The sequence below is a fragment of the Sander lucioperca genome, chromosome 2, assembly GCF_008315115.2.
Source record: "Sander lucioperca isolate FBNREF2018 chromosome 2, SLUC_FBN_1.2, whole genome shotgun sequence".
Lineage (NCBI taxonomy): Eukaryota > Metazoa > Chordata > Actinopteri > Perciformes > Percidae > Sander > Sander lucioperca.
The window spans coordinates 21,154,038-21,298,216 of NC_050174.1; the positions used below are offsets into that span (position 1 = coordinate 21,154,038).

At 40.2% G+C, this 144,179-nt stretch overlaps 2 protein-coding genes and 1 long non-coding RNA gene across 3 annotated transcripts in view; all 3 read right to left on the reverse strand.

The window, feature by feature from the left end:
- Positions 1 to 14,512: 14,512 nt before the first annotated feature.
- LOC116045079 (deleted in malignant brain tumors 1 protein-like) lies at positions 14,513 to 113,467 on the reverse strand. The gene is made up of 8 exons (XM_031292595.2): positions 113,302 to 113,467; positions 112,635 to 112,934; positions 109,666 to 109,965; positions 109,085 to 109,375; positions 107,506 to 107,829; positions 103,098 to 103,232; positions 102,738 to 103,012; positions 14,513 to 15,292 (listed from the first exon to the last, which is right to left on the reverse strand). Exons 1-8 carry the CDS (start codon positions 113,465 to 113,467, stop codon positions 15,098 to 15,100), a joined length of 1,986 nt encoding a protein of 661 aa, XP_031148455.2. The 3' UTR covers positions 14,513 to 15,097.
- Positions 22,361 to 38,762, reverse strand: LOC118494612. Its single transcript, XR_004896725.1, has 3 exons — positions 38,750 to 38,762; positions 34,654 to 34,655; positions 22,361 to 22,501 (listed from the first exon to the last, which is right to left on the reverse strand). It is a non-coding gene; the product is annotated as an uncharacterized LOC118494612 (long non-coding RNA).
- Positions 113,468 to 125,294: 11,827 nt separating the features above from the next.
- LOC116045080 overlaps positions 125,295 to 144,179 on the reverse strand; it is a 63,302-nt gene continuing 44,417 nt past the window's right edge. The window contains exons 4-10 of the mRNA XM_036008284.1: positions 134,248 to 134,550; positions 132,071 to 132,364; positions 131,588 to 131,878; positions 128,635 to 128,958; positions 126,952 to 127,086; positions 126,407 to 126,864; positions 125,295 to 125,303 (exon numbers count right to left, since the gene is read on the reverse strand). Coding sequence (XP_035864177.1) covers positions 125,295 to 125,303; positions 126,407 to 126,864; positions 126,952 to 127,086; positions 128,635 to 128,958; positions 131,588 to 131,878; positions 132,071 to 132,364; positions 134,248 to 134,550 — 1,814 coding nt within the window. The remainder of the gene's footprint in view (positions 125,304 to 126,406; positions 126,865 to 126,951; positions 127,087 to 128,634; positions 128,959 to 131,587; positions 131,879 to 132,070; positions 132,365 to 134,247; positions 134,551 to 144,179) is intronic.

The following is a 144,179-nucleotide window of genomic DNA, read 5'->3' on the forward strand; positions in this document are numbered from 1 at the left end:
GACAACTCTCCTCCATCTGTGGAATGGACCTGTGAGTCCTCCTACGTCTACGAACGGGGCGAGCGACGTGTCTGCGTCTGCGTGGCATTGTCAAAAAACTACCTGATGGGAGTAACAGGGATCTATTCATAAACTCTCAAGACAATGTTCTGTGATGTCACTGATGATGTCACAGTTTATGTAATACATCATCATTTATGATCTCACAGAGACTTTTCATGATGTCAAATTCCTGTTACTCAATCAATGACACTAAGTGATGTCACTAGTGATTGATCTAAGTTTTTGTTGCAGAGCATTTCAATCAGGAGAGACTTCGTTGCAGATATGCAAACATTTATTACTAACAATTAACCTAACAAGTACAAACAATTATTTGGAGATTAGACTCCATTGTAAAGGGGATCTATACAACTAACGTTTAGGAAAACCAAACACATCCCCCAAAACTCGAAAAGAATTTAAGTGATTAAATGACATGAATATAGCCTACATACCTTACAGCCGCCACAATCTGTATGGTAATACAAACATGAACGTGTTAAATAATCAGTGAATAATCAGTGTAACAAAGACATTGAGCATTGATATTGATCAAACCCCAAAAGACATGAGAAGAATACGATGTTGCAAAAGAAAACTCGGCAATTCAGGCCGGAACAAACAAATCTCGGCAATTCAGGCCGGAACAAACAAAATTATCAGCAATTCAGCTGAACATGCACTCTGCAATCCAGGCAGGAACAACCACAGACCTCTGCAGTTACAACGGCACCTGTAATTACAAAACAACCACATATCAGCAATTCAGGCCGGAACAAACAAAACTGATGAGATGAGATCTATGAGATGAGATCCAAAACAAAAAATACATATCAGCAATTCAGGCTGAACACGAAATCTCGGCAATCCAGGCAGGAACAACCACAGACCTCTGCAGTTACAAAGGCACCTGTAATTATAAGGGCAATACACATCAGCAATTCAGGCTGAACATAACACAAAACATTGGGAATTCAGGCAGGAACAAACACAAAACCTGTAGTTACGATAGATGCAAAATAAAATCTAAATTGATGAAAACAGTTAGTTAAATCAGTACCATTGAGAACACCACCCATCCATTATACCACCACCAGTTATATGCAATCTTACCACTCCAGTCACTCCAGGCCACAGCAACCTGATCCGCATACTGATGGGCGGCAAACATGAATGAACAAAATATGCCCGATGAGATAACTTAACTACAAAGGGTTGGATTATCCATCTGAATTGGCATGCCAGTTCCTCTGCCGTAATGAACCTGACCAAAATACGTACAACGCCATGGCTGAGAGTCGCGGCTGGAGGCCAGCTGCAGTTCAGAGCGGACCGTGCGGCGAGTCGGGAGCTACGAACAAGGCAAAATCCCCGGGACTGCAGTCGTGTGAAAGTACTTCTGGAGTGATTTCTGCCTGCCAGGCTGCTACTGTTGCACCCGTGTGCATGCGCCATGGCTACGGAAAAACTGCTTGCAGGACAAGTGCGAGAGAGAAATCCTCTAGGATAGACATCATTTGCTACCACACGAGACACAACCGGAAAAGGTGAATTGAAATGTGCTCTTAACCTGAAATGACACACACACACGAACCAGACGCAACATAGAAAAACACTAATGCCATAAGCCAACAACTACTAGTCGCACTCGCACTCTCGTCTGAAAATACAACTGGCAGAAGCGGGACAGAGAAGATATTTAAAACAAGGTAGTCATGCTGTGATTGGATAGAACATCAGTGCCCGATTCTAAATGGTATACAGAACTGAAACACCCACTGCCCAGCTGATCAGTTAAAGAGAATAGAGACAAGCAGGGAGTAGTACAGAGTAGCAGGGTGTAGCAGGGTGTAGCAAGGGTGTAGTAAGGTGTAGCAGGGTGTAGTAGGGTGTAGTAAGGTGTAGTAGGGAGAAGAAGGATATAGCAAGTTCTAGCAGGGTGTAGCAGGGCGTAGCAGGGTGTATTAAGGTGTAGCAGGGTGTAATAAGGTGTAGCAGAGTGTAGTAAGGTGTAGCAGGGCGTAGCAGGGTGTATTAAGGTATAGCAGTGTGTAATAAGGTGTAGCAGGGTGTAGTAGAGTGTAACAGGGTGTAGCAGGGTGTAGCAGGTTGTAATAAAGTGTAGCAGGGCGTAGCAGGGTGTATTAAGTTGTAGCAGGGTGTAGCAGGGTGTAGTAGGGTGTAGCAGGGTGTAGTAAGGTGTAGCAGGGTGTATTAAGGTGTAGCAGGGTGTAGTAAGGTGTAGCAGGGTGTAGTAAGGTGTAGTAGAGTATAGTAGGGTGTAGCAGGGTGTAGCAGGATGTAGTAGGGTGTAGTAGAGTATAGTACGGAGTAGCAGGGTGGAGCAGGGTGTAGTAAGGTGTAGCAGGGTGTAGCAGGGTGTAGTAGGGTGTAGTAAGGTGTAGTAGGGCGAAAAAGGGTATAGCAAGTTGTAGCAGGGTGTAGTAGGGTGTAGCAGGGTGTAGTAGGGTGTAGCAGGGTGTAGTAAGGTGTAGCAGGGTGTAGTAGAGTGTAGCAGGGTGTAGTAGGGTGTAGTAGGGTGTAGCAGGGTGTAACAGGAGTAGTAGGTTGTAGCAGGGTGTAGTAAGGTGTAGCAGGGTGTAGTAAGGTGTAGCAGGGTGTATTAAGGTGTAGCAGGGTGTAGCAGGGTGTAGTAGAGTGTAGCACGGTGTAGTAGGGTGTAGCAGGGTGTAGTAAGGTGTAGCAGGGTGTAGCAGGGTGTAGCAGGTTGTAGTAAGGTGTAGCAGGGTGTAGTAAGGTGTGGCAGGGCGTAGCAGGGTGTATTAAGGTGTAGCAGGGTGTAACAGGGAGTAGTAGGTTGTAGCAGGGTGTAGTAAGGTGTAGCAGGGTGTATTAAGGTGTAGCAGGGTGTAGCAGGGTGTAGTAAGGTGTAGCAGGGTGTAGTAGGGTGTAGCAGGGTGTAGTAGGGAGAAGAAGGGTATAGCAAGTTGTAGCAGGGTGTAGCAGGGCGTAGCAGGGTTAAGTAAGGTGTAGCAGGGTGTAGTAAGGTGTGGCAGGGCGTAGCAGGGTGTATTAAGGTGTAGCAGGGTGTAGCAGGGTGTAACAGGGAGTGGTAGGTTGTAGCAGGGTGTAGTAAAGTGTAGCAGGGTGTAGTAAGGTGTAGCAGGGTGTAGCAGGGTGTAGTAGGGTGTAGTAAGGTGTAGCAGGGTGTAATAAGGTGTAGCAGGGTGTAGTAAGGTGTAGCAGGGTGTAGCAGGGTGTAGTAAGGTGTAGCAGGGTGTAGTAAGGTGTAGCAGGGCGTAGCAGGGTGTATTAAGGTGTAGCAGGGTGTAATAAGGTGTAGCAGTGTGTAGTAGGGTGTAGCAGGGTGTAGTAGGGTGTAGTAAGGTGTAGCATGGTATAGTAAGGTGTAGCAGGGTGTAGTAGAGTGTAGCAGGGTGTAGCAGGTTGTAGTAAGGTGTAGCAGGGTGTAGTAAGGTGTAGCAGGGCGTAGCAGGGTGTATTAAGGTGTAGCAGGGTGTAGTAGGGTGTAGCAGGGTGTATTAAGGTGTAGCAGGGTGTAGTAAGGTGTAGCAGGGTGTAGTAAGGTGTAGCAGGGTGTAGCAGGATGTAGTAAGGTGTAGCAGGGTGTAGCAAAGTGTAGCAGGGTGTAGCAGGGTGTAGCAGGTAGTAGGGTGTAGCATGGTGTAGCAGGGTGTAGTAAGGTGTAGCAGGGCGTAGCAGGGTGTATTAAGGTGTAGCAGGGTGTAATAAGGTGTAGCAGGGTGTAGTAGGGTGTAGCAGGCTGTAGTAGGGTGTAGTAAGGTGTAGCATGGTATAGTAAGGTGTAGCAGGGTGTAGTAGAGTGTAGCAGGGTGTAGCAGGGTGTAGCAGGTTGTAGTAAGGTATAGCAGGGTGTAGTAGGGTGTAGCAGGGTGTATTAAGGTGTAGCAGGGTGTAGTAAGGTGTAGCAGGGTGTAGCAGGGTGTAGTAAGGTGTAGCAGGGTGTAGCAGGATGTAGTAAGGTGTAGCAGGGTGTAGCAGGGTGTAGCAGGTAGTAGGGTGTATTAAGTTGTAGCAGGGTGTAGCAGGGTGTAGTAGGGTGTAACAGGGTGTATTAAGGTGTAGCAGGGTGTAGTAAGGTGTAGCAGGGTGTAGTAAGGTGTAGCAGGGTGTAGTAAGGTGTAGCAGGGTGTAGCAGGATGTAGTAAGGTGTAGCAGGGTGTAGTAAGGTGTAGCAGGGTGTAGCAGGGTGTAGCAGGTAGTAGGGTGTAGCAGGGTGTAGTAAGGTGTAGCAGGGTGTAGCAGGGTGTAGTAAGGTGTAGCAGGGTGTAGTAAGGTGTAGCAGGGTGTAGCAGGATGTAGTAAGGTGTAGCAGGGTGTAGTAAGGTGTAGCAGGGTGTAGCAGGGTGTAGCAGGTAGTAGGGTGTAGCAGGGTGTAGTAAGGTGTAGCAGGGTGTAGTAAGGTGTAGCAGGGTTGTCAAGGGTAGATGTAGATGAGTAGTCGTGAGCAGGTGTAAACACAGGATGAGTCGGAGATGAAGTTGACAAGATGGGATTTTTATTGTTTACCCAAATTAAGGCCAAATGAGGCAAAATCGTAAAATAAAAATTAACAAAACAATTAAAGAAAACAGAAAAATATATACTTTCAAGGAAATAGCATAAATTGACTTGGGAGTCAAAACAATAAGATAATATAAATATTCAACTGTTCACTAATTAGACCTTAACTCAAGTCATCACTCTGAGGATATGCAACAAACTTACGTCCTACTCCCTCAGGTGTTCCAACAGCTCTCTCGAGCAAATACTACTGCCACTCTATATTGACCCTTTGCAAACACGTGACCACGACCACGTGACGACGCCATGACGGATGGCAGAATCACTGGAAGCACAAGCTAAACAGTGTAGTAATCGAGCAGAAATTTTAATTAGTTTCCATCATTTTAAAATAAACATCACTAAAAATGTATGGCTTCTTCTACTGAACACGTTGTCGTGCCGTTATCGGTCGAGGTAGGGCATCTGGTAGGTGCTCACAAAGAGCGGTATTTGGAGAAGTTGAAGATCGCAGGATTGGATACCGACCCTTACCTTCTTTCTCCCTCCGTTTTCACGGACCTCATTAAATCACAGAGTCTGCCCGACTTCAGTCCACACGATCTGTACCACTACGTGGTAAACGGGGTATCCCCATATACTGGTGCTGATCTAAAAGCTTATAAAAGTCTGGATGCTTACCAGTTCTTTGTAGCTGGCTGGGTTACAGGGACGCAATGCTACGCTAACGGTGGGGGGAGGTACCTCATAATGGCAAAGGTAAGATGTCAATCTAGGGTTTATTTTGTATTAACATCGATTCTTTACTTAACTATTGATTTATATAACAGTAGCCCATATTTTTAGAGGACATGGTCGGTCGTGGCTACCCACATACTGTTGTTCACTGGGGGTGCCAATGCAACTTACTAGCTAATGGATGCCTGAACACATCCCAGCTCTTGGAAGTGCAGTCATTATCTCTCACACGTTAATCTATGCAGTAAATCACAGAGTGTATATGATCAGTAGTAACCACACATAATTGTAACATCTAGCCATCTTCTTATCTGTGATTATATTCGCTGTATGATAAGATTTGCCAGTTAGACAGAGCATAGTAATTAAGATGTATTCACAAGGGACATTTATGGTGTCACTGCAACAGTAAACAACATCACAATAACATTCAAGTAAAAATAATCTAATTATGCCACTATATACATTTAATTGTAGGTTCATCATAGCCAGTCACTGTCTGAAACCCAACTAAAACCATGGGTGTCTTTGAAGAAGGATGGGACAGTCTACAGTAAACCCCAATCCATCCATGACACAAAATTTTAATGTTACGTCCACACAAATGTTCAGGATTGTCAAAACAACACAAAAACTTTATGTTCATTTGACACAAAAAATCATCCCATGTGAGGTTGACATAATTCTTTTATGTTAAGTCAATAATTTTTGACTTTTGAGTTCATTCTACTTAAATGTATAACGTCAACATCACATAATTAGTTCAAGGCCAATTAACAACACATATACGGTGCACTTAGCATATATTTTTTTATAGTTAAGTAAACCTAAAAAATGGTTGTCAAAATATGTACTCAATGTTTTTATGTTCATATGACAAGCGGTCACTTTCATGTTCAACAAAATGAAAATATTGTGTTCACTTAACACAACAAAAACACATAATTACAACATAAGTTCCAGAGTTATGCTGAACACAAATATTTTGTGCTGTTTTACCATAAAACTGCCACAATGTTTTGTGTTTTTACCAATGTATTATGTTTTAGTACACATAATTAAGTTTTAACTACACTGTAAAAAAAAAAAGTTATTTCACTGGAATTCACTGTATAATTTTACGGATTTTTTCCGTTTTTTCTACATTAAGTGTTAAATACAGAAAAATACTTTTATTTTAAAAAAAACCCATTAAATTAAGGTTTTAGTCTGTAAATTGATATAAGGAGATAATATAGTTGTTTAACAGGATAATTCCATTGCGGTCTTGAAAGTCAAATTACATTGAATTTTATGTAAAAAGACAAAAAAAACCCCATAATTTTACGGTGTGTAAAATTGAGGCCTCTTTCTGGTTTTTTACTGTTAAACCTTAAATTTAATGTAAAGAAACGTTAAAAAACAACCGTGAAAAAACGGTAAAAAGTCTGGCAGCAAAAGTTGCCAAACACTTACCGTGAAATGACAGTAAAAAACCTTATGTTTTTCTACAAAGAATTTATTTTTAAAATACAGATATCTACTGTACATTTTCTGTATTTTCACAGTCCAACTACTGTAGATTTAAAAAGAATTGTAATCAAAAAACATATTTAGAATGTTAAACAAATGTATAAATCTGTATAAACACTGAAAAATATTGCAAAATACCTTAAAATTACATAATTTAATTGAAAACTGCTGTTTTCATACGGTTTTCTTTGGTAAATTCACAAGATTATTCAATCCATCCACAAGAACTCCCTGTTAAAGTACAGATTCCTGGATGTAAAACACATAAAAATTATGTAAAATGACTTTCAAATACCCTCCTTTAGGCGTTTATTTTATGATTATCCAATCTATTTACGGTAAATTCCTGTTTAATACTGTGTTTTTACTGTACAAAAAAGAGAAGATAATGGGATAATACCTTCCAGAAACATTGTAATAATAGTCATTACTTTATATAAACAATATTTGAGAGTATTTACAAGCAACTCTCCAATATATCTACATACTTTTACCATTAATGTATGTTGTTTACTTTAAATAAACATTCATTTATAGTTATTTACATGTCAAATTAATGTAAAATTACCCTATTTGACAGCCCATTAATAGTATCTTAAAAGCTTTAGGCATTTATTTTACATGATTATCCAATCAATTTACAGTAAATTCCTGTTTAATACTGGTTTTCTACTGTACAAAAAACAATATGTGATAATAACTTGCAGAACCATTATTTTATAGTCATTACTTTATATAAACGTTACAATCAACTCTTCATTATGTCTACAGGCTTTTCCCCATAAATGTATAAGGGTTTACTTTATATAAACAATATTGTATAGTGTTAAAAAGAAACTAATATACTGTACTTTAATCATTAATATATCAGGTTTACTTCATACAAACAATACTTTATAGTGATTAAAAGCAACAATTCAATATATCTACAGACTTATCCCATTAATGTACTGTGTGTTTACTTTGTAAAAATATTTGACAATATTTACAATTAACTATCCAATATATGCATCAGAGACTCTTCAGAGGGTAAATATTGGTATAATGTATAGGGGTCCATTTTAGCTTATTCAATGTGGTCTCATACTGTGTGTTAGTGTTTTAATCGCTGTCAAACTTCATCCTGGCCAGTGTCTCTTAATGCAAGTCTACTAAATTCTAGCAATAGAGTAGGACTTGTATTTAGCTTTGCAGTTATTTGAAGAGGGGTTAACAGAGGTACTGAGACAGGTAGGACCAGCCATACCCGTTTAATGCATTGAATGAGGCTGACATGAACCCTCACTGCATGGCCTCAACAACTCCACAGCAAAAACCCACAAGCAATTGTTCTCAATTATAGTTGGATCAATGTAATTATATTAGAAACTACACTACTGTAATATTTTGCAAGCATATTTATGGTAATACAAACAGTAAAACAACTTGGCAGCACACAAGCTTAAAAAGCTATAGGACTACTGCACCAAATCACCACTGGTGACAAAGATGCTGTATTTAGATCTGTCTTTGTAAAAATAAACATTCTTTCACCTAAATATTTGTGGAAACAAAGCCATAGCTTCAGTTATGGGAATGCATAAGAGACAAGAGTCAACCTAAACTACAGGCCTTGGATGTCCATGATGTCTATTTTAGTCCAAGTCTGTGATATGCTCATCACTATATAATCATGTTTTGGTCTGGCAAATTAGTTGACAAAAGAATCGTGCAGCCACAGTTCACATCACATAGTCCCACAACCCTATAGGCCTACAGGATGACGATACAGTACACAGAGAGCCAGGCAGCCTGCAGCCTGGGTAAGCCTACATCTTCACCATCCTAATATTTTAGGGGGCATCTGATGTTCTTGCCTCATTTCACTTCCGTGGAGGCCATGGGCCTATTTCAGATTCATGGCCCAACATCTTTTTCCATTGACTGCTTACTTTGCTGATGACATCTGCAACATTATGCTTATTTGAGAAATTATCTGTGATTTCATTTCAAACTGAAGGAGTAGGCTTTTCATAAAAGGCTGTTAATCCACTTTAAAAACGTTGGAGTCTTCCAATACAAACTCCAAACTGTTTTAGGCAAGGCTCAGTGAATGTTATGAAAATAAGCAATTCAGAAATTTGGGGACGTTTTTACTGTTTTTCCCAATTCCCCACAGTCAGAAACTAATATGCATGCGGGACAGACCTCTTTTTAATGTATTTGGTGTACTTATGTATATGTAGCATACACGTTCTTTTCCTTATGAAGTTAAAATTGTTGTTAAAACAATTTTTCTTAATATTAAGACCCAAAGTGAGTCACAGTGTTCAACAAAATGCAAGGTCATTGTGCAGTCTACTGCTCCCTCAAATCATTTTACCTCTCCCCACTTTCTACAGGTCAAAGGGAACAAAGAGTTTTTCATGGGCTGAGGTAATATACGGTGAATAAAGACAGGGAGGACACAGTATGAATAAAGCTTTACATTGGTGTGCAATATATTTTTTTTCAATTTAGCAATACATGCAATGTGTGAAAGACTGGGAAGGGATGCTAGGGCTCAACAGTTCAACCAAGGCTTCTAGCATCAACGTGAACATTGATAATCAGGGCGTGAAGCGATGTAAGACCTTAAAATGGTTGAAAAAACAGAAATGGTCTCTTTAGTCTAGGCTATGTGCTTCAGGAAAGTGCGCGCAGATTCAAATAATTGAATGTTGCACAATCATTGGATGAATCATGCCGGGCAGAGACGATCTTGACCAATGATATTGTTTGTGCTAACGTCAAACTCATCTCGATGCAGAGACAGTGTGGATAATAATGTAACGCAGGAGTCAGGACTTCTCCACGATGATTCACATTCAGCTTTCACTTAAGGTAAAGTAATACTTTTCTTTTTATGTACATGCAGTTTCCTCACGAGATATCAACTGGACACGAGTTAAGATAACACTTGCATACGTTTCACAATTTGAAAATGTCAGCAGGGATAACGTTAGCATTTGCCGTTTATGTGCCTTATCAAAGTGTGTCTGGCGTTAGCTAACGTTACATTAAGACTGTCCTTATGAAATGTTAGCCTTGAATGTGAACCATGCACCAATCGTAATTTTAGCTAGCTAGCTAAATATATAACAGTTAACTAGACAGTTAGACAGTTTAGCAGGTCAGCTTGATTTGCTGGGTACTAGCTAATACTAGTAATTAAAGAAACGTTATAACGCTCCGTTGCTCCTAACGCTAGCATTACTGTTGACTAACCGGTAACCCGCCGTTTAACGTTACCACCTAGCTAGGTTATGCCTCAAGTTTACATAAGCTATCTCAGCTGACTAACTTTACGTTGGTTCTACTTTATGAACAGTGAACCACACGTTGTAACAACAACAAGTTACAACTTGACATTAAACAGAGCTATGTATACTACTGTTACAGTAATGTTCAAATCTCACCCTAATTCTTTAATCCTTGTTTAGGCAAGATGGAAGAAAGAATACCAAGATAAGAAGATCAAGAAGATAAAGAAAGCTAAAGTAAATAGATGTTCACCCTACAGTATCACACGTTATCATCTGTACCTTACCACATCTTTCTCACCCATGTTATAGCTTTCATTCTGTGTTCAGTTTGACAAGGATCAACAGACCAGACAGCTCTCCCACAGCCAGCCTGAGAACCTGCTTTACGGTCTGTATAGCCTGGGTGAAGTTGAAGACAGTTGTAAATCTGTCGACCCTCCTTCTCTGCTGCTCCAGCTCCAGATGCAGTTTCTGGTGCAAGTGGGTGGGGGATGGGACCAAAGTTGACTACCAAATCAGCTTGTAGAGGAGTGAGACAGGTCTGCTCTGACATCCATCGAGGCACACTGAATAAACACAAAACACAACACCTCCGAGAAGCATTACTTGTACTTTAATCATACTCATTTTAGTTTTCTTGCTTCTAACCTATGACATCATTGATTCAAAATGTTGCTACAAAAATATTACCTAAGTAAGAAAAGTATCATAAAATATGTACTCCAAGTATCAAAAGTAACAATGTAGAAAATCCTCACATTTCTGAAACTAGAAATGATCCCAACAGTCCTGTCAACTAACTAAGCATTTAAACAGCTAATCATTTCAACTGGACTTGTAGGCCTATATATTTGTTGAACAGTCTAACAACAATAAAACATCATATTCCATAAACATACGTTTGTTCTACACAAATCCTAATTCATTTCTTATGATATGGCAGATTACAGTAATATCCAAAAGCAATTTGTCTTGAAAATTACCACTAGTCATTCCTGAAAATTACATAATTTATCTCTTTTTACCTAGGTTTTGGTGCTTGTGGTATAGCAGTTTTTACTATTTTCATCTAAACATTTACCCTCCTGTAGATTGTAACCCCAATGCTACAGTTGTCTCTGTAACAACAATATTAGTATGAACTCCAGTATCCTAATTCAAAAGTACATTTATCTCTTTCTTTGTCTTTCTATCACTTTCACAACACTCTCTTTCTGTCTTTAACCACGTTAGTACCTTATTGTACCCTTAACTTTCTCTTAAAGTCATGCATTTTTTCCATTATCCCATAAAACTTTCTTTTCCCTTTCTACAGCATACACTTCTCTCAGCTTTCCTGACCATCTTTTGTAACAATAGTTACCCATTAATAACTCTAACTGTTTCATTAGGATTGAATTGACTTGCTGTTTCTTCACAGGAATCAGATTAATTCATTCTGTTTTCCACCTTCACATATGTCACTCATTTCCTTGGTGCAATGACATAACCACATGTAACAGCGGAGAACTTTAGCAAAATCAAAAACCTTATAGAATTTTCAAATTTTGAATTGTTTTATTCAAAGTAAAATCATTTTAGATGCCTCGCCACTCAAAACAAGTGGTCCAACATTTTAAAATGGCAGAGGTGACAATCCTGAAGCCCATCAATCAGTCCTCTCATCTCTTACTTTCAATAGAGGTATAGAGGCTGGACTTTTCTTAATCCAGGGTGATCAATCACTGATATGAGTTCCAGCAAATCACCTATGCCAACTATTAATCTCTCTTTTTTCCTTTTTCTTTCAGGCCTGAGCCTTATTTATCCTACTTTTATTCTCAAATTTTTCTCCCAATTTTTCTTATCATGCTTCAGAAGCAAGCATAGTTAAGACTTCCTAATTAGAAGGACATTTCAAATTCCAATGCCATTTCTCTATGTGTTTATGACATTTTCTCTCTCTTTTTTATCTACCAACATAACTCTCATTTATAAATTTGATGGATCCCTATCAAATAGTTAAATAGTCAAGCAACAGCCACTTTAATGTTTTACTAAGCTACACTCTACCCCCCTTCTCCTTTAGCCGCTCCGTCTCTGCCCTTTAGTGCAGGCAAGGAGTGGCCTAAACTTTCTGTGAAAACTGAATTCCTAGCATTCTTGGGCATGCGCAGATCAGTCAGCAGTGTGATTTCACAGTGAGAGGAACTCCAGAGCACCTAGGCTCACACTCAACCAAGAAGAATAGCTAAAGAATCACTCAGCTTACTTCAACATAAAATTTCTTAATCTTACTAGTTTCAAAGCGGCAGATAATGCAAATAGCAATATGCTATCACAAAGCAGTTTAAACGATCTCAAAGAAATCAGAGAGAACTTAATGATTCTTACATATTCTCTCAACAGACAGACCTATTGTCTCTCCATTTTTCCCTTCAACAGACCACATTAAAACAACAATGACACAGGACAAAACAAACCAACACAAAACATAAAACACAAATACTACTTTTGAAGCTTCTTATTTTTACTATAGGTTAGCCTAATCTATTTTCACGTCCTCCAAATGGGCTCATAAGTTTTAGCAATTTCTGAAAACGTTCTCCTTCGAAGAAGACTCATAAGATTATTAAACAAAAGTCCTCCCAAAGAAGGCTCATACATTTTAACACTTTGAAAACGTTCTCTTCAAAAAGAGACTCATATTTTTAGCCATAATGAACAGAATATCTTAATCTTACAGATAACTAAAACTCCTGTTTTCAACCAAAACATATATGTATATATCTATCTAATATAGGATCCTTATGACGCATGCACAGCCTATCACACACAGCAGAAACACCACTGTTCACACACACACACCGCTGTTCACACACACCCTCTCTCATACACACAAAAGTCGACATCATTCATGCATGTAATTCCTAAAAAGAGTCTGCTTTCCGCCGTATTGTTTTTTTTTTTTTCTTTTTTTTTGTTGTTATTTTGCTACCTAGATATAGACGTCCAATGGGAAGTCTGCTTCGGACATTATTCGTCAACAATGAATCGATTGGGAAACCTACCATTGAACTGTTAGTCTACACCTCAGTTCTCAGAACTGGCTCAAACTTTTCATCTAATAAAAGTTCTACGGCCCATCCTATGATCGCCTTTTTTCAAAGGGCTTTTTATCAGATTAACGGCGTTATCCTGTATTCTTTGTTCCTGTTGTTTTCTCTTTATTGTTCCTGTTATTTTCTGTATTCTTTTTATTTTCTCTTATTTCCCTTTTCTTCTCCTTATTACTTCTTCTTTTTATTTTCTCTTGTTACCTTTTTCTTTATGTTGTTTAAGCCAAATTGCCCTGGCCAGGGTTATCAACTGTTTCTTTAATCCAATTAGCCTATTCCTTAAAGCCTTTTCACATTGTCTATGTGAATATTCCTTAATCCCTTACTTTTTTCTCCCTTTTCTCTATTTCTTCACTTAAATTTCCTTTTCCTCTGTTTCTCTAACTTCCTTAAGCCTTTGCTTCGTTTTCTCCTCTTATTCCTTTTTCTCTATTTCTCTAGCTTCCTTAAAGCATTTGCTTTGTTTTCTTCTTATTTCTCATATGTTAACTCACATTTCCACACTTGTCTGCGTTGATTTTAACGCAAATAAATTTAGGACGAACCTCCCCCTCACATAGCAAACACTACACAAAATACACACAGGTTCGACACGGTGCAATCCCTCAACGCACACACAGAGCCACACATGAACTGACCAGCACCCAAATAGTGAGAAAGCTCACCTCATAGTCGACCAATGAAGCGGGAGTCAGTCCCTGAGTGCCCATGATGAAACGATGACCTGGGAGATGCAACCGATCCCATCCTCGTCGCCAAAATTGTGGTGTCTTAAATAGTAATGCTGTGATGCTGTATGAAGAGGAATCCGCCGACACTGTTCTTGATTATAAAAAGGTTTATTACATCAGAGTTTTCAGCATCAATTTTACAAACTCCTGCAGAGAGCTTGGAGAACGACCAACCCAAACCTCAAAATTTGTCGCTCTGACTTTTCTTTGTGTGAGCAACGTATATATCCTATGCATTGTATCAACATAGGACGTAATTTTGTAAGTATATCATTGGACGGATAACTAACCAATCAATGCCTGTTATCTGGCACAACTCCAAAAAAGGTCTCTTCTGTCATGGGGGGACCCCTACTCATGTTAACAATTTCCAGATGTTCTCAGTAAATGTAAAGTTCATAGGACTCCCTTATAACAAACCTTTAAGCAAAGTTTATAGAAAGTTATAGAATGGTCATATACTGCAATAGAACAATAAATCATTGATATAATCCAATGCAAATTATATACAAAACACCAGATTATAGAATTCTACAGACATTAACTTTCAAATGAATTCTGGACCAATATGTTTGTGGTGAGAACGTGATCCGACCTGGAGCAGACCCAACTGCTGAAAAAACTGTGCATATTTGGACTAAACCAGCTGCCATAGTCAGCTGTGCTGTGCTATGATGACCAGGGCTACAATCAACCCTTGCAGTTGTCTCTCCATAGAACTTAGAAGACAAAAACACATGTTGTCTGCTGGCTTTTCCTCCTCTCTTTGTTTACTTCCGGGAGTTCCGTTGGAATTTTCCTGCATGTTAATTCTGACCAATCAAAGAGCAGTTTAGGAAATGTGTTCCAGGACACATCTGGCCAATGATTTGAATGTTGTCACGTGACTTGTGTTGCTGCATTTTGTTTCATTTCACCAACTAATCAGCTAATTTGGACCAGAGCAAACCGTGTGGTGTGAAAAGGAACTGAAACAGCTGAAAAATGCTACAATGTATCATTTTTTGCCCTTGGTCTGGACCAAATTAGCCGAACTACAGAAGTGAAAGCACCTTAAGATTTAAATTCTTTGCAGTGGGTCAAAAAAACAGTGCTTCATCCACGGTAACCACTGTGACACTGTTGACCATTGGACACCTTAAAAGTTTTGATAAATATCCTGTTCTCCATAAATGTCCAAAGTTTCTTAACCAAATGGCTTTGTAACATTTTCATAGTCATCTTCATTATCTTCTTCTTCTTCTTCTTCTTCTTCGTTTTCCTCTACGCTGAAATTGACGAAATTGACGTCAATCTCTGGCTCCACATAATCATTGGTCTCCTCTTCCTCCCCTTTCCCTGCTTCCTCTTTGAGTTTCTTCTTGGTGTCCATTGGATCAACATTCTCATAGTCGGCCTTGTCGTCCTCATACTCGGTATCTCCATAAGCATTCCTGACTCTGACAGCCACTGAAACACAAGCATCATGAACATCAGAAGAATTTCTTCAAGCATTTGAACTCATTGGATGAATGTGTACTGTGTGAGCACAGACATTGAGTTTGGACGACGGCTCCAGTGTGCTTGGCTCGTCGTCTTCTCTTGCAGACCAGACAGACCACCACCAAGACTAGCAGGAGCAGCAGCAGACCCCCAGCAGCTACTGAAGAGACCAGCAGCAACAAATGCACTAGGAGAGACAAACATTTTTTCTTTCTGTTTGTGTTATGCCGACCCTACACCAAACGACTTTTCAAGCATTACCACCGTTGGGACTAATTTCCAATATTGGAATGAAATCCTGAGAGTCTTGCTAGAGTTGGGGCGCTCCCATCTTCTCAATCGTTTGGTATAAGGTGGTCAAAAAACTCAGTCCGAGTCACTATTTTTCCCGTCTTGACATTCTCACAAAAGTTTTATGTCTTGGTAGTGAAGTTAAAGGGATACTTCACCAATTTAGCATTGAGCTTTGTATCAGCAGAAACACGGTAGTATTTTTGAATGACCGTGCTTCCCTCCCTCATGTCCCCCTGAGACGAGAGATCTCTGTATTGTGGGTCTTGGAAAAAATGTTCTGATGACGTAAAACAACGATTTTTGCGTCATCGGAAGATTTTTTGCCCAGAGGCAATGGACTACAGCCAGTAGTAGGAGCTACTTCCGCATGTTTTCAACCCGCCCATAGAGGGTTGGACTGTCGTCTTTCTCCGAAAATTGCCGAGGCAAAACGAGGGTCAGCCATCTTGAATCCTCGCTTACTGGCTTCTCAGCAGATAGATAGATAGATAGATAGATAGATAGATTTATTCATCCCTAAGGAAATTTTAGAACAAAAATGATGTGCATTCAAACTACCGCACACGTGTACCAACGGGATACATTGGTACAGATCGGAGAATATGCAGGACGCTTTATTACAGACGGAATACTCGACACACTACACGAGTTTTGCTAGGCCGGCTATGGAGACCAGCGGTGTTGCTCGATGCATCATTAGACAACAAACTGGACTACATCCAACTTCAACGAAACTCCCAACGCGAGTTCAGAGACTGCTGTGTTTTTGTTGTTGTGGAAACATTTCTGAATAAAAGTGTATCAGACTATCCAGCTACTAGGCCGGCTGCTCTGTCGCCGGGTAAGACTAGTCGAGGTGGGCTGTGTTAACACGGACTGCCTGGTGCAGAAATGGGATGCTTGTATCCAACTAACTGCTAACTGCTGGTGGAGTTTGTGACTGTTAAATGCCGACCATTCTACATTCCACGAAAATTTACAGCTGTGTTTAGCTATACTCTGTGTTTACAGTAATGTTAGTAGGTATGTGGTAGCTGAACTTTACAGAGCATATAATGTGTGTGCTCTAAATGTAGCCTGTTTTGTATGTCGTTTTTATATATTTTTTAAATTTTTTTATGGATATTGTGTTACCACTTGAGCCACGGTTAAACGTTGTTTCGTGTATACGGTTGAAATGAATAAAATACACATAAGTTGAGTTGACTGTCTCACTGTCTGTCTGTAAACGGTAGGCATGGCTTGGGAGTAGACGCTAAAGCAGCAAAACAAGTGCATTCTGGGATTTGGTGTCTTTCATCCACATGAGCCAAAAACAAATTTTCTGGATTTTCTCGGCCTAGAAGCCCCCAATTTCTAAATATTTTTCACATTTCTACTACATAAGTGACCCAATTTAAAGATATATTCATCTTTCCAACGGTGAAATATCCCTTTAAATTACATGAACATTGTCAACAACCAATGGGTGCACACTGTGTGCTCCCTCCAGCAGCAAACAGGAAGCAGCAAACAGCTAGAGCCAGTGTTGTTTATGGTTGCTATGGTGCTAAGCTAAACGCTAAAGAGGGAAAGTTTTCAACCTTTCTGAAGCGAGTCATCCAACAGGAGTTTTATCGGCGGATAAACGCGGACCTCCGGGTAGTCGTGTAGTCCTGCAATTTGTGACCCTGCAAGATCCCCAGTCTTTAACATTTTGAATTAACATTCAATGTGGGATATTATCTTTAGATGTGAGATGGTGTCAGACTTTAGTCTTTTCAAAGTCTGTTCAAAGTATTCTAGTGTATGGTACACATTACTTTTAACACACAGGACTTTAAACCAGGAGACCCTTTTCAAGTCCCGTTTGAAAATAAAAGTAAATGGTTAATTTTTTTCTTCGTTTTTTTTAAACTTTACAGAACAAACTGAGCTACGTCACGTTCAGCATCACATGCATAAACGGAAGTAAAGTTACTTGATTTTAACCCAAACCACAATGTTGTTGCTAAACCTAACTAAATAGTTTTGGTGCCTAAACATAACCAAACTTAGCCTAGAAATCTAGACGCACCCTAGCGGCAGCAAATGTAATTTGCAGCCAGGGGGTCTAGCAACTCTCCGTTGGCTTGCGAGCTGGAAAAACCAAACTCTGACCTGGCCAATCACATCGTGTATAGAGTCGGTGGGCGGGCTTATGGCTGCTGCTGGCGAACAGCGCTCTTTCAAATTGGCTTTGGCCGCAACTCTGGAAGACTTGGACTTAAGCTTTTCTTTGAGAAAACGGCACTGAAGTCATTCTTAAAAACGGAAGATGTGTTCGGAGTTTTGCCGACCAGATACGGCAAAAGTTTAATCTATCAACTAGCTCCGCTACCTTCTTCGTTGCTCTACTTGGTTGTAGTGCTATCCTATTGCGTGCAGTGGTAATTTGAAAGACAACCGTTTATCCCACCCCTCGGCTTGACCCCTGCCAATTGTGAGTTCCCAGACCCAACATCTTGATGTGGGTCTGGCTTGTCAGGCTAAACCAAACTGTGACCATCCTTAAAACTGTGAATATTACGTTCTCTGTTTTAGATATGAGGATGGAAAATGCTCTTGTGGGTCGTATTTGAGGGTAGAAATAAACTACCTATTTCATCATATGAAAAAAACGATCATATTTATCGATTTAACCTTTATTTATCCAGGTAAGTCAATTGAGAACAAATTCTCATTTGTAACGACGACCTGTCACATTCACACAGTTCCACATCCATACCTGGAAGCTGCCCAGTACAACCACAGTCTGATCTGCTGGCCACTGAGCAGCTCCACTGGAGCGGTTGGGGTTAAGGGCCTTGCTCAAGGGCACCTCAGTGGTGGTAATGAGGGAGGGACAAGCGCTGCTCTTTCACTTTCCCCACCCAGATTTTATCCTGTCGGTCAGGGTATTGAACCGACGACCTCCCCCCATATACAGGTAGTAGTGTATGTATCATTCAAATATTGTTGATAAAACATTGCAAAATTTAGTTTAATTATTTTTTGTTCATTCTACTTACTTTTAATGACAACACTAATCGGTGCTGTCTGTGTAGAAGTGAATCTTCTCGAGGACAGTGTAACTTCATACACACAGCTGTAGTTGCCCCGGTGTTCATACTCAGCCACCGGGAAGGAAAAGGAGGCTGACTGGTTGACCACTGGCTCTGTGTTGGTGAGGTTTGAACCAGAGAAGATGAGATGGAAAACACCTCCAGGATAATGGGAGGAAGTGGAGCAGGTGAAGACAAAGCTGAAACCTCTGGTGATCTGTGCACCTTCAGGGCCCCAGACCAGTCCTCTGTTAGGAGATGTTAGGGAGATGTTGGGCTGCTGCAGCGGCACTAAAGTAAGTGCAAAAGTACAAAAGGGAGTATTAGGAGATAATCAAATTAATGAGTCAACATAGATCAAGATGGAAAAAAGGTGGGCAAAAGTTTTGGCATGTTGACCCTTTATTACACAAAAAGATTTTTTTATGAGAACGGACTGCACACCCTGCACGCTGTTATTGGCTGGGGTTACACACCCATGTGTGTATTTATATATGATTTGACCAGATCAACTTAAAAAATATTCTGTACAATCCAAAGACCTTAATGATGGAAAGTTATTAAAAGCTTGAATTTTCGTCGAACAGCGTGACTTGGCATGGCAACCACCTAAAAGTGGTTTAAAAGTGGAGTTGAGATCAAACAAGTGATGCCAACGTCTTGACCCCAGGTAACCTCACCAACAGGATTCATGGATATGCTGGGTTTTGGGAGGCTCACTGAAAAAAATTAGATGTTAGAGTGAAATATATTACCTTGAGCTGAGATATATTTTTCAGTTTAAGATGTGATAGACTTTATTAATCCCACACTGGGGAATCTCCCTTGTTGTTTTATAAGTTGGCTGAATTGCTTAATTAATATATTTTTTTGTTTATTGCAGAATTTAGATGAGAACATTGATACCACTCACAGGTGTCTCCTCATATAACTCTCAACAAGAAAGCCAATAACTTTGCAAACTAAATGTTTAAACATCAATTTTAGGAGAATTGACTGATTTCTTTACCAGTAACAGAAAGGCTGACAGAATCACTTGAGGAGGTGAAGTCTTGACCTGCAACTGTTATCTTATACTGACACAGGTAGGATCCTTCGTTGTCAAAGTTGACTTCAGGCATGTTGAAGGTAGCAGAGTTAGTACTTGAAGTTTGGGTCTTTTCAACTGAACTTGAAGCCTTTTTCAAAATAAATGTTGGACTTAAAATCTGTTGAGTTTGAGTTGAGACAGAACAAGTGATGCTGACGTTCTGACCCCAGGTAACCTCAGCAGCAGGATTCATGGAGATGCTGGGCTTTGGGAGGAGTGCTGAAACATAAAACAACAATATAATGAGGAGGTATAATGGGAACTCTGACTGATGGAACATCCAATAAATAGTACAGATTTAAAAGCCTTTGTGGTGTTTAATAAAAAGTTTAAAGATTTGAGAATTTACTGGTCTTTTTTTTTTTTTGTAGAGTAACCATGTTTGTACAAGTCAAACTGAATTACTGTAAAGAGGCAGTGTTTATGTTCTATGGGCCTTTCCCGAATTGCACAACTTTTTCAGGTTCACATGCTTGTTTTTCAAATTTAATTTCTCTGCCACTGATATTTGAAAAAGACAACCAGAGTTTAAGCTGTGAAAGCTGTCTCATGTGAAAGGGTGCAACACAAACTGAACACTTTAAATACAACCTGTTTATATGCTTGTCTCCCTGCATATGGTGTGCAGTTTTGTCCCATTTAAGTCAAGAGTGGGACCTCAAATGGCAAATTACTTGTATGATGTACATCAAATGTTTCAAAATGAAAATAATTTACAACAGGATTTGGGTGGAAGAGCCATATATGTATGTTTTGTATTTAAGCATTTGCGTCTCTGTCTTATTTTGAGAACATTTCTCTTGATGTTTTAATTTACTCATGTATAGACTTTGATATTTTAACCATTTTAAATTTGGAGTGCTTTTCTCATAATGTTTGTGTTTTCGCTTTTGTATGTGATGTATTTTTAGTCACAGCATTGCTCTATGGATGGACATGGGCCCTTATCTCACAGCAACAATTTTGACATTTTCATTGAAGGGCAAGTAGGTGTTGCATGTAGCATGCAGCAGGCCCTGCTCACTGGAATGGCAGGGACACACTAATTAGAAACATTCAGGGTTCTTTGAGCTAGCAGAACCATCTAGCTGACTTTGAGAAAACCTTAACTAAATCTTTCTCACCTGAACAGACCACACCAGCATCCTCTCCATGTTTACAGTTGTGTGTCCCAAATCCTCTGTGCTGACACAGAGTTACAGACCTCTCACTTCCTGAACAGGCCACATCATCAAGCCAGATTTGTCCGGTTCCTTCACCAAAGCGGGCTGAATAAGGGGCACTCAGTGCCGTACCACAGCCCAACTCTCTGCAAACCACCTCAGTATCGTTTAAGTCCCAATCATCATCACAGACTGTTCCCCAGGTGTTGTTGTAATATATTTCAACTCGCCCAGAGCACAGAGTAGACCCAGCCAATCTGACACCTAGGCAGAGAACACAGAGGGGGGGGGGGGGGGGGCGGGGGGTGGTCTTCATATAGTCATGACAGAAACCGTCTTTGTTAAACACATTTAGGCAAAAGTTATGACTATTTACATGCTTTACATTCCTTACAAGACTATGAGTATGATATTGATCAAGCACTTGATACAATGCTTCACTTACATCACACCCGCCGATAGGGCGGGACAAACGGGTCTGTTGTCCTGGGCCCAGGGTAGGGGGGGGGCCCAGAACTGGGCCCTCATTAAATTATGGAATAATTTTTAAAAAAAAAATTAAAATAGGCCCATTTGTGGAAAAAATATGTAATATTTGAGTTACATAAAAGCTTATTATTTGTTTTCTTCCTAATTGTCCTTGAAATAGTGGTAAAGAATCCCCCCCACCACAACACAAAAATGGTTTGGCCACTGATCAAAATGTGATGTCATTTGATTTGATGTTCAGTACGCTCAAAATGTCCGGTCAGCAAAGTCCGGTGCTCAGAAAAGGAAAGAAAAGAGAAGAAGAGAAGAAAAAAATAGAGGCCTCAGAGATTTTCTAAACAAATATTTTTAAAAAAGGTGGTGACAGTGAAGCTGGAACTAGTAAAGTCAACGTAGAGCAAGGTAAGAAACAGCGCAGCCAACGTTTACGAGCCTTGTAACTTAACCTAACAGGCCAGCTCTAATGTTAACATCCATTAGCTTGTATTAAAGCCTGACACAACACGTTATCTTTGACAGAAACAGTTGAGTTTGGTAGCTCCGTCAGAGAGGATGAGACAGAGAGGAGAGAGATCCAGCTGCAGTCAGGTGACAGAGAGAGTGATGTGGGAGGGAGAGAGAGAGAGAGAGAGAGAGAGAGAGAGAGAGTCACAGTGATGGGAGGGGCCCGCTGCCCCGTCGGCGAGTCTGAGCAGGATGGATCAGAGACTGATCACACACTTAATTTCAGCGAGAGATGTGAGGAGAGGGGAGGAACAGGAGAGGAAGAGCAGAGGAGAGGAAAGTAAGAGCAGAGGGGAGGAGAGGAACAGGGGAGGAAGAGCAGAGGAGAGGAAAGTAAGAGCAGAGGAGAGGGGAGGAACAGGAGAGGAAGAGCAGAGGAGAGGAGAGAAACAGGGGAGGAAGAGCAGAGGAGAGGAAGAGCAAGGGAAAAGGAGAGATCTGGGCGCGGGGGGGCCCATCTAAGATTATCTCGTCCCGGGCCCAGGCAAGACTGTCAGCTGGCCTGACTTACATTACAGTTTAAGTAACAGTTTCTGGTGTGTTAGCAACATTTCACACTTGTTCTGCTTTCTAATTCTAACAGTATGCTGTGGTTACCAGCTCTTTTCCATCACTGCATCTGAGTGACAGAGCTGTCTATAGAAAAGGATACATTTATTCAAAACACTTTATCCAGAATCTTTCTCACCTGAACAGATAACACCAGCATCCTCTCCATGGTTACAGTTGTGTGTCCCAAATCCTCTGTGCTTACACTGAGTTAGAGACCTCTCACTTCCTGAACAGGCCACATCATCAAGCCAGATTTGTCCGGTTCCTTCACCAAAGCGGGCTGAATAAGGGGCACTCAGTGCCGTACCACAGCCCAACTCTCTGCAAACCACCTCAGTATCGTTTAAGTCCCAATCATCATCACAGACTGTTCCCCAGATGTTGTTGTAATAGATTTCAACTCTTCCAGAGCACCGAGTAGACCCAGACCCAGCTAATCTGATCTGACCATCTGTCAGACACATAAGAAATAACATACAATATTTAAGTATTTTGCAAAGAATGTAAACTGAAAACTAAAAGGATTGTATGCATTACACCATAGACTTGACTGACCTGCAGCAGGTGAAGTTGAACTCAAGAGAAAATAGACTATAGAGAGAAAGAGAAAAAAATTGGTAAGGCTCATAAATTCAACAAGCTTTAAGACATAAATAAAGTTTGCGGAAGGTTGGGTTTCTGCCACTTTGGATTTAATCCAATAAACAAAGTATCCAAACATACACGGACCGGAGTTGTGTGAAAGTGCACTTCATTGCCCTTCATCAACAACCGGATGTGTCTCAGTAAACTGAATGCGAATGTATAGAGAGTAACATGTTCTATTATTCAATTATATTAAATTCCATTTCACATTACATTCCGCTTCAAGTTTATTGGACTTCACTTCCAAACAAATTAAATTTGAAATTATGCTACTGAGGTTCAGTTTATCAAAGCAACCATGTATGTTAAGCCTTTCAAATTCAAACATAAATGATTTAAATTCAGTTTCTAGGAACACATTTTTCTGCCCATTCAATTGTTTTAAATGGAGGGACTCACATGCACTAACATGCACGCACGGACGAACAACCTATCAAATCATGATTATGATATGAAAGGATATCGGATAACAACACACACCGAACGCCTTAATATCTTCATATAGCAAATAACCTGTTTACTTCTATGTATGTTCTGAATGTCATTTAAGTTAAAAGTTAGTCTCAAGAGACTTCATGTCTATACTATATAATACAGCTACTAAACTTTACAAAATCTGCTTTCCAAATACAATTTTGTAATATTGGTCTTACCTATGGCCAAATGGCAAATGTTTCTCTGTTGTTTGCTCTCCATGGCTGACACGAAGACTGCTCTGTATCATTTATCAGTGACAGAACGACAGAAAACTGAACTTAATACTGCGGTGCAAAGAAGAGGTGCACACTGCTAGTCCTTCTTGAAACACTTCCTCTTTCTTGCATTTTTTTCAGCCAAAACTAAAGTACGGAGCCTCTGTAGTTCTGAACCATAGAGTGCAAAGTAAAAAAGCTGCAGCACCAAAGCAACTCATCAATTGCTAATTCTTAAAATTGTTGTTGATCAAAGAAAGTTCAATAGGTGTGTGCCACGAAGCGAGATTAGTGGTCTAGCGGGGTAGGTTGAGCCTTAAGGCGAGACACGGCAGGCACTGGTCAATTTTGAGATTTTGGGCTATTTGTCTTCAATAACATGTCTTCTTTCAGACTTGTGGTGAAATAAAGTCCGAAATACACATTTAGGTCTTTATTTTACTACACTTTGTCTGTTTGCGGCGGTAGATTTCACCTAAATTCAATAAAAGTTGGCGTTCTAAATCATCGCGCTGCTCCGCGATCGCTGTCTGCACCCTGTCGTCACATATACCGTTGGAAAGCTCTCTTTCTCCTGTGCAATGCTGTCGGATCCAAATATGGTAATTTCCTTTTAATCAGCAACCAATCGTGAAAGTAAAAGGGGGGATTTAACTCAAAATGCGCAATCTCATTGGCTGATGCCAATTTCTGACAACGTGATTCGTTCAGAATCGTCACGTGACGTGCTCTGACATTTCCGCGATAGCTCAAAATGTTGAAAGAAGTGCGTCGAAAACGGCCGAAAATCGCATCAGAGAAGACGAAAACAGTTGTTATTAGCAAGAAGACACAGGGGATTACCAACTAAGACAGCAGATGATGAAATGACATCACATAGTACGTCGCTGTTTAAACTGTCGTTCAGAAAACAGGAGTGTTCAGACAGCGGAGGTAATCAGACGCTCTCTCTCTCTCTCTCTCTCTCTCTCTCTCAAAGCAGTTTACAGAAAGTCATAGCCTACATGTCATATATTACATGTCATATATTAAATATTTGTCACATATGTACCACACTGTACTGATCGCGATACAACACACTATATTACAAAACAATTACATTACACAACAGTTACAGTTTTCTATAATATAATTACTATATAATACTAAACAAATCTGTTATTTTGGGATCCTAAGTGGTGTGAGTCCCTCAGGCTGTGGCAGGCAGATCCATATGTAGCTGTCAGTGGAGCTACTGTCCCCTCTCCTAGGAGAACGACCAGCTTCTCTTCTGGTGTTAACTTTTTTTGGCTATTTTTCCAAGGTGTAAATCTCTTAGTGAAGATAGTTTTTCCCCACGGAGGAGGAAGTGTATCTCTGTCTGACCCAGTTGGTGGTCACTGAGACTGTATTTAGTCAGGATCCGTCTCTTCTTTGTATCTCTGACAGTGTGAAGATAATCTGTCAAATAACAATTTAGTCTACTTTGTTTGCTTTCTCCAGTGTTCTAAATATTGGTCTTTTGAATGAGTCATAATTAGTTTAGTTCTGTTGTGTTATGAACCAGTGCTGATGGGAGCCTGGTTAGTTATCTTCACCATCAGCTGACTGAGGGGACTGTTTCTGGTTAGTTATCTTCACCATCAGCTGACTGAGAGGACTGGTTCTGGTTAGTTAGCTTCACCATCAGCTGACTGAGGGGACTGTTTTGTGGGAAAAGTAAGCTGTATGGCCATGAAGGTGCCTCTGCCATGCTTTCTGTTATGGAGAAGTTGTGGCTTCAGAGCACAGTTGTGACGGTCAATTCAATGAGAGAAACTGATATGCTCAGGATCTCGAAAGCTGAGGCCGTCCAGTGTAAAACATAGGCGCAAGAGTCTAAGCACAGCTAAAATACATATGGTGCTGGAATGGACAGTTAGACTTTAAAAAGCTGTTACATCCATTGTTGGTCTTGTTCTGTGTCCATACAACTGTCCAGCGTGGGTTTTGTCTGCAACTTTGTTCATGATACGCCAATGTTAATTCATTGAGTTACTGCAGTTGTAGTATGCCTGCCATTTTATTAAATAATCAATTTTCATGAGCTTGAAATATTCTATATTATTATCACTAAGGGCCTGAGCATTTATTCTGTTTTTGAGCAATTTTTCCAATAGAAATGTATTAAATTCCACTATTTAAATCTTTAAATGCCGTTTTCTCAAAATGAGTTTTTTGTCATTCTCCAGTATAAACATCTCAGCCTATGTAGCACCTATGTACACCAAACTTTCCAGTTATACACTTAGTAGTATTCTGAAGATATTTACAGAGGGATTTGTTAATAAATCATTCCTGCCCTGATTTATGTGAAATTTTAAGCTAAAAATCATGGCGAAAATCGATTTTTTAAGGCTATGGACAGTATATTTTGATTTCCTAGGTAATGAAAGCAGATATCCTGAAATCCCTCTGTAATTTTGTTTTCATCTTGTGTGTAAACAAAATGAAAAAAGAATTTTGCACCTGGCTTTATCATATGTTCAGATCTATCTACCGAAAATATATGCAAAATCGCGCATATTTAATGAGAAAATGCCTAATTTGCATAATTAAACATAAACATTTCAAAAACTTGTAATACATTTTTTTTATATATTTGTGTAATCAACTGAGGAAGTTTCATGGAGATATCTATTATTTAAAAATGTTAGCCTATTCACCTGTAGTGTCTCGCCTTAAGCCAGAGTCTTCAATGTCACAAAGATGGCTCTCTAATCACTCCACATCTCAGCCTGACCTCTCAGCTACCTGCCATAGCTCCTGGCTCCTCCCCTTTCCCTCCTTCCATCTGCAAGCTCTTGGCTCCCAGTGTCACAGTTTGATGAAAGCTGGTATGGACTCAAGTGCAAGAGACGAGGCAGGCAGGTTTGATGGAACATAAGGTGAGCTTTAATAAAATACAGCTTAATCCAAAGAAACCCAAAAGTGCTAGTAATACAAAATACTGGAAGATAACACTAGGAGCCAGGAACAAAATCAGTAAATCCAAATGACAGGGAAAAACCAGGAACACTAGGAAAGTGAACTCTGGAAACAAAACATCTAAACACAAGGTATGACAAAGAAATAACACCAGAAAAAGGCAGCACACAGACTAAATACACAGGGCAGCAGCGATTGTAACAAGAGACTGACCCTGGCTCTGACTCTTCCTTGCAGCTGGCGAACACACAGCCGCCGCAGACTAGCAGCCTTGATTTTCCCAACCCTCACAGGTCTTTCCTTTGCTCGCTGAACACAAGCGATGCACCGCGCCACACCTGTATGGTTGAAGGTGCACCCTTTTATGGCGCCACGCCATCAGACGTGCCCATATCACTCTGGCCAAAGAATCCTGCCGCCAGGCCAGACTTGCACCATTACTTGCGCCCACCTGATTCGACTCCAGCTTTTGCACAGCAAAACCACTGCCTGCCTTCAGAGTCCCCGCAGACTCTCCTCAAGGTGGCTGGAGCAGGCACCTTCTCTGTACTCCGGGGAAAGGGGGTCATACGCCTATAGCCCCACCTCCAGGTAAACTGGATCAGACCAGTTACCAGAACTTGGCGAGGTAACCAGTACCTCCTCATCGTCACATGCACTCTCACCGTGTGGGTTGAATGTCTCTCAGCACCCAACTGCACAGCCGTGACATCCGCGGTCCTGCTTCTGAAACCCACGTTCAGCCAGACCAATTTAACATGCAGTCCTCACTCTCAGGAAAAGGAGCAGCCTCTGCACCTGGAAAGGGGGAGGGAGGCTTCCCCCCAAGAGGATAAAACGCAAAGCAGTTGAGCCATAGGGACAGCTGCATACCTCACCTCACTCTGTTGACATGCACTCCCATCCTAAACTTTTTCAAACAGTAATCAAACTACCTCAAAGCTTCGGTAGTAAAATTCCTTTCAGGATACCATTTACGGTTACTTTCCATTCTGCTCCTCAAAAACACAGTGCATGCTTTAGACTGTCAGGTGTCACAGAAACCCCAACCCAGGTGTGAGTAGCGAGAGATTTAAAGCGAAGCATCGGTAGAGAAGGAAACTCTTAGGTCAACAAACTTGAGCCTTAAAAGAATGCCAGCCGGGCTGTTTTCCTTGGACCTCGTTGAGTAGACCCCTAAATCTGCTACTAACACTGTTGTACGATCTTCACAGGTACATCTGACATATAGTCTTGGCAGGGCAATTCCAAATTTCGGTAGCTCATAAGAATGAGAGATAGGACTCATTGTGAACCTACGCATCAGAAGATAGAATGTATACAGATTAGTCTGTATTGAATGATTGGTTTGACAATAAAACATACATGCACCAGTCCACATGTACATGCACACAGTCACATGTACATGCACTGGCAAACTCCAATTCTTTTCTGGGTTGAACCTGTTAACCCCTAACTACTTTACTTTTCTTTCCTATCTTCCTTGAATTTTGTTTCACTATATTTTGGGTTCATGTCATATTGAAACAGCAGCAATGATTGTACAAGGGATAATTCATTGCTTACCTGTTATTTGAAGGATTGTGTTTTGTTTAAACATTTTGTGTTTAGCTTTAAGTTTAGAAGTCATCTGCACAGATGCTGCCTTACCATCTGCCCAGACACCATAGCCTCAGCCAACCTATGAACACTATGAACTTGTGAACTGTTTGTCATTCCCAGGAATGCTTGGACTTTGTTACTATCAGTTTAACCCTTTCTCCCATGAACCGTACGTAAAGTTCAGGTGTAAACCTGATTTTAACCAAAAAGGCCTCAGATTAAACTGACCTCTGAGAGACAAGACACACATGTGGCCACATGTGGACACAGACAAAGAGATTACTACTAGGAGAAGAGTCACAAAATGGCTACAGGGAGGGGGCTGCAGGAAAAGTTTGCACCTTCCTGTAACTCTGAGTCTTCCCATTGGTTCAGAGGTTCCTCAAACACAGCATGGGGCCTTAAAGTATAAAACCTTCTGACACACAGAAACCCCCGTTCTTCCGCCGTGGTCTTGGCCACAAAAGGTCGACGCACAAGCTTGTGTTTTTTTTTTAAACAAAGTTGATTTGGGAACCTGGAAACACACGCCGTGTTTCAACGCTGCAGAGAGAACGACGACGTTCTCTAGGAGAAAATCGGATAACACCGCTTTTCTTTTCATCAAAGTCGACTTGAAACTGCTCCCTGTCTGCCTTCCGTTTTGTTCCCGTGGGAAAGCTATGGACAGAAACGAACGGACTGATGGACAACATACAGTAAGGCTTAGTGTTCTGGGCAGAGAGATTTAGAAAATAGTATGTTTATTAATGTGTAAAGACTAATGTTGCTATTGTTTTGCCATTAATGTGTGACTAATCTTAGTGCTACTGGTGCACGTTTTGAGTATTAATCTGATCCGGATCACCGTGTCCCATTATTTTCTGTGAAAGCACCACTGATCAAGGTGCGTGGTTGACATGTTGTGTTGATTAATGTAGCTTATTGAACCGTAAATGCTACATGGATATTCCCTCCACGGGATTTAGTCACTGCCCAGTGAGATAGCTCCGTTGGTCCGTCTGTTCATGCCACCCCGCGTCCTGTGTAGATCGTAGATAATCAGCTGGTTAGCTTGTATAATGAACGTCCCCTCATTCCGACAAAATTCTCAGAGTCTGCTAACTTCACATTAGTCCAGACCTGAGTGACTGAGAGGATGGGTCATTACCCATAATCAAGATCCAAAGTGTCTTTTCTTTCTCTAAATGTGCTTCTTTCCTCTTTCACTAATCTCTCACAGACACACATATACGAACAACTGCGCTCCTTGGAGCGTCTTTTTGTCAGCAACACGTTAGTTTCAGAGCTAACTGGCTAGCCTAGCCACGTGAGCTGCAACCAATGGGGTAAGCGTCTCCTCACAACCCGAAACCTCCTATGGCGCCATTTTGATGCTAATAAGCACTCACCCCCCGTTAGCATTCCATTGACTGCCATTCATTTTGACGTCACTTTGACAGCGAATAACTACATCTGAAGCGTTTAAAGACTTTATTTGTCCATTGTTTATTTATAAAGAAACACGACAATGTATAAAAGGCTCCATTACCTTGTACCTCACGTTATGGCTCCGTAGTAGACGTTTTTGTAAAAATAGGCTAACGATTGTGTCATAACCACAGGACTTACTGTCGCATAGTAGAGAAATTACCATATAGTACAGGAGAAGCTCGCAGAAAGTTTCGACTTACATTAACTGTTTAAGTTTAATTTTAAGTTTAACACACACACACACACACACACACACACACACACACACACACACACACACACACACACACAGTCACCGAGAGTGTCTCACCACATATGTTTGTTTTTGCTTTTTGTTGTAGTATAAAAAGGGGTATATTGTTTTTAATTGATCGAAGGATTATTGATTGGCCATTTATTATTTTGAAGTTAACAAATTCTATTATACTTTAAATAGCAGTTGTCTGTGATTATTTGTGTACCTATTGTAATAGCAAGCTGGTGAACACAGGTAGTGCTCAAATTCATCCTTCCTTTCTGTTCCTTTAAAGAATACCAGATAGATTAACCAAGTTAATTAAGATCTGTATTTTAAAGGCAACACCACCTAAATGAGACTGTTTCACAGTTTGATTATTGGTCCCTGACTTCCAGGGTTGTGCCTTGTTTTGATTGTTTGTCATTTTGGTGGCGTTATGAATGCACATATTCATAACTTTATTAATATTGATAAAACATATTTGATAATTTGCCAATAATTGAATCTGTACCCTACCAATGCCCAACAGGCATAAGACTTTTGTGATGCAACACCGGTCCCTCCCACCGTGGAGACCGGACTCCTGATTTTCCTGTTTAAGGAACAGTTAGGGTTAGGGGGCAGGGCATTTGTAGGAATATTTTAATACTTTTTTTTCTTATTTAACTCATCAATATTTTTACTTTAATAGCCTATCTTTAACTTACTTATGCGGACACAATCATGCGCAACAAAATAAAACATGCAAGAATGGAATCCCCCCTTTCAATACCATGGATAGTGCCACTCAGCCAGGCCAGCCAAAACACTTATTTATGAACTTCAATATTCAATTAAAAGAAAATAGCACAACGTGGTGTAAACATAAAAATAAATAGGCTACAGTGAAGGCCTATGCGTCATACTAAGAAAACGGAGGTAACCCCTGGTCTATTTACTGAAATGAACAGTCTGTGACAATATGGTTCATGGCACTAAATCCCCTTTTACACTCGGCTGTTGACACTGGGACTGTGGAGACAGTGGTGAACACTTTGAGCAGAGTGTCTCCTATGACTCAATGACACTCTGGAAATGGCTTTCCTCTGTAATGTGTTTCACAGCATTATGAACCACAAGTTCCTTACTTGTGGTTCATACAGTGCATGATGATCAGGTTAGGGTTGATATTCTCACAAAGCTGTGTGGCTGCTCATCTGTATCGGCTAATCATAGCAGCGGCCCCATCAGTTGCAAAGCCAACAAGCTGGGAGCACAACATTTCTTCAGAGATGCCCTGCATATGAAGTCTTTGGAGCAGGCAGTGGCGGCTTGTTAAAAAAGGGCGTCATCAAATTCCAGAAAAAATAAATGTATACTTAAACACAAAAATTATATAAAAATGAAATAAAAAAATAGTTTACTCAAACGATGTGCCGACTGGTAGTAAGAGTCTCAGCATTTAATAAAAATTGGCTTTAATCGGTTAACTATTATCTATGTTTCATGCGGTTTCATAGGCAGGCACTCTGGACAAATGAATGTCTATCAGTCCTTAAACTTTCAGCAAGCATGTGACCTGAAGCTGGTCTCTAATTGGTTTCTTAAAGATTCTCCTCCGGGTGCAGCATCGCTGGCAAATCAGAATTGGATACATGTTATTTTATCCAATCTGATTGATTCTTGACACCTGTCTTTCAATTTCACGCTCTTGGCCACTACTCGCGCAAGCGATACCGTCACTCCGCCAAAACCTTGCAAGCTGACAATCATCCAAATCACTTTCATAGAGATAATGGCGTGATTATGTCACTGATTTCCAAAATGCAATTTTCCAAAATCTTGGACCGGACCAACCTGATTAACAAATCCAGCAGCAGGCCAGTGACAGAGGAGGAAGCTACATCTGGGGCTTCACCATGGGCTTCACCCGCTCTTGTTATGTGAAACGGAGTTGGCTGGCTGGATGTGATGTTAGCAATGCTTCTTTTTGCTTTCCTGTCTTTTATTTCAAAGTGTCAGCACTGAGGTTTTGTGGACAACAACAGGGGTAAGAGACCTAAAACATCTCTCTGGAAAATGCAAACATCATGAAAGCCATCTTGATAAGAGTATGAAGCTAACATCTTTTGGCAGAATAAGCATTGCTGAACAACTAGGTGAAGGCTACAGGATTGGCATTAGAAGGCACAATGCAGAGGTGACAAAAAATCAACACATACTGTCCAGAATAATAGAGTGCGAAATGTTGTGGAGCCTTTGAGTTGTTTTTACGTGGCCATGATGAGAGTGATAGCTCAGATAACCCTGGGATATTTTGCGGGTTGGTTGATTTTGTTGCCTCCGTTGATGGAGCTTTGAAAGAGCACCTTGACAGCGCCACTGTATTTAAGGTAACGCAAAAACTATACAACCAGCTACTGGACTGTATGTTCAGCTCAGTCTCATCTACAGCAAGGAAGAGTTCAAAGCCTGCTGTGGTGCTGTGGAGCTATTCCAGCTGTTTATGGAGAATAATCTTGAAGAAGTCTTTCCCAAAACTGTCACTCACCCATGACCACGGCTGAAGCTGAGAGGTGCTTCTCAACCTTGAAAAGAATAAAAAATGTTCTCAGAAACACCATGACCCAGGAGAGGCTGAATGCACTGGCCATGCTGTCCATGGAAAAGAGCCTTGTTACTGAGATGACTGACTTTAATCAGAGAGTCATTTAGAAAGTTGCTGGCCAGAAGGAAAGGAGAGCAACATTTATGTTCAAGTAGTTAACATGCTTTTTGGTTGTGGGTGGGAGGATGTAGTTAAAAAAACTCAGTCAGTCACTATCTTCTTATGTTTGTAACTTGAAACTTAAGATAAGATAAGATAAGATAAGATTAGATAAGCCTATGTCTCCTATAGGAGAAATTCATCTTGGGCATTCAAGAGAACGAAATGGTGACACAACGCCCAGAAACACCCAATAAACATACAGTTAACCTACATAGAAACATAATCATAATATACATTATCTCATCCAATACTTCAATAAACATCTAATAAACCTCACACAATACCCCCCTACCTTTCCTCACAATCACAGAAGAACAGAAGAGAACCCACAACACTTCCTCCCCCTCGTATTGCACTTAATTTTGATAAAGATTGCACATTTCCTGATAACTCATGCTGTGGTCAATAACTTCTGTATTACACAGTTCCCAATTGTGTGCATTGATCTCCTATGGACCTGTGGTCAAAAATCATTTCTTTGGTTTTATTTACATTAAGCGACAGGTTATGCCTGTTGCACCACTTCACTACCTCCTCTGTCTCCTATTTATAGATATCAATGTCTGAATCTTTTGTAAGTAGACTAATTATGGCCGTATCATCTGAAAATGTAATAATGTGGTTATTTTTATTGATATTTCTGCAATAATTTGTGTATATTATAAAAAGTAAGGGAGAGCTTACACAGCCTTGAGGGGCACCTGTACTTATGTTCAGAAAGAGTAGAGTTGACTCTTACCTGTTGCTTCCTGTCTGTCAGAAAAGAACCATACTCTAATAATGAAGGGGTTCACCTCCATCTGTTGTAATGTACATACCAGTGTCTGAGGGAGAATACAATTGAATGTAGAGCTGAAGGCCATAAATAATAATTGAATATAAGCTGATGGATTTTCAAGGTGCTTTGATAGTGTACAGTTGTGATTAAGGCATCGTCACTACCCCTGCCATTATTATAGGCAAATTGGTAAGGGTCCAAGAGATGCTGTACCTCGCTCTTTAAATTAACAACCATTATACGTTCTAATGATTTCATCACTATTGATGTCAGCGCTACTGGTCTATAATCATTATTATGCTGTGGGCAGGGTTTTTTAGGCACAGGAATGACAACAGATGTCTTCCAAATAGTAGCGATGGTACATGTATCGACAGAGAGTTGGAATAGAGGGCATTAAGGACCATCAGGCCCACTGGCCTTATTTCTGTTCAGCTTTTTAAAAACTGTGATGACAGCATTAGGGATAATTATTATTCTGTCCTGTATTGGGTCACATGGTAATGACATAGACAGGTCTCTGCAGCGGGTCACATTACTTTCATAATCCAGGTTAAAACGTTTGTAAAAAATGTTGAGATCATTAGCCTTGTCCACATCATTCCACACATTGAATTCCTTCTTTCCAGAGTTCATGTTAGTCATTTCTTTCACAGTGTCCCAAAGTTTTTTCGAATTATTCATTGAAAAGGCTTCCCTAACACCTGTGTGCTGTATTCCTCTCGAGCCTTCTTAAGTTTCCCCCTCAGGTCTTTTTGAATTGATCTCAGCTCCATTAAGTCATTATTCTGGAATGCTTGCTTTTTCCTCCTGATCAGATGTTTAATTTCAGGTGTGATGTAGTCTTTATTGTTGGGATATATTGTGATTGTCTTTTTTTGCCACAAAAAGGAATATACCCTGTTATCATTTCCGCAATATTGTCAATATTGTTGTCCTGGTAGAAGACATCCCAATCTGTGGCTAGGAAGCAGCCACTCAACATCTCCTTGCTCTCATCTTGCCACACACTGACAGTTTTTGAGACAGGTTTGCTTTTTTTAATGGCACACTTAAAGGTGTAGATCAGGTGGATGGTATTATGATCCGAGTTTGAGAGGGGGGGTTTAAATCTGGCGGCATATGCATCTTTAATGTTGCCATAGCATTTATCCAGGGTCCTATTCTTCCGTGTGCTTTTTTTAACATGTTGCTGGAATCCTGGAAGAGCCTGCTCCAGTTTGCAATGGTTGAAGTCTCCGAGAACAAATATAGGGGAATTGGGCTTGTCTTTTAACTGCTGGTGGACGCAGTCTGCTACACGTGAGGCTGATTTGGATGCGTTCCCACTGGGCGGGATGTATACCGAACATATAAAGATGTTCCTATAGTCTCTAGGTAGATAAAAAGGTCTTAAGCTAATGCAAATGAGTCTACGATCAGGAGTACACACCCTGTCTTTTATTGTGTAATTATTGCACCAAGAGTCATTAATAAAAACACAGATCCTGCCCCCCCCTCATCTTCCCTGAGTCATTCTTTCTATCCATACGCACACATGAGAAGCCTTGTACCTGCACCAGTGAGTCCGGAAAATCCTCCTAAAGCCAGGTCTGTGTAAATCATTAGGCATGATTCCCAATATTCCTTACAGACCTTTATGTTAAGCCGCAATTCCTCCATCTTATTCCTCAGGGAGCGAACATTGCTAAAGAGTATTCACCCTTTGCCAACACGTGACCACGACCACGTGACAACGCCATGATGGACGGCAGAATCACCGGAAGCACAAGCTAAACAGTGTAGTAGACAAGCGGAAAGTTTCATTAGTTTCAATCAGTTTAAAATAAATAACACTAAATAAACTGTAATAACAATAATACTGCTTTATGGCTTCTTTTATTGAACAACAAGTTGTCGTGCAGTTATCGGTCGAGGTAGGGCATCTGGTAGGTGCTCACAAAGAGCTGTATTTGGAGAAGTTGGAGATCGCAGGATTGGATACCGACCCTTACCTTCTTCCTCCCTCCGTTTTCACGGACCTCATTAAATCGCAGAGTCTGCCCAACTTCAGTCCACACGATCTGTACCACTATGTGGTAAACGGGGTATCCCCATACACTGGTGCTGATCTCAAAGCTTTTAAATGTCTGGATGCTTACCAGTTATTTGTAGCTGGCTAGGTTACAGGTATGCGATGCTACGCTTACGGCGGGGGGAGGTACCTCATAATGGCAAAGATAAGACATCAATCTAGACACCCCTCTAACCCCCTCACCAACCCTGATACCCCGCCCATGCCATCGCTCTCTCCACTCACCCTTTTCCCTCTTTCCCTCTGCCCCATGTTGGAGTTCACTGACCAGATGAAGCAGCTGGTAGATGTTGGAACCAAATTTACCCCCCGTCCTTCTCCCATCATTCGCCCCCGGCCAAAAGTAAAACGCCAGGCACCTCTGCTAGGATGGCAGCTACCTCCTTCCCCCAAGACTGATAAGGATGCTTGTGTACAAAATGCAGCAAGCTTTAACTGATATGTGCCAGGTCCAGGCTGCACGTCTAGTGCACGCATGACCTTCCAGGACAACCCTGTGTATTAAATTCTTCCTCAGTTTATTTTGTAATAGGTAATAGAAAAAGAATGGTGAATCCACTAAGTAAGAAGAAGCACTTAACTGCAAACTTAGCTAATTTAGCATCCATTCCTCATCAGCCCTAGCCTGTCCCAAATAATGAGGCTGAAAATTCTTTTAACACGGTAACACTAGTAGGGATGGGAATTGATAAGAATTTAACGATTCCGATTCCATTATCGATATTGCTTATCGATCCGATTCCTTATCGATCCGATTCCTTATCGATCCGATTCCTTATCGATTCTCTTATCGATTCTCATTGGGTGAGGAAATAAGTACAAATTTGTCTGATCTGAACACCACACATACTCAGAGTATACACAAATTATGTGTAGCAACCTCAGAACAAACCTAAAAGTAGGTGAGCTACAAAGTAAAGTCCAGGGACCTATAGATTTTTTCACATTCATTGGTCCAGCCAAAAAAATAAATAAAACTGCCATTTAAGTGCCATAAAAACAAAAAACACAGACTGTAAACAGTCAAGGAAGAGCTTGTGCCTTTGGGAATATTCAACCTGAAACAAAATTCAACTCAACTGACATACAAAATAGAAAGAAGTCTTCTGTAAAGACCATAACTATCAACTTGTCTCCTTCTTTCCAACTCTTGTGAGGCTAGTTCTCGGGTTCGACTAAATAAGGACGACCATCAAACTCAAACGCTTCTTCCATGTGTTCAGTATCTTCTATATTCTCCAGTTACGTTACTCCAAACTTCTTCCCTTGTGAACAACTCCGATCTTCACTCTTCACACACTACGCTCCTCCATCCTGCACACTACTATTTACCTTTTTCCTGCTACAACTGAATTCCCACGGGACTTAGCGATACTACAGCTAGCCGTCTAAAACACTATTTTACTGTACAGGACCCAAACATAATTTGGTCCGTTGCCATGTAGCATAGTCACTAATATGGTCAGAACCACTACAGTGCTCAATTATCTATTTTTGAGGGGGAAATAAAATACAATTTTTCGCGGCGAAGGCTTGAATGGTCTTCTGGAAGACATCCACCAGACCAGCGGGCGCTCGTTGGATTGTTGTCGGCCGCGTGAAGCCAGGAGGACGCAATCCGTACTTACTAAACTCTCAGTTCTTTTAAATCAAGGCTGAAGACCTTTATTTTTTATGTTGCCTTTCTTTAAATAATTGTTAATTTCCTAAACTGAAGTTGCTTTGTTGAAACTGTATGACAATCTATATAAGTATATAAAGAGAATTTAAAAGTAAGACCGGCCCTGGGAACGGCAAGGATTGCGGGTGGATTACGTGTATAGATAAAATACGAGATTTTAGGCTGCTAGTATGGGACAATGTATAAGCCGTTATATACATTGTCCAATACTAGCAGCCTAAAATCTCATATTTTATCTGCTTTTATATTTTTAGCTCTTTAATGTTTTATATAAAGCACTTTGAATTGCCCTGTTGCTGAAATGTGCTATACAAATAAAGCTGCCTTGCCTTGCTGCCTTGCCTATCAAGGTACAAAATCGGCAGGAAGGGGACGTAGTCAAAAATACAAACTAGAGGTCTAAGATATGGAAAACCCTGACGAACTTCCAGCAAATTTGAGATTTGCTCTGCAAGTCAGTCTGGCCAAGAGCCCATTCAAGCCCATTTCCAATTTTTCCAAATCGAGGCACCAATCACAACCGTTGAGGCAGGCTTTACACGACGATAGCGCAGCGAAGGCAAGCAGCTTTTTGTTTACATTCAACATGACGGCCACCACTTCGGCAGCAACCCGTTGATGCCGCTGTCACTGCTACGTCACCTGGATCGTTGGTCTGATTGGTTGAAGGACTATCCAATTGCGCCCAGAGGCATTTGAGCGGCGTCCATTGGTGATGCCCCTTTGGAAATGCGCTGCGAATTAAGCTTGCCCAGACCCACTGTGAGTTACAACTGAGAAGGGTCTGGTGTCAACCAGGCTATGTCTAAGAAACACTGGAAAACAAACACTAGGAAAATGCTGGAGAGTGAGACACACAAGGTACTACAACAATCTGGCAACTGAAAAGTGACACAAGGGGAGTATGTATGTACTGGGACTGGGAAAGACGATTACACATAGGTGAACCACATTAGGGAAGGGAGGGTAATCACACAGGTGGGAAATCAGACAAAGACGGGAAGACAAGTGACCTAAAACAGAGACAGACAGTGGTTAACAAAATCAAACAGGAAGTCAGGTAAAACAAACAAAACACAAACTAAGAGTGATGTGACACCAAGCAGACCACCAGCATTTGAAGCACTTCAGCACCCTTGACGTAGACTTTTGACAGATTTGACGAACTTAAAACGTAGACAAACAAACTACCACAGACGCCCATTCTCTCGTGCCTGTGTTGCCAGCAGTGCTGCCACTGGATATCGTATTGTCTTGCTTTTCTTAAATACATAGTTGTTTAGATAAAGTAGTGCTGGTTGTTTTTTCCAATCACAACCACAACTCAGTGATTACAACCTCTCAAATCTGTCACTGCAACTTCACATATGTGCTCTTTCGCAATACAAAGTGGCAAATCTGCATGCCTCGACTTTTGCAACACTTTTGGCGATACATTTGGTGCAAAACTAATCTGTACCTGTAGAGGCTGTGGAACTCGGAGCCAACAGAATGGGGAAAGCAGGGTTTCTATCGCCAGATGAGGGACAACTCTGTCCGATTAAAAATCAATTGCTGACATAAGGAGAAACTCATAAGAGGTAAAAACAGGAGGGTATACATCAAAAGGGCAACACATCGGTGGTAGAAAGGTTTAAGACAACTCTGTCCGGCTTATTTATGTAGCATGGAAGCTGGAAGCTTGGTGGAATAGCAAGCTGGCGTTAGTTAACTAACCAGCCAGCCCACTTCTAAATAAATACCTTTAATTTAATTATCTATACACTTTTTAACAGTCAAACTGAAACACTGGTGGTGAGCTCCAGGTCCTGCAGCTTTATGTCCAATGAACATGAGCATATTAAGACAAGCCTTGTCAGAATGCAGCATACATCCCAAGTTTACACCATTAAGTTGTTTCAGTTCCAGCAGCTCTGGCTGGATTTTGAAGAGGTCATTTTGGCAGATCGTACAGGCTGTATGCATGCAATTCTTAGTTACTGTTAAGTTCCACTGTTTTCTACTACCTTTTAATTTACTGCCTTTTAAATTGCTCTCTCTCATCTTCTCTGCACAATTTCTATGCATTTGATGTGGGACTGACCCTTTCCATGTCAGCTTATTTTGCTTCATTTTTTTTTTTTTTGCATACTATTTATGCCATTATTAAATGCAGAGTCGAAGTCTCTCTTGTGTATATGGGCCTAAATATCTAATGTCAGAGCAAGCTGTACACTGAACTGACCCTCTGTTGTAACAGCAAGCCACTCTCGACCCTCTCTCCATTTAGCAAAGCATCCCGGCTCTATGTAACCTCCAAACAGAGCCTCAGAAGGCGAATCGTTGGCCTGTAAGTTTGGGGTTAATCGGTTCATTTATGTCCACCTATATAGACCAGAAAGGGGCAAATCCCCACCCCTCCTCACTTATTCATGATCTTCAAATTCAATGGAAAATAATCTCAAAACGAAATAGCTCAACGTGATGTCAACATTAAAATAAATAGATTGCATTGTAGGCCTATGCCTCATACTAAGAAAACAGTATGCTTTGATGATGGACTTCAGTCGTCTTTTTCTGTGGAAGGGTCATGCCCCTCTGTTACCCACATCTCTGCAAATTTCCAGGTGGGGAAGGAGGCAACCCCTGGTCCATTTACTGAAATATACAGGAGGCTGTCCAGCATAGAGATGTTCATTCTGTTTTCTGTCTGTGAGAATATGGTTCATGGCGCTTTCACACCCGGCTGTTGACACTGGGAGTGTGAAGACAGTGGTGAGCACTTTGAGCAGAGTGTCTCCTATGACTCAATGACACTCTAGAAATAGCTTGCCTCTGTAATGTGTTTCAGAGCATTATGAACCACAAGTTCCTTACTTGTGGTTCATACAGTGAATGATGGTCAGGTTAGGGTTGCTATTCTCACGGAGTGTGGCCACTCCTCTGTATTGGCCCATCATAGCAGCAGCCCCATCAGTTACCGCCACATTTCTTCAGAGTTGCCCCGCAAATGAAGACTTTGGAGCAGGAAATCACAGATGGCCGTCCTAGTACACTACTGCAGTTCAACAACTTGAAGGAAGAAGTTGCAGTCTTCACCTTCATAGGGAATCCTAATATAGATGACTAGGGATGTTCTGTTTGAGATTGTCATCAATGAGAATACTGACCTTATCGGATGACTTTTTGACATTTTTTGTCCAATAAACCTTGTTTATAAAAAGAATTTTAAAGAATTGTTGGGAATAGATATATGTCCAGATTCAATTATTGGCAAATTATCAAAGATGTTTTATCAATATTAATAAAGTTATGAATATGTGTATTAATAACTTTACCACATTGAAAAACAATCAAAACGGGGCACCACCCTGGAACCAGGGACCAATAATTGAGCTGTGAAATAGTCTCATTGATGGTGTTCCCTTTAAAACACAGATCTGAATTAATGTGATTAAATTAATCTGGTTATCTTTGAAGGAACGAACGAAAGGATGAATTCGAGCACAGGCCTGTTTAACCAGCAGTTTTTACAACAAATACACAAATAATTATGTAACAACTGCTATTCAAAAGTATAACAGAATTTATTTACTTCCAAATTATCAATTGTCGATCAATAGTTCTTCAATCAATAAACCTATATAACCTTTTCAAACTACAACAAAACAAACAGACATGTAGCGACATGTCTCTCTGTGTGTGTGTGTGTGTGTGTGTGTGTGTGTGTGTGTGTGAGGTAAAATGTAAATGGGCTGTATTTATATAGCAATTTTCTAGTCTTAATGACTACTCAAAGCGCTTTTACATAGTACCGGAACCATTCACGCACATTCATACACTGTAGCCGAGGCTGCCGTACAAGGTGCCACCTGCTTGTCAGATAAACAATCACACACATTTACACTCCGATGCGCAGCATCGGGGGCAACTCGGTGTTCAGTGTCTTGCCCAAGGACACTTCGACATGGGACTGCAGTGCTAGGGATAGAACCACCGACCTTCCGATTGGCAGGCGACCACTCTACCACTGAGACACAGCCGCCCTGGGGTAGCTAAACCCTGCGATATCAAGAGGCAGACGAGACTCCGCGAGATTTGAGGCTCTCTAGTAAGCCCAAAGACTACAAAAATGGCTACTCCTGTGCGAGCTACACAAACGCTATTTAACTCCAAGAGGGGGGGATGTGTTGCAGCGTCATGTGGTCGGGGCTTGCTGGTTAGCTGTTCAAGCTAACATGTCACAGAACAAAGAGATACACAACACATGCTACTTAGTGCACGTTAGCTGGTTAACACACATGTATGTGGGTGTATGACTGTCGTAGCCAGCAAGGCGTGCTGTCCACATGTGTAGGCTATGCGTGTGTGTGTGTGTGTGTGTGTGTGTGTGTGTGTTCGTTTGTGGCTCACAAGGCAAGCTGTTCAAGATGGCGCGTGTGTGTATGTTTGGTTAGTGTAAAAGGGGAGGAAAGCACGTTTAGAGAAAGAAAAGACACTTTGGATCTTGATTATCGATAATGACCAATCCTCTAGTTCACTCAGGTCTGGACTAACGTGAAGTTAGGGCAGGCTCTGAGATTTTTGTCTGAACAAGGGGACATTCATTACACCCATGTTGACCGCATGGTCTCCCTTGTTCCAGAGGGTGTTCAGGCTCCACAGTTGCCTGTAGGACGCATGATTGATATCTCTGTTTAAGAGATAATGTTTGGGGGGGGGGGGCACCCCCTGGTGGCTGAAAAGGGTAATTGCATTGTTTAAAAACTGTGGAATAATTACTTCTGGCATGACCAGATATTTTATAAATATTTTAAATAACACAAAGCAACTAAATGGTGGTAGGTAATACATGTGATTTCATATAGGCCTACTGCTTGCACTTTCATATGGCTCTTTGTAGCTTTGCTTATTTAAAGCTAATGTACTTGCACTTACTACTTGTTGTCTGGAGTTTGAACCTTCAGGGTTGAAAGCACTTAATTGTAAGTCGTTTTGGATAAAAGCGTCAGCTAAATGACATGTAATGTAATGTCTTTAGTAAAAAAAAAAATTTTCAGGGCTCTGGCTCACACCTGAGACCATTGTCGACGCATATGCAGGACGCAAAAGACGAAAATTACTGTTGCACTAGTCTGGACATCTTACCGTACCAATGTTGCAATAAAGGTTGCCTAAATGCCATGTATATAAATTTGCTGTCAGCTTACTAATTGATTGCGCGTTTTGTGTAGCTTTGGACTTGTAGACGTTTCATTCCACAGTGTTTAAACAGCGAAGTGGATCTACTGATCGCTGTGGATTACTTTTTTTTCGTGTCATTGGATTACGGCAAAATACGGATCTTTTTTTTTTAACGTGTCTTAATGTGTTATGGTGTGATTGTGATTGTGCTTCGTTTCTGCGTTTGGAGAGGCATCTCAACAGACTAGGTCGAACACTGATTGTTCACTGTTACATTTTAGTTGAATTTAAGTGTCGGGGCATTCCACCACCGTCTGTCTATTGCGTTCCAAGACAGCCGTGCCGCGATTGGATTTCATAAGGGCGGATTGTTAAATTGTTACAATGTAATTTAAAATCTGCTTTAAAAATAAAAATATATGTTTATGTATTTATGTTTGTTTTTTCCATATGTGCTTGTGCTGTGTCCCCCAAGTGGTAGGCCTGGTCTCAGCTGCTACAATGTTTTTTTTCGCCCCCCCGGCTCAAATGTCAAACTCGCTTATGGTTCATTATAAAAACTCTGGGGAGCTAAACAGCTGATACTTCACAGAGATAAACACAGCTCCGTCGTTCCACACAGGACCGCGGGGTGGCGTTCTCGACACCTTGCGGGCTGTGAACAGACGGACCAACGGAGCTTATTATCTCGCTGAACGGTAACTAAAACTCCCTGGACGGAGCAGCAATGTAGCATTTCAAGTTTCACACAAGCTACATTATTCAACACAACATATCAACCATGCACCTTGATCAGTGGTGCTTTCACAGAAAACTTGGACGTGGCGGTCCGATCATCAGATTAATAATCACGGCATGCATCAGTAGCACTTATTAATCAAACACATTAATGGCAAAACGATGGCAACATTAGCCTTTACTCATTAATAAAACACACCTATATTCTCTGCCCAGAAACCTTAAGCCTCTTACTGTGTGTTATCGTCCGTTAGTCCATAGATTTCCACGGAAAAACAGAACAAAGCTAATCATTCGTCAATGATTAACTAGCTGTTCCTACTCGGGGCAGTTCAAGTCGACTGTTTAAGAAAAGCGGTGTCTGTGTTGTCCGATTTTCTTTTAGAGAAACGTTTCTCTTCTGCAGATTTGAAAACACGAGGTGCGTGTTTCAGGATCCAATAAATCCACTTTGTCTGGGAAAATTTCGCACAAGCGCTTGGCGTGCATCCTTCAGCAACTCACATTGCGGTGGAAGACAAAGAAGTGGGGGGGTGACCTGAAGTTTTATATTCCGGCCACCAGACCTGGATTCCCACTGTGTTCAGGGTCCCGCTTAACCAATCGTAATTCAGGACTTCATGGCTCCACGACCATTTTATGATCTCTTCCCTCCTGGTAACCTGTAGGAGTTTGGTGTTCAGGCTGCAACAGTTACCACAGGCCTGATCCCTTTGTTTAAAAACACCCATGTTGACCGCATGGTCTTTGTTCCAGAGGGTGTTCAGGCTCCACAGTTGCCTGTAGGCCGCATGGTTGAGAGCTCTGTTTAAGAGATAATGTTTAATTTTTACTTTTGTCGGTCCCAACAGGATATTACGACAAGCCTTGCAGCATGGGGTTTACATAAGTTGTTAGAGTTGTATATATGATGAATGTGATTTAAATGTTAGTTATGGAGAAGGGGTAGGACTACATATGTGAAAACTTCTTCCTACTCCTCTTTGAACGTGTAATATTTATGCATTTTCTTTATTTATTTTGTTTATGAGAATTTGTTTATTTAAACTTATTTGTTACATGTTCACACAGGTAATGTTGCATTTATTATGTGGACTCTAATTGGACTTTAAAAGCCTGACCCAGTTCCAGTGGTGGAATGTAACTAAGTATATTTACTCAAATACTGTTCAAGTAAAAATTTGAGGTACTTGTACTTTACTTGAATCTTTTCTTTTCATGCCACTTTCTACTTTTAGAAAGTATTTTTACTTTTAATACTTTAGGTACATTTTCCTGAGGATACTTACATACTTTTACCTAAATAACATTTTCAATGCTGGACTTTTACTTGTAACAGAGTATTTTTACACTGTGGTATTAGTACTTTTAATTATGTAAAGGGCCTGAATACTTCCACCACTGGCCAGTTCACAGTTTACTTCTCCTCTCTGATCTGCAGACCTGTTGCAGTATCCAGTGCCAGCCACTAGACACCATCACAGCCTAGGTTTTCAATACAAGAGCAAGTCCACTCTGTCATACCTACAGTCCTCCAATAACAGGATGATTTCTATTATCCAGATAACAGAGTTACCCAGTGTCCGAAATTAACTTTTTGACTCAGCGGCAGGTAGATCAAAAAAATCGACCGGCCAAGCATATTTTTTACCGGCCAAAATATTAAATTGTTGTTTTTTTTTGCAACGTAGGCCTACATAACAACACTTTATGGTTGGGGTTGCAAGTCCTACTGATAGGGATGTTAATGATTAACAGTTAACCGCCAGCTAACCGCCATTAACCGTTATTATCAAATATTATAATACTATCTAATATTATCAATTAAACCAATATTAAAAAAAAATATGAAGTTTAAAAAAAAAATTGCATGATAACTGCTTATTAACTTGCTAGTCCTAACTTTGAACCAGCAAGTTGAGTTTTAAGCTCCTCTTTTTTCTGCTTGTGGAGAGCTACGTGACACTTCAATCTATATCGATGAGGACCGCAGACAGTAGAGGAACAGAAGAAAGTAGCTGCAGCTTCACCAAAATGAAGACGGAAAAACACTTGCCATGTGGCGGATAGCCCTCTCACATTTACTCGCCAAACGGAAAATTTACCCGCATTTGGCGACTGGCGAGTGTTAATTTCGGAGCCTGCTTACATACCGTACACAGACTGCCAGTAAAACACTTTCACAGTAAATCAAACACTCGATAAACTTCTTCACTTACCTTACAGAGTGTTGTGATGTCTAAACTATATTAAAAAAATACATTTCACTTCAAATGTAGCTTTCTCTCCCACAGAGCAGTTTTTCTCAACTCCACATTCCAGTTTGAAATTTCTCAATTAGTGATGTCAATGATTGAGAATGCCAGCTCAGTTTTTCCTATGTGCTGTCCATAGGTGCTGCCTGACCAAGCACAGTGGCTTGTTTGAATTTGGTTGACCAGTCACATCAGAGTTGACCAGCTGACCAATGATAGCAGACTGGGCTTTTTGGGAAGGTGGGCCAAGAGCTCTGACAGAGGGCCAGATGTACTAACGCTGTTGCGCCCACTTCAGGCGTATTTGTTTTGCAACATGCGTGTAAAAGCATGGTGAGGTATGTACAAACAGGCCACACTGAGGTAAAAGCGCAGACTGCCTGTCGCGGGAACTGAAAATGGAAAATTGTGCTTTTCTGTGTCATGCATATGCATTCATGGGAGGGTCAAGGGGAAAGTGGGAGTTTCCCATAAAGAGATGGGAGGGGAAGCGTAAAGTGCGCCTAATTATGTCTTCCGCGGTATGTACAAAAAACGCCCGTGACAGCCCGCCTCTTAAAAGTAGGTGTAAACCAGCCGCAAGCAGGTTTCCTCGCATATGCCTCCTGGTAAAATGGCAGCAGTAATCCGAGCAAGACGAAGACATAGGCCAAGGAGACGAGCTGAAAGTATTTTTGCCACAAGGATCACACTTTTTCAGTTGAGTGAACACAAAATCATTAAGTGTTACAGATTAAGCAGCCATGCAATATTACAGTTACTGGAAGAAATCAAAGATGAAATTGAATCTCCGACTCAGCGTTCACAATCCATTCCAGCAGTTGTTAAACTCCTCACTACATACTGTATATAAGCATTTAAACTTCTCGCTACATTACAAATATTGGCATCAGGATCATTTCAAACAGTCATAGCATCATATGGGAATATCGCAGTCTGCACTCAGCCGTATCATAGCACAAGTACTTAATGCTTTGCTACAGCGCAATTTATGGTATAGTGGGCGGAGAAAGGCGCTGATTACCCAATGAACTGCACGTTTGGTAAATATGACGTAAGCTGAAATATCACAGCGTGCGCTTTCTGCGGGTTGGACATGGCGCTGATAACGCTACATTCGCAAATGTACGTACATCTGGCCCACAGTGTTTCAGGTAGAGGAGCTGCATCAATGGGCAGTATGAGACATGTTTTTTGAACATCACAGCATGTAAACCTATGCTAGTAGATCCATAGAGTTAAAATATGACGCTGAAAACAAGTATAATAGGGGTTCATAAATTTCTGGCATGTAAGCAACATTTCACACTTATTCTGCTTTCCAATTCTAAACGCACTCAGTGGTTACCAGCTCTTTTCCGTCTCTGCATCTGAACAGGTCTTAGACACATCACAAGCTACAAAGACTACATGACAGAGCTGTCTTTTATAAAAGGATACATTTATTCAAAACACTTTATCCAAAAGTTTTCTCACCTGAACAAACAACACCAGCATCCTCACTATGTCCCAAATCCTCTGTGATGACACTCAGTGAGAGACCTCTCACTTCCTGAACAGGCCACATCATCAAGTCAGATTTGTCCGGTGTTCTTCACCAAAAGAGGCTGACTGAGTGGCATTCAGTGCCGTACCTCAGCCCATCTCTCTGCAAACCACCTCAGCATTGTTTAAGTCCCAGTTGTCATCAAAGACTATTCCCCAGATGTTGTTGTAATAGATTTCAACTCGTCCAGAGCACCGAGTAGACCCAGACCCAGTTAATCTGATCGGCTCACCTAGTTAGAGAACACAGAAGACAAAACATTGCCAAATTGTTTATGAAGGCGGTTTAGTCACGACAGAAACCGCCTTTATGAATAATTTTGGCATAAAGTTTACATTTTGGCATAAAGTTTACATCCCTCACACAGACACAGTAGATCAAAAACTCAATAAACTTCTTCACTTACATTACAGTTTAAAGAGCCCCTATTGTGCTTGTTTGGATTTTTCCCATCCCCCCCATCCGTTATAAAAAAAAATGTTTGTATGTAACTGATGTATAAAAAACACATTTCACTCCAAATGGAGCTTTTTCTCCCACAGACAACACTTTTTCTTAACTGCCTGAGACTCCTCACAATTATTGATGTCACTGATTGAGAATGCCAGCCCAGTTTGTCCCAATTCATAGGTGCTGCCTGAGCAAGCACAGCCCGACCAGTGGCTTGTTTCAATTTGGTTGACCGGACTGGGCTTTTTGGGAATGTGGGCCAAGAGCTGACCTCTACCTGAGTGTTTCAGGTAGAGGTGCTGCAGCAATGGGCAGTATGAGAAACATAATATGTTTTTTGAACATCAAAGCATGTAAACCTATTCTAGTAGTTCCCAAGAGTAAAAATATGACGCTGAAAATTAGTATAATAGGGGCTCTTTAATTTCTGGTGTAATTTTGACCGCCTTTGTTAAACACATTTGGTATGAAGTTATGATGAATCAACATACTTTATGTCACTTACACAGACTGCCGGTATAACACTTTTTCACAATAGATCAAACACTCGATAAACAGTTTAGTTTCTAATGTTAGCAACATTTCACAATTGTTGTTCTACTTTCCAATTCTTCCACCCGTCCTTTCAAAGAATGTCCATTTGGAAAGAACAAGCCTTTGCCAATCTCCAGTAGCTCCATAGTAACGGTTTTCTGGACAGTCAGGTGCCGTGTTCGACCTCCATGTCTTGTTCGGACCTGATGAACACAATTACATTTTTACTTTTACAATTACAAGATTACTTACTCTCTCACTTTAATCTATTTACTTGACCATGCAAATATTTTGTCTTCATTCATCCCATGATTTAAGTTTAAGTTTTCCTATGTAAAATTACTATTTTCACCCAATAACAATAGCTATGAATGAAACCGTTTAAAAAAATTAACGGTGGGAATTTCAGAGTGGCGGCTCCCTCTACTATGAAAACCACAACTAAGACTGTAGACCCTACTATAAGTAAGTGAAAGAATGTGTGGTGACATCCTTTATTTTATTGGAGGTTCTTTTGGGGTAAAACCATTTTTGCCAGATGATCTCGTTTTGCACCAAATAAGAACAGAGGTACTGAAAACACTTTTTTAGCATTTAGCTGATGTTCCTATACAGAATCTCTAACTACACAGTTCAGCAGATTATTGTCATTGTGACCATTTCAAGTATTACCACTAAGAAAACATTGCATCAAATGAATAAGAGTTACATGACTCATCTGACGGATTATGTAACCGACTTACAAAAACTGAGTTTGAAACTTTATTCAAGTCCAAAATGAAAGTTTTGTTTAAGCATACTGATGAGTCTGTCAGACCTGTGTTTATGTGTATGCATTAAGTTACCAGGCATGTGCAAATGTTACATGTTCATGTGCAGGTCTTATGCAGTTGTTACTCAAAAAGAAAAACTTTACATGTCAGAATTTGATACAATGGCTGTGAGATGCACATTCCATTTCAGAAGGGTACCCATGGCTATTTTGGTTGGAGCCACATAGGGGAAATTGACAATAACTAGCAATAGCAAAATATTGTTAAATAAAAAACCTAATTCTTCATTCATAATATGCCTTCTTGTTTTTCTCTTCTGTGGTAGCTATCCACTACAAACGTAAGTGTTTACTTCCACTGCAAACTATCAAATAATTTTCCTATATTTGGAGTGGTGTCTGAGGTTCTTTCAAGTTTCTAATTTATCATGACATACAGATATCCATTAATACATAAAACATTACCATCTTTTTTGTGATACTTTTTATAAAATCAAATACTTTGCCTTCAGTAAATATTGATTCTAAAGCAGATATGAAAAAAAACAGACATCACACTGATGAAAGCAAGATAGCTGAAAAAGAAACAAATGAAAAAAGCACAGTGGACCGATAATTCATTTAGATCTGGATATGTGTAGTACCATCTCAAATTAAAGAGAGGATATGATCTTATTCCTCAAATGCAGGTACAAATCCAAGGCCTGGTAAGCATCAGCTGGGAGAACCAACCGTGACTCTACCATCAGAACATTGCAGAGGTTGTAGATGTCTATGTCACATGGCACTGCTGGTTGAAATGTGCAGCTACTCCGACACAGCTGTACATCAGCGCTTTCCACTTCGGAAACACAGTCATGAGTTGCATAGAGCTCTGGGAACATGTACATGATTCTGGGTCGACCACTTGGTACGTCATTCCTTGATGGTCTGATGACATGCGAATCCCACACACAGATCATCTCATCCAACTCGTCCTGGAGAAACAGCATGATAGAAAATAAGAGAACAAGTTAACTGATATCACTAATAACAGTATTCTCATGTGAGCCTTTGATAAATTATGAGAGGGCTTGAAATGAAACATGTTAAATTTTTGATGACAAATGCTTTCTACTCTCTACTGACCACAATTTCAAATAGCAGTAATATTTGGCCAAGCAGTAAATATTCAGCCATGTTCAAGTGGTATTTATTTATATTGATACTATGGCTGTCAGCATTAATGCGTTAATCGCGATGCGATTAAGGGCCGAGCATTATGCGTTCATTTTTTTAAATCGTATTAATCGCAAGCCGCCATTTATTAATTTATTTTCACTTCACTCGGCTTTGCGTCGTGCCTCACAGGCTACTATTTTGCCGTACTTCCTCGTAACACATCCTGCTGCTGCAGGAATAGCAACGCGGATTTCGGTGCCTCATTCTGGTGCCACTGATATGCCTGCACTTCTCTCTGATGTTCTGAAACAGACGTTACAGGCAACAGAAACATTGCTGCACGTGATGCTAGTTAACACTATACTCAACAGCAGCTAACGATAGCCTACTGCTAGCTATTAGCTGGATTAAACACGGTTACAATACTGACAGCTAACGCTAAACGGTGTAAAGTTTGTCTGTATTTCACTGTAGAGGATTCCGACACCGGGATGTAACAATCTGCAGCTGCTGCTGTCGGAAAAACACAGACGGTGCGTTCAATGAAACTGGTAATTTACAACCTTGTGGTGCATTCAAAGTTGTTGTTAAATGCCCTTTTCCCATCTGGTGATTGTTTTTGTCATTCATCAGCTATTTACTAGTGAAATAAGTTATTGTTATAATGATTACATTATTATTTAACATTTAATTCCGATGATATGGCCTTAGCAATAAACAAGCCATTCTTTAATGTCGCTGTTTAGTACCCTTCTTTTTTTTAACTTTCTTAAAAAGTATCGGTTCAGGCACAGTTAAGGCACCGGTACCGTTTTAAAAGTATCGCTTTAGCACCGGTATCCAAACCAAACAATACCCAACCCTAATATTGACTCTAGATTCAAATGTGTGACTAGATTAAATATTTAAAAAACAAATACAAATCTTAAAATCAAGTTCATGAAGTAATTTTCTTTGCATTCATTTGATTCCCAATCAAGATACACTGGTAAGAATTGCTTTCCATTGTTAATATGTACTTAAAAACAGTTCTGAAATACAAAATAATAGAATTTTAATCATGTGATAAAACATGCGATTAATCGCGATTAAGAAAATGTAATCGTTTGACAGCCCTAATTGATACATTAATATTTTGGGCATTTATTATCATAATAACTATTACATTTACTACGTGAATGTTGCCTTGTTCATGCGATGTCCAACACTTATTTTGCTGTGTATATAATATTGTAAGGTTTTTGGTGGGACAGTTTAGAGGGACAGATTAAATAACGTTTATTAGGTTAGGTGCCTTGAAGGCAGCGGTCGCAGCGGTCACAGCCTAACCCTAACCCTAACCCTGCGACCGCTGCCTTCAAGGCACCTAACCCTAACCTTAACCCTAACTCTAACCCTAACCCTAACCATAACCAGTGCCTGGAAGGAGCCGTTGGGGACAAAATACACCATCGAGCTTAAATAACCTCCGGTCCATCTCTCTAAACCTTCCCACCAAAAACCCAAACCTCTCTTTTTCTTCTAAAGCAGCTACCACAATACATTACATACAATACATATTATACAATATAATACACAGCAACATACGTGCTGGACATCAAATGAACCAGGCAACATTTATCGAGTTCTAATTATTGTAATAGGCCTATGCCAAATATATTAACTACTGTATCAATATGAATTAACCACTTGTCAAATTTTACATTAACGTTTAAACATCAACACAGCCATACAGTGTCTTCTATGTGGAGAATATGAATACCAAGTGATTTATGGTGTTATGTGGGCCAGTGTACCAAGATGAAAATACATTTGTAGCTCACCTGGATGATACCGATGAAGCAGTACTGAAGAAGACTTTTGTCCAAATATCCACCGTCGAACAAACCACGGTCTTTCAGATCAACAAACAGAGAGATGTAGAACTCCATTGACTCCTTCCTGAGAAAGCCCCACCAGCTTTCTATTCGCTGATTTGCTGTACTCGCTTCTTTAATGTAGCTGTCAATGGCAGAACCGTTGTGTATATTGCGATGGAGAAAATGCTGAAAGTCTCTTACTTTTACATTCTCGGTGGCCCGGTCACCTCTGGCAATCCGTGGACAGCCACCTGTTCTCTCCACTGCCTCCATATTGTAGCCTCCAACAATTTTGGGGTCATTGCTTGTAATGAGTTCAGCCAGATGATTTTCCATGAAAAGTCGTAAATACACCCACTTATACAGATACCAAATGGCTTCAGCTTGTCATATGCATCTAAGTGCCAAATATAATTGGGCCATGTTGCAAAATAGCTCCTGCGATGGAGTTCCACACCCCTCGGGTCCAGTTCTTTTAGAATTAAGCAGAAAAATTAGACCCCAGGTTCTTACCAGGAAAGGGGCATATTATATTGTGTGAGAGTGGAAAGGCATCACCCCCCACAATTACATGGGGGACTGGCTGTGAGGAGACAGGAAGTGGTGTTGTCTGGGGGATAGCGAGGGTACCATTTCTAATTGCTTTGCCTAATACCTAATTTATGGTTCCGTGTTGAATCGTACGTAGGTATGCGTAGATACGGACCCTACACCATAGCCTGACGTGCATTTCCACATAAATGTAACTTCACATTGCGACGACGCAGACAGCAACAACTATGATTGGTCCGCTTGGCTTGGCTTGGTAGCATCACATTTCCCCCTACTCATTTCCGGGTTCTCCTTCTCCATAAACATGAAATCAGGGAGAGGGTTAACTTTTCCTGCTACAGCTTTCCGACCATGGTCAAAAAACACAGGGGAAACACGTTGTTCCGGAGTCGGTTCTTGCTACGAAGCCATTAATCTCTCGCTCTACAACACACCCCCCACTCATACACACATGCAGACTCTGCTATTCTCTTAAAGAGATATGCTAGAACGACACAAACACCAGCGTACAAGTATAAACCTCACTTACATAGGCAACGGCTTAAGGCTTAAGGCGCTTTGTGCAAATATGCCTCCATCACTGCTGAAACCATGACCACCCACATAAATGACATGAATATATGAATATATATAATAAAATGTTCATATATTTCCAGAGACCAACCAGTTCTGCTTTTGCTTCAGTTATACTAACTGGATTCAAGTCCCCTGAAAAATATAAATTATGATAGAGAACCACAAAACTAACTCATAATTATTAATATATTAATTATAATAATGGCGGTTTTTGGCACAGGTGAACCGGGCAGCCGCCCGGGGCAGCATTTTTTCATGACTCATGGGGGGGCGACACGAGCACTTAAAAAATTATAGATAATGTATTATCTATTATTTCACCATGTGGGGAATTGGCAAATTGGCGCCCCTGCTTGCTGAGAAGGTGCCGTGCACACTGCACAGAGAAGCTGTGAGAAGGGGAAAGGGGAGGGGTGAGCGGAGACAATTCACCTCTGGGTCGAACGGGTTGCTGGGCATAGGCGCCGATACCGTTGGTGCTCCGCTAATACTGAGCACCCATGAAGCTGATCACGGTTATGTGTCAGTTAAACTTTTCATCTCCAATCCTATCCTGAGTTGAAAGATAGCCTACTTTACAGCTTTATTATCTAATTGATAGGCGTCTGTGTTTGTGTCGGCCGTCTGAAATGCAAACATTTTTTGACTACTTTTTTTTTAAAGGGCGTGTGCCTGTGAGCACCCACGGAGGAAAACAAATCTGCGCCTATATTGCTTGGTCTCCCAAATGGAACGGTCCGACGAGGGGGGGAACAGGGGATGATAAGGATCTATCGGAGATCTACTCTAACTTTTGGACTGCTCTCAGGATTGCACTTACTCTGCCAGTCACTGTGGCTCAAGCAGAGAGGAGCTTTTCAGAACTAAAGTTGATCAAGTCATACCTGAGGTCAACCATGTCCCAGGAACGGGTCACTGGCCTTTCTGTTAGTATCAATCATTCAATAGGGGAGCAGATTTCATACGATAACATCATTGATGATTTTGCATCACGGAAGGCCAGAAAGGTCAGGTTTTACTTTTAGTTTGTGTTTTCTGTTCTTGGTGCTATAGTGAAATAATTAGATTCTCTTTAGTGTGTTTTCACATTTGTGTGATGAAGGATTTGTGCTATTTAGAATAGGCCTATTTATTCTATATTTTATTTGTATATTATTCTTAATATTTTATATTATTGTTGCTCTCTGCTCTTGTTAAATATTTTCATATATCTGATTGTATATATTTTTGGCACATATATATATATATATATATATATATATATATATATATATATATAACAACATAAGTGAAAGAGAAAATTATATTTCTCAATTGCACATATCTTTCATTAGAACATTTGAAAAACACACTTAAGAGAATCCAGTTATTTAACTATTGCAATTACAACAGGAAACACACTTTTGAAGTTGCACAATCTCCACCTCCACATATCAAAAACCAAATAGCTTTTTTTCTGGCTTTGCTGGTTTTTAACATATTAAAACCTAGATCTTGTTGTGCAAAATCTCTTTGGTGTTTGGGGATGAAGCTGTAAATTAAGATTGTCTGACACACTGGAGTTATCTAAGTTATTTTCTTTATTCTTCTTGCAAGTCAAAGGAGAGAGTTTGTCGAGGACAAAGGATTTCTCAGAGTTTTTATAGGGGAGCATACAGAGGAAGGGACTGTACTTCTTGTTGACTGTACTATAATGTATCCCTATATATTATATCATATAGAAAACACATTAAATATTGTATTGTATAAAAGTAAATACATATAAAGTGATGAGAATATAAAAAACATGCAGTAATGGATAACATATAAAAGAAATATCACACATCAGTATGACAGATAAAAACTGTCCACTACACTTCCCCCCTTTTGATTATTCATTAATCATTATTTTACAAAACACTTCAGTTTCCAACATCAAGCCAAAAAATTCACAAAGATTCAATTTTAGCCATCATCAATGTGAGTGTATGAAGGCAAGTGCTGTTTGTTTCTGTGTGGACATAGACATCCTAAGGAGTAGAGCAAACTAAGAGGAAGGTGATTTAGTTTTTATACTCCAGTGTCATTGTCTTCTTCAGAGTCACTGCTAGTGGAAAAAGGTGGTGAAGGGATCCAGTCCGGTGTGGTGGAAGGTTTCGTTAGCAGCAGGTGTTAGAGGTTTGGATGAAAATAGAATAGTGAAACAAATAAAGACAGTTGTGGACTAAACCAAGTCAGGTTTTTGTATTTTATTATAAACTTGCAAGTTTACAAGGAAGCATGCAGGTTCACAGAAGGCACAAGTGTGAAAAAGTCTCTTCAAATGAGTGAACAGAAGCACTGAGCTTATATAGGAAAACAGGATAAGGGAGTGATAGCCACACATGGTCTGGTCTAAACATGACTTTGCATTTTGTTACAGGCATATCTATAAGTCAGCATACAATCGAAATCATAAGTGACACCCTGGAGCCTATGCGTCCCTTCGCTTTCGCCCCACTATCACCCTAGGTCACATACCCCGTACATCTTGGACTGGCAAGGGAGCAACTGTTACAGAAAGGGAGATACTTTACAGTGACCTTGTACCTTTATCGGTTCACACAAAGGCCGTACGCATTCAGCTCCAGACTTCCTGGCTCCACATATTGTGGAGAAAAAATCAAAGTCTTCATGTGGGAATGAGATAAGCTCCCTTCAACATTTGTGAGAGAAACACAAAAAAGAAATAAAACAGAAAAATATAAAGAATCATGCTTAAATGTAATTTTGCCATTACATTCCACTCTTTTGATTACAATCTAATCACAATAATCAAATTACATGCATGTATAAGAATATATTTCAAATGGTTTTTTTTTGTGAGGGGATAAAAGAAAACCCTCTACTGAAAACAAACATCACCCTTATGTGAAACAGAACAAACAAAAAGGTGCATTGTCCGAATCGTCATTATCAAAGCCATAAGTGGGGATGTTAAAACATGGAGAATCAGTGTGTTGCAAAGCCTGATACTGAACTATATGTGACAAGAATAATGAGGAAAACATCTTCTTGATCAGCGGGATTACACAACAAACACAAAACAGGAAAGCAAAGAAGAAAACAGCCATCGGTGCAATGAACCTGGCGAGCCAGGCACTCCACCACCCTCCTATTAACCAAGACCACCAGTTCCACCCTGAAACCTCATCTGGAACGTCTTGCGATTTTAGGCCAGTTAGGAGTGAGTTCAGCTGTGTTATAGTGTCAGTTATATTCCCTGCTATATCAGGAATGAAAGTGCAACAATGATCACCAATCACGTGACAAAGGCCCCCTTATGCAGCTAGCAAAAGCTCGAAGCCCATCTGATGCTGAAGTAGCATAGCTCTCATAGCTGGAGGAAAATCATTAAATCCAGAGACCATGATTGCAGTTAGATTCTCAAGACTTTCATGAATCTTATCTATATTGTGGGCGTTGTTCACTGTTCCGTACCAGGGTAATAAACCAGAAACTAATTTTGTCCAGTCAATTTTCGCTTCACTCTAATAAACCCCCCTGATGGAGGTATGTACTGGGGGTAGTAATGTGTGGTGTGTACTAGGGAAGACATAACTTTGATGGAAGGGGTCAAATATATTAAAGCGCATCCACCTGTCCATAGAGGAGGCAGAATTTGATACCAGTAATCACCGCAAAGCCATACATAATCTACTAAAGAGCCTGCACCAGAATCATCTGGCCAGCGCATCAAGTGAGTTTCTAGAACGGATGCATTAAGATGCCCCAGTGTGGAGTGTAGACACATACTAACATTAAATTCACCTGTCCTGCACGTACTGTTCAGAGTCTGTTGACAACCAGTGGTCAAACCTAGATAACGAGAACCTGGACAGCGAGTACGTTCAACGTGGTGGGAGTATGGAGTCTGACAGAGGGAGTTGAGCTGCGGTTTTAGCTGCGGAGTCTGCTCTAGCGTTCCCCTGAGAAAACCACATCCGTACTGTGTGTGTGTGCTGCACACTTACACACAGAGATAGCTGCAGGAAGCAAGATAGCATCAAGCAGTTCAGCTACTAAGTGATGATTTAACAGGTTTACCATCAGATTTCAGAAGTGTTTCCACAGTGCGCCAAAATTGTGTACGCAGCAAAATGCATATCTAGAGTGAGTGTAAATTCTCACGGTCTTACCCTCTGCTGCTTTACAGGCTTCTGTTAGGGGAATGAGCTCTGCTGCCTGTGCTGAGAGATGAGATGGCAGAGGTCCAGATCAGATAACATCAGAATCAGATACAACAGAGAAACCCACATGGTTCAGGCCAGTGTTAGGGTCTCTGGAAGCAGAACCGTCAACATAGAAAATTAAATCAGGGTTAGTGAGAGGTGTGTCAGAGAGGTCAGGTCATGATGTGCATGCCACCTGTAGCTCTGCAATACAACTGAGTTCCTCGCTGTCATCTGGTGTGGGGAGGAGAGAAGCAGGGTTAAGAACAGCGCATCTTCTGACAATGACATTAGGCATACCTAACAGCGCTGTGTGATATCTAAGGTACGCCGTAGATAAATGAGAGGTCTTTTGTTCCAACAGAATGTGGAACAAGGAGGGTGACGTCTAAGCAGCCAATAATGTCCCTGGACACATTCAATGCTTTCTCAGCGGCAGCCACTGCACGGAGGCATCGCGGTAAACCCACAGCGGCAGAATCGAGTTTAGCAGAGAAATACGCAACAGGACGGATTTTGTTGCCGTGGTGTTGCAGTACCACAGAGGTCATGCAGCCCTTGCGCTCATCAACGGTCTTTATGAACGGTGTTGAGGGATCTTTCAGTCCCAGCGTCGGGGGGACTGCAGAGCCATTTTCATGTTTACGAATGCTGTGTCAGCTTCGGGGGTCCAGGAGATTGTTTGATGTGAACTGAGACTCGTACCATGAATCAGGGAGCTCAATGGAGCTTCCATCTGAGAGTAGTTTGGAATGAAACAGCGACATTAGGAGCACATTCCCAGAAATGACATCATCTGCTTTTTTGTTTGAGGTTTTGGTAGGTTAACAATAGATACGTTTTGGGGAGAGTGTTTTACCGTTTCCAGAGATTTCATGACCTAGAAAAACAATCTGTTGTTTTACATATTGGAGTTTTTGAAAGGCTGGCTTTGTGGCCTTCGGATAGCAGATGGAGCAGTCATTTTAGATGTCTTATTCACATTGGTCCCTAGAGGGCGTACAGATCATGAATTTTTCACGGCTTGGTTACATTTTCATAGTCATCTTCTTCATCTCCTTCTTCTTCTTGTTCTTCTTCATTTTCCTCTATGCTGAAACAGACCTTGGCTCCAGTGTGCTTGGCTCGTCGTATTCTCTTGCAGACCAGACAGACCACCACCAAGACTAGCAGGAGCAGCAGCAGACGCCCAGCAGCTACTGAAGAGATCAGCGGCAACAAATGCACTAGGAGAGACAAACATTCAACAGTTAATCCTAAATGTTGTCAATTTTCTTTACATTGGGATTAACAATCTGATATATCTACACAATCACTGCTAGCTTGTCAGAGAAGACCCTTTTTTCTTTGTTTGTGTTATGCCGACCCTACACCAAACTGTTCAGGCGTTTCCACCGTTGAGACCAATTTCCAATATCGGAATGAAATCCTGAGAGTCTTGCTAGAGTTGGGGCGCTCCCGTCGCCTCATTCGTTTGGTGTAAGGTAGTCAAAAAACTCCGTCCGAGTCACTATTTTTCACATCTTGACGTTCTGACAAAATCAATGTAAGTTTTAAGTCTTGGTAGTGAAGTTAAATTACATGAACATTGTCAACAACCAATGGGTGCGCACTGTGCACTGCCTCCAACACCAAACAGGAAGCAGCAAACAGCTAGAGCCAGTGTTGTTTATGGTTGCTATGGCGCTAAGCTAAGTGCTAAAGAGAGAAAGTTGCCGATTTTCAACCTTTCTGAAGCGAGTCATCCAACGGGAGTTTTAACGTCGGATAAACGCGAACCTCCGAGTACCGCCACCATTTATCTGCATGTACGACAGAACCAAAATCTGCAAATTTTCCCTAAAGTCACCAGCTAACGCTAGCAGTAGCTAGCTAGCTTGGTTAAATTCTTCTAAAGTAATCTAGTTGTAGTCTTCCAATTTGTGACCCTGTAAGATCCCCAGTCTTTAACATTCGATGTGGGATATTGTCTTTAGATGTGAGATGGTGTCAGACTTTAGTCTTTTCAAAGTCTGTTCAAAGTCTTCTAGTGTATGGTAGACATTACTTTTAAAACACAGGACTTTAAGCCAGGAGACCGGGTTCAAGTCCCATTTGAAAATAAAAGTAAATGGTGAGTTTCTTAGTTGATTTTTTTTTTTACTTTACAGAACAAACTGAGCTACGCAGCGTCACATGCATAACCGGAAGTAAAGTTACTTGATTTTAACCCAAACCACAATGTTTTTTCTAAACCTAACTAAATAGTTTTGGTGCCTAAACATAACCAAACTGTGACCATCCTTAAAACCATGACCATTACGTTCTCTGTTTTAGATATGAGGATGGAAAATGCTAGCCTCATGAGACCGTCCTGATCTCGCGAGCTCCAGTTTTCCACTCGCAGATCAGTCTGGCATCTTGAGACAGAGAAAATTTGGAGCCGTTCGCCAAACGACCGACCAATCAGCGTTGGTATTGACGCGGGTTTAGGTGTGACGCAACGAGAAGCGACTGTTCAGTCTAAACAACATGGCGGCTTCCATGGATGAGATGAGCGTAGCTATCGTGCAAGTTTTATCCGAATTAGAAAGTATTCCTTCATTGAAAGAAGAGTAAAAAATGGCACTGGAGGCTTTTCTCGGAGGAAAAGATGTTTTTGCTCTTCTCCCGACTGGTTTCGGCAAGAGTTTGATATATCGTTGATCTGATTGGTTGATTTGGCCCGTCTATCACCAACATAGGTGGTGATAGACAGATGGTTTATCCAATCAGCTAACCAGTATTTTCGCCCCTTCCCAAAAGTTCTCCCAACGGAAAGTTCCCAGATGGATATGCCGAGCAAATCCATCTGGCAGAGTCAGGTTAGGAAAATGCTCTTGTGGGTCGTAGTTGAGGGTAGAAAGAAACTACCTATTTCATCATATGGTTTGAAGGACTTGTTGCAAATTTGGTTTTGTCCATGAATGCATCTTAATGCATTGGCCTAGTCTCGCATTGCCAGCCCTATCTCAACAGCGCTGTGGAGTAAGGTCTGGCTACACCACACATACATTTTGGTATAGAAGAAAAAAACGTCATTTCTTCAAAACTTGCCATTTTTAGTTTGCTAACTCGAGATTTGTTGTTTCCCGGAGCGAAGGGAGTTTGAGAATGGCAACACACAAAGAGTGGAAAGCGAGAGACATCTGGCACAATGTCAGGCAGTTATCCCGGAAATGTACTTCCGTTGACCCAGACTACTATAACAGTAATATGGCTGGTACATGTACAATCATGCAGCTCATTATTTCTCTATCTGCTCTGGCTATACTGGAAATCGGCTATATACAGGAAGTAGTCTATGTATCACGAATATTGTTAATAAAAAATTGCAAAATTTAGTTTAATTATTTTTTGTTCATTCTACTTACTTTTAATGACGACACTAATCGGTGCTGTCTGTGTAGAAGTGAATCTTCTCGAGGACAGTTTGACTTCATACACACAGCTGTAGTTGCCCCGGTGTTCATACTCAGCCACCGGGAAGGAAAAGGAGGCTGACTGGTTGACCACTGGCTCTGTGTTGGTGAGGTTTGAACCAGAGAAGATGAGATGGAAAACACCTCCAGGATAATGGGAGGAAGTGGAGCAGGTGAAGACAAAGCTGGAACCCCTGGTGATCTGTGCACCTTCAGGGCCCCAGACCAGTCCTCTGTTGGGAGATGTTAGGGAGATGTTGGGCTGCTGCAGCGGCACTAAAGTAAGTGCAAAAGTACAAAAGGGTCAAGAGTCTTAGGAGAATCAATTTCAGAATCAAATTAATGAATCAACATAGATCAAGATGGCAAAGGTGGGCAAAAGTTTTGGCATGTTGACCCTTTATTACACAAAAATGTTTTTTTTATGAGAACGGACTGCACACCCTGCACGCTGTTATTGGCTGGGGTTACACACCCATGTGTGTGTGTGTGTGTGTGTGTGTGTGTGTGTGTGTGTGTGTGTGTGTGTGTGTATATATATATATATATATTGAGGTTGTGTGAAAGGGAGAGGGATGAAGGAATTTTTTTGCAGCATGCTAAGAGGTTGCCCTTTTGTTTGTTTAATGTTATTTGCCTCGGTGTAATTGTTGTTTTTTTTGTATTTCTCGGGGTTCAGTTTGTGCCATTTATTTGAGTATGTATTTGTTGTTTTGTTAATAATCACCACCGGTTTTGCACTTATCAAGTTTTCTGTCCAGCTTCCTCAAAACATTGTTTCATCGGCCTTTGCATGAGGCGGTGGTGTGACACCCACCCAGTGACTTGTTTGAATTTGATCAGACTGATCTCAGACAGAGTGCTTCAGGCAAAGGCGCTGCAGAAATGGGCAGTATGAGAAACATAATATGTTTTTTTTAACATCAAAGCATGTAAACCTATTCTAGTAGACCCCAAGAGTACAAATATAACGCTGAAAAGGAGTAGTATAATAGGATCTATATGCAAATGAACCTTATGTATGTGTTAATCTTTATGTGTGAGATCAGATTACAAACAGTTACTAATGGGTGTGACCACATGCTTAGAGCTGTTCACTCTTGATCAGATCACTCATGAATGATGCATGTTTTTAGTTAAGTGACAGCAGATTGAATTTGAGGCACAAACAGAAGTACTGTAGTTCTGAGATATAACTTCTCAGTCTAAGACCCATTTCCCATCGAAATACCAGCAAAAAAAGACACCACGGAAACATGTTCGTACTTTGGGAGTGTTTTAATCCAAACCAAAATCTTTTTCCTTAAAGGACAATTCCGGCGCAAAACAAACCTAGGCGTTAATAACAGATGTAAAACCCACTCGATCGTTCTCTGGAACATGTTTTCATCCTAATCAAATGTGTTTGTAGCTTGAAAGAAGCTAGCACGGACCACTGATTAGCTTATAACACTAGTATTCGGGGCACAGGGAAAGTAAAAACAAATCACTATTTTGTACCACTAAAAAGGCTCAAAATATCACCACACTTCATCGGCAGCATAATGAGGGTCCCTAAATGTTAACCGAAGCATTGGGAACATTGTTAGTGTACAGACAGTTTATTGAACAATTAGCTGCGGGAGCTCCGTGAAAGGGCTACGAGAGAGAGAGAGAGAGCGAGAGCTACCGGTATTCAATGTCGCAACACAGCCTCATACTTCGGGAAACTGGTGGTGTACCTGCGGACATTGTTAAGCTATGGACACCGAACAGGAGTATCTGTGTTGCACGGAGTGGGACCTGTTGTGTCGTGACACCCAAGAGACGCAGTGTTTTGTACAGTCTGAAGATTTCCCCTCTCTGATAAACAGGGTTGTACTTGAAACTTTTTTTCATGTCCCGAAAATAAATTGGAGACGGCGGCCCAGACCGGAGGGACCAGATGGATAGTTATCCACAGAGTAAGTACACTAGCTAGAGAAGTTATGTTTTACATCGGTGTGATTATTTCAGATATATTGAGCAAAATGCTTTTGAGTTTAGTTTGCATCGCCAGCTGTAAGTCATGAACGCATGTAAACATGAACGCGAGTGTCTTTATAATCTATCTTTTCAATAAACTGTCTGTACACTTATAAAGTTCTCAATGCTTTGGTTAACATTTAGGGACCCTCATTATGGTACCGTTGAAGTGTGGTGATATTTTGAGCCTTTTTAGTGGTACAAAATAACAATTTGTTTTTACTTTCCCTGTGCCCCGAATACTAGCGTTGTAAGCTAATCAGCGGTCCGCGCTAGCTTCTTTCAAGCTACAAACACATTTGATTAACATGAAAACATGTCCCAGAGAACGATCGAGTGGGTACACATCTGTTATTAACCCCTAGCTTCATTTTGCGCCGGAATTGTCCTTTAACTTAACTATTAATTTGGTGCCTAAACTTAACCTCATGACACTTACCTTTTGTCGGCTAAACTTTACTGCCCCTGAAAGGACTGTCATCTGGAGGAGCTCTGTACCTGGCTCAAAGTCACCTTTTGTCGGCTAAACTTTACTGCCCGTGAAAGGACTGTCATCTGGCAGTGCTCTGTACCTGGCTCAAAGTCACCTTTTGTCGGCTAAACTTTACTGCCCCTGAAAGGACTGTCATCTGGCGGTGCTCTGTACCTGGCTCAAAGTCACCTTTTGTCGGCTAAACTTTACTGCCCGTGAAAGGACTGTCATCTGGCAGTGCTCTGTACCTGGCTCAAAGTCACCTTTTGTCGGCTAAACTTTACTGCCCCTGAAAGGACTGTCATCTGGAGGTGCTCTGTACCTGGCTCAAAGTCACCGTTTGTCGGCTAAACTTTACTGCCCCTGAAAGGACTGTCATCTGGCGGTGCTCTGTACCTGGCTCAAAGTCACCTTTTGTCGGCTAAACTTTACTGCCCGTGAAAGGACTGTCATCTGGCAGTGCTCTGTACCTGGCTCAAAGTCACCTTTTGTCGGCTAAACTCAACGAGCAACGGCCGCTGATACGACCGACTCACAGTAGAGGCTGTTCTCATGAATCATTATCATCGTACATATAGTTTTGAAAAGTTAAGCACTGTAATTCTTATGTATTCCATATTATTTGCTGCATGGACTCCAGTGTGTGTTGCTGTATAAGAATGCTGTGAGCCACATATGTAGAAGGTCGGGGTGGATGGGTGGGTCATAAAACACAGCGTTTTCAAGCCAGGGAGCGGAGTTCGCATCCTGGGGAATACAAAACACTTTCACCAAGGAAACGTGTCTTTTCCTCGAGAGTGTTTTAATCCAAAACCATGTTTTTTTTTATAAACATAACTACAGTTGTGTTCAAAATTATTCAACCCCCCCAATGCTGTAAATGGTTTTAGGGAATTTAGTGTACATTTGTAATTGTATTCAGAATGAAATCCTACAAGGACTTCTTAAAGAACCATATGCAACTAAAATGACATCAATTGGTTTTGTAATACAGTAGTAAATGTTTCTTTTGTGAATTCTTCATTGACACAATTATTCAACCCCTTAAAGACTACCACTCTGAAGAACAGAGGTTCATTGAAGTGTTTTCAATCAGGTATTGAAAACACCTGTGGATGTCAGGGAGCAGCAATAAAGCCTAATAAGCACCAATTAGGCAGCTTTAAAATGACTGTGATACTCAGCTCCTTCTAGACATTTACTGGTGTGGTTACAAACATGGTGAAGTCAAGAGAATGCTCCAGGAAGACAAGAGAAGAGGTGATTACTCTTCACAGGAAGGGCAATGGCTATAAGAAGATTGCAAAGATGTTAAACATACCAAGAGACACCATAGGAAGCATCATTCGCAAATTCAAGGCAAAGGGCACTGTTGAAACGCTACCTGGTTGTGGCAGAAAGAAGATGCTGACTTCGACTGCTGTGCGCTACCTGAAGCGTAGAGTGGAGAAAAGTCCCCGTGTGACTGCTAAGGAACTGAGAAAAGATTTGTCAGATGTAGGTACTGAAGTTTCTGCTCAGACAATACGGCGCACCCTGCGTAATGAAGGCCTCCATGCCAGAACTCCCAGGCGCACCCCCTTGCTGTCTCCAAAGAATAAGAAGAGTCGACTGCAGTATGCCAAAAGTCATGTGGACAAACCACAGAAGTTTTGGGATAGTGTTCTGTGGACTGATGAAACAAAATTAGAACTGTTTGGGCCCATGGATCAACGCTATGTTTGGAGGAGGAAGAACAAGGCCTATGAAGAAAAGAACACCTTGCCTACTGTGAAGCATGGCGGGGGGTCAATCATGCTTTGGGGCTGTTTTGCTTCTGCAGGAACTGGGAAGCTTCAGCGTGTGCAAGGTACCATGAATTCTCTTCAGTACCAGGAGATATTGGATGACAATGTGATGCAGTCCGTCACAAACCTGAGGCTTGGGAGACGTTGGACCTTTCAACAGGACAATGATCCCAAGCATACCTCCAAGTCCACTAGAGCATGGTTGCAGATTAAAGGCTGGAACATTTTGAAGTGGCCATCGCAGTCACCAGACTTAAATCCGATTGAGAACCTCTGGTGGGACTTAAAGAAAGCAGTTGCAGTGCGCAAGCCTAAGAATGTGACTGAACTGGAGGCTTTTGCCCATGATGAATGGGCGAAGATACCCGTAGATCGCTGCAAGACACTTGTGTCAAGCTATGCTTCACGTTTAAAAGCTGTTATAACTGTAAAAGGATGTTGTACTAAGTAATAAGATTGAATGTCACTTGGGGGTTGAATAAAACTGATAATAATGTGAGCACAGAAAAGACATTTGTGGTTATTTCATTATAAATGTTATGTTATATTTGTCTGACCTACACGTGCCTCTTTGATTTAATTGTAAGCAGGATGACTGAATGATCAAAATCAATGTCAAACCGGCCAAAACAATCCATTTCAGTGGGGGTTGAATAATTTTGAATACAACTGTACTTGTTTTAGTGCTTAAACTTAAATGTTGTTGCGGCATGGTGCCCCCTTATGGTTGGCTAAACTTAAATGTAATGTCCGCTCATAAGACCGACAGCTCACTGAGCTCTGTAGCTGGCTACCAGTAACCTATTGTCAGATAAACTTAACTACCAACTGCAGCTGATACGAGCGACAGCTCACAGAGCTCTGTAGCCGGCCCAGGGTCACTTAATTTTGTAGGATATCATGAATTGGTATTCAGACATTTTCGTACGATATCATACAAACCTGTTCATAAGAATGTGTTGGGAGACTATTGAAATATTGAAATTTGGTTTGGGCTCAGGCGTGACCAATTGCTTCCATAGCCAATAGACAAATTATTGTTGTTTATCGTTTATTAAGGATTACCATTAGTCATGCTGGGTTTTGGGAGGCTCACTGAAAAAAATAAAATGTTAAGAGTGACAAATGTATTACCTTGAGCTGAGATATATTTTTCAGTTTTAAGATGTTTACTTTATTAATCCCACACTGGGGAAATTACCGTGTTGTTTTATAAATTGGCTGAATTGCTTAATTAATATATTTTTTTGTTTCTTGCAGAAGTTAGATGAGAAAGTTAATACCACTCACGTGTCTCCCCATATACACTCTCAACAAGAAAGCCATTAACTTTGCAAACAAAATGTTTAAACATCAATTTTCGGGGAATTGACTGATTTCCTTACCAGTAACAGAAAGGCTGACAGAGTCACTTGAGGAGGTGAAGTCTTGACCTGCAACTGTTATCTTATACTGACACTGGTAGGATCCTTCGTTGTCAAAGTTGACTTCAGGCATGTTGAAGGTAGCAGAGTTGGTACTTGACGTTTGGGTCTTTTCAACTGAACTTGAAGCCTTTTTCAAAATAAATGTTGGACTTAAAATCTGTTGAGTTTGAGTTGAGACAGAACAAGTGATGCCGACGTTCTGACCCCAGGTAACCTCAGCAGCAGGATTCATGGAGATGTTGGGCTTTGGGAGAAGTGCTGAAACATAACACAACAATATAATGAGGAGGTATAATGGGAACTCTGACTGATGGAACATCCAATAAATAGTACTTTTGAGCTAGCAGAACCATCTAGCTGAAAACTATTACAAAATCTTTCTCACCTGAACAGACCACACCAGCATCCTCACTATGTCCACAGTTGTGTGTCCCAAGTCCTCTGTGCTGACACAGAGTTACAGACCTCTCACTTCCTGAACAGGCCACATCATCAAGCCAGATTTGTCCGGTTCCTTCACCAAAGTGGGCCGATTGAGGGGCACTCAGTGCCGTACCACAGCCCAACTCTCTGCACACTACCTCGGTATCGTTTAAGTCCCAATCATCATCACAGACTGTTCCCCAGATGTTGTTGTAATAGATTTCAACTCGCCCAGAGCACAGAGTAGACCCAGCCAATCTGACACCTAGGCAGAGAACACAGAAGACAGACCATTGGTGGGGGGGTGGGGGATGGTGGTCTTCATTTAGTCATGACAGAAACCGTCTTTGTTAAACACATTTGGCAAAAGTTATGCTGGGCTTTGGGAGGAATGCTGAAACATAAAACAACAATATAATGAGGAGGTATAATGGGAACTCTGACTGATGGAACATCCAATAAATAGTACAGATTTAAAAGCCTCCGTGGTGTTTAATAAAAAGTTTAAAGATTTGAGAATTTACTGGTCTTTTGTTTTTTTTAGAGTAACCATGTTTGTACCAGTAAAGCTAAATTACTGTAAAGAGGCAGTGTTTATGTTCTATGGGCCTTTCCCGAAATGCACAACTTTTTCAGCTTCACATGCTTGTTTTTCAAATCAAATTTCTCTTCTACTGATATTTGAAAAAGACAACCAGAGTTTAAGCTGTGAAAGCTGTCTCATATGAAAGGGTGCAACACAAGCTGAACACTTTCAATACAACCTGATTATATGCTTGTCTCCCTGCATATGGTGTGCAGTTTTGTCCCATTTAACTCAAGAGTGGGTTCTAAAATGGCAAATTACTTGTATGATGTACATAAAATGTTTCAAAATGAAAAGAATTTACAACAACAACTTATGCATGTTTTATATTTAAGCATTTGTATTTAAGCAACATGTTTTAATTTACTCATGTATAGACTTTGATATTTTAAGCATTTTGAATTTGGAGTGCTTTTCTCCTAATGTTTGTGTTTTCGCTTTTGTATGTGATGTATTTTTAGCCACAGTGTTGCTCTAAGGATGGACATGGGCCCTTATCTCACAGCAACAATTTTGACATTTCATTGACGTGCAAGTAGGTGTAATTAATAACATTAAATATTGCTCTACCATTTAAGTGGGCTACGGCCGGGGAATGAGCTAGCATGCAGCAGGCCCTACTTACTGGAATGGCAGGGACACACTAAATAGAAACATTCAGGGTTCTTTGAGCTAGCAGAACCATCTAGCTGACTTTGAGAAAACCTTAACTAAATCTTTCTCACCTGAACAGACCACACCAGCATCCTCTCCATGGTTACAGTTGTGTGTCCCAAATCCACTGTGCTTACAGAGAGTTAGAGACCTCTCACTTCCTGAACATGCCACATCATCAAGCCAGATTTGTTTGGTTCCTTCACCAAAGTGGGCTGAATGAGTGGCAATCAGTGCCGTACCACAGCCCAACTCTCTGCAAACCACCTCAGTATCGTTTAAGTCCCAACCATCATCACAGACTGTTCCCCAGATGTTGTTGTAATAGATTTCAACTCTTCCAGAGCACTGAGTAGACCCAGACCCAGTTAATCTGATCTGACCATCTGTCAGACACATAAGAAATAACGTACAATATTTAAGTATTTTGCAAAGAATGTAAACTAAAAAGAATGTAAACTAAAAAGATTGTATGCATTACACCATAGACTTGACTGACCTGCAGCAGGTGAAGTTGAACTCAAGAGAAAATAGACTATAGAGAGAATGAGAAAAAAATGGTAAGGCTCATAAATTCAACCAGCTTTAAGATATAAATAAAGTTTGCGGAAGGTTGGGTTTCTGCCACTTTGGATTTAATACAATAAACAAAGTATCCAAACATACACGGACCGAAGTTGTGTGAAAGTGCCGGATGTGTGTCTCAGTAAACTGAATGTGAAAGTATAGAGAGTAACATTTTCTATTATTCAATTCTATTGAATTCAATTTCATAATATTACATTCTTAAACTTCAAGTTTATTGGACTTCACTTCCAAACAAATTAAATTTGAAATTATGCTGCTACACTATGACCCACACAGACCTCTCAGGTCGTCAAGGACAGGTCTGCTTGTTGTTCTCAGAGTCAGAACTAAACAGGGGGAAGCAGCATTCAGTTTTTATGCTTCACATATCTGGAACAAACTTCCAGAAAACTGCAGGTCCACCACAACTCTCATTTCTTTTAAATCAAGGCTGAAGAATTTTCTTTTTGATGTTGCCTTTCTTTAAATAATTGTTCATTTCTAAATTTCTTATACTGCACTGTAACTGATTGCATTGTGTGGGTTTAATAAGAAACAACCTTTTACGAATAGAAAAAGGATTTACGGTTGAAATAAGACCGCTAATTACAGAAAGTTTGAATTTCAACCAAAAGGGTTTTTGCAAAGGTTTTTCCAAGAACTTGTCATCACTAAGACTTATAGTGACGACTATTTTTTAAAATAAAAGTACTTTTGCCATGCCAAGACGGGTGGCAAGCAGAGTAAACCACACGTCCCAGAGGGACCAATAGTGGATATGATGACAATGGGCCGGAAGGTCTTGACTGTCTGGGATAAGTCCTGGAAGGCCCAGTCTGGAACTGGTTAAGTCCTCTGGGAGGCCAGGTTTGGAACCTGAGTTGCAACAGAAAATGAGTTAGAGTATAAGTCCTCTGGGAGGCCCGAGTTGGACTCGGTTAACTTCTAACTACTGCACTGTACATTTTGTTCTCGTCTTTTATCTGTTTTTAATATTTTTTTTAAACGTTTTTAACTGCTCTTTAATGTTTTATGTAAAGCACTTTGAATTGCCCTGTTGCTGAAATGTGCTGTACAAATAAAGCTGCCTTGCCTTGCCTTCTAGCAACACATTTTTCTGCCCATTCAACTGTTTTAAAGAGAGGGATTCCCATGCACTAACATGCACGCACAACCAAACAAGCTATCAAATCATTGTTATGATATGAAAAGATATATTTATCAAACAACAGAGAAGCTCAGATAACAACACACAGAAGGATTGTGAATACATTCTCTGCTCCGGATGCCACTATATCTTCACATAGCAAATAACCGTTTACTGCTACATTAAAGTTCTGAATGTCATTTACAGCACCTTTAAGTAAAGAGAAGGACCTTTATACTGAACAATTTAAGTTGAAAGTTAGTCTCAAGAGACTTAATGTCTATACCATACCATTCAGCTGCTAGACTTTCCAAAAGCTGCTTTCCAAATATAATTTTGTAATATTGGTCTTACCCATGGCCAAATGGCAAATGTTTCTCTGTTGTTTGCTCCCCATGGCTGACACTAAGGCTGCTCTTTATCATTTATAAGTGACAGAAAACTGAACTTAATACTGCGGTGCAAAGAAGACCGCACACTGCTAGTCCTTCCTGGAACACTTCCTCTTTCTTGCATTTTTTTTTCAGCCAAAACTAGAGTACGGAACCTCTGTAGTTCTGAACCGTAGAGTGCAAAGTACAAAAGCTGCAGCACCAAGTAAAAACCAGTAAATCCAAATGACAGGGAAAAACCAGGAACACTAGGAAAGTGAACTCTGGAAAAAAAACAAACATCTAAACACAAGGTACGACAAAGAAATAACACCAGAAAAAGGCAGCACACAGACTAAATACACAGGGCAGCAGCAGTTGTAACGAGAGACGGGTGACATGAGGGTAAAACAAAACAGGTAAACACATCTGGGTGGGGCAGACAATCACAAATGTGGGAAAACACACAAGGCAGGAAGACAAACAAGACATGACACATGGGAAGTACAACCACATCCAAGCAAAGTGCTTTCATCAAAATGTAATCATTTATTTTCTTAAATTCAGCAAACCAAGACGTTTATACTTATAAACCATATCTACAGACATAAGACTGCCTTGATGCTTTGTTATGTGACCTCATCCATCATAATGTGATGTGTTTCATGGTTTGATGTTCACAGTATTTGTTTTTATGCTAAATAATGTTAGCAATGTTTGTATTAAAGCAAGCTAATCCAAACAGCAGATAATCTCATTCTAGACACTAGAATAAATGAAGAAGTGCTGATTGAAAAGTGGTCATGTAATATGTATTTACCCAGGGTAACTTCCTGAAAGACAATGTTGATTGTGCATGTGTTATCAGTGTTAGGCCACAGTTCCTACACTGAAATGACTTCAATAGGCCTACTAGTCGTCCCCCCCTTAGTGCCTTGAATTGTCTGGGCAAGCTGGCAACCACTTAACCTCCATGCTAAAGACAATAGCTTAGCTAACTAGTTCTTTATAAACCGTTGGAAGGGTTATTCTCCATGCCTGTTTACACAGCGTTGGAAAGTAATAGAGACGAGTCATTGTTCATTTGGGTGTGGTGTCCGTGCTGTCTCATTGACGTTTGGGTGTGTTGTCCGTGCTGTCTCATTGACATTAACACCACACGGTGTTGAGTATCCAAATAAAGCTAAGATAGATTAAACTTGTTAACTAACATTTTAAATTATACACACAAGCATATTGCTTGTGCAACTCTGCCAGAGCTGCCATTTTGAATATTGGGCGTAACACTTTTGTGATGCAACACCGGTCCCTCCCACCGTGGAGACCGGACTCCTGATTTTCCTGTTTAAGGAACAGTTAGGGTTAGGGGGCAGGGCATTTGTAGGAATATTTTAATACTTTTTTGCTTATTTAACTCATCAATGTTTTTACTTCAATAGCCTATCTTCAACTTACTCATGCGGAAACATGGGCTCTGCAATCGTGCGACAAAATAAAACATGCAAGAATGAAATCCCCCCTTTCAATACCATGGATAGTGCCACTCAGCCAGGCCAGTCAAAACACTTATTTATTAACTACAATATTCAATTTAAAAAAAATAGCACAACGTGGTGTAAACATAAAAATAAATAGGCTACAGTGAAGGCCTATGCATCATACTAAGAAAACTGACTTCAGTCATCATTTTCTGCTCTCCTGTGGAAGGGTCATCTGCGGCATGTCGCCACTCTTTTACCCACATGTATGCAAATTTCCAGGCAGCGAAGGAGGCAACCGCTGGTCTATTTACTGAAATGAAGAGTAGGCTGTTCAGTGTGGAGACGTTCATTCTGTTTCTGTCTGTGAGAATATGGTTCACTGCACTAAATCCCCTTTTACACTCTGCTGTTGACACTGGGAGTGTGGAGACAGTGGTGAGAACTTTGAGTGTCTCCTCTGACTCCATGACACTCTGTTAATGGCATGCCTCTGTCATGTGTTTTACAACATTATGATCCACAGGTTCCTTACTTCTGGTTCATACAGTGCATGCCGGTCAGGTTAGGGTTGATATTCTCACGAAGGAGTGTGGCTGCTCATCTGTATTGGCTAATCATAGCAGCGGCCCCATCAGTTGCAAAGCCAACAAGCTGGGAGCGCCACATGTCTTCAGAGATGCCCCACATATGAAGGCTTTGGAGCAGGCAGTGGCGGCTTGTTAATGAAGGGCGCTAGGGTGCCGCCCCCATCAAATTCCAGAAAAAATAAATGTATACTTAAACACAAAATTATATAAAAATGAAATAAAAAAAATAGTTTACTCCTACGATGTGCTGGTAGTAAGAGCCTCAGCATTTACGTCCTTAAAGGGGTGATAGAATGCAAAACCGATTTTACCTTGTCATAGTTGAAAAACAACAGTTTGGTGGGTAAATAGGACATACATAGAACCTCAAAATCCCATTGACATCCCTTTCCTCTGCAAATCTCACAATTTGAAACTGCTGCTGAAAACGGGCGAATCTGAACAAAGCTAAAAGTTGACGTCAACTTCTCAATTCCTCCTCATTTGGCTCTACCTTCTATCTCTGAAACGCCCCACAATTTACGTAGGCCACTAACTGATCTGAGGTCAGTTAGTCTTCTAAATCTAGGTCGCGCAAATCTCAGACACTTTTTACATTGTTCGCCTGCTCTTGCTTTACTAAATTCACTTCTGATCCTTTTTTATGTGAGAAATCGCCTATATAAAGCTCAAATATGTGCCGTTTTACAAAAATTGATGGCTAATTGCAAATTTAGTATGACTGTTTCGGAGTTCAGCAGCTCCACAGTATGCTGTGACGGTGCAGTGCTTGCCTGGATCGCTGGCTTTCTGCCTGGACTGTCAGACCCCGCTGCACGCTGGCTGGAGCTCTCTCAGGAGATACAAAATACTGGCGCAGAGAAAAGCGAACAATTGAGCGGGACATGTGGATTTAAATCAGTGGCGCAGCAGACTAGCAATGGGCGGTGCGCAGGAGCTGCCTGCCGGCCGCGGTTTACGGTGCGTTAATTTTTTTCCAACATGGATCCTCAGAGAACGATGTCGAAAGCATTGGTGTGTGTGTGTGTGTGTGTGTGTGTGTGTGTGTGTGTGTGTGTGCGCGACACACAGGAGGATGAATAGACTGTAACGAAACTCTGTATCTGGTGATTTGTACAGTAAGATTAGTTGATGAGTTTGTGTGTCAGCCGAGCAGAAATCAAGTTTGAAGCTAGTGGCATAGCGGGCATGCCTGGAAATGTCTGTAACGTTGTCTTTGGAACGTTAACGGACAGTGTGAAGAAAGCTGCCGCTGAGGAAAAAAGGGATTGTGTGTGTGTGTGTGTGTCTCTGTGTGTGTGTGTGCGCGTGCTAAGCTCAACCAATCAGCCTGCAGCTCATCTAAATTTTCACGAGCAGACCATATGAGGCAGAAAAGCTCTCGTTTCAGTCCAGTCCCATTTAACAGGGTAACATTAGGGCAAAAGAAAACAGCAAAAGAGACATTTTCAGCCCAACCAATGTTACATACCCTATTAGGAGACCTTAAGGAACAGTGTGAAATGCTGTATATAACCATTCTATCACCCCTTTAAACTTCCGCAAGCATGTGACCTGAAGCTGGTCTCCAATTGGTTTCTTAAAGATTCTCCTCCGGGTGCAGCTCGCTGCATCCCTGGTGAATCAGAATTGGATACATGTGGTTTTATCCAATCTGATTGATTCTCGACACCTGTCATTCAACTTCACGCTCTTGGCCGCTACTCGCACAGGTGATAACGTCACTCTGCCAAAACCTTGCAAGCTGACGATCACACAAATCACTTTCATAGAGATAATGGCGTGATTATGTCACTGATTTACAAAAAAATCACTTTCACAACGGAGTTGGCTGGCTGGATGTGATGTTAGCAATGCTTTTTTTTTGCTTTCCCTGTCTTTTATTTCTAAGTGTCAGCACTGAGGTTTTGAGGACAACAACAGGGGTGAGAGACCTAAAACATCTCTCTGGAAAATACAAACGTCATGAAAGTAGCCGCAGCCATCTTGATAATAGCATGAAGCTAGCGTTTTTTTGGCAGAGTTAGCATTGCTGACCAACTAGATGAAGGCTACAGGATTGGCATTAGAAGGCACAACAAAGAGGTGACAAAAAATCAACACATACTGTCCAGAATAATAGAGTGCAAAATGTTGTGGACCCTTTGAGTTGGCTTTACGTGGCCATGATGACCCTGGGATATTTTGCGGGTTGTTGGATTTTGTTGCCTCTCTTGATGGAGCTTTGAAAGAGCACCTTGACAGCGCCACTGTATTTAAGGGAACGTAAAAACTATACAAACAGCTACTGGACTGTATGTTGTCTGTTACAAGAGAAAAAATAATCAACAGAGTCCAGACAAGTGAAATGAAGACAGAGCTCAGTCTCATCTACAGCAAGGAAGAGTTCAAAGCCTGCTGTGGTGCTGTGGAGCTATTCCAGCTGTTGATGGAGAATAATCTTGAAGAAGACTTTTCCAAAACTGTCACTCACCCATGACCACGGCTGAAGCTGAGAGGTGCTTCTCAACCTTGAAAAGAATAAAAAATGTTCTCAGAAACACCATGACCCAGGAGAGGCTGAATGCACTGGCCATGCTGTCCATGGAAAAGAGCCTTGTTACTGAGATGACTGACTTTAATCAGAGAGTCATTTAGAAAGTTGCTGGCCAGAAGGAAAGGAGAGCAACATTTATGTTCAAGTAGTTAACATGCTTTTTGGTTGTGGGTGGGATGATGTAGTTAAAAAAACTCAGTCAGTCACTATCTTCTTATGTTTGTAACTTGAATCTTAAGATATAAGATAAGATAAGATTAGATAAGCCTTTATTGTCTCCTATAGGAGAAATTCATCTTGGGCATTCAAGAGAACGAAATGGTGACACAACGCCCAGAAACACCCAATAAACATACAGTTAACCTACATAGAAACATAATCATATATTATCTCATCCAATGCTTCAATAAACATCTAATAAACCTCACACAATACATATATATATATATATATATATATATATATATATATATATATATATATATATATATTAAGTATGGCAGTATCATCTGAAAATTTAATAATGTGGTTATTTATATAGATGTTTCTGCAATCATTTGTTTATATTATAAAAAGTAAGGGAGAACTTACACAGCCTATAGTGGCACCTGTACTTATGTTCAGAGTATCAGAAAGAGTAGAGTTGACTCTTACCTGCTGCTTCCTGTCTGTCAGAAAAGAACCATACCGTCTAATAATGAAGGGGTTCACCTCCATCTGTTGTAATTTACATAACAGTGTCTGAGGGAGAATACAACTGAATGCAGAGTTGAAGTCCATAAATAATAATCAAACATAAGCAGATGGATTTTCAAGGTGCTTTGATAGTGTCAGTTGTGATTAAGGCATTGTCAGTACCCCTACCATTATTATAGGCAAATTGGTAAGGGTCCAAGAGATGCTGTACCTCGCTCTTTAAATTACCAACCATACGTTCTAATGATGATGGCAGGGTTTTTTAGGCACAGGAATGACAACAGATGTCTTCCAAATAGTAGGGATGGTACATGTATCAACAGAGAGTTGGAATAGAGGGCTGCAAGCTGGAGTCAGCTAATCCGAAAATGTTTTCAGAATAAAAGGACCATCAGGCCCACTGGCTTTATTTCTATTCAGCTTTTTAAAAACTGTGATGACAGCATTAGGGATAATTATTATTCTGTCCTGTATTGGGTCACATGGTAATGACATAGACAGGTCTCAGCGGGTCACATTACTTTCATAATCCAGGTTAAAACGTTTGTAAAAAATGTTGAGATCATTAGCCTTGTCCAAATCATTCCACACATTGAATTCCTTCTTTCCAGAGATCATGTTAGTCATTTCTTTCACTGTGTCCCAAAGTTTTTTCGAATTATTCATTGAAAAGGCTTCCCTAACATGTGTGCTGTATTCTTCCCGAGCCTTCTTAAGTTTCCCCCTCAGGTCTTTTTGAATTGATCTCAGCTCCATTAAGTCATTATTCTGGAATGCTTGCTTTTTCCTCCTGATCAAATGTTTAATTTCAGGTGTGATTTGGTCTTTATTGTTGGGATATATTACAGTGTTGACACAAAAATTAATATACCCTGTCATCGTTTCCACAATATTGTCAATATTGTCCTGGTAGAAGACATCCCAATCTGTGGCTAGGAAGCAGCCACTCAACATCTCCTTGCTCTCATCCTGCCACACAATGACAGTTTTTGAGACAGGTTTGCTTTTTTTAATGGCACACTTAAAGGTGTAGATCAAGTGGATGGTATTATGATCCGAGTTTGAGAGGGGGGGTTTAAATCTGGCAGCATATGCATCTTTAATGTTGCCATAGCATTTATCCAGTGTCCTATTCTTCCGTGTGCTTTTTTTTTAACATGTTGCTGGAATCCTGGAAGAGCCTGCTCCAGTTTGCAATGGTTGAAGTCTCCGAGAACAAATATAGGGGAATCAAGCTTGTCTTTTAACTGCTGGTGGATGCAGTCTGCTACATGTGAGGCTGATTTGGATGCGTAATAGATATTTCATTTGTTTTTCCATATTAATAATATTAAGAAATGAATCTGTTGGTATCAAGTGGCTCCCCCTACACTTCCACCTAATGTTAGACCTACCTGTTGCCTTCCCCTGTCTTTCCTGATCCATCATCCTCACACCTGAATGAAATGAACTCACTGTTAAATATAGCAGCCTAAATCACACACTCACTCACTTAGCACCTGAGAACAATTAAGTCTGTGAGTCTTTAGTCCTTAGTCCTCAGGGCTCACTTTGGGATTGAGCCAGTGTTTCTATCCATACGCACACATGAGAAGCCTCGTACCTGCACCAGTGAGTCCGGAAAATCCTCTTAAAGCCAGGTCTCTGTGTAAATCATTAGGCATGATTCCCAATATTCGTTACAGACCTTTGTGTTAAGCCGCAATTCCTCCATCTTATTCCTCAGGGAGCGAACATTGCTAAAGAGTATTCACCCTTTGCAAACACGTGACCATGACCACGGGACCACGCCATGACGGACGGCAGAATAACTGGAAGCACAAGCTAAACAGTGTAGTAGACGAGCGGAAAGTTTCATTAGTTTCAATCAGTTTAAAATAAATAACACTAAATAAACTGTAATAACAATAATACTACTATCTTCTTCTTTATGGCTTCTTCTATCGAACAACAAGTTGTCGTGCCGTTATCGGTCGAGGTAGGGCATCTGGTAGGTGCTCACAAAGAGCGGTATTTGGAGAAGTTGGAGATCGCAGGATTGGATACCGACCCTTACCTTCTTCCTCCTTCCATTTTCACGGACCTCATTAAATCACAGAGTCTGCCCGACTTCAGTCCACACGATCTGTACCACTATGTGGTAAACGGGGTATCTCCATATACTGGTGCTGATATAAAAGCTTTTAAAAGTCTGGATGCTTAGCAGTTCTTTGTAGCTGGCTAGGTTACAGGTACGCGATGCTACGCTCACGGCGGGGGGAGGTACCTCATAGTGGCAAAGATAAGACATCAATCTAGGGTTTATTTTGTATTAACATCTATTCTTTACTTAAGTAAAGATTTATATATATAACACGTAGAGGACATGGTCAGTTGTGGCTACCCACATACCGTTGTTCACTGGGTGTGCCAATTCAACTTTCTAATGGATCCCTGAACGCATCCCAGCTCTGGGAAGTACAGTCATTAATTATCTAACACACGTTAATGCATACATTAAATCACAGAGTGTATATGATCAGTAGTAACCACACATAATTGTAACATCTAGCCATCTTCTTATCTGTGATTATATTCACTGTAGCTTATTTTAAGATTTGACCGGTGGATATTACAACGCAATGGGCAGCAGCTAGCGAGCAGTCCAAAGCTAGACCTGCATTTAACTCGTTGTTTGGGCCTTTTTGAAGCTAGTTTCCGAGCCATGTCAATTTAACCGATATCTTTTGTACGTGTGTTAAGTTAAATGATCAAGGGAACGGCTTTCTTTTTGGGATATGTAGGTCAGTGAATAACCGATGATAGTTATGTGGGTCATCATCAGGTTGACCTTTTAGCAGGAACAGCTGGTTAGCACTGCAGATAGCTGGTTAAGGATAATTTCATTATTGTTTATCAGTCATTGTGTGTGTTGGTGAGGATTACTCTGCAGATTGTGTATGTGAGAACACAAACAGCGAACACGTACATGTTTGGCTTGCTGTCCGTCTACAGCATAGCTCTTCCGCCATCCGTCATGACGCCGTCCGTCATGGTAATTCGCGCAAGCAAGGCAAGGCAACTTTATTTATATAGCACATTTCAGCACAGGGCAACTCAAAGTGCTTTACATAAAACGTGACGTAGAGCGTGATGTCACGTGCAAAGGGTGAATAGACGGCAGTGGCGGCCTTGTGGCCCTCTGGCGAAGGCGTTGTTGAATGCCGCCCCTTCTCCCTCGTTTCTGCGGCCGTTTGCCTCCGTGCTGTCGTAGCAGCCCCTCCTGGACATGATTTAACACGCCTGGTTCTGGAGAAGCTTTCCTCCTCAAGGACAGCAGCCAGTCCCTGCCATACACCTGCAACGTCTGCTCATTACCTTTGGTAAGTGTGGTGGCATCGTATTGCAAGCAGGTGCAAAAGGTGGATATAATTAGCAGCGGCAGCAGCCACACTCTGGTGATTCTCTTTCCCATTGTGAAATTCTCTTCCTTGTTCACGTCTTTCTCACCAAGCATACCACCAGCATTCGAAGCACTTCAGCACCCTTGACAGACTTCTGACAGACTTGACGAACTTAAAACTTGGACAAACGTAGACAAACAAACTACCACAGACGCCCATTCTCTCCTGCCCGTGTCGAGCATTATCCATACAATTTTTAACAGTCAAACTGAAACACTGGCAGTGAGCTCCAGGTCCTGCAGCTTTATGTCCAATAAACATGAGCATATTAAGACAAGCCTTGTCAGAATTCAGCATACATCCCAAGTTTACACCGTTAAGTTGTTTCAGTTCCAGCAGCTCTGGATGGATTTTGAATAAGAGGTTGTTTTGGCAGATTGTACAGGCTGTTCGCATGCAATTCTAAGTTACTGTTAAACTCTTCTCATTGTGTTTTCTCCAGAGTTCCACTGTTTTCTACTGCCTTTCAATTTACTGCCTTTTTCAATTGCTGTCTCTCATCTTCTCTGCAAAATTGCAATGCATTTGATGTGGGACTGAACTTAAGCAAAGTCCAGATATAAATCAACTCAAGAATATGTACAAAACAAGGGTTATGAGGTATAGAGATGAGGTAATTGTTAAAGTAATTTCTGACTTGACACTGGATGGATTTGGGGTTTACATAAGTTGTTAGAGTTGTATATATGATGAATGTGATTTAATTGTTTGAGTTATGGAGAAGGGGTAGGACTACATATGTGAAAACTTCTTCCTACTCCTCTTTGAACGTGTAATATTTATTCATTTTCTTTATTTATATTGTTTATGAGAATTAGTTTTTTTAACTTATTTGTTACATGGTCACACAGATAACGTTGCATATATTATGTGGACTCTAATTGGATTTTAAAAGCCTGACCCAGTTCCAGTGGTGGAATGTAACTAAGTACATTTACTCAAGTACTGTTCAAGTAAAAATTTGAGGTACATGCCTCTTTCTACTTGTACTCCGCTACATTTCAGAGAGAAATATTGTACTTTGTACTCCACAACATTCATCTGATAGCTTTAGTTACTTTACAAATTAAGATTTTTGCACCCAAAACACATGTAGTATAAAATATGATGCTTTATTATGAATTAAACTACCCAACAATATTATGGCTTAGATGTCCAGCTGAAATGATTAGCCGATGAAACAATTAGTTGATTAACAGAACTGTTTGGATTGTTTCCAGTTTCTAAAATGTGAGGATTTTTCTGCATGAAGTATTTTTTACTTTTAATACTTTAGATACATTTTCCTGATGATACTTACATACTTTTACCTAAATAACATTTTCAATGCAGGACTTTTACTTTTAACAGAGCATTTTCACAGTGTGGAATTAGTACTTTTAATTATGTAAAGGATCTGAATACTTCTTCCACCACTGCCCAGTTCACCGTTCACTTCTCCTCTCTGATCTGCAGACCTGTTGCAGTATCCAGTGCCAGCCACTCCAGATAATAGAGTTATCCAGTTTCCAAAATTAACTTTTTGACACCGGCTACAGTGGCGGGTGGATCAAAAAATCCACCGGCCAAGCATATTTTTAACCGGCGAAAATATGAAATTGCTGGTTTTTTTGTAAATGAGGCCTACATAACAAAACTTTATGATTGGGGTTGCAAGTCCTGCTGGTAGGGATGTTAATGATTAACCGTTTAACCGTCAACCGCCAATAGGATGTTTGAACGATTAGCTTAATATTATCAATTAAACCAATATTAATAAAAAACATATAAAGTTTAAAAAAACTTATTTTGCATGATAAAAATGTAAATAGGCTATACAATCCATTTCTTAACTGCTTATTAACTTTTTAGTCCTAACTTTGATCCAGCAAGTTGAGTTTTAAGCTCCTCTTTTTTCTGCTTGTGGAGAGCTACGTGACACTTCAATCTATATTGATGAGGACTGCAGACAGTAGAGGAACAGAAGAAAGTAGCTGCAGCTTCACCAAAATGAAGACGGAAAAACAGAAATATTTTGGTTCAAACATTTACTTGCCATGTGGCGGATGGCAGCTCAGTATTTCCTATGTGCTGTCCATAGGTGCTGCCTGAGCAAGCACAGCCTGCCTGCCCAGTGGCTTGTTTGAATTTGGTTGACCAATCACATCAGAGTGGGCCAGCTGACCAATGACAGCTGACTGGGCTTTTTGGGCAGGCGGGCAAAGAGCTCAGACAGAGGGCCAGATGTACTAACGCTTTTGCGCCCACTTCAGGCGTATTTGTTTCGCAACGTGCGCGTAAAAGCATGGTGAGGTATGTACAAACAGGCCGCACTGAGGTAAAAGCGCAGACTGCCTGTCGCGGGAACTGAAAATGGCAAATTTCGCTTTTCTGTGTCATGCATATGCATTCATGGTAGGGTCAAGGGGAAAGTGGGAATTTCCCATAAAGAGATGGGAGGGGAAGCGTAGAGTGTGCCTAATTATGTATTCCGCGGTATGTACAAAAAACGCCCGTGACAGGGTGCCTCTATTTTGCGGTGAAAATTCTCTGCCTCTTAAAAGTAGGTGTAAACCAGCCGCAAGCGGGTTTCCTCGCATATGCCTCCTGGTGAAATGGCAGCAGTAATTCCGAGCAAGACGAAGACATAGGTCAAGGAGACGATCTGAAAGTATTTTGCCACAAGGATCACACTTTTTCAGTTGAGTGAACACAAAATCATTAAGCGTTACAGATTAAGCAGCCATGCAATATTACAGTTACTGGAAGAAATCAAAGATGACATTGAATCTTTGACTCAGCGTTCACATTCCATTCCAGCAGTTGTTAAACTCCTCGCTACATTCTGTATATAAGCATTTAAACTCCTCGCTACATTACAAATATTGGCATCAGGATCATTTCGAACAGTCATAGCATCATATGGGAATATTGCAGTCTGCACTCAGCCGTATGATAGCACAAGTACTTAATGCTTTGCTACAGCGCAACTTATGGTTTAGTGGGCGGAGAAAGGCGCTGATTATCCGATGAACTGCAGGTTTGATAAATACGACCTAAGCTGAAGTATCACAGCGTGCGCTTTCTGCGGGTTGGACATGGCGCTGATAACACTACATTCTCCCACAGTGTTTCAGGTAGAGGAGCTGCAGCATGAGACATGTTTTTTGAACATCACAGCATGTAAACCTATTCTACCCATAGAGTTAAAATATGACGCTGAAAACAAGTATAATAGGGGCTCTTTAATTTCTGGCATGTAAGCAACATTTCACACGCATTCAGTGGTTACCAGCTCTTTTCCGTCTCTGCATCTGAACAGCTCTTACACACATCACAAGCTACAAAGACTACATGACAGAGCTGTCTTTAATAAAAGGATACATTTATTCAAAACACTTTATCCAAAAGTTTTCTCACCTGAACAGACAACACCAGCATCCTCACTATGTCCCAAATCCTCTGTGCTGACACTCAGTGGGAGACCTCTCACTTCCTGAACAGGCCACATCATCAAGTCAGATTTGTCCGGTTCCTTCACCAAAAGAGGCTGACTGAGTGGCATTCAGTGCCGTACCACAGCCCATCTCTCTGCAAACCACCTCAGCATTGTTTAAGTCCCAGTTGTCATCATAGACTGTTCCCCAGATGTTGTTGTAATAGATTTCAACTTGTCCAGAGCACAGAGTAGACCCAGACCCAGCTAATCTGATCGGCTCACCTAGTTAGAGAACACAGAAGACAAAACATTGCCACATTGTTTATGAAGGCGGTTTAGTCACGACAGAAACCGCCTTTATGAATCATTTTGGCATAAAGTTTACATTTTGGCATAAAGTTTACATCCCTCACACAGACACAGTAGATCAAAAACTCAATAAACTTCTTCACTTACATTACAGTTTAAAGAGCCCCTATTGTGCTTGTTTGGATTTTCCCCATCCTCCCCATCCGTTATAAAAAAAAATGTTTGTATGTAACTGATGTATAAAAAACACATTTCACTCCAAATGGAGCTTTTTCTCCCACAGAAAGCACTTTTTCTCAACTGCCTGAGATTCCTCACAATTATTGATGTCACTGATTGAGAATGCCAGCCCAGTTTGTCTCAATTCATAGGTGCTGCCTGAGCAAGCACAGCCCGACCAGTGGCTTGTTTGAATTTGGTTGACCGGACTGGGCTTTTTGGGAAGGTGGGCCAAGAGCTCAGACAGAGTGTTTCAGGTAGAGGTGCTGCAGCAATGGGCAGTATGAGAAACATAATATGTTTTTTGAACATCAAAGCATGTAAACCTATTCTAGTAGCCCCCAAGAGTAAAAATATGATGCTGAAAATTAGTATAATAGGGGCTCTTTAATTTCTGGCGTAATTTTGACCGCCTTTGTTAAACACATTTGGTATAAAGTTATGATGAATCAACATACTTTATGTCACTTACACAGACTGCCAGTACAACACTTTTTCACAGTAGATCAAACACTCGATAAACAGATTAGTTTCTGATGTTAGCAACATTTCACACTTGTTGTTCTACTTTGCAATTCTTCCACCAGTCCTTTCGAAGAATGTCCATTTGGAAAGAACAAGCCTTTGCCAATCTCCAGTAGCTCCATAGTAACGGTTTTCTGGACAGTCAGGTGCCGTGTTCCACCTCCATGTCTTGTTCGGACCTGATGAACACAATTACATTTTTTGTTTTACAATTACAAGATTACTTACTCTCTCACTTTAATCTATTTACTTGACCATGCAAATATTTTGTCTTCATTCATCCCATGATTTAAGTTTAAGTTTTCCTATGTAAAATTACTATTTTCACCCAATAACAATAGCTATGAATGAAACCGTATTAAGAAATTAAAGGTGGGAATTTCAGAGTGGCGGCTCCCATCCATCCATCCATCTTCGTCCGCTTATCCGGTCGCGGGTCGCGGGGGTAGCAGCTCCAGCAGGGGACCCCAAACTTCCCTTTCCCGAGCCACATTAACCCATGGATCCCAAGGATCCCAAGGCGTTCCCAGGCCAGGTTAGAGATATAATCCCTCCACCTAGTCCTGGGTCTTCCCCGAGGCCTCCTCCCAGCTGGACGTGCCTGGAACACCTCCCTAGGGAGGCGCCCAGGGGGCATCCTTACCAGATGCCCGAACCACCTCAACTGGCTCCTTTCGACGTGAAGGAGCAGCGGCTCTACTCCGAGCTCCTCACGGATGACTGAGTTTCTCACCCTATCTCTAAGGGAGACGCCAGCCACCCTCCTGAGGAAACCCATTTTGGCCGCTTGTACCCTGGATCTCGTTCTTTCGGTCATGACCCAACCTTCATGACCATAGGTGAGGGTAGGAACAAAAACCGACCGGTAGATCGAGAGCTTTGCCTTCTGGCTCAGCTCTCTTTTCGTCACAACGGTGCGATAAATTGAATGTAATACCGCACCCGCTGCGCCGATTCTCCGACCAATCTCCCGCTCCATTGTTCCCTCACTCGCGAACAAGACTCCAAGGTACTTGAACTCCTTCACTTGGGGTAAGGACTCATTCCCTACCTGAAGAAGGCACTCCATCGGTTTCCTGCTTAGAACCATGGCCTCCGATTTAGAGGTGCTGATCCTCATCCCAGCCGCTTTACACTCGGCTGCGAACCGATCCAGTGAGTGCTGAAGGTCACAGGCCGACAGGCCCCATCAGGACCACATTATCTGCAAAAAGCAGCGATGAGATCCCCAGCCCACCGAACTGCAACCCCTCTCCACCCCGACTACGCCTCGATATCCTGTCCATAAATACTACAAACAGGATTGGTGACAAAGCGCAGCCCTGGCGGAGGCCAACTCTCACCTGAAACGAGTCCGACTTACTGCCGAGAACCCGGACACAGCTCTCGCTTTGGTTGTACAGAGATTGGATGGCCCTGAGAAGGGACCCCCTCACCCCATACTCCCGCAGCATCTCCCACAGTATCTCCCGGGGGACCCGGTCATAGGCCTTCTCCAGATCCACAAAGCACATGTAGACCGGTTGGGCATACTCCAAGGCTCCCTCCAGGATCCTTGCGAGAGTAAAGATCTGGTCCGTTGTTCCACGACCAGGACGGAATCCGCATTGTTCCTCTTCAACCTGAGGTTCGACTATCGACCGAACCCTCCTTTCCAGCACCTTGGAGAAGACTTTACCAGGGAGGCTGAGAAGTGTGATACCCCTATAATTGGCACACACCCTCTGGTCCCCCTTTTTGAAAAGGGGAACCACCACCCCAGTCTGCCACTCCTTAGGCACCGTCCCAGACTTCCACGCAATGTTGAAGAGGCGTGTCAACCAAGACAACCCCTCCACACCCAGAGCTTTAAGCATTTCTGGACGGATCTCATCAATCCCTGGGGCTTTGCCACTGTGGAGTTGTTTAACTACCTCAGCAACTTCCACCAGGGAAATTGATGACAATCCCCCATCATCCTCCAGCTCTGCCTCTACCATAGAGGGCGTATTAGTCGGATTTAGGAGTTCCTCAAAGTGCTCCTTCCACCGCCCTATTACCTCCTCAGTTGAGGTCAACAGCGTCCCATCCTTACTGTACACAGCTTGGATGGTTCCCCGCTTCCCCCTCCTGAGGTGGCGAACGGTTTTCCAGAAGCACCTTGGTGCCGACCGAAAGTCCTTCTCCATGTCTTCTCCGAACTTCTCCCACACCCGCTGCTTTGCCTCTTTCACGAGCATGGCGGCTCCCTCTACTATGAAAACCACAACTAAGACTGTAGACCCCACTATAAGTAAGTGAAAGAATGTGTGGTGACATCCTTTATTTTATTGGAGGTTCTTTTGGGGTAAAACCGTGTTTGCCAGATGATCTCGTTTTGCACCAAATAAGAACAGAGGTACTGAAAATACTTTTTTAGCATTTAGCTGATGTTCCTATACAGAATCTCTAACTACACAGTTCAGCAGATTATTGTCATTGTGACCATTTCAAGTATTAACACTAAGAAAACATTGCATCAAATGAATAAGAGTTACATGACTCATCTGACATGATGTTGACATGAGTTTGAAACTTTATTCAAGTCCAAAATACAAATTTAGTTTAAGCATACTGATGAGTCTGTCAGATCTGTGTTTATGTGTATGCATTAATTTACCAGGCATGTGCAAATGTTACATGTTCATGTGCAGGTTTTATGCAGTTGTTACTCAAAAAGAAAAACTTTACCTGTCAGAATTTGATAAAATGGCTGTGAGATGCACATTCCATTTCAACAGGGTACCCATTGCTATTTTGGTTGGGGCCACATAGGGGAAATTGACAATAACTAGCAATAGCAAAATATTGTTAAATAAAAAACCTAATTCTTCATTCATAATATGCCTTCTTGTTTTTCTCTTCTGTGGTAGCTATCCACTACAAACGTAAGTGTTTACTTCCACTGCAAACTATCAAATAATTTTCCTATATTTGGAGTGGTGTCTGAGGTTCTTTCAAGTTTCTAATTTATAGTTCAACTGTCATGACATACAGATATCCATTAATACATAACACGTTACCATCTTTTTTGTGATACTTTTTATAAAATCAAATACTTTGCCTTCAGTAAATATTGATTCTAAAGCAGATATGAAAAAAACAGACATCACACTGATGAAAGCAAGATAGCTGAAAAAGAAACGAATGAAAAAAGCACAGTGGACCGATAATTCATTTAGATCTGGATATGTGTAGTACAATCTCAAATTAAAGAGAGGATATGATCTTATTCCTCAAATGCAGGTACAAATCCAAGGTCTGGTAAGCATCAGCTGGGAGAACCAACCGTGACTCTACCATCAGAACATTGCAGAGGTTGTAGATATCTATGTCACGTGGCACTGCTGGTTGAAATGTGCAGCTACTCCGACACAGCTGTACATCAGCGCTTTCCACTTCGGAAACACAGTCATGAGTTGCATAGAGCTCTGGGAACATGTACATGATTCTCGGTCGACCACTTGGTACTATGTCATTCCTTGATGGTCTGATGACATGCGAATCCCACACACAGATCATCTCATCCAACTCGTCCTGGAGAAACAGCATTATAGAAAATAATAGAACAAGTTAACTGATATCACTAATAACAGTATTCTCATGTGTGCCTTTGATAAATTATGAGAGGGCTTGAAATGAAACATGTTCAATTTTTGATGACACATGCTTTTACTCTCTACTGACCACAATTTCAAATAGCAGTAAATATTCAGCCATGTTCAAGTGGTATTTATTTATATTGATACATTCATATTTTTGGCATTTATTACCATAATAACTATTACATTTACTACGTGAATGTTGCCTTGTTCATGCGATGTCCAACACTTATTTTGCTGTGTATATAATATTGTAAGGTTTTTGGTGGGACAGTTTAGAGGGACGGATTAAATAATAATCCATCTCTCTAAACCTTCCCACCAAAAACCCAGACCTCTCTTTTTCTTCTAAAGCAGCTACTGCTGATCATGTATCACTGAACATACAATATAATACACAGCAACATACGTGCTGGACATCAAATGAACCAGGCAACATTTATTGAGTTCTAATTATGGTAATAGGCCTATGCCAAATATATTAACTACTGTATCAATATGAATTAACCACTTGTCAAATTTTACATTAACGTTTAAACATAACAACAGCTATACAGTGTCTTGTATGTGGAGATGAATACCGAGTGATTTATGGTGTTATGTGGGCCAGTGTACCAAGATGAAAATACATTTGTAGCTCACCTGGATGATACCCATGAAGCAGTACCGAAGAAGACTTTTGTCCAAATATCCATCGTCGAACAAACCACGGTCTTTCAGATCAACAAACAGAGAGATGTAGAACTCCATCGACTCCTTCCTGAGAAAGCCCCACCAGCTTTTTATGCGCTGATTTGCTGTATTCGCTCCTTCAATGGCAGAACCGTCGTGTATACTGCTATTCAGAAAACGCTGAAAGTCTCTTACTTTTACATTCTTGGTGCCCCGTTCACCTCTGGCAATCTGGACAGCCACCTGTTCTCTCCACTGCCTCCATATAGTAGCCTTCAACAATTTTGGGATCACTGCTTGTAGTAAATGCGTACAGCCAGATGATTTTCCGCGAAAAAGCCGTCAATACACCCACTTATACAGATGCCAAATGGCTTTAGCTTGTCATATACATCTAAGTGCCAAATATAATTGGGCCCTGTTGCAAAATAGCTCCTGTGATGGAGATGCCTGTTTCCTCTGAGCTCAACACCCCTCGGGTCCAGTTCTTTTAGAATTAAGCCGATGTCTTCTTTTCTGACATGTAATCCATTCTCCTTGCATTTTGTAAACATTCACCTATACCCATGCAGTTGGCCAGATGCTTGTAATTGTTCATGAATGAAAGTAATCACCTGGTCCAGACAGGTGTATCCCTTTCGCCGAAACAGACGACAACTTCAAAATTAGTTTTAAATGTCTTTCCGAGATAATATAGTGGTGACGACTCGCAAGCAAACATTTAATGTCCTTATAAGTAAGTCTAAGGTCGAAATAAAGCTCAACTAAGCCTCTTTCTGTCCACGCATGAAAACAGCAGATATAATGCATGCTTCTGTGCATGCGGTATCTGGTGCGCACCAGATACTTTTGCGTGGTAACGAGAAAGTTTCTGGTTAGCACGAGAAAGTTACTCGAACGTATCTGGTGTGCACAAGAATCTTTTTTTTCCCTTCCCCATGTCCCTTTAGGGGCTCCGTAGAAGATAAACAAACAACACATACATATAGTAAGTAAATAGAATAAAAAGTCAAATTTAACAAGGCAAAGTAGCCTGTTACAATCAATGTAGATAAATAATTTTGCCCAACTGCAAAAAGTAAATTAGTTACATTAGTATATGCTGAATATAAGAATTTTATTACATTTCTAAATAACATGAACACTAAATATACTTTTCATTAATTTCACTCTACTGAGCCCTTCCAAAGCAGGCATTTTGCTGCCATGGGGCTGCTCCAGAATTAGACATTAAATAGTCCTTGTAGGCCTCCCTAATCAAAAATGCCTCCCTTGATGGATAATTCCCACAGTAGTAGGTTTTCAACTGCTCTGGTGCCTGGTGTTGTGTTGATGGGTTGGAGGTTTTGATGCTAAAATTGTGTAGGACCCAAGTGACCTTTATCACTGTGTCCAGGCAAGAGGTGGTGTTGTCTGGGGGATAGCGAGGCTACCATTTCTAATTGCTTTGCCTAATACTTAATTTATGTTTCAGCGTTGAAGCTGTATCATAGGTACGTACATAGGTATGCGTAAATATGGACCCTACGCCATAGCCTGACGTGCATTTCCACAGAAATGTAACTTTACGTTGCGACGACGCGGACAGCAACAACTGTGATTGGTCCGCTTGGCTTGGCTTGGTTTGGCTTGGTAGCATCGCATTTCCCCCTACTCATTTCCGGGTTCTCCTTCTCCATAAACAACATGAAATCAGGGAGAGGGTTAACTTTTCCTGCTACAGCTTTCCGACCATGGTCAGAAAGCACAGGGGAGACACTTTGTTCCGGGGTCGGTTCTCGCTTGAAGCCATTAATTTGTCATCTACAACACACTCCCCACTCATACACACATGCTGACTCTGCTATTTTCTTAAAGAGATATGCTAGAACGACACAAACACCAGCGTACAAGTATTAACCTCACTTATGTAGGCAACGGCTTAAGGCTTAAGGCGTAGGTTAGCTGCTAGCTCTGGCCAAAGGGAACAAAATTGACCAGTCAACAAATCAAAAGGCACTAAATAATAATCTCGTTAGGCCAGCTGTTTCCCCATTTAGTGTACATCATTTTTTTCATTGTTTATTTTGAACATGTTAATTAAAATATATAAACTCAGCAAAAAAAGAAACGCCCCTTTTTAAGGACACTGTATTTTAAAGATACTTTTGTAAAAATCAAAATAACTTTAGAGATCTTCATTGTAAAGGGTTTAAACAATGTTTTCCATGCTTGTTCAATGAACTATAAACAATAAACATGCACCTGTTGAACGGTCGAAAAGACAATAACAGCTTGCAGGCGGTAGGCAATTAAGGTCACAGTTATAAGAAAATTACATTAAAAGTAAATTAAAAGTACATTTCTCCATTCATCCTTCCTTCAATTATATGAAGTCTGCCAGTGCCAGATGCTGAAAAACATCCCCACACCATGATGCTCCCACCTCCAAACTTCACTGTTGGTATGGTGTTTTTAGGGTGCTGTGCAGTGCCATTTCTCCTCCAAACATGGTGTATGCTATGACAGCCAAAGTGTTCAATTGTGGTCTCATCTGACCAGATTATATTCTTCCAGTATGTCATTGGCTTGTCCAGATGTTGTGCAGCAAACTTTAAGCGAGCTTCCACATGCCTTTTCTTGAGCAGTGGTGTGTTACGTGGTGTGCATGTATAGAGGCCATGGTGGTTGAGTGCATTACTAATTGTTTTCTTTGAAACAACTGTACCTGCTTCTTCCAGGTCTTTCTGAAGATCTCCGCAAGTGGTCCTTGGTTCTTCGACAACTCTTCTAAGTATTGTAATGACTCCTCTGTCAGAAATCTTGCAAGGAGCACCTGGTCGTGGCCGGTTAATGGTGAAATGATGTTCTTTCCACTTTCGGATAATGGCCCCAATTACTTGGGACTTTCAGAAGTTTAGATATTCGTCTGGAACCAATACCAATTTTTCTACAATAAGCTTGCGAAGGTCTTGGGACAGCTCTTTGCTTTTACCCATCATGACATGCTTCTTGAGTGACAAAGTGAAATCTTTTTATAGGCCATCAATTAGGACTAATCCAGCTGATATTAATTTGCACTAATAGGGGGCAGGATTGCTTCCTAAATACTGACAGATTTCAGCTGGTTTATTGGCTTCCCATGCCTTTTTACACCCCTTTTTCTTCATGTGTTCAATATGTATTCCCATTATCATTCCACTTTATTACACATATCTTTTGTCATGGACATACATGTTTTGATTTCTTTGTATGTGTGGATTACTTGGGTTGTTACTGATCCCCATCGGAAATATATTTACTGGGAAAAATGTTGCTGCGTTCAATTCTTATTTTCCCCGCTGTATATATTCTGATTAAATATTATGTAAAGATGTGTGTTTCACTAATCACAGGTAAGTTAGGTAAGCAAGATGATACACACCTTTGTATGAACGACGGTGTTTTCACAACTCGGCAATTTGTAGGCTTCCAAGTCATGGACCCAGCCATTGGTGAACTGTGGGCTTCCATAGATTTAAAATTACGAAACTGAGCCTCAGTACAAGCACTCACACCACAGACTAAATATACAAAAATATCTGGAAATGTCAGAGGAGGTAAATCGTCGGGGTCTCGAGTACATTCTCTTGCAAGCACCTCATACGGATCCAGATTTCCGATCAATGCCATCTTTTCCAGGCACCGTTTTCTTGCGTCGGGTAGAAGTTTGTCTCTGTATAGTACATTTCGTTATTTTAATCGACTTTTCAACATTGTTTTTGTCACTATTATTTTCGTGTAACTGGTTGTTTTAAGTCTCGCCCGATGTGGCCTCACAATATGGTATTTCATTTTTTTAATTAAAGTTGTTTCACCTTCATGTTTTGAGTTTTCTTTTTAGTAGAAGTCTTATGGTCATGTTGGTCCTGTGACTGACTTTGGAGTGAAGGGAGTTGTGAAGTTTGCAAAAGCAACACACCATGGCTTAATCAAGGAATCCTTGTCTGTAGGGCTCTGACTATGTCATAGCTCTCATAATGCAGATACAAAGTATTACTTCAGCAAGGCGGCTTCCTGCTGCAGCCCTCCCATTGTTAAATAGTTCCACCTGTTTGTTCTGATCGTTTGAATCAATGCTGTTGCGAGAAAGAATTTTGCTGATGGTGAAAAATGTTACATTGTTATTGGCTGAAAAACTAAGAACTGCAGAAAACTGAAAAGACACAAAAGTCTAAAGCCAAAAATAGTTGCTAGTAAAATCTAGATCATTGGTTTAAATGTCCCATTATCAACAAATACATTATGACAAAATTCATGACAAATATATATGCTTTATCAAAATACACCTCATCTGTAAAGATTTTTTTAAAAACAAAAAACATAAGTGTAGCAGTTTGGGACAGCAGTGGTTTTCTTTACTTATCGTTCTGATGTAGTGTTCCAAAAAACAGCACTAATGCATGGTACTGAATGGGGTTTTTACGTTTAGGTTTTTGTTGAATGTTTTAATGATTGTCAGATCAAAAACATTGTAGAAAGTTAAGCAGGGGAATTTTGGAAACATTCCAATTTGGAAACTTTTATGGGAATTAATGGAAATGATGGGAATTAATGAGAATTTATGAGTATTAACTGGAAATGTTGGGTAATTCATACAAAACTCCATCTTATACAAACATAAATATAAACATTTTGTTTTGTAATAAGCAGACAGGCATATACAGTGAATACAAATGTTGAGTTATTCGTCAGTAGAACTTTAATAGATTCTTTCATTGAACAACCATAAGCAGATAGGCATGCAAGTGAATACTTTGAGTTATTCGTCAGTAGAACTTTGATATTCTTTCACTGAACAACAAAAAAACATGAATGTTGAATAAAATAAACATATTCCCTATGCCCCCCTCCCTCTCCCCAAAAGTCCCATTCAAGCAAATGTTGAATTATTCGTCAGCAGAACTTTAACATGAAGGTAGCTAGCATGCTACCTTTGATTTACAATGGTTATGGTTATATGCGTGCTAAGGTAACCATGAGCGCTGTCTATTGTTTCCAGCCTATCAAGAACAAGTGGGCTATACAAGTAACACACATAGGTTAATAGCAATGGGTTATGTATTACCCCCCCCCCCAAAAAAAAAAAAAACTCCCGTATTTTAAAAACGAAATGTACAAGTATGTAGTAGCCTATGCTGATTACTGCGTGTGCATGTCATTGACGAATATAGGGAGGATATTCAACTGAAGTTGCATTAAATCAGGTTGTTTTAACCAAGGTTATGCTGCAAGATGTTTTTTTTTTCCAACTACATTTAAGTTCCCTATTATAGACTAAAAGTATTATAACAAGCAATATTAAAAATATCCAGTTTATTCCCATTAATTCCCGTTTATTCCCGTTAAATCCCATATATTCCCATATATTCCCGTTAATTCCCATGGAAAGTTTCCAACTTTGAAAATTCCCAGAATTTTGCAACCCTTGTTAGTTTAGCAAAGGGTGGGTGACATCTCTGTTTTGGTATGAGTACCATCTTGGGGCCAACATGGGACTGCTTCAATTCTGTCAGTAAATGAGGAACCAGAGAAAAAAAAAATTAAGCATCTGACTGTGAAAAAAAAGAAGCAGATATTTGTGCATGAGATCCTTACTTCCTTGCATGGTGGCCTTTTTCCCTTCAGTGACTCATTAAGAGCCTCTCTATAATAATGTGTCCTCTGCTGATATCTACTGTCATTCTTTACAGAACAACCCCAGATGTTCTCCGCTATACTGTATTTGCCTATACTGTAACCCATTCAAATCAACCCAGATTACTTTTAGCCAATTTAATGATATTCTGATTGCTCTTATTAATGTGGCAAGGTGTAATTGCTTTAGATGGGATAATACTGACAAGCCCTGATGCGGTAGGGTCACTGTGTGCGGAACGTTCCTCTTGTTGTGAAATGACGTATAGCAACGACAGAGTGAAACAACACAAAGCAACGGCAGAGTGAAACAACGGCAGAGTGAAACAACACAAAGCAAGAGAGTGAAGACGACACAGCAATGACACTGCCAGCATTGACACAGCAAGACGACGCAGTCAAATGACAAGGAGGGCAACAGATGACAGGAGTAAGTTGAGTTGACACAGACAAAAGTTGAGTCATGTGAGCAATCGACATAGACAGACAGACATAGACATTAAGCAGACACATAGACATGGAGGACGACACATAGACAGACAGCATGTCGACCTAATTTTGGCAAGAAAATACTGAAGAGACCAGTGGCAACAAATGCACTAGGAGAGACAAATATTCAACAGTTAATCCTAAATGTTGTCCATTTTTTTTACATTGGGATTAACAATCTGATATATCTACACACTCACTGCTAGCGTGTCAGAGAAGACCCTTTTTTCTCTCTTTGTGTTATGCCGACCCTACACCAAACAACTTTTCAAGCGTTTCCACCATTGAGACTAATTTCCAGAATTGGAATGAAATCCTGAGTCTTGCTAGAGTTGGGGCGCTCCCGTCACCTCAATCGTTTGGTGTAAGGTAGTCAAAAAACTCTGTCCGAGTCACTATTTTTCCCGTCTTGACGTTCTGACAAAATCAATGTAAGTTTTAAGTCTTGGTAGTGAAGTTAAATTACATGAACATAGTCAACAACCAATGGGTGCGCACTGTGCGCTCCCTCCAGCACCAAACAGGAAGCAACAAACAGCTAGAGCCAGTGTTGTTTATGGTTGCTATGGCGCTAAGCTAAACGCTAAAGAGGGAAAGTTGCCAATTTTCAACCTTTCTGAAGCGAGTTATCCAACGGGAGTTTTAACGGCGGATAAACGTGAAACTCAGGGTACCGCCGCCATTCATCTGCATGTACGGCAGAACCAAAATCTGCAAACTTTCCCTAAAGTCACCAGCTAACGCTAGCGGTAGCCAAAATGTTTTTCCTAAACCTAACTAAATAGTTTTGGTGCCTAAACATGACCAAACTGTGACCATCCTTAAAACCGTGACCATTACGTTCTCCATTTTAGATATGAGGATGGAAAATGCTCTTGTGGGTCATATTTGAGGGTAGAACTAAACTACCTATTTCATCATATGGTTTGAAGGACTTGTTGCAAATTTGGATTTGTCCATGAATGCATCTTAGTGCATTGGCCTAGCCTTGCATTGCCAGGCCTATCTCCACAGCGCTGTGGAGTAAGGTCTGGCTACACCACGCATACATTCTGGTACAGAAGAAAAAAACAACGAAATTTCTTCAAAACTTGCCATTTTCAGCATGTAATTTGCTAACTCGAGATTTGTTGTTTCCCGGAGCAAAGGGAGTTTGAGAATGGCAACACACAAAGAGTGGAAAGCGAGGGACATCTGGCGCAATGTCAGGCAGTTATCCCGGAAATGTACTTCCGTTGACCCAGACTACTATAACAGTAATATGGCTGGTACATGTACAATCATGCAGCTCATTATTTCTCTATCCGCTCTGGCTTTACTGGAAATCAGCCATGGAGGAAGTAGTCTATGTATCATTCAAATATTGTTGATAAAACATTGCAAAATTTAGTTCAATTATTTTTTGTTCATTCTACTTACTTTTAATGATGACACTAATCGGTGCTGTCTGTGTAGAAGTGAATCTTCTCGAGGACAGTGTGACTTCATACACACAGCTGTAGTTGCCCCGGTGTTCATACTCAGCCACCGGGAAGGAAAAGGAGGCTGACTGGTTGACCACTGGCTCTGTGTTGGTGAGGTTTGAACCAGAGAAGATGAGATGGAAAACACCTCCAGGATAATGGGAGGAAGTGGAACAGGTGAAGACAAAGCTGAAACCTCTGGTGATCTGTGCACCTTCAGGGCCCCAGACCAGCCCTCTGTTAGGAGATGTTAGGGAGATGCTGGGCTGCTGCAGCGGCACTAAAGGAAGTACAAAAGTACAAAAGGGAGTATTAGGAGAAAATCAAATTAATGAATCAACATAGATCAAGATGGCAAAGGTGGGCAAAAGTTTTGGCATGTTGACCCTTTATTACACAAAAATGTTTTTTTATGAAAACGGACTGCACACCCTGCACGCTGTTATTTGCTGGGGTTACCCCCTCACGTGTGTGTATATATATATATATATATATATATATATATATATATATATATATATATATATATATATATATATATATATCCAGGTTGTGTGAAAGGGAGAGGGATAAAGGATTTCTTTGCAGCATGCTGAGAGGTTGCCCTTTTGTATGTTAAATATTTTTTGCTTCGGTGTAATTGTTTTTTTTTTTTTTCTTTCTTCAGTTGAGTTGAGTTTTTTGTTGTTTTGTTAATAATCACCACCGGTTTTGCACTTATCAATTTTTCTGTCCAGCTCCTCAAAACATTGTTTCATCGGCCATTGCATGAGGTGGTGGTGTGACACCCGCCCAGTGACTTGTTTAAATTTGGTCAGACTGATTTTTTTTTTTTAACATCAAAGCATGTAAACCTATTCTAGTAGAACCCAAAAGTACAAATATAGTATAGAGTAGTATAGTAGGCTATCTATATGCAAATGAAAATGATATGTTAATCTTTATGTGGGGAAGTGAGATCAGATTACAAACGGTTACTCAAGACGCATATGGAGAAAGATTCTACTGGTAGGTGTGACCATGTGCTTAGAGCTGTTCACTTTTGATCAGATCACTCATGAAGGATGCATGTTTTTAGTTAAGTGGCAGCAGATTGAAGTTGCGGCAGAAACAGAAGTAGTTCTGAGATATCATTTCTCAGGCTAAGACCCATTTTCCATCGAAATAACAGCAACAAAACACACCAAGGAAACATGTTCGTACTTCGGGAGTGTTTTAATCCAAACCACAATCTTTTTCCTTAACTTATCTATTCATTTGGTGCCTAAACTTAAAGGGCCCATATTATGCTCATTTTCAGGTTCATAATTGTACTTTGAGGTTGTACCACAATACATGGTTTAATTTCCAAAAAACACCATATTTTTGTTGTACTGCACATTGCTGCAGCTCCTCTTTTCACCCTGTGTGCTCAGGTGTCTGTTTTAGCTACAGAGTGAGGCATCCCACTTCTGTACCATCTTTTTTGGCAGTCGCACATGCGCAGTAGCTAGGCAAGGATCATATCAGCTAGCTGGTTCTCCATCTTCAGTCAGTTACAAGGCAGGATTAGCCGGGAGACTTCTTCTAAACGAGGGCGCACTTCCAACTTTGCGTGGGATACCTGCAGAACAGGGACATGTACGTAGTTCTTTTGTAGATCATGGTGAACTTGTGTGTTGTAGCAGTGTTTTGCCATTGAGAACGGGGTAGCATGCTAGCAGTTAGCCACCTCGTTTCGGCCAATGCCGAAAGCCCTGCAGATTTTGAACAGCTCACCCGGAGACTGAAGGCAGGACACATTCAGAAACCCGTATCTCACTCAAAACAGCATGGATGTTTTTTTTCCAAGTTTGTATTTCTACGTGTGAAAGCACCAGAGACAAAGAATAACACCCCAAATCCCAGAAAAAGTGATTTTTTCATAATATGGGCACTTTAACTGTCGTCTCTGCATGACACTTACCTTTTGTCGGCTAAACTTTACTGCCCCTGAAAGGACTGTCATCTGGAGGAGCTCTGTACCTGGCTCAAAGTCACCTTTTGTCGACTAAACTCAACTAGCAACGACCGCTGATACGACCGACTCACAGTAGAGGCTGTTCTCATGAATCATTCGTACATATAGCTTTGAAAGGTTAAGCACTGTAATTCTTATGTATTCCATATTCTTTGCTGCATGGACCCCATTGTGTGTTGTTGTATAAGAATGATGTGAGCCACATATGGAGAAGGTCGGGGTGGATGGGTGGTATGGGTGGGTCATAAAACAAAGTGCTTTCAAGCCAGGGAGCGTCTGTCAAACGTGTGTCTGTTTCTCGAGAGTGTTTTAATCCAAAACCATGTGTTTTTTCATAAACATAAATACTTGTTTTAGTGCTTAAACTTAAATGTTGTTGCGGCATGGTGCCCCCTTATCATTGGCTAAACTTAAATGTAATGTCCGCTCATAAGACTGTAGCTGGCTACCAGTAACCATTTTTGGATAAACGTAACTACCAACTGCCGCTGATACGAGCGACAGCTCACAAATGGCCCGTAGTCGCCTAATTTTGTAGGATATCATATGAATTGGTATTCATACATTTTTGTACGATATCATACAAACCTGTTCATAAGAATGTGTTGGGAGACTATTGAAATATTGAAATTTGGTTTGGACTCAGGCGTGACCAATTGGCTCCATAGCCAATAGTCGTGTGAATGTGCGGACAGTTTATTGTTTATCGTTAATTAAGGATTACAATTAGTCATCACCGTAGTGAGGAATATTCTTCCTACACATACGACCGACAGCTCATGGAGCTCTGCAGCCGGCTACCTAACCTATTGTTGACAGTTTTTTTATCATTACTTAGAATTCCTCATGGGGGCGACAGAAACTATGTACTATAGCTTTAAAGAAATCATTCTACAGATTTGACCAGATCAATTTAAAAAAAAAATCTGTACAATCCAAAGACCTTAATGATGGAAAGTTATTAAAATCTTGAATTTTTGTCGAACCGCGTGACGTGGCATGGCAACCATTTTGCATGTTTTGCTATAAAACAAGAAGTTGTTGCAACTCAAATGTACATTGTCCATTCTGCCTGAAATTACTCATGCTTGATAAGAGTCCAGACCTGAGGATATCTACGTACATGATAATATATGCTATGACTTATAATATATATATACGGTGCCTTGCAAAAGTATTCACCCCCCTTGGGTTTTTACCTATTTTGTTACATTACAGCCTTTAGTTCAATGTTTTTTAATCAGAATTTTATGTGATGGATCAGAACACAATAGTCTAAAATGGTGAAGTGAAATGAGAAAAATATATACATAAAACTATTTTTTAGAAATATAAAACTGAAAATTGGCATGTGCGTATGTATTCACCCCCTTTGTTATGAAGCCCATAAAAAACTCTGGTGCAACCAATTACCTTCAGAAGTCACATAATTAGTGAAATGATGTCCACCTGTGTGCAATCTAAGTGTCACATGATCTGTCATTACATATACACACCTTTTTGAAAGGCCCCAGAGGCTGCAACACATAAGCAAGAGGCACCACTAAACCAAACACTGCCATGGAGACCAAATAATTCTCCAAACATGTAAGGGACAATGTTGTTGAAAAGTACAAGTCAGGATTAGATTATAACAAAATATCAAAATCTTTGATGATCCCCAGAAGCACCATCAAATCTATCATAACCAAATGAAAACAACATGGCACAACAGCAAACCTGCCAAGAGACGGCCGCCCACCAAAACTCACGGACCGGGCAAGGAGGGCATTAATCAGAGAGGCAGCACAGAGACCTAAGGTAACCCTGGAGGAGCTGCAGAGTTCCACAGCAGAGCCTGGAGTATCTGTACATAGGACGACAATAAGCTGTACGCTCCATAGAGTTGGTCTGATGAGACTAAAATTGAACTTTTCGGCCATCAAAGAAAACGCTGTCTGGCGCAAACCCTAGGACGGAGGTTCACCTTCCAGCAGGACAATGACCCCAAACACACTGCTACAGCAACACTTGAGTGGTTTAAGGGGAAACATGTAAATGTGTTGGAATGGCCTAGTCAAAGCACAGACCTCAATCCAATAGAAAATCTGTAGTCAGACTTAAAGATTGCTCTTCACAAGCGCAAACCATCCAACTTGAAGGAGCTGGAGCAGTTTTGCAAGGAGGCATGGGCAAAAATCCCAGTGGTAAGATGTGACAAGCTCATAGAGACTTATCCAAAGCGACTTGGAGCTGTGATTGCCGCAAAAGGTGGCTCTACAAAGTATTGACTTTAGGGGGGTGAATAGTTAAGCACATTGACTTTTTCTGTTTTTTATTTCTAAAAAATATTTTTATGTATATATTTTTCTCATTTCACTTCACCAACTTAGACTATTGTGTTCTGATCCATCACATAAAATTCAGATTAAAAAAACATTGAACTAAAGGCTGTAATGTAACAAAATAGGTAAAAAGCCAAGGGGGGTGAATACTTTTGCAAGGCACTGTAGATTCATGATTCTAGTCAGTTTTGTTTTGTTTTCTCTTCTTTAAAAATGATTTATATAATAAAAAAAAATGCCTTACATGCATTTAATGTACCGTTTAGTATGTTAATATGTATGTTTTTCATCAGATTTCTGTTTTACTTCTTTCTTTACCAGAGGACAGTTTTTTTTTCGTAAAGTGATGTTACAACAGTGAAAAATGAATCATAGGCTTCATTGTCATTTTCTGCGTACACTTTGCCCCAGTCTTGTTTCATTAAATCCTCTTTGAATGGTTTGATGTTTTCTTGGGTTCTGTGTCTGGTCATTGTGTATATTCTGTTTTTTTTCCTGGTCTTAGTGTAGCTATGTATGTTTGCAAAAACTGGCAGATGATCACTGATGTCATTTATGATTAGTCCACTTTGAACTTTATAGTCAATGACGTTGGTAAATATATTATCAATTAGTGTAGCATTATTGGTTGTAATTCTGGTTGATTGAGGGATATAAACCGGTAATGTACATCAAATTAATGAACTCTATAGTTTTGTTGTGTTCTTGTGGGTTGAGCAAGTCAATATTGAAATCTCTGCAGAAAAAAACACATTTTTTGTTTATTGCTGTTACTGAACATTTCTGATATTTTTTCCTTAAACATGTCCATACTTGATCCTGGTTTCCTATAAATGCAAGTAGTGAGAATGTTTTTAGATTTCTCCCTTTCAATTTGTACTGTAATGTGATGTTTCCATGATTGTATCTAGAACAACTATTACCATGATATCTTTTGTAAATATATAATGCAACTCCCCCAATCTTTGATTGTTTCCTGTTAATAAAAACAGTTTGTATCCCTCAATCTCAACCAAATCATGATGTTCTACCTTGAGCCAAGTCTCTGTTAATGCAATTACTGTGATTTTTTTGTTGTTGTAGGCAACTCTCAGCAAGAAAGTGAAAAGTTTATTTACAATAATACAAGACAGTTAACATAGGTGTAAATAAAGAGGTCTTAATTGAAATTTACTAAAATGGGTTTTAAAGACCCATGCTGGACTTGAATTGCTCAATAAAAACAATTAATAAAAGTAGCATAAATATCAAAATTAAATATTTGAATATTTAAGAAATTGATATATTATGTGCAGGATAAAACCATTATTTTTGGATACTCTGTACATGGGGGCCATGTAATGTCATTTTATTCAGACAAGGACAGTGTACAATTAAACATTAACCTAGTAATAAAAACAAGGAGAGATGCACTGCATCAGGTATTAGCACAATTGCTATTTTCCGCCCGTGGTTACTGGTAGATAGAACAATAAATCATTGATATAATCCAATGCAAATTATATACAAAACACCAGATTATAGAATTCTACAAACATTAACAATTCATGACCTAATTACGATAATTCACAAATATGTGCAAAGGAGCAGCAATAAAATTATCATGGGCTACTGTCCATAGGACTATAATTTGCTGTTTGCACCTATTGACTACATATAATAAAATATTCATATACGTATGTCCAGAGACCAACCAGTTCTCCTTTTGCTTCAGTTATACTAACTGGCTTCAAGTCCCCTGACAAATATAAATTATGATACAGAGCCACAAAACTAGCTCATAATTATTAATATATTAATTATAATAATGTGATAATACTGTTTCATCGGTATAAATTACAATATTCAAATATGTAAATAGGCCAGCCTACAAGGATTTGGAACTATAGGAATACAGTTGGACATATCAAAAACCAAATAGTTTTTTTCTGGCTTTGCTGGTTTTTAAAATATTAAAACCTAGAGTTAGTTAGTTAGTTAGTTAGTTATGTTTTCATGCCAAACATTTTGGCCCATCCCACATGGGATTACAAGACACCACAAAATTACTTATTTAACAGACATCTTCCTGTCGCATATACAAATCATTCAGAGGAATACATGAATACAAATATATACATATACACACACACACATACACATACATACATGTGTATACATACACATATATACATATACACACACACACATACACAAACAACAAATTCTCATCTACAATTCATCTCGATAAAGAGCTTTTTTAGATATACAACAGTGCATTCAAGAGTTTTGATAATTTATCTAGGTATATGCAATTCAAAATAATAAAGAATTGAATGACTAGCCGATTCCCCTGAGGCCGGAAGACACCATGCTGCAGTTTCTTCAGCATCATTTTAATATTTATCTATTTGAATAGTCACTTGTCACTTTAAGGGGACTTTCACACCTGCCTAATTTAGAAATTTGAATCGATCTACAGTTCGTTTTCCTTCTTGGTATGGTTCGTTTGGGCAATTGGAATGCAGCAATCGCACTCGGATGCGCACCAAAAGCGGACCCTTTCGAATGAATTCTGGACCAATATGTTTGTGGTGAGAACGTGATCCGACCTGGAACAGACCCAACTGCTGGAAAAACTGTGCATGTTTGGACTAAACCAGCTGCCGTAGTACGTAGCTGTACTGTGCTATGATGACCAGGGCTACAATCAACCCTTGCACTTGTCTCTCCATAGAACTTAGTAGGCAAAAACACATGTCTGCTGGCTTTTCCTCCTCTCTTTGTTTATGACTGGGAGTTCCGTTGGAATTTTCCTGCATGTTAATTCTGACCAATCGAAGAGCAGTTTAGGAAATGTGTTCAAGGACACATCTGGCCAATGATGTGAATGTTGTCACGTGACTTGTGTTGCTGCATTTTGCTTAATTTCACCAACTCATCAGCTGATTCAGACCAGAGCAAACCATGTGGTGTGAAAAGGAACTGAAACAGCTGAAAAATGCTACAATGTATAATTTTTTGCCCTTGGTCTTGACCAAATTAGCCGAACTACAGAAGTGAAAGCACCTTAAGATTTAAATTCTTTGCAGTGGGTCAAAAAAAAGTGCTTCATCCACGGTAACCACTGTGACACTGTTGACCAATGGAAACCTTAAAAGTTTTGATAAATATCCTGTTCTCCATACATGTCCAAAGTTTCTTCACCAAATGGCTTTGTAACATTTTCATAGTCATCTTCATTATCTTCTTCTTCGTTTTCCTCTACCCTGAAATTGACCTTGTTGGTCTTTATAATTCTTGCCTTTGGTTCCGCTTCCTCATAATCATGACCTTCGTCACTCTCTGGCTCCACATAATCATTGGTCTCCTCTTCCTCCCCTTTCCCTGCTTCCTCTTTGAGATTCTTCTTGGTGTCCATTGGATCAACATTCTCATAGTCGGCCTTGTCGTCCTCATACTCGGTATCTCCATAAGCATTCCTGACTCTGACAGCCACTGAAACACAAGCATCATGAACATCAGAAGAAATTCTTCAAGCATTTCAACTCATTGGATGAATGTGTACTGTGTGAGCACAGACATTGAGTTTCGACGAGGGCTCCAGTGTGCTTGGCTCGTCGTCTTCTCTTGCAGACCAGACAGACCACCACCAAGACTAGCAGGAGCAGCAGCAGACCCCCAGCAGCTACTGAAGAGACCAGCGGCAACAAATGCACTAGGAGAGACAAACATTTTTTCTTTCTGTTTGTGTTACACCCTACACCAAACGACTTTTCAAGCATTACCACCGTTGGGACTAATTTCCAATATCGGAATGAAATCCTGAGAGTCTTGCTAGAGTTGGGGCGCTCCCGTCTTCTCAATCGTTTGGTGTAAGGTGGTCAAAAAACTCAGTCCGAGTCACTATTTTTCCCATCTTGACATTCTCACAAACGTTTTATGTCTTGGTAGTGAAGTTAAAGGGATACTTCACCGATTTAGCATTGAGCTTTGTATCAGCAGAAACACGGTAGTATTTTTGAATGACCGTGCTTCCCTCCCTCATGTCCCCCTGAGACGAGAGATGTCTGTATTGTGGGTCTGAAAAAAATCTTCCGATGACGTAAAATGACTACAGCCGCATGTTTTCAACCCGCCCATTGGGGGTTGGACTGTCGTCTTTACCCGAAGGTTGCCGAAGCAAAACGAGGGTCAGCCGTCTTGAATCCTTGCTTACAGATAGATAGATAGATAGATAGATAGATAGATAGATAGATACATCCCTAAGGACATTTTAGAACAAAAATGATGTACATTCAAACTACTGCACACGTGTACCACCGGGATACATTGGTACAGATCGGAGAATATGCAGGACACTTTATTACAGACGGAACTCAACACACTACACGAGTTTCTCCAGCCGGCTATGGAGACCAGCGGTGTTGCTCGATGCATCTGGCCGGTAAAGGGACATCATCAGCGGGGAACGTTGAACGAGTGTGCAAACGCTAGCCGGCCACCTGTTTCATCAATCCTGCTTGTAAGTGTCCGCTCATTAGACAATAAACTGGACTACATCCAACTTCAACAAAACTCCCACCGCGAGTTCAGAGACTGCTGTGTTTTTGTTGTTGTGGAAACATTTCTGAACAAAAGTGTATCAGACTATCCAGCTACCAGGCCGGCTGCGCTGTCGCCGGGTAAGACTAGTCGAGGTGGGCTGTGTTAACACGTACTGCCTGGTGCAGAAATGGGGTTCTTGTATCCAACTAACTGCTAACTGCTGGTGGAGTTTGTGACTGTTAAATGCCGACCATTCTACATTCCATGCAAATTTACGGCTGTGTTTAGCTATACTCCGTGTTTACAGCTCACCAAGCGCTAATGCTAGTAGGTATGTGGTAGCTGAACTTTACGGAGCATATAATGTGTGTGCGCTAAATGTAGCCTGTTTTGTATGTCGTTTTTTATATAATGTTTTTATATATTTTAATTGTGTAACCACTTGTGCACTAAATGTAGCCTGTTTTGTATGTCGTTTTTATATAATGTCGTTTTTATATATTTTTTTTATTTTTATGGTTATTGTGTAACCACTTGAGCCACGGTGAAACGTTGTTTTGTGTATATGGTTGAAATGATATAAAATACACATAAGTTGAGTTGACTGTCTCACTGTCTGTTTGTAAACGGTAGGCGTGGCTTGGGAGTAGACGCTAAAGCAGCGAAACAAGTGCATTCTGGGATTTGGTGTCTTTCATCCACATGAGCCAAAAACAAATTTTCTGGCTTTTCTCGGCCTAGAAGCCACCAATTTCTAATTTTTTTTCACATTTCGACTACATAAGTGACCCAATTTAAAGATATATTCATCTTTCCAACGGTGAAATATCCCTTTAAATTACATGAACATTGTCAACAACCAATGGGTGCGCACTGTGCGCTCCCTCCAGCAGCAAACAGGAAGCAGCTAGAGCCAGTGTTGTTTATGGTTGCTATGGTGCTAAGCTAAACGCTAAAGAGGGAAAGTTTTCAACCTTTCTGAAGTGAGTCATCCAACAGGAGTTTTAACGGCGGATAAACGCGGACCTCCGGGTAATTGTGTAGTCCTGCAATTTCTGACCCTGCAAGATCCCCAGTCTTTAACATTCAATGTGGGATATTATCTTTAGATGTGAGATGGTGTCAGACTATAGTCTTTTCAAAGTCTGTTCAAAGTCTTCTAGTGTATGGTAGACATTAATTTTAAAACACAGGACTTTAAACCAGGAGACCCTTTTCAAGTCCCATTTGAAAATAAAAGTAAATGGTTAATTTTTTTTTTCTTTTTTTTTTAAACTTTACAGAACAAACTGAGCTACGTCACGTTCAGCGTCACATACATAACCAGAAGTAAAGTTACTTGATTTTAACCCAAACCACAATGTTGTTGCTAAACCTAACTAAATAGTTTTGGTGCCTAAACATAACCAAACTTAGCTTAGAAATCTAGACGCACCCTAGCGGCAGCAAATGTAATTTGCAGCCAGGGGGTCTAGCAACTCTCCGTTGGCTTGCAAACTGGGAAAACCAAACTCTGGCCGGGCCAATCACATTGTGTATAGAGTCGGTGGGCGGGCTTATGGCTGCTGCTGCTGGCGAACAGCGGTCTTTCGAATTGGCTTTGGCCGCAACTCTGGAAGACTTGGAGTTAAGCTTTTCTTTGAGAAAACGGCACTGAAGTCATTCTTAAAAACGGAAGATGTGTTCGGAGTTTTGCCGACCAGATACGGCAAAAGTTTAATCTATCAACTAGCTCTGCTACCTTCTTCATTGCTCTGCTGGGTTGTAGTGCTATCCTATTGCGTGCAGTGGGAATTTGAAAGACAACCGTTTATCCCGCCCCTCAGATTGACCCCTGCCAATGGTGAGTTCCCAGACCCAACATCTTGATGTGGGTCTGGCTTGTCAGGCTAAACCAAACTGTGACCATCCTTAAAACTGTGACTATTACGTTCTCTGTTTTAGATATGAGGATGGAAAATGCTCTTGTGGGTCGTATTTGAGGGTAGAAATGAACTACCTATTTCATCATATGACAAAAATGATCATATTTATCGATTTAACCTTTATTTATCCAGGTAAGTCGATTGAGAACAAATTCTCATTTGCAATGACGACCTGTCACATTCACACAGTTCCACATCCATACCTGGAAGCTGCCCAGTACAACCACAGTCTGATCTGCTGGCCACTGAGCAGCTCCACTGGAGCGGTTGGGGTTAAGGGCCTTGCTCAAGGGCACCTCAGTGGTGGTAATGAGGGAGGGACAAGCGCTGCTCTTTCACTTTCCCCACCCAGATTTTATCCTGTCGGTCTGGGTATTGAACCGACGACCTCCCCCCGTATACAGGTAGTAGTCTATGTATCATTCAAATATTGTTGATAAAACATTGCAAAATTTAGTTTAATTATTTTTTGTTCATTCTACTTACTTTTAATGACGACACTAATCGGTGCTGTCTGTGTAGAAGTGAATCTTCTCGAGGACAGTGTGACTTCATACACACAGCTGTAGTTGCCCCGGTGTTCATACTCAGCCACCGGGAAGGAAAAGGAGGCTGACTGGTTGACCACTGGCTCTGTGTTGGTGAGGTTTGAACCAGAGAAGATGAGATGGAAAACACCTCCAGGATAATGGGAGGAAATGGAACAGGTGAAGACAAAGCTGGAACCTCTGGTGATCTGTGCACCTTCAGGGCCCCAGACCAGCCCCCTGTTAGGAGATGTTAGGGAGATGTTGGGCTGCTGCAGCGGCACTAAAGTAAGTGCAAAAGTACAAAAGGGAGTATTAGGAGAATATCAAATTAATGAGTCAACATAGATCAATATGGAAAAGGTGGGCAAAAGTTTTGGCATGTTGACCCTTTATTACACAAAATTGTTTTTTTATGAGAACGGACTGCACACCCTGCACGCTGTTATTGGCTGGGGTTACACACCCACGTGTGTATATACACATATGTCCAGGTGTATGTGAAAGGGAGAGGGGATGAAGGAATTTTTTGCAGCTTGCTGAGAGGTTGCCCTTTTGTTTGTTTAATGTTTTTTGCCTCGGTGTAATTGTTTTTTTTGTGTATTCCTCGGGGTTCAGTTTGTGCCATTTGTTTGAGGATGTATTTATAGAGTAGTATAGGAGGCTATCTATATGCCTCCTTATGGTTGGCTAAACTTAAATGTAATGTCTGCTCATAAGACCGACAGCTCACGCAGCTCTGTAGCTGGCTACCACTAATCTATTGTCAGATAAACTTAACTACCAACTGCAGCCGATACGAGCGCCAGCCCGCGGCCGCCTAATTTCATAGAATATCATATGAATTGGTATTCATGCATTTTCGTACAATATCATACAAACCTGTTCGTAAGAATGTGTTGGGAGACTATTGAAACAAATACAGACGACAAATATTGTTGATAAAACATTGCAAAATTTAGTTTAATTTTTTTTTGTTCATTCTACTTACTTTTAATGACGACACTAATCGGTGCTGTCTGTGTAGAAGTGAATCTCCTCGAGGACAGTGTGACTTCATACACACAGCTGTAGTTGCCCCGGTGTTCATACTCAGCCACCGGGAAGGAAAAGGAGGCTGACTGGTTGACCACTGGCTCTGTGTTGGTGAGGTTTGAACCAGAGAAGATGAGATGGAAAACACCTCCAGGATAATGGGAGGAAGTGGAGCAGGTGAAGACAAAGCTGAAACCTCTGGTGATCTGTGCACCTTCAGGGCCCCAGACCAGCCCCCTGTTAGGAGATGTTAGGGAGATGTTGGGCTGCTGCAGTGGCACTAAAGTAAGTGCAAAAGTACAAAAGGGAGTATTAGGAGAATATCAAATTAATGAATCAACATAGATCAAGATGGAAAAGGTGGGCAAAAGTTTTGGCATGTTGACCCTTTATTACACAAAAAAAAATGTTATGGCGACGGACTGCACATCCTGCACGCTGTTTTTGGCTGGGGTTACACACCCACGTGTGTGTATATATATATATATATATATGTCCAGGTGTGTGTGAAAGGGAGAGGGATGAAGGATTTTTTTTGCAGCTTGCTGAGAGGTTGCTCTTTTGTTTGTTTAATGTTTTTTGCCTCGGTGTAATTGTTTTTTTTTTTTTGTATTTCTCGGGGTTCAGTTTGTGCCATTTGTTTGAGGATGTATTTATAGAGTAGTATAGGAGGCTATCTATATGCCTCCTTATGGTTGGCTAAACTTAAATGTAATGTCCGCTCATAAGACCGACAGCTCACGCAGCTCTGTAGCTGGCTACCACTAATCTATTGTCAGATAAACTTAACTACCAACTGCAGCCGATACGAGCGCCAGCCCGCGGCCGCCTAATTTCATAGGATATCATATTAATTGGTATTCATGCATTTTCGTACAATATCATACAAACCTGTTCATAAGAATGTGTTGGGAGACTATTGAAATATTGAATTTTGGCTTGGGCTCAGTCGTGTGAATGTGTGGACAGTTTTTTGTTTATCGTTTATTAAGAATTACCATTAGTCATCACAGTAGTGAAGAATCTTGAAGATTCTTCCTGGGGTTCAGCACATACGACCGACAGCTCATGGAGCTCTGTAGCCGGCTACCTAACCTATTGTTGACAGTATTTTTCTCATTACTTAGAATTCCTCATGGGGGCGACAGAAACTACGCACTTTAGCATTAAGAAATCCTCCTGCAGATTTGACCAGATCAACTTAAAAAATATTTTGTACATTCCAAAGACCTTAATGATGGAAAGTTATTAAAAGCTTGAATTTTCGTCGAACAGCGTGACGTGGCATGGCAACCATTTTGCATGTTTTGCTATAAAACAAGAAGTTGTTGCAACACAAATATACATTGTCCATTCTATGCATAGCATAATATATATATATATATATACTATCATTGCCTTTTCCTAAGGCACTGTACATTAACAAACTCCTTGCTATATTCCTGTACTGTTTCTTTATGTTTGGTTATTCTTGGTAATGATATTCTGTGTTCCTTATTGTGTTGCTTATTAGATTATTTATCCATTAATCTTACCAGAAACAGAGAGTCTGACAAAGTCACTTTGGGGTGAGATGAAGTCTTGACTTGAACTCCTTGTCTGATACTGACACTGGTACGATCCTTCATTGTGAAAGTCCACTTGGACAATGTTGAAGGTAGCAGAGTTGGTACGAGTTTCTGTCTTTCTGGATGAGCCTGAGGAGTGCTGCAGGATGAATGTCCCACCTAAAACCTGAGTTGAGATCAAACAAGTGATGCCAACGTCTTGACCCCAGGTAACCTCACCAACAGGATTCATGGATATGCTGGGTGTCGGGAGGCTCACTGAAAAAAATTAAATGTTGGAGTGAAAAATGTATTACCTTGAGCTGAGCTATATTTTTCAGTTTTAAGATGTGATATACTTTATTAATCCCACACTGGGGGAATTCCCTTGTTTTATAAGTTGGCTGAATTGCTTAATTAATATATGTTTGTGTTTCTTGCAGAAGTTAGATGAAAAAATTTATACCACTCACAGGTGTCTCCTCATATAACTCTCAACAAGAAAGCCAATAACTTTGCAAACAAAATGTTTAAACATCAATTTTCGGGGAACTGACTGATTTTCTTACCAGTAACAGAAAGGCTGACAGAGTCACTTGAGGAGGTGAAGTCTTGACCTGCAACTGTTATCTTATACTGACACTGGTAGGATCCTTCGTTGTCAAAGTTGACTTCAGGCATGTTGAAGGTAGCAGAGTTGGTACTTGACGTTTGGGTCTCTCCAACTGAACTTGAAGCCTTTTTCAAAATAAATGTTGGACTTAAAATCTGTTGAGTTTGAGTTGAGACAGAACAAGTGATGCCGACGTTCTGACCCCAGGTAACCTCAGCAGCAGGATTCTTGGAGATGCTGGGCTTTGGGAGGAGTGCTGAAACATAAAACAACAATATAATGAGGAGGTATAATGGGAACTCTGACTGATGGAACATCCAATAAATACTGCAGATTTAAAAGCCTTCGTGGTGTTTAATAAAAAGTTTAAAGATTTGAGAATTTACTGGTATTTTGTTTTTTTGTAGAGTAACCATGTTTGTACCAGTCAAGCTGAATTACTGTAAAGAGGCAGTGTTTATGTTCTATGGGCCTTTCCCCAATTGCACAACTACAGGTTCATATGCTTGTTTTTCAAATCTAATTTCTCTTCTACTCATATTTGAAAAAGACAACCATAGTTTAAGCTGTGAAAGCTGTCTCATGTGAAAGGGTGCAACACAAGCTGAACACTTTCAATACAACCTGATTATATGCTTGTCACCCTGCATATGGTGTGCAGTTTTGTTCCATTTAAGTCAAGAGTGGGACCTCAAATGGCAAATTACTTGTATGATGTAAATCAAATGTTTCAAAATGAAAAGAATTTACAACAGGATTTGGGTAGAAGAGCCATATATGTATGTTTTGTATTTAAGCATTTGCGTCTCTTTCTTATTTTGAGAACATTTCTCTTGATGTTTTAATTTACTCATGTATAGACTTTGATATTTTAAGCATTTTGAATTTGGAGTGCTTTTCTCCTAATGTTTGTGTTTTCGCTTTTGTATGTGATGTATTTTTAGCCACAGCATTGCTCTATGGATGGACATGGGCCCTTAACTCACAGCAACACAGGGCTCTCCAGTGTCACGCTTTGAGCGTGACAGTCACTCATTTCAGTCTTTTGTCACGCACTCCCGCCACACATTGTATTTCTCACGCGGAAAAACTATTTATAATATATTTAATATGCCGCAGCGGCCAAAATTTCTCTGACGCGCCACTCTCACTATGGAACCGGCAGGAATCAAGCGCGTCTCCCCTGGAGTTCTTAGTTGAGCCTGCCACTTATCAGCCAATCAAAAAAAAGAAAGGGGCTACACAATAGCCAATCAGAAAATAGCACTATTGTATCTGGGTAAGATTTAACATAACAACCAATGAAAAAAAAAACATAGAGCAGCGTACAGACACTTCCCTAAACGTTTGCTCATTCGGAGACCAGAGACCCAAATGGGTCTCTGTGTCTGTCAGAAGGTCTGAGATCTACCGTATCAGCAGAGCAATCACGTAATGCACAGCAGACTATGGTGCAGGTAGATTATTTTCTGAAATATAGTGAATATTATAACTTTATTTTTCTCAAAATATCACGACTCCTCCAAATCTCAGAGAACACAGATATATTTTGAATGTGCACAAAGTTTTGAACATGAGCAGAAATCTTCCTCAAACTTAACAATATTACAGTCCAGGGGTTTATTAATAAATTAAAATGAATTAATGTATCATTGAGGTGAATAATTGTCATATGCACATTTAAGGAGGTTACTTCCTCAACAAAAGATGCAAAAGAGAAGGGAAGAGTAAATTATGCCTAGGCTACATGTGTGCTGACTCAGATATAATTAGAAAAGTCGATCTACAGGAGAATAAATAGATGAAAGCAATACAGAATGCCTGAGAGCCTTATTGCAATATATTCCATTATGTTTTTATATTTGGATTGTAATCTGTTTCCCTTTACATAAAGATATTCCCAGCATAAATTGATTCAGAAAAATGTAGAAATAAGTGCATACAAATTCACCAGAATGCAGGAAATTAAGTGTTTAATGCTCAAAAGTTTCTGGGGGAGGACCCCCAGACCCCCCCGCATCATTAGTCACCATGAACATAGAATGTCACTCTTGCCTGTCTTCAAAACTTGAGAGCCCTGGCAACAATTTTGACATTTTTTCATTGACGGGCAAGTAGGTGTAATTAATAACATTAAATATGGCCCTAACATTTAAGTGGACCACTGCTGGGGAATGAGCTAACATGCAGCAGGCCCTGCTCACTGGATTAGAAGGGACACACTAAATAGAACTTTCTCACCTGAACAGACAACACCAGCATCCTCTCCATGGTTACAGTTGTGTGTCCCAAGTCCTCTGTGCTGACACAGAGTTACAGACCTCTCACTTCCTGAACAGGCCACATCATCAAGCCAGATTTGTCCGGTTCCTTCACCAAAGTGGGCTGACTGAGGGGCACTCAGTGCTGTACCACAGCCCAACTGTCTGCAAACCACCTCAGCATCGTTTAAGTCCCAATCATCATCACAGACTGTTCCCCAGATGTTGTTGTAATATATTTCAACTCGCCCAGAGCACAGAGTAGACCCAGCCAATCTGACACCTAGGCAGAGAACACAGAAGACAAACCATTGGTGGGGGGGTGGGGGGTGCTGGTCTTCATTTAGTCATGACAGAATCCGTCTTTGTTAAACACATTTGGCAAACGTTATGACTAATTTACATGCTTTACACTCCTTACATGACTGTGAGTATGATATAACAATTTTCCCAGTTGATCAAGCACTTGATACACTGCTTCACTTACATTACAGTTTAAGTAACAGTTTCTGGTGTGTTAGCAACATTTCACACTTGTTCTGCTTTCTAATTCTAACAGTATGCTGTGGTTACCAGCTCTTTTCCATCACTGCATCTGAGTGACAGAGCTGTCTATAGAAAAGGATACATTTATTCAAAACACTTTATCCAAAATCTTTCTCACCTGAACAGACCACACCAGCATCCTCTCCATGGTTACAGTTGTGTGTCCCAAATCCTCTGTGCTGACACAGAGTTACAGACCCCTCACTTCCTGAACAGGCCACATTATCGAGCCAGATTTCTCCGGTTCCTTCACCAAAGCTGGCTGAATGAGGGGCACTCAGTGCTGTACCACAGCCCAACTGTCTGCAAACCACCTCAGCATCGTTTAAGTCCCAATCATCATCACAGACTGTTCCCCAGGTGTTGTAATATATTTCAACTCGCCCAGAGCACGGAGTAGACCCAGCCAATCTGACACCTAGGCAGAGAACACAGAAGACAAACCATTGCTGGGGGGGTGGGGGGTGGTGGTCTTTATTTAGTCATGTCAGAAACCGTCTTTGTTAAACACATTTGGCAAAAGTTATGACTCATTTACATGCTTTACACTCCTTACATGACTGTGAGTATGATATAACAATTTTCCCAGTTGATCAAGCACTTGATACACTGCTTCACTTACATTACACTTTAAGTAACAGTTTTGGTGTGTTAGCAACATTTCACACTTGTTCTGCTTTCTAATTCTAAAAGTATGCTGTGGTTACCAGCTCTTTTCCATCGCTGCATCTGAGTGACAGAGCTGTCTATAGAAAAGGATACATTTATTCAAAAATATTTCTCACCTGAACAGACAACACCAGCATCCTCACTATGTCCACAGTTGTGTTTCCCAAATCCTTTGTGCTTACACAGAGTTAGAGACCTCTCATTTCCTGAACAGGCCACATCATCAAGCCAAATTTGTCCGGTTCCTTCACCAAAGTAGGCTGATGATTGAGGGGCACTCATTGCCATATCACAGCCCAACTCTCTGCAAACCACCTTAGCATCATCTGAGTCCCAATCATCATCACAGACTGTTCCCCAGATGTTGTTGTAATAGATTTCAACTCTTCCAGAGCACAGAGTAGACCCAGACCCAGTCAATCTGATCTGGCCATCTGTCAGACACATAAGAAATAACATACAATATTTAAGTATTTTGCTAAAACTGAAAACTGAAAGGATTGTAAGCATTACACCATAGACTTGACTGACCTGCAGCAGGTGAAGTTGAACTCAAGAGAAAATAGACTATAGAGAGAAAGAGAAAAAACTGGTGAGGCTCATAAATTCAACAAGCTTTAAGATATAAATAAAGTTTGCAGAAGGTTGGATTTCTGAGCCGCCATTTTGAATAGTGAGCGTAACACTTCTGTGATGCAACACCGGTCCCTACCGCCATGGAGGTAGACCGGACTTTTGATTTGCACCTCCTGCTGCTACGGAGTTAGCAGTTGTGGTTGCTACGTGTGCTAATTAGCATTTGCTAGTGACCGGTAGCCCTTAGCCACTAATCGTAGGCGCTAACTCACTCCGTTGTAAGATACATTCATATGTCAAATGTTTTCCTGTTTAAGGAACAGTTAGGGTTAGGGGTAAGGGCATTTGTAGGAATATTTTATTACTTTTTTTTCTTATTTAACTCATCAATATTTTTACTTTAATAGCCTATCTTCAACTTACTCATGCGGACACATAGGCTCTGCAATCATGCGCAAGAAAATAAAACATGCAAGAATGAAATCCACCCTTTCAATACCATGGATAGTGCCACTTAGCCAGGCCAGCCAAAACACTTATTTATGAACTTCAAATATTCAATAAAAAAACAAAAAACTCAAAATAAAATAGCACAAAGTGGTGTAAACATAAAATAGGCTAAAGTGAATGCCTATGCGTCATACTACGAAAAACGGACTTCAGTCATCTTTTTCTGTTCTCCTGTGGAAGGGTCATCTGCGGCATGTCGCCACTCTTTTCCCCACATCTATGCAAATTTCCAGGCATAGGCAAAAATGTAAATAGGCTATACAATCCATTTTTTAACTGCTAATTAATTTTCTAGTCCTAACTTTGAACCAGCAAGTTGAGTTTTAAGCTCCTCTTTTTTCTGCTTGTGGAGAGCTACGTGACACTTCAATCTATATCGATGAGGACCGCAGACAGTAGAGGAACAGAAGAAAGTAGCTGCAGCTTCACCAAAATGAAGACGGAAAAACTGAAATATAGCCCTCTGGCAATTACTCGCCAAATGGAAAATTTACCCACATTTGGCGACTGGCAAATGTTAATTTCGGAGCCTGCTTACATCCCATACTGCCTGTAAAAACACTTTCGATAAACTTCTTCACTTACATTACAGTATCATTTCTGACATTTTAGCAACATTTCACACTTGTTGTTCTACTTTCCAATTGTAAAAGCATACTGTGGTTACCAGCTCTTTTTCATCGCTGCATCTGAACAGCTCTTACACAAATCCCAAGCCACAAAGACTTAGTGACAGAGCTGTCTATAGAAAAGGATACATTCATTTAAAACACTTTATCCAAAAGTTTACTCACCTGAACAGACAACACTAGCATCCTCACTATGTTTACAGTTGTATGTCCCAAACCTTTGTACTGACACTCAGTGAGAGACCTCTCATAATCTGATCTGACCATCTGTCAGACACATAAGACATAATATACAATATTTAAGTATTTTACAAAAAAATTAACTGAAAAACAAAGAATTGTATCTATCACACTGTAGAATTGACAGACCTGCAGCAGATGACGTTAAAGTCAAGAGAAAACAGACTATAGAGAGAAGATAAAAGATCAGTGGCGATTTCTTTAAGACTGCAAGGGAAGCTTGGCTTCCCCTAAAATGTCTAAAATGTAATGGTCAAATATGTACTATTGTGTTAACATTTTATTGACTAAAAATTCGTTAGAATACGTAAATCTGGAAGACGAGTTCGTTCAGAATCAGCTGACTCGATTTCCTTCTCATACATTCCCGTAGCATCACAGCGCATTTCCCCGTTGAAGCCTGGCGTCCATGGACTTCAATGGGACTGCTTTGAGCAGCTTTTTTCAGTGCTTCAAAACTAGACGGTCATTTGATAAATGCTGCAATTATGGCCCCCCCACGGACGCCCAGCGTCTCTGGGGGTCAATGGAGCAGCGGGCTGGCCTGGACGCCGGGCTTCTGCGTGGTGATTGGAGGGTCTGTCGAAAGGCTGCATCTCCTCACTCAGTCCCATCGCAGATTTTGCAAGTGTTGTTGAAAGACGAACTGCTGCAACCTATTTCTTGTTATTTGCTTGGTGAAATTGCTAGCCAATTTTCAATTTTTCATGTTTGGTGTTCATTTCATATACACCACATTCCTTGTTTCAGTTTAACCTAATTCCCACATTTCCTCCTTCGAGTTTAATATTGTTTTGTTAGATCGTTTGTTCATTCATTCATTCATTCTTTCATTTATACAGTAGGCTAGGCTAGTGTTGTAGGGGTGAACTAGCCAGCTAGCAAACTGCACACTATGGAAGACAATGCTATTGTCGACCTGGTTTTGGCAAAGCCATTTGAAAGTCTTCCTTACGAGGAGAAAATTAGAATTAAACAGCAGGGCAGATCAACACTTAAGATTGATTTAGTGCAAAAGATAGGGCAAAGTAACAGGTCTTTTCAGCTCTGGTATGACAAAGTTAGCTGGCTGACTGGAAGTGCTGTGACAAAGAAATTGTACTGCTGGCCATGCCTCTTGATGAAACCTTCTCACGGATATTATAAGTTATTATTATAATAATAATTATTATTATATAATAGTATTATTATTATATAATATATTATTATTATTATTATTATTATTATTATATAAGAAGGTTGCTGATCCGGCAAGGTGCTGGGCGGTTTGAGATGGATGCAGTTACACAGGTTAGACCCAGCGTAGAGTAGCTACAGCCGCTAACGGAAGGTTGGATTTCTGCCACTTTGGATTTAATCCAATAAAGAAACTATCAAAACATACACCGACCAAAGTTCTTCTCTTCGTCTAACAATGATTATGTTTCTCAGTAAACTGAATGTGGACGTAAACAGAGTTGAATTTTCTGAGGATCTGATACAGTTTCTACGCAAGAGGATTAGGGCCACATGGAAACTATTTATCCTGAGTTCTGACTCAGAACTCAAATAAATGGTTTCTATGTGGCCTTAATCCTTTTACCTAAGTTTTAGAGCAACAAAATTCAATTTCATATTACATTAAGTTTCAAGTTTATTGGAGTTCTATTTCAAATTACAACATTCAGTTTAAGTTTTTCAAAGCAGTTATTCAAGCTAACCAATTCAAACGTAAATGATTCAAATTCAGTTTCTAGTGAAATATATTTCTGCCCGCTCAATAGTTATAAAGGGAGGAACTTACATGCACTAACATGCACGCATGGTCAATATCAAGAATATATACATATTAAAGAACAGAGAAGCTCGGAACACAACACACACAAAAGGAATGTGAATTCATTCTCTGCTCAGGACACCACTTTATCTTTTCATAGCAAATAGCCATTTACTGCTATATTAGAGTAGGAGCTTTATATAGAAAAATCTTAGTGTTAAGAGACTTCATTCCTATACAATACAGCTGTTATACTGTACAACAAAGCTGCTTTCCAAATCATGTTTTGGAATATTTGTCTTACCCATGGCCAAATGGTGAATGTTTCTTTGTTGTTTGCTCCCCATGGCTGACACTAAGGCTGCTCTGTATCATTTATGAGTGATAGAACAGATGACAGAAAACTGAACTTAATACTGCGGTTCACAGAAGACTGCACACTGCTAGTCCTTCCTGGAACACTTCCTCTTTTTAAAGCTTTTTTCAGCTAAAATTACAGAGTACTGAACCACTTTAGTAAAACATGCAAAGTACAAAAGCTGCAGCACCAAAGCAACGCATCAACCACTACTACTGCCTCTTGAAATTGTTGATTACAGTTTTTTCCAACTGCTTACACAAAAAATCTTTTCATGTCACACGATTTTTGAAACCTCTCACTCAAAGTACAAAACTACACAGCAAATCTCCAAAACCATAAGCTATTTCTCAGCCTTTCACTTAGTTTTCAATTGCATGAAACACTTTTTTTCAAAACATTACACACTATTCTCTACCTAAGACACAAAAATCTAAAACTTGCTTTCCTTTTCTAAACACAACCAATCAAAATGCTACACTTATTTACCAGGGCACACACACTCCTCACATTTGCAAACACATTATGTCATAACTGAACACTAACCAATCACTGCTTTAATATAGGCCTATACATAGGTCAAAGGTCAGATTACCTGTTTTGAACAATGGATGCCAACAATAGACAGAGAGCAAGGGGAGGAGGAGGAGGGAGAGACAGGGGATGCCAATGAGGAGGAGGAGGAGGAGGAGGAGGAGGAGGAGGAGGAGGAGGAGGAGGAGGAGGCGGAAGAGAAGGAGGGAAGAAGAGGAAGGAGAGCCATCTCTGATGAGATCAGGGCCACACTTATTCATCATGTGATCAACCACAGATTGACCAATGAGAGAAGCCCATCTTGAGTAGCTTTACAGTGGCGTCCATACTGCATGCAACTATCTAATTACTATTTCAGCACTCACACACAATACACACACGCACACACACACACACACACACACACACACACAAATACGCACAAACACACTCAACACACACACACTCAACGCGCACACGCACGCACACACACACACACACACACACACACACACATTCTTTATTCTAAAAATGATACCTTTGGTTTCCATATGTTTGTACTTTTGTTTTCTTGTTTCATGCTACTGTATACAACACTGTGCTACTCTTACAAACGTGATGTTTTGTCCAATAAATATTTTCTGTTTTACTGTAACATTATATTGTTGTTTACTGTAACTTTTCAACCACTTTCAGCAGATGACTTTCTCTCTAGAACATTGTAAATGTAGATATAAGCCTATGAAAGACAAAAGAGCTTTAGATTTAGGACAACAGTGTGTACATGGTATATCCAAAAAGTTACTATTATAAAAAAAGTGTTTGCCATTTGATGCAAATGCTTCATTTTGAGATGTGTTGATGATATTTTGAATGCAGAGTTTCATTGTGAAGGAGATGTGAGGCATTTTGCATTTTGTGTGTGCAGTTTTGGGAATTGTGTGTAGAGTTTTGGAAAAAGGAGACAGTTTTGAAAACGTGTGTAAGCAGTTGGAAAAAACTGTAAAAGAAAATTCAAGCGTGATTGATAGGTTAGCGAGATATGTTGAGCCTAAAGCCAGAGTCTTCAATGTCACAAAGATGGCTCATCTGCGTATCACCTGCAAGGATTAAAGGGCCGTCCACACCAAGAACAATAACTATAAAGATAACTATAAACATGTAAAATCGTTCTAACTCAATTGCATGGTGGAGTTCACACCACAACTATAACGGCGACGATGGCAAACTATATTGTTGGGATTAGTTTCTGAGCGATTTGATAACATTGACAGCCATTCAAACCATTCAGACCATTAAGAATAGCTAGCTAGCTAACATACCTTGAGGTATTTAACTATCTCGCCTCGATATGATCAATAATCAATTAATAATCTGCACCAGTCTATCCATACTCAATGTATGTGACCTGGGACACCAGCCAATTTGCCATGCTGTGGGAGTCACCAACGTGAAAGAAAAAGGAAAACTATTTTTGTGGTCCGAAAACAGTTGAAAAGCAACCCAACGGTATGCGGCAAGCCGTGGTGCAGACAGGCTGTGCGTCTTTCGGCACCACGGAGGTGGAGAGATGGATGCTGTTGATTTCAATAAGTACCTTACATTACATTTATAACGTCATTTTAAACTTTTCTAGGTGCCAGTGCCAGAAATAAATGGACAAACAGAGATGCTTATCATCTCAGCAGAAAAAAAGACAACTAGCAAGAGTGGAGATGCAGTCTAATATGGGAAGCCTTATAAATATGCTGGTATACTGGAGTTCATGCTCCTGCACCTCCAGTACAGGGGAGTGAGTTTGTAATCAATAAGCAAAGTCTGTAGTTGTACAGATTATACTCGTAAGGATTAAATGTTTTCAGTAAGGACCTCGTAAAAGAGATTACTACAGTTGCATGTGAGATTATTTCTCACATGCAACTGTAGCAAACCACATGACTAAAACACAATGATCTTATCCAGACAGAAGAACTGAATAATTTAAAGAGCGCCAGGTGATGTGAAGATAAAAGCAGGGGTTAAAGTGTACTGGAACAATCTGGAACTTTTGCAGTTCCATACATCTGTGTTTCATTCTGCAGCTATGCACAGCATTGAGTCCAGTGTCAGTGTTGATTGTCCTTTATCTAAAGCCGGACTCTGCTTAAAAAGCAGGGCAAGTCAGTTAATAAATTAAATAAATAAATAAAGAAGTGTGTCAGTGAAATGGGGGATGCCAGGGACAGAAATAGAAGGGGAGATGCAAGATGGCTGCCAGTTCCTCTTCTCTAAATTACTGGGTTATTACATTTTTCTCAATTGTTTACATACAAATACTGGTACTTGAGACACACTGACCACAACATGTAACTCATGCACCAACCCCCTGAACCAATTCTGCTAAACTACAAGCACACTTCCTGCTTTACACTCAAATTGCAGTTCTAAAACACTTTTTTCAAAACACTACACACAATTCTATGCATTTGGCACAATTTTCATGAAGAAAATCTCTTCACAATGAACACACTGCCTTTCAAATATGCACACTGACTCATCACATGGGCAAACACCTGTCACACAGTTTTACAATTAGCAATCAGAGCTTAAGCATAAAAGGGCAACAGGTGAGCTCTTCTGTTTTGGAATTTTTTTTCTGCCTGGAGATGGAAAGTGTATGACCGAAATCCACAAACGCGTATACCCCTTCTCCAAGCTATGGAAGACGCAGGTGGAGATATAGCAGTTGATGCTTTTTATGGCTTCGCAATGCTAGGCAATATTTCCCCCGCTGCTTGGCCAAGGAAAACATTGTTTGTGATGTGGATGAGGTGATGTGGCCAGGCCGAAACACAAGAGAGGATGTAGCATAGTTGTTTTTTTTCTGTAACTGTATACAGTAAAATCTTCTGTTGTTTTGTACGTAGACCACTGTATGTGCAACTTTGTGTTGGTTGGGATGTACACTGTGTACATTGTTTTTGTGGGAAAAATAAAATATATTTGTTACCGTGTATTTGTGTGTTCTGAGTATAAAAACAATATTGTCAAGTATTTTATAACACACTTATGTATGTACTGTCTGTAGTAAGTGTAACACTGAACAAAAAAAAGGCCTGAGTTATTATGATGAATGGAGAAGTGTTTTCAGTGTTTTACACTGAGCACATCAGTGTTCAACTGGTTGTTATAAATGACTATTCATATGATGGTTTGTGCATGTCATTTGAAAACAAAATACCATTTTGAGAAGAAATAACATTGTTTAGAATGTAAAGTTTCATTTAGCAGGAGAATTGAGGGGTTTTGCCCATTGTGTGTGTGTGTTTTTTGATTTGTGTGTAGAGTTCTGAGAGTATGAGGCATGCTTTCAGAAAATGTGTGTAAACAATCGAGAAAAAACTGTATTACCCACCCAACCCAGTCTGGTCATTATTTATGGTTGTATGAGACCATCCAGCTTTAAACTCCTCATGGTCATATCTGGGTTATGTGTGCATGTGCAAAACGATAGGCAAGAATACTTCAAATACATTTAGTAAGACATTTATTTGAAGAAAATATCAAATCTTCTCAAAGTACTTTCATAATATTATTATATAACGGTAATATATATTTAACATAAAACAATTCAATTTAACATTTCGCCTTTTAAAACAACATAAAAACATTCATGAGCATTGCATTTCTAGAAATGTGAAAGAGATAGTTCAACATTTCGGGAAAAACACGTAATCTGCTCATCCAACCCAGCAGCGAAGTGAATGATACCACTATACCAGGGGAGGGAAATTCATTTTCCCAAGGGGCCACAGGAGAAACAGGGACTGTTGTGGAGGGCCGGACCAATAGGCTAAACTCAATTCTGTTCAATATTAAGAAAAATTTTTTATGAATTTATTAATTAACTAATAAATAAATAAAAGCAATACAGTTGTATTCCATGCATGTACACTTATTTAAGTTTGATTGCTAACTTCCCATTGACCTCACGCGGGCCGGTTAGGGCCGCCCAAAAGGGCCGAATGTGGCCCGGGGGCCGTACAATACCCATGTCTGCACTATACCATGTCTGCACGATTAGCATGTAGCTGCCAGCAGCAGGTTAGCTTAGCATAACTCTGGCCAAAGGGAACAAAATTGACCAATCAACACCTTCAAAACGCACTAAATAACAATCTCGTTAGGCCAGCTGTTTCCCCATTTAGCATACAGAAATTCTGTTAATTAATGTTAATGTTAATTAAAAAAAAAATATATATATATATATATATATATATATATATATATATATATATATATATATATATATATATATATATATATATAACATTAAGAAATAACAGATAAATAAGAACATTTACATCTCAGCACAATTTTCCAAAATTATTGTAAAGTGATTCAAATATGAAATTCCCATGTTCAAAAAGGAGTAGGAAGAAGTTAAAAAAATAACTTTTCTGGTCCTACCCCCTTTTTCTATTTTTATACTTTAATTAAATACAAAATAATTTGATGCTTCACTTATTTATACATGTTTACATACAAATACACATACATGTACCATATATCTACCTACCTACACGCACCTACATACATACATACACACATACATTTACAACATTTTTTTCTTTTCCATCTATCTACTTTGTTTCCTTCTATCTATATTAAACTGAATAATAACCCATCCAAACTAGACTTAGTATACAAGCCAAGAAACCTCGAGTCCTTTTCGTATCCATTCAATATATTCATTTTAAATAGTCTATTCAAATTTCTCATTGTTGTACATGATTTCATTGTTCTTCATTGCAGTTGTTCCATAAATTAACTCCTTTGGTTGTGATGCAGTGATATTTAGCATTTGTTCTGATAAGTTCCTCTTCAGTGATGTTTGCTCTCTCTCATTTGAAACAACCCTTGGATACAGTTCGATAGCTGTTAATGATTTACTTTGTACATGATTTGTGAAGTTTTAAAGTCAACAGCATCTTTGAATTGTAGTGCTTTTAGTTTGATGAAAAGCGGATTAGTTGGTGCTCTATAAGTGGTTTTATTTACAATTCTTAAGGCTCTCTTTTGAAGGATGAATATAGGTTAAGTGTTTGTTTTGTTTCCCCACACTTCCAAACACTAAGTAACGTATGGCAGGATGAAGGAACAATACAATGTGTACAATGAGCATTGGTTTAATATATAGGTATTTGGTTTTATACAGTATCACAATTGATTTGGATATTTTGGCCTTAATATGATGTATGTGGCTTCCAACATAATTTACATCGATTATTACTTCCAGAAAGTTCTTTTACTTTTTTATATTTCAATGTAATTTATCATAAGTTTTTTGTGTAAATTTGTTGCACGATTCCCAAAAAATATAAATTTTGTTTTACTTAAGTTCAGGTTTAGTTTATTTGCATCACACCATATTTATTAATTCATTTTCCACGGTATCCAAGAGTTGTTCCAGTTTTTCCACAAAACATTAAATTAGTTCCTTAACAAACTTCTTGCTTCTGTTGTCCCCCAGTAGTTCACTGTAATATTTTTTTTTTATTGCTTCTCATGATTCTGGTCAGTTTGTTTTTGTATATCTTACATTTGTTTTCTGCTTCTTTTGTTCTGTTCGTTAAAAATTATTTGTATAATTTTTTTTTTTCTTACATGCATTTTATATACTGTTAGTTATCCACGGTTTTTCATCCGATTTCTGTTTTACTTCTTTCTTTACCAGAGGACAGTTTGTTTTTCATAAAGTGATGTTACAACAGTGAAAAATGAATCATAGGCTTCATTGTCATTTTCTGCGTACACTTTTCCCCAGTCTTGTTTCATTAAATCCTCTTTGAATGGTTTGATGTTTTCTTGGGTTCTGTGTCTGGTCATTGTGTATATTCTGTTTTTTTTCCTGGTCTTAGTGTAGCTATGTATGTTTGCAAAAACTGGCAGATGATCACTGACGTCATTTATGATTAGTCCACTTTCAACTTTATAGTCAATGACGTTGGTAAATATATTATCAATTAGTGTAGCACTATTGGTTGTAATTCTGGTTGGTCGAGTGATTGAGGGATATAAACTGGTAATGTACATCAAATTAATGAACTCTGTATTTTTGTTGTGTTCTTGTGGGTTGAGCAAGTCAACTAACTAACTTAACTAACATTTCTGATATTTTTTCCTTAAAGATGTCAATATTTGATCCTGGTTTCCTATAAATGCAACTAATGAGAATGTTTTTAGAGTTTTCCCTTTCAATTTGTACTGTGATGTGATGATTCCATAATTGCATCTAGAACAAAAGACATTTTAATTACTATTTTACATTGATATCCTTTGTAAATATATAATGCAACTCCCCCTATCATTGATTGTTTCCTGGTGATAAAAAACAGTTTGTATCCCTCAATCTCAACCAAATCATGATGTTCTACCTTGAGCCAAGTCTCTGTTATTGCAATTGCTGTGATTTTTTCCCCCAGTTGTTTTAGGCACTGAGTGGTTTCAATTTTCAACTCTCAGCAAGAAAGTGAAAAGTTTATATAAAATAATACAAGACGGTTAATATAGGCGTAAATAAAGAGGTCTTAATTGAAATGTACTGAAATGGGTTTTAAAGACCCATTCTGGACTTGAATGGCTCAATAAAAACAATTAATAAAGGTAGCATAAACATGAAAAGTAGAAATTTGAACATTTAAGAAGTTAATATATTATGTGCATGATAAAACAATTATTATTTTTGGATACTCTGTACATGGGGGCCATGTAATGTCATTTTATTCAGACAGGGACAGTGTACAATTAAACATTAACCTTCTAATAAAAACAAGGTGCGATGCACTTTATCAGGTTTTAACACAATTGCTATTTTCCGCCCGTGGTTACTGGTAGATAGAACAATAAATCATTTATATAATCCAAAGCAAATCAAATACAAAACACCAGATTATAGAATTCTACAAACATTAACAATTCATGACCTAAATACGATAAATCACAAATATGTGCAAAGGAGCAGCAATAAAATTATCATGGGCTACTGTCCATAGGACTTAGCCTGTGTAAACCCTGACGAACTTCCAGCAAATTTGAGATTTGTTCTGCAAGTCAGTCTGGCGAAGAGCCCATTCAAACCCATTTCCAACGTCCCCAAAATCGAGGCACCTATCACAACCGCTGAGGCAGGCTTTACGCCACGACAATAGCGCAGCGACGGCGAGCAGCTTTTTGTTTACATTCAACATGACGGCTACCGAAGTGCAGCGTCACCCGGATCGTTGGTCTGATTGGTTGAAGGACTATCCAATTGCGCCCAGAGGCATTTGAGCGGCATCCGTTGGTGACGCCCCTTTGGAAATGAACTGTCAATGAACCTTTCCCAGACCCACTCTCAGTTACAACTGAGAAGGGTCTAGTGTCAACCAGGCTACATAGGACTATAATTTGCTGTTTGAACCTACTGACTACATATAATAAAATATTCATATGCGTATGTCCAGAGATCAACCAGTTCTCCTTTTGCTTCAGTTATACTAACTGGCTTCAAGTCCCCTGAAAAATATAAATTATGATACAGAGCCACAAAACTAGCTCATAATTATTAATATATTAATTATAATAATATGATATTGTTTCATTGGTATAAATTACAATATTCAAATATGTAAATAGGGCAGGCTACAAGAATTTGGAACTATAGGAATACAGTTGGACATATCAAAAAACAATTTTTTTTGCTGGTTTTTAAAATATTAAAACCTAGATATACAACAGTTTTGGTAATTTATCTAGATATATGCAATTGTAAATAATTGAATGACTAGCCGATTCCCATGCTGCAGTTTCTTCAGCATCATTTTAACATTAATCTACTCCATCTCTTTGAATAGTCACTTTAAGGGGACTTTCACACCTGCCTAATTTAGTTCGGTTGAATCTATGAATTGGTTTGTGGTGAGAACGTGATCCGACCTGCAACAGACCCAACTACTGGAAGAACTGTGCATGTTTGGACCAAACCAGCCGCCGTAGTCAGCTGTGCTGTGCTATGATGACCAGGGCTACAATCAACCCTTGCAGTTGTCTCTCCATAGAACTTAGTAGGCAAAAACACATGTTGTCTGCTGGCTTTTCCTCCTCTCTTTGTTTACGACCAGGAGTTCCGTTGGAATTTTCCTGCATGTTAATTCTGACCAATCGAAGAGCAGTTTAGGAAATGTCAGTCCCTCCAGGATTTCGCAGCCTTTTTTTGAGATTGTTGCAGCACAAAATGGCTGTGACTTGTGTTGCTGCATTTCACCAACTCATCAGCTGATTTGGACCAGAGCAAACTGTGTGGTGTGAAAAGGAACTGAAATAGCTGAAAAATGCTACAATGTATAATCTTTTGCCCATGGTCTTGACCAAATTAGCCGAACTACAGAAGTGAAAGCACCCTAAGATTTAAATTCTTTGCAGTGGGTCAAAAAAACAGTGCTTCATCCATGGTAACCACTGTGATATTGTGACATATCCTTTTCTCCATGAATGTCCAAAGTTTCTTCACCAAATGGCTTGGTTACATTTTCATAGTCATCTTCATCATCATCTTCTTCTTCTTCTTCTTCTTCTTCTTCTTCTTCTTCTTCTTCTTCTTCTTCTTTGTTTTCCTCTACGCTGAAATAGATCTTGTTGGTCTTTATAATACTTGCACTTGGGCCCGCTTCCTCATAATCATGATCTTCGTCGCTCTCTGGCTCCACATAATCATTAGTCTCCTCTTCCTCCCCTTTCCCTGCTTCTTTTTTGAGATTCTTCGTGGTGTCCATTGGATCAACATTTACATAGTCATCTTCTTCTTCTTCTTCTTCTTCTTCTTCTTCTTCTTCACTGTTTTCCTCTACGCTGAAATAGACCTTGTTGGTCTTTATAATACTTGCACTTGGGCCTGCTTCCTCATAATCATGATCTTCGTCACTCTCTGGCTCCACATAATCATTGGTCTCCTCTTCCTCCCCTTTCCCTGCTTCCGCTTTGAGATTCTTTTTGGTGTCCATTGGATCAACATTCTCATAGTCAGCCTCGTCGTCCTCATACTCGTTATCTTCATAATCATTCCTGACTCTGACTGCCACTGAAACACAAGCATCATGAACATCAGAAGAAATTCTTTACAAACATTTGAACTCATTGGATGAATGTGTACTGTGTGAGCACAAACATTGAGTTTGGACGAGGGCTCCAGTGTGCTTGGCTCGTCGTCTTCTCTTGCAGACCAGACAGACCACCACCAAGACTAGCAGGAGCAGCAGCAGACCCCCAGCAGCTACCGAAAAGACCAGCGGCAACAAATGCACTAGGAGAGACAAACATTCAACAGTTAATCCTAAATTTTGTCAATTTTTTTTACTTTGGGATTAACAATCTGATATATCTACACAATCACTGCTAGCTTGTCAGAGAAGACCCTTTTTTCTTTCTGTTTGTGTTATGCCGACCCTACATCAAACAACTTTTCAAGCGTTTCCACTATTGAGACTGTGCGCTGCTCCCTCCAGCACCAAACAGGAAGCAGCAAACAGCTAGAGCCAATGTTGTTTATGGTTGCTATGGCGCTAAGCTAAACGCTAATAAGGGAAACTTGCTGATTTTCAACCTTTCTGAAGCGAGTCATCCAACGGGAGATTTAATGGCGGATAAACACGGACCTCCGGATACCGCCGCCATTCATCTGCTTGTACGGCAAAACCGAAAATCTGCAAACTTTCCCTAAAGTCACCAGCTAACACTAGCAGTAGCTAGCTAACTTGGTTAAATTTTTCAGTCTTTAACATTTGATGTGGGATAAGTCTTCTAGTGTATGGTAGACATTACTTTTAAAACACAGGACTTTAAACCTGGAGACCGGGTTCAAGTCCTGTTTGAAAATAAAAGTAAATGTTTGTTTTTTTAACTTTACAGAACAAACTGAGCTACGTCACGTTCAGCGTCACATGCATAACTGGAAGTAAAGTTATTGATTGAACCCAAACCACAATGTTTTTTCTAAACCTAACTAAATAGTTTTGGTGCCTAAACATAACCAAACTGTCACCATCCTTAAAACCGTGACCATTACATTCTCTGTTTTAGATATGAGGATGGAAAATGCTCTTGTCGGTCGTATTTGAGGGTAGAAAGAAACTACCTATTTCATCGTATAGTTTGAAGGACTTGTTGCAAATTTGGTTTTGTCCATAAATGCATCTTAATGCATTGGCATAGTCTTGCATTGCTAGGCCTATCTCCACAGCACTGTGGAGTAAGGTCTGGCTACACCACACCATACTGTACAAACTTGCCATTTTCAGCATGTAGTTTGCTAACACGAGATTTCTTGTTTTCCGGAGCGAAGGGAGTTTGAGAATGGCAACGCACAAAGAGTGGAAAGCGAGAGACATCTGGCGCAATGTCAGGCAGTTATCCCGGAAATGTACTTCCGTTGATCCAGACTATAGACTACTATAACAGTACTATGGCTGGTACATGCAGCTTTTTATTTATTTTTTTACCTTTATTTATCCAGGTAAGTCGATTGAGAACAAACTCTCATTTGCAACAATGACCTGTCACATTCACACAGTTCCACATCCATACCTGGAAGCTGCCCAGTACAACCACAGTCTGATCTGCTGGCCACTGAGCAGCTCCACTGGAGCGGTTGGGGTTACAAACATTGCTCAAGGGCACCTCAGTGGTGGTAATGAGGGAGGGACAAGCACTGCTCTTTCACTTTCCCCACCCACTTTGGGGATTGAACCAACAACCTCCCCCCATATACAGGAAGTAGTCTATGTATCATTCAAATATTGTTGATAAAACATTGCAAAATTTTGTTCAATTATTTTTTGTTCATTCTACTTACTTTTAATGACGACACTAATCGGTGCTGTCTGTGTAGAAGTGAATCTTCTCGAGGACAGTGTGACTTCATACACACAGCTGTAGTTGCCCCGGTGTTCATACTCAGCCACCGGGAAGGAAAAGGAGGCTGACTGGTTGACCACTGGCTCTGTGTTGGTGAGGTTTGAACCAGAGAAGATGAGATGGAAAACACCTCCAGGATAATGGGAGGAAGTGGAGCAGGTGAAGACAAAGCTGAAACCTCTGGTGATCTGTGCACCTTCAGGGCCCCAGACCAGCCCCCTGTTAGGAGATGTTAGGGAGATGCTGGGTTGCTGCAGCGGCACTAAAGGAAGTGCAAAAGTACAAAAGGGACAAGAGTCTTAGGAGAATATCTAATTAATGAATCAACATAGATCAAGATGGAAAAGGTGGGCAAAAGTTTTGGCATGTTGACCCTTTATTACACAAAAATGTTTTTTTATGAGAACGGACTGCACACCCTGCACGCTGTTTTTGGCTGGGGTTACACACCCACGTGTGTATATATATATATATCCAGGTTTGCACTTATCAAGTCTTCTGTCCAGCTTCCTCAAAACATTGTTTCATCGGCCATTGCATGAGGTGGTGGTGTGACACCCACCCAGTGACTTGTTTGAATTTGGTCAGACTGATCTCAGACAGAGTGTTTCAGGCAAAGCCGCTGCAGAAATGGGCAGTATGAGAAACATAATGTTTTTTTAACATCAAGGCATGTAAACCTATTCTAGTAGACACCAAGAGTACACATATGATGCTGAAAAGGAGTAGTATAGTAGGCTCTCTATATGCCCCCTTATGGTTGGCTAAGACCGACACCTCACGGAGCTCTGTAGCTGGCTACCATTAACCTATTGTCGGATAAACTTAACTACCAACTGCAGCTGATACGAGCGACAGCTCACAGAGCTCTGTAGCCGCATCAAGCCTAATTTCATAGGATATGATATGAATTGGTATTCATACATTTTCATACAATATCATACAAACCTGTTCATAAGAATGTGTTGGGAGACTATTGAAATTTGGTTTGGGCTCAGGCGTGACCAATTGGCTCCATAGCCAATAGTCATGTGAGTTTGTGTGGACAGTTTATTGTTTATCGTTTATTAAGGATTACCATTAGTCATCACCGTAGTGAAGACTGTTATGGTTTCGGTATGTTGTGTTTGTTGTACACTTTTCTGTTTTTGTTTCTGTTGCCTGTTTGCATACTTCTGTTTCCTGGGGTCCGTTTCAGAAAGCAGGTTTACTGAAAACTCTGAGTTTTTAACCCTGAGATGAGGGTAACTCTGGGTTTTCTGTTTCAGAAATATATATATATATATATATATATATATATATATATATATATATATATATATATATATATAGGGCTATATTAGGGCTGTGAAACGATAATTTTTTTTTAATCGCGATTAATCGCTGAATTTCTACAGTTAATCGCAATTAATCGCATGTTTTATCACATGATTAAAATCCTATTATTTTGCATTTCAGAACTGTTTTTAAGTACATAAACAATGGAAAGCAATTATTACCAGTGTATCTTGATTGGGAATCAAATGAATGCAAAGAAAGTGACTTTATGAACTTGACTTTAAGATTTGTATTTGTTCATTATTTATTTACTGTAAACAAAAGAAAAATGTGTGAATCTGTCATAACACAATTCAGAACATGCCAACCGTAGTCTTTAAGACCCGAGACTTCTATGATGCTGACAGGTCTGTAGTTAGTTGCCACCCATTTTGCAAGAGCTGTAGTAATTTTTGGGGATTTGGTTTTCATCAACAGGTTGGCTAGTAGCACTCTCCAAAGTAAGTAAGTTAATTAGCTCGTAGGTGGTAGCTCCAGCTTGTCGTGCTTCGGTGATATTTTAATTCAGCTTTACACAATGTGCATATGGCTTTCGACGTCTACTGAGCCGTCCGGGAGTTTCGGAAAATAAAAAGCGCCATTCAGAGTTATTGCTGCTGTGTTTCTCCATCATGCCTGCAGCCTGCAGTAGTAGGATGTGTTAGGTGGAAGTATGGCAGCTTGATGATAAGTAACGGTGCTGCAAAGGGTCAAAATAGTAGCCTGTTAGGCACCACGCCAAGCCCAGTGAAGTGTAAAATAAATTCATAAATGGCAGCATGCGATTAAAAAAAATTAACGCGTTATGCTCAGCCCTTAATCGCATCGCGATTAACGAGTTAATGACTGACACATATATATATATATATATATATATATATATATATATATATATATATATCAATCATTGCCTTTTCCTAAGGCACTGTACATTAAGGCCAGCTACACACTGGCTGCGTCGCGTGAGCGTGTCAGCTGTGTGGCGTGTCCGTTCATATTTCGGCTCCCATGTTATTAGGTTAGAGCTTACACACTGCCTGCGTGACACGTCTCAGGTGCGGCTCGAGCCGCGCCGAAAATGCGTGCATGCTAGAAATAGAACCAACGCCTATTTTTCACGTGACACGCAAGCATGTTGGAAGTGTTTCCAGGCAAAATAGAATAGGAAAAGATGGTTATATGTCATTTTGACATGAATACATATTAATAAATGACATGTTGATGTTTGAAAGTCTCTAGGTTTTGATATAAATGCAGATATATAATCTATATAATATATAATATAATCAAATCAGTATATATTTATGTTTAACATGGTATTTCATTTTATCAATGGGAAACATACATGTGTACAGACAAGGCTAGCAGCAGCAGTGCCGTGTCGGACACGTTTCTGTTGTGTAAAGACGTAGAAAAATCCACGCAAACGCCACGCAACATGCAGGCAGTGTGTAGCCGGCCTAACAAACTCCTTGCTATATTCCTGTACTGTTTCTTCATGTTTGGTTATTCTTGGTAATGCTATTCTGTGTTACTTGTGTTGTGTTATTAGATTATTTATCCATTAATCTTACCAGAAACAGAGAGTCTGACAAAGTCACTTTGGGGTGAGATGAAGTCTTGACTTGAACTCCTTGTCTGATACTGACACTGGTACGATCCTTCATCGTGAAAGTCCACTTGGACAATGTTGAAGGTAGCAGAGTTGGTACGAGTTTCTGTCTTTCTGGATGAGCCTGAGGAGTGCTGCAGGATGAATGTCCCACCTAAAACCTGAGTTGAGATCAAACAAGTGATGCCAACGTCTTGACCCCAGGTAACCTCACCAACAGGATTCATGGATATGCTGGGTTTCGGGAGGCTCACTGAAAAAAATAATGTATTTTATAAGTTGGCTGAATTGCTTAATATATTTTTTTTTGTTTCTTGCAGAAGTTAGATAAGAAAATGAATACCACTCACAGGTGTATCCTCATAACTCTCAACAAGAAAGCCAATAATTTTATCTACCAAAACGTTTAAACATCAATTTTCGGAGAACTGATTGATGTCCTTACCAGAGAGGCTGACAGAGTCACTTGAGGAGGTGAAGTCTTGACCTGCAACTGTTATCTTATACTGACACTGGTAGGATCCTTTGTTGTCAAAGTTGACTTCAGGCATGTTGAAGGTAGCAGAGTTGGTACTTGACATTTGGGTCTCTCCAACTGAACTTGAAGCCTTTTTCAAAATAAATGTTGGACTTAAAATCTGTTGAGTTTGAGTTGAGACAGAACAAGTGATGCCGACGTTCTGACCCCAGGTAACCTCAGCAGCAGGATTCATGGAGATGCTGGGCTTTGGGAGGAGTGCTGAAACATAACACAACAATATAATGAGGAGGTAAAATGGGATCTCTGACTGATCAACCCAGTCTCATGGCAGTTCGTGAAATGGTCATGTTATTTAATCTATTGAGTTGTGTACATGGACACGATTTTCTCATTTTTTTCGGGTTGCCCAGCACGATTTTTGAACTAATGTATTTCAATGGGAAGCATCTTTCGTGATCACAGCACGACTACGGTAGAGAATAGTACAAAATGCCGAAAATCCGCATAAGGAGGTTGGTTGGGGTGGTGGATGGGTCAAAAAACACATGACTTTTACCCAGGAGAGCGGGGATCGTGGCCCGGCGTGTGGCGTTTCATTTCCCCATTGTTGTTTTCCTAACTACAACCGTCCCGAACGCGGATCGTGTCCCGGTGTGTGACGTGTCCTTTCCCAGTTCTTGTTTTCCTAAACCCAACCTACGTCCCCCAGAGACCGTGGATCGTGTCCTGGCATGTGTTGTGTCCTTTCCCAGGTCTTGTTTTCCTAAACCCAACCTCCGTATAGATGCTTCCCATTACGTACTGACCACCACGTTCCCATTACGTGCTGACCACCACGAAAGAAACAAGATAATCGTGTCTGTGTACACAAATCAATAGATTAAAAATAACATGACCATTTCACGAACTGCCGTGAGACCGTGTTGGACTGATGGAACATCCAATAAATAGTACAGATTTAAAAGCCTTCGTGGTGTTTAATAAAAAGTTTAAAGATTTGAGAATTTACAGTTTTTTTGTTGTTGTTTTTTTTTTTTTTAAGAGTAACCATGTTTGTACCAGTCAAGATAAATTACTGTAAAGAGGCAGTGTTTATGTTCTATGGGCCTTTCCCGAATTGCCTGAAGAAGACCCAATAGGGTCGAAACGTTGCATCTATGCATCTATATTAAATACAGTGTTGCGGACATTACATTTTTTTCGCCTTTCCCGAATTGCACAACTTTTTCAGGTTCACATGGTTGTTTTTCAAATCTCATTTCTCTTCCACTGATATTTGAAAAAGACAACCAGAGTTTAAGCTGTGAAAGCTGTCTCATATGAAAGGGTGCAACACAAGCTGAACACTTTAAATACAACCTGATTATATGCTTGTCTCCCTGCATATGGTGTGCAGTTTTGTCCCATTTAAGTCAAGAGTGGGACCTCAAATGGCAAATTACTTGTGTGATGTACATACAATGTTTCAAAATTAAAAGAATTTAGAAGAGCCACATATGCATGTGTTGTATTTAAGCATTTGCGTCTCTGTTATTTTGAAAACATTTCTCTTGATGTTTTAATTTACTCATGTATAGACTTTGATATTTTAAGCATTTTAAATTTGGAGTGCTTTTCTCCTAATGTTTGTTGTGTTTTCGCTTTTGTATGTAATGTATTTTTCGCCACAGCAATGCTCTATGGATGGACATGGGCCCTTATCTCACAGCAACAATTTTGACATTTTCATTGTAGGTGTAATTAATAACATTAAATATGGCCCTACCATTTAAGTGGGTCATGGCCGGGGAATGAGCTAGCATGCAGCAGGCGCTGCTCACTGAAATGGCAGGGACACACTAAATAGACCCCCCCCCCTTCTTATCAATCTATACAAATGGCCTATGTTGGTCTGCAGTCCACCACCTTGGTCTAGGCTAAGATACCTCAACAACTACTGGATGGATTACAATGAAATTTACTACAGAAATGTATGGTTTTCTCTTGACTTCACCTCTAGCACGACCATGAGGTTGGCATTTTTGGTCTTAAATAAAACATCTTGACAACTTTTGGATGAGATTGTATGGACATTCAGGGTGCTTTGAGCTAGCAGAACCATCTAGCTGACTTTGACAAAACCATTACAAAATCTTTCTCACCTGAACAGACCACACCAGCATCCTCTCCATGTTTACAGTTGTGTGTCCCAAATCCTCTGTGCTGACACAGAGTTACAGACCTCTCACTTCCTGAACAGGCCACATCATCAAGCCAGATTTGTCTGGTTCCTTCACCAAAGTAGGCTGATTGAGGGGCACTCAGTGCCGTACCACAGCCCAACTCTCTGCAAACCACCTCAGCATCGTTTAAGTCCCAATCATCATCACAGACTGTTCCCCAGATGTTGTTGTAATATATTTCAACTCGCCCAGAGCACGGAGTAGACCCAGCCAATCTGACACCTAGGCAGAGAACACAGAAGACAGACCATTGGTGGGGGGGTGGGGGGTGGTGGTCTTCATTTAGTCATGACAGAAACCATCTTTGTTAAACACATTTGACAAAAGTTATGACTCATTTACATGCTTTACACTCCTTACATGACTGTGAGTATGATATAACAATTTTCCCAGTTGATCAAGCACTTGATACACTGCTTCACTTACATTACAGTTTAAGTAACAGTTTCTGGTGTGTTAGCAACATTTCACAGTTGTTCTGCTTTCTAATTCTAACAGTATGCTGTGGTTACCAGCTCTTTTCCATCACTGCATCTGAGTGACAGAGCTGTCTATAGAAAAGGATACATTTATTCAAAAATCTTTCTCACCTGAACAGACAACACCAGCATCCTCACTATGTCCACAGTTGTGTGTCCCAAATCCTTTGTGCTTACACTGAGTTAGAGACCTCTCATTTCCTGAACAGGCCACATCATCAAGCCAAATTTGTCCGGTTCCTTCACCAAAGTAGGCTGATGAATGAGGGGCACTCATTGCCGTATCACAGCCCAACTCTCTGCAAACCACCTTAGCATCATCTGAGTCCCAATCATCATCACAGACTGTTCCCCAGATGTTGTTGTAATAGATTTCAACTCTTCCAGAGCACCGAGTAGACCCAGACCCAGTTAATCTGATCTGACCACCTGTCAGACACATAAGAAATAACGTACAATATTTAAGTATTTTGCAAAGAATGTAAACTGAAAACTAAAAGGATTGTATGCATTACACCATAGACTTGACTGACCTGCAGCAGGTGAAGTTGAACTCAAGAGAAAATAGACTATAGAGAGAAAGAGAAAAAAACTGGTAGGGCTCATAAATTCAACAAGCTTTAAGACATAAATAAAGTTTGCGGAAGGTTGGGTTTCTGCCATTTTGGATTTAATCCAATAAACAAAGTATCCCAACATACACGGACCGGAGTTGTGTGAAAGTGCACTTCATTGCCCTTCATCAACAACCGGATGTGTGTCTCAGTAAACTGAATGTGAAAGTATAGAGAGTAACATTTTCTATTATTCAATTCTATTGAATTAAATTTCATAATATTACATTCTTAAAACTTCAAGTTTATTGGACTTCACTTCAAAACAAATTCAGTTTATCAAAGAAACCATGATTTAAATTCAGTTTGTAGCAACACATTTTTCTGCCCATTCAACTGTTTCAAAGGGAGGAACTCACAAGCACTAACATGCACGCATGACTGAACAAGCTATCAAATCATGATTATGATATGATATATTTATCAAAGAACAGAGAAGCTCGGATAACAGCAGACACAGAAGGAATGTGAATTCATTCTCTGCTCAGGATGCCTTTATATCTTCACATAGCAAATAACCGTTTACTGCTATATTAATGTTCTGAATGTCATTTACAGAACCTTTAAGTAAAGAGAAGGACCTTTATACTGAAAAACTGAAGTTGAAAGTTAGTCTCAAGAGACTTCATGTCTATACTATACAATACAGCTGCTAAACTTTCCAAAAGCTGCTTTCCAAATACAATTTTGTAATATTGGTCTTACCTATGGCCAAATGGCAAATGTTTCTCTGTTGTTTGCTCCCCATGGCTGACACTAAGGCTGCTCTGTATCATTTATCAGTGACAGAAAACTGAACTTAATACTGCGATGCAAAGAAGACTTCACACTGCTAGTCCTTCCTGGAACACTTCCTCTTTCTTGCATTTTTTTTTTCAGCCACAACTTCAGATTACGGAACCTCTGTAGTTCTGAACCATAGAGTGCAAAGTACAAAAGCTGCAGCACCATAGCAACTAATCAATTGCTAATTCTTAAAATTGTTGTTGATCAAAGAATGTCCAATAGAAGTGTGTACCATAAAGCGAGATTAGTGGGTTAGCAAGGTAGCTCTCTAATCACTCCTTTTTCTTTATTGACTTCCACATCTCAGCCTGACCTCTCAGCTACCTGCCATAGCTCCTGGCTCCTCCCCTTTCCCTCCTTCCATCTGCAAGCTCTTGGCTCCCAGTGTCACAGTTTGATGAAAGCTGGTATGGACTCAAGTGCAAGAGACGAGGCAGGCAGGTGTGATGGAACAAAAGGCGAGCTTTAATAAAATACAGCTTAATCCAAAGAAATCCAAAAGTGCTAGTAATACAAAATACTGGAAGATAACACTAGGAGCCAGGAACAAAATCAGTAAATCCAAATGACTGGGAAAAACCAGGAACACTAGGAAAGTGAACTCTGGAAACAAAACATCTAAACACAAGGTATGACAATGAAATAACACCAGACAAAGGTAGCACACAGACTAAATACACAGGGCAGCAGCGGTTGTATCGAGAGACGGGTGACATGAGGGCAAAAAAACAAACAAGTAAAACACATCTGGGTGGGGCAGACAATCACAAATGTGGGAAAACACACAAGGCAGGAAGACAAACAAGACATGACACATGGGAAGTACAACCACATCCAAGCAAAGTGGTTTCATCAAAGTGTAATCATTTTTTCTTAAATTCAGCAAACTGAGACACTTATACTCATAAGCCATATCTACAGACATAAGACTGCCTTGATGCTTTGTTATGTGACCTCATCCTTCATAATGTGATGTGTTTCATGGTTTGATGTTCACAGTATTTGATTTTCTGCTAAATAATGTTAGCAATGTTTGTCTTAAAGCTAGCTAATCCAAACATCAGATAATCTCATTCTAGACACGCTAGAATAAATGAAGAAGTGCTGATTGAAAAGTTGTCATTTAATATTTATTTACCCTGGGTAACTTCCTGAAAGACAATGTTGATTGTGCATGTGTTATCAGTGTTTAGGCCCTGTCCACACGAACACAGGTATTTTCAAAACCGCAGCTTTTTCTTTACGGTTTGGCCGTTTGTCCACACACACACACACACACGCATCAGGTCACTGAAACCGAACCTTTTTGAAAACTCCTGCCAGGGTGAAGATTGTTAGAAACTCCGGTTGCATTTGTGTCATGTAGCCGTTGAAAACGGTGATTTTGGCCTATGATGTCGGGGTGTGCACTGTTGGCTCCTTTGTTTAACATCAGATTGTGTGCGCTATCAACTTTGTTTACATGAGACGAATCTCTGCAATGGCGGACGTAGCTAAGATATTGCTGCTAATAACTGTGCTAACAGGGCTTGTTAAATACAGTATATACAGATACATGCACACAGTTCTCCCATTATATTGCGGAACAGAGGTGCTTATGGCTACACTCCCACGACACAGAACTCGCCGCCATCGTCGCTGGTTTTGGACGAGACGGACGAGACCCGGTCGGACCTCCAGGGGAACTTCAGGCTTCTGATTGCCCAACATGGCTTAACAGTTAGGGTTAATCGACAACTGTTGGTTTGGCAAGCTCTTGATGGCACTTGATAGCGTGTTTTTACGTTTTCATGTGGACGAGATTTTTTTTTTAATCAAATGAGAGAAAAACTGTTTATAAAAAATACCTGTGTACGTGTGGACTAGGCCTTAGGCCACAGTTCCTACATTGAAATGAATTCAATAGGCCTATTAGTCCCCCCTCCCCCCCCTTTAGTGCCATGAATTGTCTGGGCAAGATGGCAAGCACTTAACCTCCATGCTAAAGACAATAGCTTAGCTAACTAGTTCTTTATAAACCGTTGGAAGTGTTATTCTCCATGCCTGTTTACACAGCGTTGGAAAGTAATAGAGACGAGTCATTGTTCATTTGCGTTGGGTGTGGTGTCCGTGCTGTCTGATTCACGTTAACACCACATGGTGTTTAGTATCTAAATAAAGCTAACTAATATTTTAAATTATACATACAAGCATATTGCTTGTGTGACTCTGCCATAGCCACCATTTTGAATAGTGGGCGTAACACTTGATGTGATGCAACACCGGTCCCTCCCGCCATGGAGACCGGACTCTTGATTTGCGCCTCCTGCTGCTACGGAGTTAGCAGTGGTGTTTGCTAGGTGTGCTTATTAGCATTTGCTAGTGACTGGTAGCCCTTAGCCACTAATCGTAGGCGCTAACTCACTTCGTTGTAAGATACATTAATATGTCAAATGTTTTCCTGTTTAAGGAACAGTTAGGGTTAGGGGTAAGGGCATTTGTAGGAATATTTTAATACTTTTTTCCTTATTTAACTCATCAATATTTTTACTTAAATACTTACTCATGCGGACACATAGGCACTGCAATCATGCGCAACAAAATAAAACATGCAAGAATGAAATCCCCCCTTTCAAAACCACGGATAGTGCCACTTAGCCATGCTAGCCAAAACACTTATTTATGAACTTCAATATTCAATAAAGAAAATTAAAAAAAAAACTCAAAATAAAATAGCACGTCTTGTAAATTTACAGGCAGGGAAGGAGGCAACTCCTGGTCTATTTACTGAAATGAACAGTAGGCTGTTCAGCGTGGAGACGTTCATTCTGTTTCTGTCTGTGACAATATGGTTCACGGCGCTAAATCCCCTTTTACACTCGGCTGTTGACACTGGGAGTGTGGCGACAGTGGTGAGCACTATGACTCCATGACACTCTGTAAATGGCTTGCCTCTGTAATGTGTTTCACAGCATTATGAACCACAAGTTCCTTCCTTACAGTGAATGACGGTCAGGTTAGGGTTGATATTCTCACGAAGCTGTGTGGCTGTTCGTCTGTATTGGCTAATTCTGTATCGGCTAATCATAGCAGCGGCCCCATCAGTTGCAAAGCCAACAAGCTGGGAGCGCCACGTCTTCAGAGATGCCCTGCATATGAAGTCTTTGGAGCAGGCAGTGGCGGCTTGTTAATAAAGGCCACTTCCAGAAAAAATAAATGTATACTTAAATATAAAGATTATATAAAAATTAAATAAAAATAAAAAATGTAATAAAATAGTTTACTCATACGATGTGCCGGCTGGTAGTAAGAGCCTCAGCGTTAAATAAAAATTGTCTTTAATCGGTTAACTATTTTCTATGTTTTAATATGTTTCATGCGGTTTCGTAGGCAGGGACTCTGGACAAATGAATGTCTATCAGTCCTTAAACTTTCGGCAAGCATGTGACCTGAAGTTGATCTCTAATTGGTTTCTTAAAGATTCTCTTCCAGGCGCAGCTCACTATACTGGGTAAACCTAGCCCGATCTGCCGGCGATTTGATTTCGCCCTGCAGCTACAGCAAGGAAGAGTTCAAAGCCTGCGGTGGTGCTGTGGAGCTATTCCAGCTGTTTATGGAGAATAATCTTGAAGAAGTCACTCTCCTGAAAGTTGTCATAACCACACCCATGACCACGGCTGAAGCTGAGAGGTGCTTCTCAACCTTGAAAAGAAAAAACATTTTTCTCAGAAACACCATGACCCAGGAGAGGCTGAATGCACTGGCCATGCTGTCCATGGAAAAGAGCCTTGTTACTGAGATGACTGACTTTAATCAGAGAGCCATTTAGTAATTTGCTGGCCAGAAGGAAAGGAAAGCAAAATTTATGTTCAAGTAGTTAACATGCTTTTTGGTTGTGGGTGGGAGGATGTAGTTAAAAAAGAACTCAGTCAGAGTCACTATCTTTGTAAGTTGAATCTTAAGATATAAGATAAGATGAGCCTTTACGAGAAATTCATCTTCATTTCATCATTTGAGAGAACGAAATGGCGCCCATAAACACACAATAAACATACAGTTAACCTATATAGAAACATAATCATAATATACATTATCTCATCCAATGTGTCAATGAACATCTAATAAACCTCACACAATACCCCCCCTACCTTTCTTCACAATTACAGAAGAACAAAAGAGAACCCACAACACATCCTCCCCCTCGTATTGCACTTCATTTTGATAAAGATTGCACATTTCCTGTTAACTCATGCTGTGGTCAATAACTTCTGTATTGCACAATTCCCAATTGCATAATACCATATCAAATATAACATAGCATATATATATTAGGGCTGTCAAACGATTACATTTTTTTAATCGCGATTAATCGCTGAATTTCTATAGTTAATCGTGATTAATCGCATATTTTATCACATGATTAAAATTCTATTATTTTGCATTACATAACTGTTTTTAAGTACATATTAACAATGGAAAGCAATTATTACCAGTGTATCTTGATTGGGAATCAAATGAATGCAAAGAAAGTTGCTTCATGAACTTTACTTTAAGATTTGTATTTGTTATTATTTATTTACTGTAAACAAAAAAAAAGGTGTGAATTTGTCATTATTGCACAATTCAACCAAGTACCTAACTAAAAAACTAAAAATCCCTATCCTTACCAGAGTCAATATAGTGTTTAGTAACTCCTAAATAATGTTGATTACTCACTGACGTCCAGTGATCACCGGTTAATGAGACAGCGTTTGCAGCACCTTGCAGCAGTTCCAGTTTGGCTGCTTTCTCCGTGTCGTACAGGCTGTGTATCTGTGAAAACTACTGTACCCCACGACTGCAATGAGACGGGTCAGAACATGCCAACCGTAGTACGTCTTTAAGACCCAAGTTCTCTACGATGCTGACAGGTCTGCAGGTAGTTGCCACCCATTTCGCAAGAGCTGTAGTAATTTTTTTGGATTTGGTTTCATCCACAGGTCGGCAAGTAACACTCTCCAAAATACTGCTTTGCCCGAGTGGGTAGCATGCTAGTGGGTAGCATCAACCTGAGTCACGTTAATTAGCTCGTAGGTGGTAGCTCAAGCTTGAAGTGCTTCAGTGATATTTTAATTTGGCTTTATACAATGTGCATATGGCTTTCGACTTGTGTACAAGCCGTCCAGGAGTTTTGGAAAATAAAAAGCGCCATTCAGAACTGTGTTGCTGCTGTCTTTCTCCATCATGCCTGCAGCCTGCAGCAGGAGGAAGTATCGCAGCTTGATGATAAGTAACATTGCGGCAAAGGGTCAAAATAGTAGCCTGTTAGGCACAACGCAAAGCCGAGTGAACTAAAAATAAATTAATAAATGCCGACATGCGATTAATGCGATTAAAAAAAATTAACGCGTTATGCTCGGCCCTTAATCGCATCGCGATTAACGCGTTAATGCTCACAGCCCTAAAATATATATGTATATATATATATATATATTGCAATATGTATCTCTCTCTCTCTCACTATATATATATATATATATATATATATATATATTAGGGCTGTCAGTTAAACGCGTTATTAACGGCGTTAACACAAACCCATTTTAACGGTGTCAATTTCTTTTATCGCGAGATTAACGTTCTTTTTGGCCTAGCAAACTTTGGAGTTTTTTTCACATGCTGTTGCAACAACTAGTAATGTTAGAAAAACTACAACACCACACCGGATCTAGCTAGACCGGAAACTAAACAACAGGCACGCTGCACACACTTGTTTGGGCTTGCGAGCCGGCCAAAGAGTAGTAGGCTAATGTTACGTTTTGAGTGGATGGCGAGCGTGAGACGCCGAAATGGATGCCAATAAGATTCTGAATGGAAAGTTTACTTTTAAAAAGTTGTTGAGGGGGACAGTAGTTTCACGCATACACAGCCCGGAGAAAGCAGCCCAACTGGAACTGCTGCAAAGTGCTCCAAACGCCATTACTAAGCATCTTATTAACTGGTGATCACTGGACATCAGTGAGTAATCAAAATTATTTAGAAGTTACTGCACACTATATTGACTATGTATAACAACATAAGGTTTTAGGACTGTGTTGTTTGTATCGTTTTTTTGACTGTTTTTGTCATTTGGGACATTGTCCACCCCCTTTGCTGTCCAGGAGAATTGTTACATTCCTTATTAGAAAAACGTAAAGATTACAATTGTCCTGCTGTGGCAACAGGTTTTTGGACCATTTTGTTTGTACTGTATAAGCAAAGTGTTAGTGTTAGATCTCAGTTAGGTAAGGTACTTGTAGGAATTGTGCAATAATTACAGATTCACACATTTTCTTTTGTTTACAGTAAATAAATAATAAACAATTACAAATCTTAAAGTCAAGTTCATAAAGTAACTTTCTTTGCATTCCCAATTAAGATACACTGGTAGTAATGGCTTTCCATTGTTAATATGTACTTAAAAACAGTTCTGAAATGCAAAATAATAGAATTTTAGTCATGTGATAAAACATTAACTTTTATTACAATTACGATTAACTATAGAAATTTGGCGATTAATCGCAATTAAAAAAACTTAATCGTTTGACAGCCCTAATATATAATATTGCACCAGTACCCTATCAGGTATTGCACATCCTTTAGTAGTATTAGTCACACATCATCACTGCAGCCAATACAAACACGCATCGTATCTCTTATTATTCATTAATTAGAAATTTGAAATGAGAATTTATAACTGTTAAGCTTGCAGTTTGGTAACCTGTACCTTCTGCCTGAAGGCATCAGCTCATACTCACTACACAGAATGTGATTTGGGTCGTGGGTGATTTTGAGACCCTGTTTTCTCACCGCCTCCTCGAAGAGCTCCTGAAGAGTACTTGGTGGCATTTGGCCAATTATTTTTCCAGCCCTTTTTATCAAGTTTTGGAGGTGTGATTTTAATTTAATGGACAGGTTACCGAACAAAGCCATAATGCAATAACGAACAACAGATTCAATGGCTGCCTTGTAAAACAGTAGCATGATATCTTTGTCCACTCCATGAACTCTAAGTCATCTTAAAAAATATAGACACTGACTTATCTTTGAGCAAACTCCACTTGATGGGACCACTGCAACTTATATGTTTTACCTGCTTAACAAGTACACCTTCAATTTGGAGTGTGCATTGATCTCCTATAGACCTGGGGTCAAAAATAATTTCTTTAGTTTTATTTACATTAAGCGACAGGTTATGCCTGTTGCACCACTTCACTGCCTCCTCTATCTCCTGTTTATAGATAGCAATGTCTGAATCTTTTGTAAGTAGACTAAGTATGGCAGTATCATCTGAAAATGTAATAATGCGGTTATTTTTATTGATGTTTCTGCAATCATTTGTGTATATTATAAAACGTAAGGGACAGCTTACACAGCCTTGAGGGGCACCTGTACTTGTACCTGTATGTTCAGAGTATCAGAAAAAGTAGAGTTGACTCTTACCTGCTGCTTCCTGTCTGTCAGAAAAGAACCATACCGTCTAATAATGAAGGGGTTCACCTCCATCTGTTGTAATGTACATAACAGTGTCTGAGGGAGAATACAATTGAATGCAAAGCTGAAGTCCATAAATAATAATCAAACATAAGCTGATGAATTTTCAAGGTGCTTTAAGATAGTGTACAGTTGTGATTAAGGCATCGTCACTACCCCTGCCATTGTTATAGGCAAATTGGTAAGGGTCCAAGAGATGCTATACCTCGCTCTTTAAATTAACAACCATTATACGTTCTAATGATTTCATCACTATTGATGTCAGCGCTACTGGTCTATAATCATTATTATGCTGTGGGCAGGGTTTTTTAGGCACAGGAATGACAACAGATGTCTTCCAAATAGTAGAGATGGTACATGTATCGACAGAGAGTTGGAATAGAGGGCTGCAAGCCCGGAGTCAGCTAATCCAAAAATGTTTTTAGAATAAAAGGTGAAATACCATCAGTCCCACTGGCCTTATTTCTGTTCAGCTTTATAA

Coding starts and splice junctions, on each gene's coding strand:
- LOC116045079 (XM_031292595.2), bottom strand. CDS start 113,467: ATGAGTGCCCCTCAATCATCAGCCTACTTTGGTGAAGGAACCGGACAA. Junction 107,830..109,084: donor TGTCAGACTCTCTGTTTCTG/GTAAGATTAATG, acceptor CACTTACTTTAG/TGCCACTGCAGCAGCCCAAC. Junction 103,233..107,505: donor GATTAGTGTCGTCATTAAAA/GTAAGTAGAATG, acceptor TGTCTCTCCTAG/TGCATTTGTTGCCGCTGGTC.